The 144,179-nt window shown below is 38.4% G+C and overlaps 1 protein-coding gene and 1 pseudogene across 7 annotated transcripts; both read right to left on the minus strand.

Moving 5' to 3' along the window:
* Positions 1-17,725: 17,725 nt before the first annotated feature.
* On the minus strand, positions 17,726-55,276 carry Fmr1 (fragile X messenger ribonucleoprotein 1). 7 transcript variants are annotated; one of them, XM_021153173.2, is made up of 17 exons: positions 54,983-55,276; positions 46,304-46,356; positions 43,037-43,130; positions 40,469-40,540; positions 39,917-40,065; positions 37,795-37,888; positions 37,592-37,708; positions 35,325-35,495; positions 35,135-35,213; positions 31,776-31,885; positions 30,392-30,523; positions 29,845-29,907; positions 27,605-27,691; positions 24,922-25,117; positions 23,288-23,395; positions 22,396-22,478; positions 17,726-20,116 (listed from the first exon to the last, which is right to left on the minus strand). In XM_021153173.2, exons 1-17 carry the CDS (start codon positions 55,031-55,033, stop codon positions 20,006-20,008), a joined length of 1,770 nt encoding a protein of 589 aa, XP_021008832.1. In that variant the 5' UTR covers positions 55,034-55,276; the 3' UTR covers positions 17,726-20,005. The 7 variants fall into 7 exon arrangements, with proteins under 7 accessions (XP_021008832.1, XP_021008830.1, XP_021008829.1 ...); XM_021153171.3 differs by having other exon boundaries at positions 23,288-23,434; XM_021153170.2 differs by having other exon boundaries at positions 23,288-23,470.
* A 58,831-nt stretch (positions 55,277-114,107) lies between these two features.
* LOC110287355 (adenosylhomocysteinase pseudogene) lies at positions 114,108-115,436 on the minus strand (annotated as a pseudogene).
* Between the last annotated feature and the right edge of the window lie 28,743 nt (positions 115,437-144,179).

A 144,179-nucleotide genomic window follows, 5' to 3' on the forward strand; every position in this document is an offset into this window, starting at 1 on the left:
GGCATGGCTGGCATGAAACTTTCTGTATAGACCAGGCTGTCCCCTAACTGATAGAAATCCATTTTTCTCTGTCTCGGGGATGCTGGGATTAAAATCATGTGCCACAACACTTCTTTTTTTTTTTGCCTTTTTTTTATTAGATATTTTCTTTATTTACATTTCAAATGCTATCCCGAAAGTCCCCCATACCATTCCCCCCACTTGCATACCCACCCACTCCCACTTCTTGGCCCTGGCATTCCCCTGTACTGGGGCATATAAAGTTTGCAAGACCAAGGGGCCTCTCTTCCCAATGATGGCCGACTAGCCCATCTTCTGCTACATATGCAGCTAGAGACACGAGCTCAGGGGGTACTGGTTAGTTCATATTGTTGTTCCACCTATTGGGTTGCAGAGCCCTTCAGCTCCTTGGGTACTTTCGCTATCTCCTCCACAACACTCCTTTTTAATCTATCTCTGGAAAAAAGTGTAAAAGAAAATACCAATATCTGTTATACAATGGTCATATGAATAAATTTAATTGCACATTGACAATAGAGGTTACTTTGATGTTTTCAATGGTTCTGTAAGTTGCTTTTTCACTGTGACAAAATGCCTAAAAGAATCCAAATGGAGGCAGGAAGGTTTGTTTCAGAGGTTTAGATCCATGGCTACTTGGTACTTGGCTTTGTTGCATCTCTGGGCTGCAGATCACATTGGGGCGTATAAGGTGGAGAAAAATAGATTACCTCACATTGTATATGAGAGGCGGAGCAAGGATAAGAAATATCCTTCAAAGGCATATTCCTAGTAAACCATTTCTTCCACCCAGACCCCACCTCCTAATAATCCATTCAGTATGAACTCATTAAGGAATGAAATCATTGGTGAAAATGGTGCCTTTATGATCTAGTTACCTCGAAAAAGCACTACCACTTAAGGACTGAGTCCCCTACACATGAACCTTTCAGTCTCCTCAGATCTAGCCCATAGCATTTCATTCTTGCCTCACAATACTTGCCAATCTCACAATGCACACAAGCCACCTCCACGAGTCCCTATAGTTTTAAGTCCATTATTTCTTATATACTCAAGGTTTCCTCTGATAGTCAAGGAAAACTCTTAGCTGTGACTGCCTGTAAAATTCAAAAGAGAATTAGATGTCAGCAACATATAATTATAGAACAGAGTATACAATCTCATTTCAAATATGAGGAATGTCGAAATCTGGAACTCGGTAGGGAAAGCAATCAATTCTGTAATACTGTGGCTGGTATCCATGACACATAATGGCATAATGTGAAGTCTCAAGAACTTTGGGGAATAATATCCATATAGCCTGTAGCCTGTATGACTTTTCTATTGAGGTGGCTCTGTTGCCTTCCTGAGGATTTCTGGGTAGGTATTTCATGCTTCTGGTATCCCCACCTTCTTGTGGAATCACTATTTCAGTTTAGGAAGCATATACAGCTTCAGTCATTACCCTCTTAGGAGTTATTCAAGAGGGACCCAACATTACCAAAGTGCCTGGTATGCATGACTTTCCTTTAAAATCTGGGCATTGGCTTTCACTTCTCCAATACTACTGAATTCTGCATATCTTGAAAACCAACTTCATTTAGACTACACATGATCATCTTGAGCAGTAGCCAAGGTCACATGAAAAAAGACTGAGGTAGCCTCTGAATGCCTGAATGAATGTCTAAGTCCAAAGAAATACTTGTTCTGGGTGTTTCTGTGCAAACTCTGTAATGCTTTTTGCTTAGAAGAAAAGTTTCAAATAAGCTTAGACCTTTATAATCTTGGCTTTCAATTAAGTCCTGAGATGCTCTCAGGGTGGATTTGTTGTTGTCCAGTCTTAACTAGTGGCTTCATTTCATGGGACTGTACCTTCATAGCAACAATATCTTCCATGGTCCTAATATTAAACATGCTTCTTTTTGAGCAAACTCCAAGATTTTCCTTGTTGCTCCCCCAAAGATTTTCATTGTATATATAGATCAAAGCAATCATCAATAGCCCAAATGCTAGGCTTCCTAAATTTTGTTCACCATATTTATCTGTTACCTTTAAATTAAGCCTACACAAAGTCCCAGGGCATGGTCAAAATATAGATACATTTTTGGGGGCACAATACATAAGCAATGACTTTTAGCTCATTTCTCAACAGAGCACCTTTTGCTTTCTGAAACTTGACAGTTTTGTCTTTTCACGTTCCTATCAGCATTCTGGTCATTTGAACTGATAATAGAATCACCCACTAAGTTCTGTTTCACTGTAAGCATTCAAAGGTTGTATTTTTTCCCTCACTTGTTTCTTGAAAATTGTCTAATTTTCTCTGACAAATCAGATCCTAACACTTCTGAACACCTAGTTAGATACTGTTACAGTAACTGCCCTTCTTTTTCCTGTGACAAAAAAAAAAAAAAAAAAATCTGCTGTCATTAGCACAAAGAGAAGAATGATTGATTATCACTCACAGTTTCAGAGGGGTCAATCTACTTAGGGCTTTACTAGGAAACCTCATGAGTTGAATAGTTCTTTCCAATTGATTTCCATAGATAGGATGTGGCAGGATTGATTAGACCATGATCTATTAAGTGCACATCCATTTTGCAACTGATACTTTCTAAAGGGGAAGATCAGTTTTCTCAAATGTAGTATCACTGTAATATCAACCACAATCTAGGACAGACACCATGCCCAGGATTTATTGGCCAACACAAAATGAACTCTGTGTGCGTGTGCACGCGTACACCTGTGCATGCTTCTGTGTATGCTTTTTGGATTGTTATGTTATTTTTGTTTTATTGGTTTTTGCTTGTTTTGATTTTCATTTTTTTGTTTGAGAAAGAAAGGCATGGGGAGTGAGCATGAAGTTACCTGAGTAGGGTATGGAAGACCTAAGGGAAAAACACTATAATTTTTTTTTATTAAAAATCCATATTTTGAAAAAAAAATGATAATTTGACATTCTTTTTGGGAGCCATAAAAACTAGTAAATATGGCTTGATTAGGGGACATAGATCACTGGGAACATCCCCTTAAGTTTAATTGTCCCCAGCTGACCTCCTTCTTTGCTTCTTGAATACGGTGAAGTGAGCACACAGCTCTGCTCCACTATATCCTTCACTACATTGTCTGCAATATGTTGTTCTGTTACATTACTGAAATGGAGGTTTCCTAGTAAAACCATAATAATAATGTTTACAGGGTTCATCAGTATGCCAAAGAATGTGTTGCCAAATGAGGGAAATAATAAATAGTGGCACAAAATTCACTATGTAATCTTGTAATGTTGCTTAAGAGCTCTATCCATGGAGCGCAGGTCAAGTGATGAGTAGTAGAACCCAAAGCTTCTATTGGGGGTAGTTTGGAGCCCTCTTACTAGCTTCAACAGTTTCTAATGTGTATCTCTTCTTGTGCTGAAGTATTGACCCAGAGTCAGGCAGGCTACAACACATATTGCATAGTTAAAAATAGTAGTATCCCTTTGTCTAAGATTTCAGTTACTTATCTTTATCCCTAATCTAATAATATTCCTATGACATAATACTGTTTCAGTATTTTAAGGAAAGGAGAAAGCATTCACATAAGTTGTGTGTTGTCATAATTGTTTAGCGGTTATAATTGTTAACCTTATTTTATGCATGGTTTATAAATTAAACCATATCAAATATAAGTGTATGGAAGGGGCTGGAGAGATGGCTTAGTGGTTAAGAGCACCGACTGCTCTTCCAAAGGTCCTGAGTTCAAGTCCCAGCAACCACATGGTGGCTCACAACCATCCCTAATGAAACACCCTCTTCTGGTGCGTCTAAAGACAGCTACAGTGTACTTAGATATAATAATAAATAAATATTTAAAAAAATAAGTGTATGGAAGGAGTATAATACATAATTGAGTTCGGTATTAGCTGTAGTTCAGGTATACACATGGAAGTATTGTGATGTATCCTTCATAGTTGACAAGGGGCTACTGGGATGCAAAGTTATACAAATATCCAAAATAATCTGAGGTGCATATCAAGAATATCTTAGTCAATAAATCTTTGAGGCATCTCAGGCAGATGGATATCAATGCAAACAGGAAAAAAAAATGTTATTTATGCCTTTATCTCTCTAGTTGCTTCTAATGGTTGGAAGTGTCTATGCACAACCAGGTAGAATCTATCAGCTACCCGTATAGGGCAGAAATTCCTTTATTAGAGACATTTAAAAAAAAAAAAAAAAACTCGGTCTCAGTATACAGTACTGGCTACTCTGGAACTCACTAGGTAGACCAGGAAGGGCTCAAATCACAGCAATTTGCTGTGATTAAAATACCTGTGCCTGAATTAAAGGTGTATGCCACCATGCCTAGACTGACATCTTTATAATTTTTTATGATTTATTTTTATTATTTTTAGTTATGTGTATGGGAATGTGTCTGAATGGAGGTATGTGCACATGTGTGCAGGTACTCATGGAATCCAGAGGTGCTGGATCCACGTTTTTCTGACCCATGCAGGAAAGAAGTTTAGGTATTCACCGTGGGCAGTAGGGATTCAAAAAGAAGGTCATTGTGAGACACATGAAAGTCTGTCACTACAATATGTGATGAAAACTACAACTGATTTACATGGAGTCCCAGATACTGTCCTTCTGATTCCATTACTGTGTCTGAAACAAGATGACTCTTCCAGAATGTTACTTAAAGTCAACTGTTGGCCACAGTGGTGGTATTTGTACAGGTATTGCTATGAACATACTCTTTCAACCGTTGATTTTGCCTCATAAGAATTCATTAGCTTTGATGAACCTCACTTGGAACTCCTTGGCTGCTCTATAGTTTAAGTTCTTCCTTTCTGGTTCTCCTTTATGTCTCACAGTCTGAAATTTCTCTAGAAATTTTCTGACACTGACCACTTTGTCCAGCATAGGTATTTTTACCCTTGAGTCTCTGACACATCTACTTCTGTTTTGGAATCTACCTCCCAGAGAAACTGAACATATAAAATAGCACATAGGGGGACTTTGCCAGAGTTTGTTGACTTGGTTAATTATGCAGGGCTAAGGACTGAACTCAGGCTCTTAGACAAGTGCTCTATCACTTAGCTGTATCCCCAGCCACAGCCCTTGTTGACATCTCCCATGCAGTTGGTGCTTGAACTCACTGAATAAACTACCAATCAGTTGAACGTGCTGAATAAGAGAGGCAAGGAGCGTGGCAATACCAATGAAATCTATGTAGGCACACTCATTGACCTACTGCTGAATTCCATTGTCATGTAGTACCACTTAAGGAAACTGCAGTGCCTGCCAAAGGTAGTCAGAGTCTTTCTGAGTGCTGATCAGGAGGGGTGGTGATTGCAACCCCTTAGTAGAGAGTAGATCCAAAGCAGGCAAAATCTACTATGTCCCCATGTAAGGAGAAGGAGCCTTTAAATTAATCTACTAACATAAGCCAGTAATGAATTTTCTGCTGTGTGATATTCAATCTGAAATACATGCTTGTGAACTTTTCAAGGAGCACAGGCTCTAGAATTATCAATGGCTTATTTGTATGCGAGGAAAAAGAAGCTTTTGTGATGATTTTGTTACTATGGGAGAACTGAACATATATCGACTGGGTAGGTAGATATCATCATGAATAGGATGGCACACAGATTTATTTAACTTTCTAATTCCAGGTATTTTACTGCTTTTAGAATGTCATCTTTGCTACATGATTAGTATATAGATGTTTATTGATTTAGCTTGTGGAAGAGGTTTCCAAAGGGAGTATGGCATACATTTGATTAATAGTCTCATTCTGGGTGGCCTGCTCAAAAAGGGATGCTGTTAGCAGAAGTTCATAATTCTATAGAAAAGTAGATTGTGTTCATCAAAAATCAGACTGCTTTATTGCTCAAAGCACTACCTCAAGTTCCATCTCTTGTGCAGAGTGAGTTATGCTATGAATTTCTAACATGTATTATCATTCCATCATGGAGGATGGAATAGTAGTATTTTTCATCATGGAGGAAGGCCATCTCATATGGTAAGCAGGCTTCTTCATTTGGTATCCAGTCTCAAAATTGAAAGTCCTGTTGAGCCTGTATGTAGCTCAGGCAAAGCAAGCAATTAAACTAACATAGTAAGACACTGCATGGGCCTTCACTTGTCCTTGCAGTTGCATTGACTGCAAGGATGCATTCTTTCTATTCACATGTCTTCATCTGGTCACTATATTTCATTTCTCAGTTACAAACTCTTCTAGCTTGATTTCTATTGCTGTGATAAATACCGTGACCAAAAACAACTTGGGAAGGAAATGTCTAATTTGACTTACATGTTCAAATCATACTCCATTATGAAGGATATTAAGGGCAGGAACCTGAAGGTAGAAACTAAAGCAGAGGTCATGAATGAACAGTGCATACTGGCTTACTCAGTTTCCATTCCATAAAACAGAGGGCCATCTGCCTGAGAGTGGCACTTCCCACTGCACGTTGGGCCCTGGCATATCAACTGTCAATTAGGTAAATTCCACACAGACTCGTGTACAGGCCAATCTGATGGAGATATTTTTTCAATTGAGATTTCCTCTGCCCAGATGACTCTAGCTTGTGTCAATTTGAGAAAAAAAGAAATAAACCAATGCACAAACCTCCTTCTACAGCCTGCATGATGTAGGGCTGGGTCTCTCGCTCTCACATTTCACTTTCACCAGTGCTCTGTTAGGTTCTATAAATAAGAGAGTCTACAATAAAAGACTAGAAGGTTGAAAGCTGCTGCTTCTTCACTCTGGGAGGAGCACTTGAATCCAGTTTCTGAATGGTTACTTCATCCTTTCCTTACACTCTGAACCAGCCCATCATACCTCTTAGGACGTCAGCATCAGCCCACTGGCTGTTTCCTCTACCTTAGTACTCAATGTCCTAGTGTCATAGACTTTTGTCTCCAATCCTCCAAAGTAGGAATGGAATATTGGATAAGGTATGAGACTAGTCAAAGATACAAAGATATCACAGGGTCACAATGGTTGGAAATAGCAGACAATGTTTTATGGTATTGATTGTGAGACTTTAAGGCACAGGGGTCTCAACTCAAATTTGGTTACCAGTGTGGTGAATTGGTTCACATGTTTGAATAACATACGTTGGGTTCCTACAGTACCCAAATTTGAACTCTAGTGGCCTTCCTCCAGGCTTCTTTACAGCAAGAGGACACATGTTACAGTGAGAATTATTTTCCTTGAGGAAGGTCACTATCAAGTGTCATCAGGTCACTATCAAGTGTCATCAGTGTAATGGAATGTGTCATTACAGGTGCCCTGACATAAAAGATTGAGAGATATACTTTGTTGTTTCAGCATTGAGGATCAAAGTAAGGCAAGGTAACAGCCTAGATTTCTCTCCCAGACTTTTGAAGGAAATAAGCTTGTGTTGATTTCATTTCTGGGCTGTTTTGAATGGTTCTGCAAAAGGCTTGCGAGTGTAGTTATGGTGTCTGTATTCATACCTGATTTCTTTCTGCTATATATCCAAAACTGCCATTGATGTACCATATGACAATTATGGTTTTGGATCTACAGTGCTCTACTCACCCATCAATAGTTTGCAATAGCTCCCTTTACTCTGGCCAACACTAGTTAGGTTTGCTCTTTTTCTTGTGTGTGTGTGTGTGTGTGTGTGTTGTGCATATATGTACAGATATGAGCACGCACCTGTGTGTGCAGGCAAACCCCAGAGGAAAACACCAATGTCTTGCTCTCTCACTCTTCAACTTAAGACAGAGTCTCTCACTGAAACTACAACTAGGTTTGTGCTCAGCAAGCTCCTTTGATCCTTTTATCTTCTGTCCCCAGAGCACTGGGAGTTAAAATATGCCTGCATTTTTCAATTCTTCCTGCTTGTGAGCATTGCTAGCATTCTGTCTAAACTCCACCCCAGTTACCTGGCAACAACCAGGTAGGCCTAATCCACTATAAAAGGGGCTGCTTGCCCCCCTCCTCCCTCTCTGGCCTCTCTTGGGTTCTTCCCTTCCCCCCCCTTCCCTATTCCAATCCCCCTCTCTCCATGTGTTCATGGACAGCCTCTACTTCTCTCCTGTCCTCTCTTGTCCCCTCCCCTCCTTTTCCTCCTCCTCTTCTTCTTCCCCCTCTCTCTCTGCCTCTACTACCCTCTGAACTCCCATCCTCATGCCCTGAATAAACTATTCTATACCATACTATACCCCTCAGGGGGTATAGTGGCTGGTCCCTCAGGGGGAAGGGATGCCTTGGCATGGGCCTGCCGAGGCACTCCCTTCTTTATCTCTTTATCTTTTTATAAACACATCAAGCATGCTTCATCCTGGCATATGGGTGCTGGGAACTGAAGCTAGATCCTGTGTAAGAGTAATAAGTGTTCTTAATCACTGAACCATCTCTCCAGCACCAACAAAGTACTGTTTAGAAAGCTCAATATAAATATATTTGTTTTATGAATAAAAAGAGGAAGACTAGTCATGGTAGTGCACACATTTAATCCCATTACTTGGGAGGCAGAAGGTAGATCTCTGTCAGTTAGAAGGGCCATCCTGGTCTACATACTGAGTTCCAGGACAGCCAGTGTTACATAGACTTTGCCTCAAAAAAAAGAAGGGGAGGGAGTGAGATATATTCAGACTTAGGCCTGGACTGTAAACCTGATCAAAAGCCCATGTACTTAGATCATAGGCCTAAGCAGGGAACCTACTATCTAAATGATGTATTGTCAAACTGAGTTTTAAATATTTATTGTTTATACATATAGATTTGTGTTGTTCTCAACCTTGGTCAGAGATTCTTCTTTTTCAAGTGAGCAGCAGTTAATACAGCGACTAATAATTGGTCCAATTCCTGAAAAAAAGCAAACTTGTGTGTTCAACTGTACAAGAGAAATCTATATCAACCTGCCTCTGACCTAAGGTTCTGGAAATATTGTGGAAGAGGAGTGAGTGTGCAGGCTAGTTTTATGTTAACTTGGAACAAGCTAGAGTAATTGAAGAGAGTGTCACTTGAGAAAATGCCTCTAGAGATTGGACTGTAGGCAAGCCTGCAGACATTTTCTTAATGATTGATGTGGGAGAGCCCAGTCCACTGTGGATGGTTCCATCCCCTGGGCACTGGGTTCTTAAGAAAGCAGGCTGCGCAAGCCAACAAGCAGTACCCCTCCATGGCCTTTCTGTCAGCTCTGCCTCCAGGTTCCTGCACCAAGTTTTGTTCCTGTTCTGATTTCCTTAAGTGATGGACTACAATATGGAAATAAGTGTAAGCCAAATAAATCCTTTTCTTCTCAACTTGCTTTCGTGATGGTGTGCTATCTATCACAGCAATAGCAACCCAAAATAGGACAAGGGGAAAGAACAAATGTAGGACTTAGAGAATGGATAACAGTGCTGTGAAATGCTGCCTTCAGGACATGGCATAGCCATTGCACATAAAGCTCATAGCATCTATGGTTGTCTGTACATGATCAAGACAGCAAATAATTTTGGCATGGATGGCAAGGGGCTCCCAAGAACCCACCCCAGCTAAAGAGCTGCTGGCAATTCATAGCTATTTCAGGAGTGAACTTTCACTTTGCTTTGCGGGGGTTGCCACTGGTAGTTTCTCTATCCCCTCAGTGGATGACCTCATAATCATGTGCATATGCGTATCATCGGTTAAACTCAGTGGATTTTAAAACATAAATTCATTTTAAAAAGGAAGACCTGAAAGTTGGAAGGGAGATGCGATGGGGGATCTTGGGAGAAGTTGCAGGGGGAGATGGAGGTGTTTATAACCAGGTTACATAGTATGCATGTTTGAAACTGTTAAAGAAAAACCAAACCAAACCAAAAAAACAAAAAAGGTGTTTTTTTTTTAAATGGTACAATTACATTCTTTTTCCTTCCCTTTCCTCCCTCCCACTCATCCCATGTACTCTCCTAGCTTGCTTTCAAGGTCTCTGTGGTAGTTTGAATAAGAATGGCTTCCATAGGCTCATATATTTGAATGCTCAGTCACCAGGGAGTAGAACTCTTTGATTGCATTAGAAGGATTAAGAGGTGTAGCCTGGTTGGATTAGGCGTGGTCTTGATGGAGGAAATATGTCCCTGGGAATGGGCTTTGAGTTTAAAAAAAAAAAAAAAGCCAGGTTCAGTTCTCTCTCTGCTTGTCAATCAGGATGCAGTTTCCAGCTATTTCTTTAGCACTAGGCCTGCCTGCCACCATGATCCTTGCCATGATAGGGACTAAGCCTCTGAAACTCAAAGCAAGCCCCCAGTTAATGCATTCTTTTATAAGAGTTTAAAACTTGGCCAAGGTGTCTCTTCACAGCAATTGAACATTAACTAAGACAATCTCTTTAACTGTTATCATTACATCTATGTATAAATTCATATATATATATATATACACATGAATATATATATATATGAATATATATGATGCTAAGTATATTTAGTGTAGCTATATTTTTAGTGTGTATATATTTTCATGGCTGACCACTTGGTATTGGATAACCAATTAAAGGTTCTTGCCAACTGATTCTCCCACTCTCAGAGTGGTTAGCTGCCCATAGTTCTTTGCCACAAGGTGGGACCCTATGAGATTTCCCTCTTCCATAATAGCATGTCTACTAGCTTTGTCATTGTCCAGGTCTTTTTTAGGCCGTCATATTGTTGAGGTATCATGATTGTAGCTTCCCTATCATTACTAGGAGACCTGATTTCATAGCAGGTTTCCTAGTCTTAAGGCTCTCATAATGATTTTGCTCTCTCTTCTATGAAGTTCCCTGAGCTTTAGAAATAGTCAACACAGAAGAGGGAGTGGGGTGAAGAAAAACTAATTTTAAGGATGCTTGAAAACAATCATAAAGACTTCTTCCTTTACAATTTGTATAAACATGCTATAATCCACAGACCCAGAGAAGCTAGGTAGCAGGGAGGGCTCAAGTGGGGGATACATGACTCTCCCTGGGAAGGGGAAATAGAATAGACATCTTGAGGGTAGAGGGGTTGGGGGTGAGAGGGAATGGGAATAGGGGGTGAGGAGAGGATTGAGGCAGAGAGTACTGGGAGAGACAACTGGAACTGGTGGGCATCTTAGGGACAAGATAGAACTCTAGTGCAATGGAAACTCCAAGGAATCTAGTAGGATGACCCTAGCTAAGACACCTAGCAATGGGGTATACATAGCCCGAACCAGCTATTACCTTGTAAGTAGGTAAGACTTCCAGAGGAGAGATTAGGACACCAACCTAGCCACAAAACCTTATACCTACAATCTGCCTTGCCTGTAAGATATACTGTGGTAAAGGTATATCAGAAATTGTTTGAGTGGCCAGTGACTGGTCCAAAATTAAACCCATGTCCCTGGAGTAAGTCCACCCTTGACATTGTCTTGTGTCCAAGATCCAGAGGCTGGATAGCCTAGAGACCTAGGACAGAACTAAACATGACTGGCACCGCCTTGAAGCCCTCAATTAACTGATTTCTAATGATATTCTGCTATATTTAATAGACTAGTGCCAGCTGGGCGTGGTGGCGCATGCCTTTAATCCCAGCACCCAGGAGGCATAGGCAGGTGGATTTCTGAGTTCGAGGCCAGCCTGGTCTACAGAGTGAGTTCCAGGACAGCCAGGGCTATACAGAGAAACCCTGTCTCGAAAAACAAAACAAAACAAAAACAAGCAAACAAACAAAAAGACTGGTGCCTAGTTCAACTGTCATCAGAGAGGCTTTGTCCAGCAACTGATGGAAAGAGATGCAGAGACCCATAGCCAAACATTAGGCAGAACTCAGGGAATCCTGCGGAAGAGGAGGAAGGAGCCAGAGGTGGTAGAGGACACCACAAGAACAATCTTTTTTTTTTTTTTTTTTTTTTTTTTTTTTTGGTTTTTCGAGACAGGGTTTCTCTGTGTAGCCCTGGCTGTCCTGGAACTCACTTTGTAGACCAGGCTGGCCTCGAACTCGGAAATCCGCCTGCCTCTGCCTCCCGAGTGCTGGGATTAAAGGCGTGCGCCACCACGCCCGGCAGGACACCACAAGAAAACCCACAGAATCAACTAACCCGGACTCATTAGGGGCTCACTAAGCCTGAACCATCAACTAGCAAGCCTGCATGGGATTGACTTAGGCCCTTTGCATATATGTTATGCATTTGTAGCTTGGTCTTCTTGTGTGACTCCCAACAGTGGGAGCAGGGGAGGTCTCTGACTCATTTGCTGGCTTCTGGAACCTTCTCCTCCTACTGGATTGCCTTGTCTAGTCTTAATACAAGGGGAGGTGCCTAGTCTTACTGTAATTTAATATGCCATGTTTGAATGGTTGGTATCTTTGGAAGGGCTGCCTATTTCTGAAGAGAAATGGAGGCAGAGTGAGTGTGGGAGAAGGGACTGGGAAGAGAGAAGGGAGGGGAAACTATGTTTGGGATTTAAAATAATAAAATAGAAACATAAAAATAAAATGTCCCTGGGCGGTGGTGGCGCGCTCCTTTAATCCCAGCACCTGGGAGGCAGAGGCAGGTGGATTTCTGAGTTTGAGGCCAGCCTGGTCCAGAGTGAGTTCCAGGACAGCCAGGGCTACACAGAGAAACCCTGTCTCGAAAAAACAAAAATAAATAAATAAATAAATAAAATAAAAAATAAAATGTCATAATGAAATCACATTATTTTTTATTTACATATAACTGTATGTATGTTGCCCATTGTGTGTAGCTTAAATGAAGTTGTGCCACTTGGGCTGACTATGCTACCCCCACAAGCCATAGACTAACAAAATCCCTAATACTAGTCATGGAAATGCTCCTAGTAAGTTGTTGGTCAGGGAAGTCCAAGAGACTACCCTAAACAAAACTGGCTATTGCTACTGCCCTTGGTTGCCTCCTAGAAGTGGAAGGTAAGTCCCTACTGTTGTAGACACCATCTACATTTGGACATAGGATCAAGTTAGGTCGGACCTGAAAGTCTCCTGAGGACTAGCTTTCTTTTTTCTAAATGTATTTTATAATATTTTTATTAGGTATTTTCCTCATTTACATTTCCATTGCTATCCCAAAAGTCCCCCATACCCTCCCCCCGCCCTGCTCCTCTACCCACCCACTCCCACTTTTTGGCCCTGGCGTTCCCCTGTACTGGGGCATATAAAGTTTGCAAGTCCAATGGGCCTCTCTTTCCAGTGATGGCCGACTAGGCCATCTTTTGATACATATGCACCTAGAGTCAAGAGCTCCGGGGTACTGGTTAGTTCATATTGTTGTTCCACCTATAGGGTTGCAGACCCCTTCAGCTCCTTGGGTACTTTCTCTAGCTCCTCCATTGGGGGCCCTGGGAGGATACTTTACAAGCTTCCAAGGGAGGGACACAACCAATAGTGTCACCCTGCTGTGATGCCTACAAACCATACCAATGACCTGTAAGGTGGGATATCCTTAAATGTGAAATAGTGGCACTCTTATTTGGCCAGTAACCAAGAACAGTCTTGGTTACTTATAGCCCACTCAACAGGAGGGGTGTAGATCTGAATCTCCTAAGCACCCAATTAAAAAAGTTGCACTCACATTTGCTCCTTCATCACAAGTCAGCAGCCTAGCTAATCAGTCAGGCCAAAGTGAATCATGCACTAAAGCAGCGATTTTCAACCTTCCTAGTCCTGTGACCCTTTATGTAATATCATTCCCTGTGTGGTGGTGACTCCCAACCATCAAATTATTTTCATTGCTACTTCTGCTACTGAATGATGTCTCAGTTCCTAAGAGCACTGGAAATAATGTTTTCTGATGGTTGTGACCCACAGGTTGAGGACTGCTGCATTAAAACCATAAGCTTCACCTTACTTCATGGGTGTAAAGCTCTTCATCACATAATGAGATCAAACCTCAAGAGTGCAGTGTCCAAGTCTAGAAACCCAATCAATGCCCTGTTAAGTTTATTGCAGCCCCAGAAGCCATGACTTATCTTCCTTCAATGACCTGTGGGTGGTACACACTGCCCAAGTGTCAATGCAAATTTAGGTTTCATTAGCTGTTTCAGTGGCAGTAGGGGCTGAAAGTTGGATCTTTTCCCCCTGCAATTATTTCTTTTTCTTAGGATTTACAAGGGCTGGCAGCCTTGTAAAGGAGTGACAAAGGGTTACATTATTTCAACCTGCCTCCTGTGGTAACCTTTCCAAAGCCTCTCTGCATTGTAATAAGTCATAAACATATTCACTGAGTTTTGTTTTGTTTTTTTGAGACAGGGTTTCTCTGTGTAGCTCTGGCTGTCCTGGAACTCACTCTGTAGACCAGGCTGGCCTCGAACTCAGAAATCCACCTGCCTCTGCCTCCCAAGTGCTGGGATTAAAGGCGTGCGCCACCACACCCGGCTTTCACTGAGATTTTTATCTCATATTTATTTGTGATGGTTTTATATACTCTAGACTGACCTCAAACTTACCCTCCTGCCTCCACTTCCTGAGAGCAGGCTTCTAGTTATATGCCATACCCAGTTCATGCAGTATTGGGATTGAGAACTCAGGCTATCCTGAAGTGCTAGGTAAGCAATCCACTGAGTGCCTCTCTGTTCCCTCATTTTCATGTATTGCCACTAGTTCTATGAGGGGTGCTCATTTCTGCAAGGTATGGTTCTGTTTGATCCCTTCTATAGTTTCCAAAGGGCAAGTAATACATAGTTTGTACCAGTTAGGCATCTTCTGAGAATTAGTGGGTTAAAGCAAACCACATAGCATATACAAGAAATGAAGGTTTAATGAGGACAACTTACTGGCAAAGGGTTAGAAGGAAGAAGCACATGGATTCATTCATTCCATTCTTCCATGTTAACATGAAGGCATATCTGACTACATTTGTACTCCAAAAGTGCTTCTTTATGACTATCTGTCCACAGCACAAGGCCCTATGGCAGCCTTGCAATATAGAGATTCAAATTGGGGCTTACATGCCAATCAGCCTGATTCTAGATGACAGCTTTCAGCAGAGTTGTCTGCGAACACCAGCTGCTAGCAACTGTAACCTTGGTTGTCAAGGGGTTTGCACCGCAGTGCACTTCAGTCTTTTAGTTAGACTGGCCTAGTATTTGGGCAAAGTCCTGTGGCAGTCAAGATTATCATTCCTTTTGGACTCCCACACTTAAGTGCAAATCTGATTGTTTACAGTTCTTCAAAGGCTTTCCTCACATTCAACTTCAATTTGGCTCTTTATATCCTCAACAGTATCTCCTCACTTTCAAATTTTAAGTACCTTAGTTATACCAAACTTGAAAGTTTCCTGAAAATACTGGGTTTTCCATGTATAGATCAATGCCATAGGCAAACCTGTTTCTCTTGTCTTTTTCACTGACTCCATGCCAGTCCTGTTTGGATTGTGGCCCTCTTATGTGGTTTTATCTGTGTCTTGGCAGTGACAATACACAGTGGATAGGAACAGTCCATTAATTCAATAACTTTCCCATCATAATTTTATCTTTAAGAAGCTTTCTCCACATAAAACGTAACTATTAATGTGGAATAAGAATGCTACCCACCTTTAATCTTAATCCATGAATTTAACAGTCTGAGAGACTGCTCCACTATCACATAGCTTATTCTAAGTTCTAGTCAAATGTGTAATGCAGTTCCCCTTTTCCCCATCTTTACCTTCAGTTGTATTGTGTGGTATCTGTGCTATACTAACTAGTTCGACAAAGATTCCTTTGAGTCCTAGCACTGTTCCTTGACACAGTATCTTTTACATGTCCTTATCTGTGGAGAAATATGACAAGAATGCCTTAGAGTTTACCAAAATAATTTTGATTTTGAACAAATGGGTTCCATTTTCCCGCTCAGCAAGTACCATATGAATTCTGTATAATATTGAATAATGATAATAAATTCTAATTCTCAGGATTCCTTGGAATGACCTGTTGATATTTAAATCTTGTTTCATTTCTCAATCTACTCCAGTAATCAAGGATCTAGTATATAGAAATTGGTTACAAAACCTTTAAACACTCAGTTCTGAAACTTAGTACATTTTATCATGTGGCAAGTGAAAACTTTAAAGGCTTTTATACTTTGCCACTAATGTAAAACTCCTTGGCATAAAGAAAAAAAAAGGAAGTATTTAACAGTCCAACAATACACACTGAGAAAAAAAAAAAAAAGATGTCTAGGACTTAAATCCTGCATCTGATTACGCTTTCTAAGTAATCAAGAATTGCGCCTGGTAAATGGTTATTTCAAAAGAACCTTTGGCTACATAGAGTACGGGCTCAAGAAATCTAGTACTATTATTTTGATAAATGAACATAGTATTAAACGGCCTCTTAAAGTATGTTCTACATTCAACCCTCATCAGTCATCAGAGGATTCCTTTTGTAGTAGATAGTAGATAGGGGTCAATACAGACTTAAAACTGGCCAAACTGCAAAGAGTGAAGACTGAAAAGTACACAGCCCTAATTGGGAGACTGGTATCACACATCTCCCGCAAGACAGAAGACTGTAAGAGCCAGAGGTAGGGAAGGACTTTTTATGGAGTGTTTTCTGGACATGACAGGGCTGTTACAGAAGTGAACTCACATTGACTGATTATATGCACAGGACTGGCCTCAGTATCAAACTAGCCAAAATTCTAGCATTGCTGGAAGTTTAACCCATATCTGACAAACTTTGCAGTTGATGGCTACTGGAGAAGGACAAGTAAATTGTCTTCAGGGGACCCAGTCCCTGACAGGCTACCCATGCTCCAGAAGATGACCCTATTCCAATGAACATACTGGTAATAGTAAATGGATTCATTCAGTGGGTTTATAAAACACATGGCCTTTGGAGGGAAAAGTGGTAGGGAGACAGGAAAGTAGGAGGGAAGGGAATCTGGGATGATTATATTCATGCAAAAATTCAAACAATAAATTATTAGTTTTGTTGTTGTTTTGAATTCAGAGGGTAAGGAATATCCAACAAGTCTGAGGACTTGAGTTTGATTCCCTGGACACCACAGAAAGAAGAATCAATTTCAAAAATGATCCTCTGACTTCTACATGCATACTCTGGCACACACACACACAATGAAATAAAAATGTGTAAAAAATAGCCTTTTTAAACTACAAAGGCCTGCTTACTCTCCCTGCGATCCAAATGGCAGGGTGTCCTGATATGTGTACAAACATGAGTGAATGCATAATTTAGTTTACCAGAATCCTATGTCTAAACATGTGATCATGGTTTTCCCTATTCCTCCTAGGCCTTTCTCACCTCTTGTTCATCCATCCAAATTGACCTCCCACACCCGCCTGTTTTTAGAAAGCACACAAACTTTTGCTTTTGTTTTTTAAAAGCACATAGAAACCAGGATCACACCTATATTAAATCCCAACATTCAGGAGGTAAGGCAAAAAGAAAAAAAGGAAAAAAAAAAAAAAGGACTGTCATGAGTTTGAGGTAAGACCACTCTATATAATGAATCTCAAGCCAGCTTAGTAAACAGACCTGGAGGGATGGCTCAGCAGCTAAGAGCACACTACTCTTCTATTAAGACCTGGGTTCAGTTTCTAGCACCTACATGGTGGCTCACAGCAACCTGTATCTCTAGTTTCAGGGGATCTGACTCCCTCTTCTGATATGTTATATACATGTACACATGCACGCAGGCATGCATGCACACACGCACCAAAACAAAAAGAAACATGCAAAATGATCATTTCCTTTGAGTGACAAATATCTCCTCCAACCCCAACATATTATCTTTGTCATTTGTGTCGAAATTTAAAACCAGAGCAAACATCTGTCAGACTAGTATTTTGCTTTTTCATAAGTGCAACTTTTTAATAAAAATTTACATCTAGATAAGATAAACAATCTTCAGATTTTTGAAACTTTAATAAGATTTTAAAAACATGACTTTAAACTGAAAAACATACACATTTTGCACACAAATATTGTAATATGAATCAACTCCAACTCCATTTGAAAAGATGTGAATCAAATTACAGTTTTAGAAGTTAGTAATTCACATTTAAGCAAGTTAGCGCCTTGCTGAATTCAGCCTTTGTAAAAAAAAAAAGAGACTTAGTGCATATTTTAACGGTACATTGTGACTGTGTACCAATCATTGATATTTCACCTTATTGAACAAGATTACGTTCTTGAAAGTTGGTAAATAACGGCTAACCTCCTTTGACATGTGAAATTTCCAATGGTAACAGTTACATTTTGTAACAGAACACTTTCTATAGATTTCTTTCCTATCTTAAAATTTTAAAAGCAATCATTGTAAGGATTGCATCAACATCAATTTAGCAGAGGAAGATCAAACTTTATTGAAACTGTTTGCATACAAAATATATTGCACTATAACCAAACAAATGTCAACATAAAATCCAATCTGTTGTCGCTAATATGTACAGAGAATATTGCCCAAGAGCAGTTACATTACAAGGTCATTCTACCTTGGTTAATTATCTACAGTATTTTAAACTGAACAGCTTACAGATGATGTGTGCAAGGTACCAATTTCTGTTTTCAAATACTATACATTCCCAGAATAAATAACTAGAAATCAACATTACTGTTTGGCAATACTTTTTAAAAGACATTTTAATATTTGTGAAATCATGTGCAGTTTGTTGCCATTTTATATGCTTATTTGTATGCAAGGAAAACTAAATGAAAAATGAAAATTCAAAGAAACAAATTCACAAAGTACATCAGAGGCAGAACTTCGGTTTGTACGGCTCTGTACAGATTCAGTGGTACCCCTACTCAGAGTTATTTTTTAAGAAAAATATAACATCTCAGAGTGAAGGTCCTTCACATATTTTTCTTCAGTGAATTTCAGTCATTTAAAAAAAGAGAGAAAAAAAACCCCACAAAAAATAAGACTCAACACATCAAAAAAGAAAAAAAAAGAATTATTTGTTAACCAATTGTAGGTCTGCTTTTCGGTTCTGCTTATACATTAGACTTTGTATTTCAAAGTTACAAAACATTTAACCTGCTTTCAATGTTTCTCAGACAAAGTACCTATATACTTTTGAGGGTTATTATGTATTTATGAAGATGACCTTCATATCTCCCCAAAATAAGCTTTAATGTAAAATATGAATGAAAAAACTTGACAAAATTTGGGGAGGACAAAAGAAAATGGTTCGAAGTTGAAATTCGTCATCAGGCCAAAGAGCAGGCATATCCTACTAACTTTCGACCAGGAAGATTTGCAAGTAGCTGAAAACATCTTTAGCCTCTCCCAAATGAAAAGATAGTTATTTCTTCTCCTGTCTATACAGAAAAATTACACATCCCTTCCAATAACACTATTTGTCATACTTCAGTGCAACAAAACAAAAACAAAAAACAAGTCCTATTTTTTATACTGCCTAAGCTGATGTTTATGTAAGGAAAAAAATATGGAAAGCATGCATTCTTCTATAAAGTACTAATGTTTGACAGGGTTTGCTACATCTTTAACATTTAGTGTTTCCAACTTATCTTCCCTGAACTCTGCATCCAAATATAATATTCCTACCTGCCAAGATATAAAAAAGGCACAGATCATACAACTTTTTTTGCTAATGAAAATAACAAATGTCACATCACACACATTTCAAGGTCCACTAAAATACTGGAAAAGTGGACCAAAACATAAACTGACACAGGACATGAAATGGCACAGCATTTCATGAAGACTTTAAATGAGACTGAAGACAGAGATCTAGTATGATTATCACAAATGTGATTTACTCAAAGACTGAAACGTACTGCTGAGTTATATAGCCCAATTCAGGAAAATGGTCGTAGTTAATAAAGATCACTGCTTAGTATTTTTAAAAAATAAAAGTAAAATCCTGCCCTGAAGTGTTAAGTGTACTTAAAAGTTATGCATCAAATTTCAAGATCTTTTTGTGCAAATCTGGAAGATTGTTGATTATGGCCAATATCAAAAAAATTCTTTGCAGAATTTGTGTTCACTTCATGCCCTGTGCCATCTTGCCTACTATTTGTCTTTGGCCTAACAAAGTTTTCTAAAATGGAGTAAGAATTACGGAAATGGTAGAGGAAATATAACTTCGGAATTATGTAGCTTATTTAGGGTACTCCATTCACCAGCGGTTGCAGCCCATCTACGCTGTCTGGCTTTTCCTTCTTCTGGTTACGATCTTTACCCGTGCGCAGCCGGCTCCCTTCACTGGAGGAACTCTGTAATGGTTTAGTATGGACACTCTTTTCATTATTGCAGTTAACTCTGATCTAAAACAAGTTATAGTTGTTATATATACATACACACTAGATCCTATATAAATGGCCTCACAAGAAATATTAAGCCTGTAATACATACGCCACATGTTAATGGGGGAAAGCAGAGGCAGATGGATCTCTGAGTTCTAGGCTACCCAGTGCTACATAAGTGGAATCTTGTCTCAAAAAAATAGAAGGAGAATGCAGATGAAAATAGAACTGTAAGAAATTAAAGCATGGTAGGCTCTTTCTTTATTGGTTTAGGTTTTTAAAACAATATTATTTAGCTGGAAAACAGTAGCCATCTCACTGTGTACAATCTATAAGAAAAAAATCTCACTTTGTATTCTTCACCTTTATATTCTAAGCAAAAATCAGTGAGGTCATTCAAATTAAGTTACTATTATTGGCTAATAGAAAATATATAAGGTATAGGCAAAGTGTACAGCAGATCATATGGATACACATGCACACACACAAAGCACACCTCACAACAACATATTTCAAAAGGAATGGCTTATTTAGCAATACCTATAAAATCCAAGAGAGAAAAAAAAAAAACATGTCTTCCTATGATAGCTTCACCTGAATGAAAAGTCAACTAACCCATTCATGAGCTAATCTTTAATTCCCATCTTTACACATATATTATAGTATCAGTAAGTTTTTCTGTACCAAAAGTTCCACCCCATCCTTTAGAAACCTCTTTTACAACTCCTTCAAAGTCTAAATAGTGGGGGCTGGGGAGATGGCTAGGCAGTTCAGAACCCCTGTTCTTCCAGAGGATCTGGGTTCAGTTCCCATGTGCCCACATGGTGGCTCACAATCACCTGTAACTCCAGTTTCAAAGGATGTACCTACATACTCATACACATAAATACATACATGGAAAAAAATACAGAAAAAAAAAACACTGAAATTCCAAATAATGTTCTAGCATACACTTTTGATTTTAGTTTGTATCAGTCTAGGAACTTGTACTTCAGTAAGAAGAGTCAGATGGCTCTCTAACTTGAATCTTGAAAAACAGAATCGCGAGGAGAAATCTGGAAACAATGATTTATAGAACTAAGATCCAAGGAAGGTATGAAGATTAATGTATAACATTCTAAGGGGTATAAACTATTTTAAGTGTCAATGGCAAACAATATTAGCCTTTTCTGTCTGGTTCTTCAGAATGGACCATGCCATGAAGTTAAGACTCCCTTAGAGTTGATTTGGATTCAGAAGATTCTACTGCACCATTTTGAGTTAAAATTAGCTAATCATGTGTATTGGTTTATAGGCAGAAAGGAACTCTTTTTTTGTTTTTTTTTTTTTGGTTTTTCGAGACAGGGTTTCTCTGTATAGCCCTGGCTGTCCTGGAACTCACTTTGTAGACCAGGCTGGCCTCGAACTCAGAAATCCGCCTGCCTCTGCCTCCCAAGTGCTGGGATAAAAGGTGTGCGCCACCACTGCCCGGCAGAAAGGAACTCTTATTACTTGCTTAAAAAATTTAGAGTTATCATTACAGATAAAGTGAAAGAGATCAGATACCAAAGTTTGAATGATTATCAGTCTATCATATGCTAGCTAAGTAACTGTGGGCACTGAACTGCAGCTTCTACTTAATCACCTAAAAATTGGATAATAAAACTTCTTGCTTCAGTGGATTATTGTAAGATTAAGTGAGATAAAATACACATGAAGCACTTAGTAAAGGTGCTCGGATGTGTTCAGGGAGTAAAGCTGAAATTACTTAACAACTGTTTAAGCACTGACAATAGCTCACTTGAGAATGGATCCTCAGACTAGACTGTGCACATAAATAAACAGCTGACCCACAGGGCATGCAAAGCTAGACACCAGAAGCCCTATCTTATCAAGATTACAAGACAGATAAGGATAACAGGTTATCTCTGCAGTTAAAGGGAGAGGGTACCTGACTTGGGCCACTTAGTACATTTCATTCAGAATATTTTGTTTGAGAAGGTTCGAGAACCACCATTGAGTCTGAGAATTACAATGTGGCTGCCAAAGTGTTCACAAATACTTAAAACCATATATTCACTGGAAAAATCCTCATACTTGTACATTTGTCACAGAGGTCTAAGACTCTACAACTGTAATGCTGAAGAAAAATATTTCATATAGTATGAATGTATCATCTTTGAACATGCTGAAAAATAAAGCAGTTACCTCTCTACTCTCAAATGGCCATATTCAAACTACTTAGATGGAAAGAATCAGCTAGGTTTTACCTGCAGGGATCCATCAGCTGTTCTTCCTTTAGCCTCTCTTGGATTACGTGGACGATTATCTGTTCGGGAATGATCGTCGTTTCCTGTATATTTTAAAAATGTTTAACAGTTAGTAACTCTTAAAACATTTGCTCAAAATTCTCTATTTTCAGATTCCCCTTTCAGACCAACAATAGAAGCTAAAATGTAATGAAGAGCCTACCAATTCCAATTATACAAAGTAAATAATCTATTCTGGTAACAAGAAACAAAATATTCTGAAGGTTGATTCAACAGGTCAATCTGGATTAACAACCAGATGCTGGTAAGGAACTACGAAGAATATAAATTAGTTATCACTATTTAGTCATAGTTTCCAAAAATCACAAGGAAGGCTGTGTAATATTCTGTCAAACAAATGAAAAAGTAATCATTTGCTATGATGATGATAAGCCCAAAACAGAGTATATCACCAAGATTCTTTACTTAGCCTCAAACCGCTAACAGTTTACTTTTAATCTTTCTTTCTCTCTTTAAAAACACTTATAGCTGGGCGGTGGTGGTGCATGCCTTTAATCCCAGCACTTGGAGGCAGAGACAGGCGGATTTCTGGGTTCAAGGCCAGCCTGGTGTACAAAGTGAGTTCCAGGACAGCCAAGGCTACACAGAGAAACCCTGTCTCAAAAAAAACAAAAAAACCCACAAAAACAAACAAACAAGCAAACAAAAAAAAAACCCCACTTATATATCTGTGAAGAGGCATATATACCATAGTTCATGTATAGGCTAGGAGATAAGTAGCAGGAGTCACTTCACTCCTTTTACCATGTGGGTCCTGGGGATTGAACTAGGGTTAAGACTGGCAGTTAGTACCTTTATCCACTGGCCCTTAACCTTTTCTTCTCAGCTATACCTTTGAAGCCTCCTCCTCTTCCTCTTCCTCCTTGTCCTCTTCCTCCTCCTCCACGCCGCCGTCCGTCTCCTCTGCGCAGGAAGCTCTCCCTCTCTTCCTCTGTTGGAGCTAATGACCAATCACTGAGTTCGTCTCTGTGGTCAGATTCTGTTTCAGAAGCATTTGATGCTTCAGAATTAGTTCCTATCGAGAGTTAAAAGTTATATACCATTGTCTGACTTTAAAAAAAAGGTTAACAGAAGCTTCCAGAGATGAAGTTTCAGGGGTGATTCAATATTCTTCCCAATTTAGAAGCCTACCAAAGAATATACTTATCTGTGTTTTAAATTCAAAGTAAAAGGCTTGCCATATTTGAAGTAATTTTTATACATCTTTTTAAAAGGTGTTTTGTTAGCTGTCTAAGTTCAGATCTGAATGTGCCATATTTTTAAATAGCTGTGATCAATAGAGGAAAAATTGTCTGTAACAATGTAATACTTTGATAATCAAAACTTCTATAATGAGAGCTTTTAGTAGACACAGGGACAGAAGGATGTACACTTTGGCCAACTCTAAAAGCAGCCAATAAAGGCCACCATGATTGTTGTGTCTCAGGGGAGGGACTATTGTGGGATTATCTCCAATGAAAGGGGATATGCATTCCTGATGCACACCCCACAATCTCCCTCCCACTCCCAGTGGGAATGACTAAACAAAAGATCACTATAAAACAACTGTTTACATCTGAGGGGGTTAATGATATAGGGGATGGGAGTGGGGGGGGGAAGAGCTCCACAGTGAGATGGAAATTCATTGGTCAAAAGAACAAACTGATAGGAGGAGGGTTAAGGGTTAGGTTCAAGGTTGGCCTTATGAGTAGGTGTCTTTCCCCACTCTGGAATATCACCTCTACTACCTCTCTCTCTTCCTCTGTTGGAGCTAATGAGCAATTATAGCTTCACCATTATAGCGTCACTCCTGTGGATCTTGAAGGCTTTTCCATCTTAAAGAGTTCCCTTTTGAAATGCAAATATTTGTGAGATGGATTACACCTTATACCATCATTAGCAAGTTATATAGATACATAGTCGAGCAAGAAAGACAGTAGGAACTTGTAGCTGGGCACTGGTGTCACTGAAAGTTACTGGGAGAAAAGAAAGAAGAAGCAAGGATAGAAGAGCTGGGAAGGCAAAGAGTCACTTCGCCTACTTCTTGACTGTGCCTATGGCTGACTTTGGCCATGCCACTCAAAATCATCTTATGAGCCATAGGATGCAGACCCCTGATTTACACAGTCCATCCAGCAAGTATGACCAGCACATGCCTGACAAAAAATGAGCCACAGTACACAAATGAAAAAAGTTTTGGCTATACAGTAATAAAATCAGGAGAGGTCTTAGGTCATCAACACACAAGGGCTTAAGCAGATTTATCCCCAATTAGAATATGGACAGAACTCACAACTGCCCTGTGAACTATGTGTGTCATTAACGGGCTTTTATTCTACATGTTTCTTGAAACACAATTTGACCCACTGTGAGTTGGAAAACATGTAGTGAGAAATTGTTATAATGGAGTTCTAATGAATATTAGAGATTAGCAGCTATTAAGTCTAGGAACAGATAAAGTTACTGAGGAAAATGCTTAGTTTGTACCTGAAGTATATCCAGGACCGCGTCTGCCGTGCCCCCTATTTCTGTAAGGTCTACTACCTCGACCCATTCCTTGACCATCATCAGTCACATAGCCTTTTTCCTTATCTGTACGATTTGGTGGTGGTCTAGAACTAGCTCCAATTTGTCGCAACTGCTCATCAATTTGTAATCTCTCCAAACGCAACTGGTCTACTTCCTATTTAAAATATACAAGATAACAGTAAAAATAATTTGACATTTTACTTAGTATTACCTTTCTCCTTTTCATCAGATAAAAAAGTATACTGGAAATAGTTCGACTTCAGTTCTAAATTTATAGTAAACACTGTTAACCCAGAATTATTAGGAAATTGAATGGTCTCCTTAAAAAGAAAGATTACTATTGATACACTTACTGATGTCAAGACTTAGAAATATAACAAAAACACTCAGTTTTAAAGTTATATTGAATAAATTTGAGTGATTTGGCACTGCTATTCAATTAGTCTATGGATAAGGCAGAGATACATTAGTTTGGGGACTTTTTGAAATAAGATTGACTAAAACAATACTAAAAAGTATAAAAATACAGATAAATGACAGACATTTAAGATTTAATCAACTAACCTTTAAAAATCACACATAAATGAGCTCAATGAAATTATTTTGTCAGTTAATATTCTAATCTACTAAGTATTGTACTTGGGGTATATTTTTAAAAGAGCATGTAGTATTTTTAGATATAATTATATAATTACGGATCACTTATTTTCAATGAACTAAACATGCTAATATTCCTTTATATGAAGGGGAGGAAATCCCTAGGTCTCACATCAAAACACCTAGTTCTCACATCATGTCTTGAAAAACTTTTAAAATGCTAAAACTCTGCTTAAACAAGTATTACAAACAATATACATTGGGTTGAACAAAATATATCAACTCCAGAATCCAGTGATAGACCCTTATACATAGCATGTACAAAAACATGGGATCTGTCAAATCCAGATGAAACTTTCACTTTAACCCTTGCCTTTCTAGCATATCCATGAGCATCTCACTTATTAGCTACAGGGCATAAGATCAGTAACTACAGTAAATATTCAGTGTGTCAATCACGAAGAGGTCTTTGAAACAAAGTTGTCAAAATTTTGGTTCTGACATAGGGGGGTGAAAAACGGTCAGACTGAGAATCCACAGAGAACTTGCTCTCTAAACCAGAATCTGTGATAAACTGGGTAGGAAAAAGGAAAGACTAGTGGCTTCCTGCAAAGGTATATTTCTAGCTAATGGAATGTGTTACCTAGAAATTGCATAAGAGAATGGTATTCCAGTTATTGCACTTAGGTATTGTACTTAGTTTTGGTGAGATGCTAGACCCAACCAAAAGATGATTTGGTGATGATAAGAATGGCAACAAAACAGCTGCCAGTAACAGACAAAATATTCAATAGAGAAAAATAAAATATCTAAGAAAAAGCATTAATTGAAAGAACAAGGGACATGATATAATGCAGCTCTGTCTATCTAGGTCACAATAATTATTTTTAGTGAAGATTATAAAGGAAAACATACAACAGATTGCACATAAAACACTGTCCAACAAAAAATAAATAAGCAAATCAAAGTGGCATCCTACCCATGCAAACCTTGCTGGATGAAACCTTCCCACTTTTATTTATTAACTAACCACCATTAAGAATGAACGAAATGACCAGGTACTGCACCATTTTTTCCCTTTCACTCTTACTTACTAGAAGACTGATTCACATTTTATTCTTTAAGTCAGCAAACACATTCTTAAGTTAGTATCATAAATAAAATAGAACTTAGATTATTTTGTAGACTTTTTAAAAAGACTTATAGAATAATTCTGGTATATATTTTAACAAATAAGACATTATAACACTAAAAACAATTAAGATTTCATTTCATTAAATTTTATATTTGGGCCAAAGGGAAATTGAAAAAGTACACATAGCTACTTCACAGATGTATTGCCAATCCCATGCTCTTTTTACTAATATAATAGCCTCTGGGTTCCTACTTCCCAGCTTGCAAGCTAAGGAAGCATAACAGTAAAATCAGTAAGATGAGCATATACAAGAAAGCACAAGTAGTTTATATTTTGATTAACACAATATAGAGAAAGGTATGAAGAGTAAATATTGAAAAAGCACTTCACAAAATGCTAGAATTTCCTTGATAAATAACGTAGGAGGGACAACAAAGGCAAGTACACACAAAATTTAGATCAGAAAACATCCATAAAAGCTAGAAGGTTCAAATATATATATATATATGCATATATATACACATATATATGTATATATAACATCATTACCTAAATTGAATCTAAGGGTTTAGCAGAATAACACTATATATATATGTATATATATATATATATATATATATATATATATATATAAAATATACATACACACTCATATATATACATGTACATATATATGTATATATATGAATGTATTGAGACCTGGGATATTAGCCGTAAGATTTACAATGAAAAATTAACTTAAGTTTTTGGAAGAAATAAACTTAAACAATGTATTTTATTTATTATTTTTACAAGGTCATATACTGTTATGCACAGCTTAGAAGGATCCTAGTTTTGGAAGGATTTACTATACAGTTTTTAATAATTCAGCACAAGAAGATTAGAAGTTAAAAGTCATCCTGTCCTCACCTTTAAATAGTTCAGGTGATAATCCAAAAGAACAGTGGCATTAGCGATGCTGTCTTTTGTTCCCACAAAAACAAATGGTACCATACCCTGAAAAAGAAATTGTAACAGTGAACCTAAAGAACTAGTGATGGTTCATCTGAAAACAAAAACAAAAACACCTAATGACTAAATCCCTAGCACAAGGTTTGGCGAACAATAAACACACAAACATCTATTTAAAATATAAATCAATATGTAAAACCAAGGGCAGATCAATATAGTGATTTCTTAGACATCACACTGTTTTAAAGACTACCATTTAATGTTGACAAAATAACAAACATTTAACTAAGAATTATACAATCTTTACTGTGGTAAGCAAGATGAATAGTTATGCTTTAATTCACTCACTGTAAGTTCTACCTAAATCAAATTCAATTTAAAATCACATACCAAGGATACAAATTTTAAAAAACCTCAATTTTGCCAACAAAATCAACAAAATCCAAATCATGAACAAAAATGAGAATTTAAATTAAAATACACTGACTAGTTTGTAGAAGAACAAAAACCAAGGCAAAATTATAAGCATAATATTTAATAAGTCCATAAAATTTCAAAAATATAGTATAATCTTACAAAGTTCAATCATAATAAATACTTTGATGTTCTATATATACCACTTTAATATAGGGATTGTTTTAAAGATATAATCTAAATATTTATATTTCTCATCAGCATAAGAGAAGAAAAAAAAAACCCAAACCATTCCATATAATAACCAGTAGGAAAGTCTAGCTTAAAGAGGGGATAAATAAGACACATTCTAAGCTGAGAAAAGTTCAATCATTTTGCTACTGAAGAAATACATGGTTATTGGTACTCACACACTAATACTGTAATACTAATAAGTAATAAGTATTACAGTTACAAGTGTTTGGCAAAAATGCAGGAGGCCAAGAATCTGTCCCTTGAGCAAAGTGTCACTCTTTCCTAAAGAACATTTCTTAGAACATGTAGATATTGTTGGGATGCTTTCCCTGTTTATATTCAGTATACAGTAGGTTCAAGAAAGGAAGGGAAGGACACAGGATTTTCTATATCCTTGTATAAGAATGTTACTGTTGATGAACAATAAAACTGAACCATCAGAAAATATAGCTTGTAGGCCGATTATCATATAGTAGGCAAGGCACAGCTTCCTAGTAGCAGTGACTATCTGAACTATCAGGTGATGAAAAGAACTTGTAAAGATTTTCTTTTTTGTACTACAATATAAAAAGTGCCCTCCTTCAATATTATTCCTTTTCTCAATAGCATAATCACAAAGGCATTAATTGTACTCTTTCCAAGTGCCAAATATCAAGTCATGAAATACTACATGCTTTCCAAGTAATCACCAAAATAAGCTTTTAATTTTGTGCTGTAGATTTAATTAGGTAGAATTTGAAGAACATTATTTAAACCAATTTTCTCTTATAACATGGTACAAACTGTTAGAGTACCCAAGGACAACTCAAATGTCTAATCAGAAGATCTGAATAAATTGAAAATATAGAATACCAATATTAGGACAAAGTGATTCTCTTTTCTAAGATGAGAAAAGGGATGCCCAACAGAAAGGAGTGTCCAATTTACTTGCAGTTTTAGTTCTTGGTATAAAATGGCATTTTTGCTTTTAGTCTTTTCTGAGTTATACCATCCTTATTATAAGCAATTCTCATATACCAGGCAAGGGACCCTGACATCAAGGAGCTTACAATGTGGCTGAAGAGACCAACAAGAAAACATCTAAAAACATGCTCTGGGTGAGCACACAGGAAGATGGAACAAGTGGGAAACCTGTGGTAGGTATACAAGGAAAGCTTTACACACAACAGGGTCAAAGTGATAAGGCAAATACAGGAAAAAGAACAGTCTGGGTAGAATAAACCCACACTTGGGCTTCTAGTGTACACATTAAGCAGCAGCAAAACGTATGTTCAATTTTAGAGAATTCCAAGAACTTCAGAAGGAATCAAACTTCCTATAAGACACAGTGGGAAGACTGGTAGAAAATGACACTGGACATGTAAGGGAAGAACTTACTTCTAAGTGGAATGAAAATGTTTGATATTTAGCCTAGGGCTGTGGATCCAAATACCCACAAATACTCTTCCACCAGCCCCCAACCATGAGGCTCATTTGTAGTCTTTCTTAACAAGGGGAATAAACATTAAAATATCAACTTAAAATGTATTTTTCAAGGAATAGTTTCCTACCTGCCAAGCCTTGGGTTCAGGTTTCTGGGGTCCCCCTGCTACAATTGATGAAACCACTAACACCTAAAGTAGTATAAGGAATGCAAGTGATGTGATTAACTATAATGAACGATACACAGAAGCCTGAACGCAGGACTTTCACTGCAGGACTTCTAAATGCATTTCTAAATAGGTTAGTTCAAATAGTGAAAATCAGTTTCTAAAATATGGCTTTAAGAAGTAACTAACACATCTAATAGAAGGTACACTTTGAGTTACAACACCTGCAAAATTTAAGGAGTTATAGCATGAAAAAAAAAAAAAAGTCCACCCTCAACAGAAAAAAAGTGACCCCATTAGGTTTATAGCTTAAGATTTGTCACTGTGAATAAATTGAAAAAAAATATGTATTACTTTGTTTTGTAATCTCATATGGTACCAAACCTATGTGAAAATATAGAGTAAGAGTAGCCTACAAATCTAACGAGAAAAAACAGCCCAAATACCAAATGTGGAATCTGCATCAAAGAAATTACTTTTAGTGTGGTTAGAGGTGACAAATTCTTACCCTCTGGACTTTTGTACTGTTAGGTTGAGAAAAATGGGTGTTTTCCTTTGTATCTAAATGTTTCTTTTCTTCAGAGGAGTTAGGTCCAACCCTTGAATTATTGGAAGGTAGGGAACTTGGTGGCATAATTTCCTTGATAAAAAAACATAAAACACAAAAAAGTTCCAATTTTATGAGTATTTAGTTCTATTACCATGTCAGTGATATTTTTTTGTTAAGCATAGCCACTTAATTATTTATAAAGAAATCTGATAATTCAACATATTAGGAACAATGTTTGAAGTTCACCTTTTCCCATTACAATGATGGTTAAGACTATAGATTACTATAAAGTGTTTTGACATATAAAATTACAGGGCATAAAAATTATGCAATTAAAAACCAAATCAGGGATTAGAGATGGCTTTTTGTAGAGGTTAAGAGCATGCACTGTTCTTACAGTGGAACCAAGTTTGGTTTCTAGCAGCTCACAACTGAGCTCCTCCCCCAACCCCTCCGAACACTCACACACACAAACTTTATTGAATTAAACCTTAAAAAAACCCACTAAATTGATTTAACTTCAATTAAAATAATCTTTCACAAAAGACAGCTAATTAATGTGAAAATTATAAGCTTGTGCGTGGACAGCATTTTGAGAGTACAACTGCATACATACTGTCTCTTTCCACTTTCCATACAAATACTTAAAAGGTTACACCAATAAGCATATGTAGATAGGACTGAGAATTATCAAAGCCATGTTGGGGGAAGTGATCATGTGCAGAAAAAGCACGCACAGAATGAACTTACTTACCACATTAACACTCAATCAAAAGCATTTATAAAGGTTGTCTATGCACGCTTTTTGTCATTCATTAATGGCTGAACCAGTGATATACACCTTATAATAGCAAACTCATGACTACCCATTATAAGATCACAAAATGAAGACAAATACAGGTTAAATTTACTTATCTAAAGTCCAGCATTAGAAGACATAGTCACTGGGTGGTGGTGCACACTTTTAGTTCCAGAACTTGTAAAGCAGAGGCAGGTAGATCTCTGAGTTCAAGGTCAGCCCGATCTAAGAGTGAGTTTCAGGATAGCCAGGGCTACACTGAGGAATTCTGTCTTCAAAAACCAAAAACCAAGCCAAACCAAAACAGATAGTCTAGTATCTATAGTATTAAGCATGTCCAATAGTCAGAACAATTATCAAAGTCCTGGATTTGATTCTGAATATCACAAAAAAATATTATATGCATGTAATACAGGAGCCTCTGTATTAATACGTACAAAAACAAACAAACAAACAAACAAACAAAAAAAAACAAAAAAAAACCAAGACAAACAAAACTCTTCCCTCTTAGACAAAACCAGAAAAATAAGCACTATTACATACCTCTTCTTGTGGGACACTTTTCTCATTTTCAGCCTCAATCCTCACCCTCACAACTCCTGACTTGTCCACGATCTCTTGAATCAGCTTTCCATTTTTTCCTATTACTTTGCCTAAAATAAATAATTCATGTTTGGCTTGAAGACATCACTCAAATCATACAAGCACACTCCACTATAAACTATCTTACACATTCAAATACATATACATACTGGATTATAAGATTCAAAACAGAAGCTTTTTAAAAAGATAGTTTAATTATAAATTAGTCTTGTTGATTAGGTCATTTTTAAACTCATTTGGTCAGATACTACAGCTGATTAATACTTGTGAACTGATTGGGTAATTCTGAAAATTTAAAGATAACTCAAAGAGAACCCCTTATCTCACATAAGAGCATATACTTTAAACTAACTGGTACTGTGGTATTTAGCACTCTGTAAAGCTCTACAAAAGGAATTAAGGAAAAGAAGGATAATAAATGTATTTGCTTACTTGACAATTTCAATTCTCATCTAGCTTTGATTCACATTTCCCCATATATACATAGGAACTATTTTTAGAATTATGTATGACACATTTAAAAATATGCTCTTAAGTTTCAGGAGCTTAGAAAGCTATCTAAATATCTAAAAGGAACAAAAATTCTTCAGGCCAATGTTAATAACAGAATATTAGTTCTATACATTACTCACAATGTAGAGTAGCATACATATTCATAGGTTAAGCACACTTTCAGATAACTCCAAAACTACCATGAAAAGGCTTATAGGTATTCTTTAGTAACAACTGTTGAAATTCAGAAAAATCTAGTAGTAGTTCTAAATAGCAATTGTTTGCCCCACTGTGTAAAGTTCAATTATATATATAAAACTAGGACATGGCTGCTTTCATAGCCACTACCATACATGAGTGTAAAGCAAGAATTTACAAATTAAGCACTACTAATTCCAGAAACCTACACATGAGGCAAACCAGATTCTAAGGGGACCTAAAGCACTTATACAAGCCATGAGTGAAATGCTCCTATATGCTCATTTTGCCTCCTCACCGGAGGCAAATTGGTAAAAGAGAAAAGTTGCTTCCTAGTTACTTTAAATAACAAACTAGCAAAAGGTCTTGCAGAAGGACTCATAGTTCTTATAATGAGAGCCACAGTTTTGACATGTGTGTGGCTTCCATACTCTTCCACCTTGAGCTCTTTGGTCAGTGGTAGAAAACAAAACTCATGCCACTAAACCAGGATTTCTAATCTAAAAATCTCATTATTTCTGTTCTACTCTTCTTCAAATGAAATGAAGTACGTACAAAAATCCCTACCTGGAGTATTCTCAGAGTTTTTTTTTTCTGTAAAATCCTTACATAACCATGAAAGTTGATTTTAATAAAGATGTAAATTAGCATGAAGAAAAGTAGGATTTTAGCATGTTTCTATTAAGAAATATCTTAACTAAGTACTTCATCTAAACAAACTCACTGTCAAAGTTTAGATAGAACACACAAATTTTTAGGCAAGATAAATTGGTGTACATACTGAAGAAGGCTTGTAAAAAATAGGTAATCAATCAGTAGATGAGACTCGAGAAAACTCAAGTAATAGTGATTAAGACATCACCCTGAACTCCTGCCCAGCAAACCTAACAAAAACTGATTTCTGAAGAAGCCCAGTATTCCTAGTGTTGCAGCATTCCTCATCAAACCAGAATTCTCTTGTTTTACTAAGTATAAACTTAAAGAAAACTCAATTCTGCAATAGGTTTTTTTGGTGCAAACTAACTTTAAACATCCTCTACACTTAACGCAAGACTATAGGTATAATCTCTTTCTTCTTTGGTAATCTAATTGAATCTAGTTTACTTGTATATTGCAGTTACTTACAAATTCCAACAGAACAATTTACTATAAATTTGCTGTAATGAAATGAAGAAGTTATGAATAAACAAAAGAGAACATGGAGTTTCCTTCTGTACCCAGAACTGTGCTAAGTACTACACATAACAACACCTCATTAAGCATGTAGACCTTGAATTACCACATTGATATACATGCTAAGTGAAGGAAAAGAACTCTTCTCTCAAGAGCTAAGTCAGTCACCCAAAGTCACAATGGTATCAAATATGTATAAATATTTCACCTACTATACCACTATCAAAATTTAATGGATATCATGGTTCTATCATAATCATTAGTTCATCCTGTGCTATGCATGTATCTTCTATACAACTGGTATGTGTGTTGGTAACACTAAATTCACATTCTTGTGTTGCAGCATACATGTAAACTAATTTCATTAGCATTTGTTCTTTACCTTCAATTTTTTTTAAATTAATGGTAAAAAATACCACGACTCTTGGACACTATTTTGGAGTCAGGATCTTGCTATCCCTACCCGATACTATCCTTAAATTTGTGATCTTTGTGCCTGTCTCCTGAATGCTGGGCTATTGCTAGTAATTTTAAATGACACTGTAAGATGATTACTATTCTATTTTGACAAAATGTAGCCTATGAATGTTTTAAGCTGTATACATAAACTACACAGGAAGTTTGTTCACTTTATACTTCTACAAGAGGATTAAGAAGCAATATACCCCAAATTCATTTATACATTCAAACCACATTTTTTTTTATTTTTTTTTTTCGAGACAGGGTTTCTCTGTGTAGCCCTGGTTGTCTTGGAACTCATTCTGTAGATCAGGCTAGCCTTGAACTAAAAAACCCGCCTTCCTCTGCCTCCCAAGTGCTGGGAATAAAGGTGTGCGCCACCATGGCCAGCTCAAAACACATTTAAAAAAATAAACCCATACCTGGTTTTAGTTTGTTCTACTAAAGACAACTGAATAATTTGGGAATACTAGTGAAAAGTTCCTATGCTAATAGCCATCACAGTGATGATTAGGAAACAGTATTTATCAATTTATAAGGAGCTACTACTGACTCCAAGGACAGTTGGTGTTAATTTATCTTTTAAACTATGTCTAAGCTAGACATATCCAGATTTTGAACCCAGAGATAACTGACATGAATGCTATCATTTTCTCAAATATCACCAAACTATAAAAGCTTAAATTTGTAGTCATTTTGGAAAAAAAATCTAATGCTATGATTAAAAAAATGCCTTGAGGAGGCTAGGTAAAAATTATCCTTTCAGACATATAAGTCTGAACCAAGTATTTCTTGTATATCTTCTGAAAATATAATCTTTGAGTATTATTTTCTATACTCTGTAAGAACAGGCTATATCTCAAAGATTGACTTAATCAGATTACATTTTCAGTGATGAAACGAGGTTTAACTAGTATAGAAGTTGTGTACTAGGATTTTATTTTTTTGTGGTATATATCAAGCTATTTTTTACTTACCTACTAAGTTTCGTGGAACCTGTATGACATCTTCAGCAAATTCCAGAAAGCTTCTAGCCTTTTTCACTGCATCTTGATCCTAATAAAGAAGGGTGAGTGGGTGTAATATCAAGGCAAAAGATTTGGCATTTGAAATACTATTTGTTTGTTTCTATGAGGGGGAAGTTGGATTATATAGTGAAATATTTACCTCTCCATAAATATGAAATGTGCAGGTATCCTCATCTAAATCAATAGCAGTGACGCCAGGTACTTTTCTAGCTTGCTGAATATTAGCACCATGAGTACCAATAGCTAAACCCATCAGATCTTCTCGTACGATAAACTGTTCATGAAATCTTGAGGCAAGCTGCCTTGAACTCTGAAGAGAAATGTACAACTGATTAACATGTTTTATCAATTATTAAGACAATTTCATTTAGGCCAGCCATGTAAATTATCTTGACCCTATATATCAGGGTCCTATAAATTGTCATAGTAGAAAAACTAATTTTAGAATCACACAAGTTCTTTTGAGGCTAATGAAGGTCTATGCCATTTAAAACATTTTTTTTTGTTAACAGGAAAAAGTTTATTGACAGTTTTTCAAGGTTATGTTTGCAAACCTATTTGCAAGGCTGCCTTTGTTATTCAATGATATCCACAATGTAATAATTAAGAAGCAGACAAAATATTCCCAATTAAGAATAGCTCACTAGGTCTGACAGACTCAATTCAATTTAAGCAACAATTAAAAATGCTATCTTTAATAAAAAATTATTCACTGCACTTATTATGGATATATAAGTACTTTTTCTAGAAATGGTGCCATTTTCATAATATATTACCAGGTATGGTGGATCTAAACATCCTTCAGCTGAAATGTGGCATTAAGACGACACCCACTCTCCTCAAACCCAGGGGGGAAAAATCCCTAAAACTCTGTGGTTTAGCAGTTAAGTGAACACTCGTAGAATACAGAAATATCAATTTTGTATTACTTTTATGTTCAGAGTCTGTTAGACTTTGTGATCTGAATCCACAAAAGCTTGATGAACTCTTTAAAATATTCAGCAATGACAAAACTAAGTTCCAATGATACCCCATATTATGTGGATAATCACTGTCTTTAAAAAGCATATCAAAACTGAATGTTTAGTTCTAGCATGCCATTAATGAAAACCAAACAGATTAGTGGCTCATGTTGAAAATGGGTATTTCTTAAGAGGGTTTATGAACCTCTTTAATATTAGTAGTGAAGAAAATAGGCATGCACATAGTTTATCATTATTCAACACACCAGATAATTTGAATGAATAAATATATCTAATGTAAGCAATTTTTAAAAGAACAATAGTTGTTTTCAAAGGTAATGGTAGTAAAGTATATGAAATCTTCGAAGATTTTCCAAGGAAGTCATGTTTTTGGATCGTGATTACCCTGGTTCATTTTTCCCATTGATAATTTATGGATACATGTAAACCAAAGGTATGGTAAAGAACATTCAAGAAGAATTAGATGCTTAAGAAGATATATATGAGTACATGTTCATAATACTCACAATGAAATTAAGAAGGCTGCTGTGGCCTAAAAGTTATGAGAAAATCGCTAAACCACAAAAATGTGAACATGGGGGACATCAATAAAGAATGAGAGAAAAAAAACTAAGCAAACAGACCTCAACAGCCATTTGGCAAACAAAAGTAAATTTTCCTTTTCCGTTAAGAGTTCATCAATCAGACACCAAGTTGGTAATTGGCAATTTTCACAGCCTTGACTACCTTTTTTCTTAAACTACAATTTGAAACTCCCCTTTTCTTTTGCTATATCAACTGATGATTCTCCCTAACGAAATGAATAATGATGAGGGACTCTTTAAATTGACAGTAATCTACTTGAGTTGGTACATTAAAACAAATTCCATTTAGTTTCTATGGTAATGAATGGAAGTACTAGATAGTTATCAATGAAAATAAATGCATGGTGATGGCAATTATTGGAGAATTAATAAAAGTAGATAAAATGCACCTTAAGAGACGAAATAGTAAGTTAGGGAAATAGCCTCTGGCAGGAATCTGAAGACAGGAGTTTTAAAGAGTGACAACCAATTAGAATGAAGAAGTTCTATACCCTTTTAAACAGAGATAAACATACATAATGAAAGGAATAAGATTAGATATTTAAATATTCTCTAGTACTTTAATGATAACATGTTACATAGAAGAAGCATTGTCTCACTTTATAGCAGCTTTGACAAACTTTTGGTAAAAATGAAATGTCTAAAATTTCCTTAAAATTATGACTGTTGTGTAATTTCAGGCATGAAAATTTTAGTATGCTTATATTTTGTACAATTTAAATTCCCAAACTAGAGAAAAATAGGAAATAATAAAACAAGCTGTCCATACTTGAATTTGAGAACCATACAGTAGAAATTTCTGGACAGCCTTACCAACAGTGCTAGGGAAAGGAACATACCTCCAGTTGTTTACTGGCTTCTTCATTTCTCAGTATAAGAGACAACTTGGTACGCAGACTTCGAAAGTGCATGTCAATCAACATGTGGGCTCGCTTTGAGGTGACTTCATTGATGGACTGAGTGATTTAAAGTTAACAATATTGTTACCAAAGCAAATGACCCAGAGGAAATAAACCAAACTAGACAATTAAAAAACACTCACCAAAATTACCAGCTGATAATTTTCTGGATCATAAGTTACAGAGAAGGCACCAACTGCCTTTTTAAAATCCTTATGTGCTGATTCTTTGGCACACCTAGAAATAAAACATATTCATCATTAACATGAATGATCACCAATCACTAGCACAAATATATGCAGATAGAATTATACTAAAAACCAAGGATTTATACTAAATTTCTTTTAGCTAGCTCTATTTACAAGTTATGTTCTTTTACTGTACACCTGTGAAATAAAGCATACATTTGACACAATAAAGGGTAAAAAAAAGCAGCTAATTAAAACCTATTTTATTTTTTTGGAAAATTTTATTCTTGAACACTGCGTCTATATCACCCCATCTCCTGTGCCCTTTTAGCTATTATTTTAAGCATTTATTTACCCATGTGTTTCTGTGTATGCACATGCACGGTGTTATCCTAGGTTAGTCTTAAACTCAACTACACAACTTAGGCTGGCCTCTACTTCCCAAGTACTGAGACAACAGACATATACCACATCTGGCTAAACAGTTATGCTCTTAAGGAATTGCTATTAGGGTTAGATTGTTGAAAAAGCCACATTTATGAGAACCACTTTTTTTCTGTATAATTCTTGATTTTCTTTACACATGTCAATATTTTCTGTGAGCAAACTGAAAAATTATGGAGACAAGCTATGGGGTATCTTAATCGTCTCCTTTCTCTATTGAAGAAGAACAGTTACATCTGTTGAAATAAAGATGAAAACATAAAAATTACTTGCATACATCATCTCTAGACTTAAAAATAGAATTTCTATGTATTCTGAACTATAATATGACTTTTATCTAGGGTAGTAGTCCACATCAGACTTACTGTACCTTTAAAAATTAATCTCTTCTCTGAAGCATTTAACATCATTCTAGATAAAAGATTAGAGACAGGGCTTTTCCAAGCCTCTTCAGCTTTAACTTAGTATGTATTTTATCTGAAAATATTTTCTCTAAAAGGAAAAGCATCAGGAGAAAATTTTGTAGTGTACAATGTGACTTTCTATTTATTTATTTATTTATTCCCTTTTAAAAACCTTTTATCATTTGTATTAGATATTTTCTTTATTTACATTTCAAATGCTATCCCGAAAGTTCCCTATATCCTCCCTGCTTGCTCCCTGCTCTCCTACCCACCCACTCCCACTTTTTGGCCCTGGTGTTCCCCTGTACTGAGGCATATAAAGTTTGCAAGACCAAGGGGCTTCTCTTTCCAGTGATGGCCGACTAGGCCATCTTCTGCTACATATGCAGCTAGAGACACTACCCCACCTGGGGAATCCATCCCATAATCAGCCTCCAAACGCTGACACCATTGCATACGCCAGCAAGATTTTGCTGAAAGAACCCTGATATAGGTGTCTCATGTGAGGCTATGCCAGTGCCTGGCAAACACAGAAGTGGATGCTCACAGACAGATATTGGATGGAACACAGGGCCCACAATGGAGAAGCTAGAGAAAGTACCCAAGGAGCTGAAGGGGTCTGAAATCCTATAGGTGGAACAACAATATGAACAACGTGACTTTTAATAGAATTCTATCATTCTCAAAATCTTCAAAGCTTATGAAAAAAAATCTTTGTTTAGAGAACTCAGTGTAGATTTACACACTTTAGCCATATAACAAGTTTAAAATACAAGACTTGCTTGATTATATAACTAGGAAAACACATTTTTTCTTTTACTACTGTAACCAAACTACTTTTGACAAAGATACAAAACATATTATTTTAAAATTTACATTCTGAATTAGTAACCCGGATACAATATCTTAATTTATATATGTACATATATGTAGTAACCTGTATATAATATTTTAATTTATATACACATATGTATGTGTATATAAAATGTATATTTGTAAAACTACACACCCTTGCATGTCCCAGCATTTTTTCATATAGCAATTTTTCTTTTTTTTTTTTTCCAAGACAGGGTTTCTCTGTATAGCCCTGGCTGTCCTGGAACTCACTTTGTAGACCAGGCTGGCCTCGAACTCAGAAATCCACCTGCCTCTGCCTCCCAAGTGCTGGGATTAAAGGCATGCATCACCACTGCCCGTCTCATATAGCATTTTTTTGTGTATCAACTTACATTTGTCGTAAATCTTCTGGCACCTCCAGCTTGATTTTATGGAAAGTATCTTTTGTAGCAGGTTTGTTGGGATTAACAGATCGTAGACGCTCAATTGTGACAATTTCATTATACGTAGCATCACATGCTGCATATTCTATCACATAAAACTGAGAGAAATAAACAAGTCATTCTTAGCCATATTTTTAAAAGAAGGGAAACCTACATAACTTTGACTATTTTTTTGAGAAAGGAACTCATAATAGCCCAGACTAGCCTAGTACTTACTATATAGCCATGGATGACTTTTAACCCTGATCTTTGTGATTCAGCCACTTAGTGCTGGGATTAAGGGAATGGATCACCATGCCTAGCTCCTATCATTTTAAAGTATAAACTCTTGGGGAGGGGAAAACTTTAATCAATAGAAACATATAGCAAGCATATAGTAAACCTATATTGAAAACATTTTTATAAAATGACTTAAAATTAGGCAGTTATTAAAAATAGACACCAAAATTAAAATGTGGGTTTAGAAAATGTAAATAGTATGAACAATATGCATTTTCCTACCTCACCCTTTATCATCCTCACTTTAGCTAACCACCAACAGCAAGGCTCTTTTTCATTTGCTCTGGAATAAACCTACATAAAAATTATAAAACAGAATATTTATGATTAACATAATTCAAAAGCAGCAGACACTAGACAGTGAAGAAATCTTAAAAAGTCCATATGTATCTTTGAAATCATATACCATATGATTTCAACCAAACTTTACATTTATGTTGACTTAGACAAAAATACATAATTGGAAACAACTTGAGAACTCATGGTTAAAAGCACTTTGCTTACTTCTCTGATCTATGTCAGTAATACTTAGTACTCTTGACATGGACACTTGAGAAAAGCTGATATCCATAACATGACTAGATTTTCTTCTGTAGCTATTCAATAATCTAACAAAAATGTATCTGAAACCATGTAAGCATCATTTTTATTTTAACAAGGAAAACCAATCCAAAGTTACAGACAAAGGCAATAACTACCTGTACTCTAAGCAGATAGGTTAGTGAGTTCACTGATCACTCGGCTTGCTAGAGTCCTGGCCTTCATCTCTTCTGAAGGCTACTCTGCTTTTCTGGCTCCTCCTCTCCATGAAAAAGGACAAATCTATTCCAGCAATCTTCTGAATATCACTTTTCTGGCTTTCATACACAGATCTAATAATTATCTCTTAGGAAACCATTTCAAGTTCATTTGCAATGTGTAGCATGCAATCTTTTGTGAAGACAATAACAAATAAATATTAATAGAACTTAAGTGCCATGAACTGCTGTGCCATCTCACTAGCTTCTGAGGTAAGTTTTATGATGCATCTCATTGGGCTTCAACTGTCATGCAACTAAGTTGAAAAAAACAAAATGGTTTTCTTTACCCCTCCAAAGTCTTGCCATAGAAACATACACATAAACTGGTCTTTGCTTTAACACAGCAAGAAGCCCACAGGGAAGGAGATACCAGAAGGTTTTTGAAAAAGAATAAACACATACATTCACTTGGTAATGTTATAGGTGTACACGTGGAGGTCAGAGGACAATCCCCATGTGTCTGTGTCTCTCCTTCTACCATGCCAGTACTGGGGATCTAACTCATATAGTCAGCCCTGGGAACAAGTACATGTTATCTACTGAGCTGAAAGGCCTGTAGAGGTTTAGGTAACATCTGTATTTACAATTAAGATCTCTTGCAAAGCCAAACCCAGAATACACTAAGTACAGTTTTAGGCTAATAAATAGTATGTTATTCCTCATTTAAATTGCAGAGAAAAGAACATAGGTTTGAACATTCAGAGACCTCCAACTAGACTCTGAAATAGCATTGCTGCTCCTGTATTATCTTCCATTTAGCTTTCTTTTCCTTCATATAACTTTCACCTGTCATGACATTAGCTATTCCAGCTAGAATGTAACCTCATCAAAGGAAGACTGTATTGATGTACCTGATAGACTGAGCAGAAATTTAGCATTTAAGGACCTAACTTCATGTTGCTTACCTCTAACAAGTACCTATTTATTTGCTTTATACTACAAACATGTATGAAACTATAAAAATTAATGCATTTTAAAAAAAGACCTCAAAATAAGGCTTGGGAAGTAGGAGGTAAAAGAGACTACAAAATTGTAATATAAATAAGATTATAATACAAAACTAATTTTCAATGAGTAGAGAATCATAAATACAACGATTTTGATCAAGTTTCAACAGCACCTTTTATTCCAAGAGCTCAATGGTAGATGAGCACGTAGTTCATAGTATGCCCTATTAAAGGACATTTGGGCATATATATATATAACACCCACACACACACACACACTCGTATATATGATATAAAAGATACAGGTTTGAAAAATATATATCAGAAAGATTCACTACTACTAAAATAATTTTTATATTAACTAGTCTATTATATAAAATTATTTTTGTTTGTTTTTTTTGAAACAAGGTCTCTTTATGTAGACTTGGTTGTCCTAGAACTCAGTACCATAGACTTGGTGGGCCTCGAGCTCATGAGGTCCACATGCCTGTTTTCTGAGTGCTGGATTTAAAGGCCATGTGCCACCACACTGGCTCTAGAATTCTTTAAAATATTCTTTTAGAGGTAAGGCTCTCATGTATGAAGAACTGGCCTCTAACTTGCTATGTAGTCAATGATAAACTCTGAATTCCCGATCCTCCAACCTCCACCTCATAACGGTTAAGATCATAGGCATATAATATCATATTCATGCTTTGTTAGAATTATTACTTCCCTTTGTAAAACTATTTTTCCAAATTCATTTTGCTGAAAAAGTAAATAGAATAGCAACAAATATTAAAAAGTATTACCTACACAAAGATTTAGAGATGGGGCAAGAGTATGCTAATGGGGTAAAGAAACTTGGGACAAGATATTCCCTGAGTATGGCTGAATAGCCAAATATAAGTAACCATATAACATTTCAAATCATTAACTAAAAGGGATTTTAACTTTAACTCAAGGTAGTTTAAATACTGTTAAAAGCAAGGTATATTTTAAAAGTCAAAGAAAATTACACACATGCCCTGAGTTGCTGGTTATTTTATGGCTTGGTTACTCACCTCAACTTCATCACTTTCGTTTATATCTTTATTATAACCTACAGGTGGTGGGAATCTCACATCATGGAATGGAATCTGTCTCTCTGGTTGCCAGCTGCAAATAAACAAAATTATCATTATTTGACAAGCTTTTGGTATTTAATGCAAATAGTGAGCATGCTGCAATCAACTTTGGTTAAATGTGACTCTTTCTTGGTTTAAAGAAGCAAATGCCTTCAAATGGCCAGTTTTTGCTGAGTGGTGCATAATGGCAGTGCACAGACATTTTAACGAAGTCTACATGCAGCATAGCAACCTAGGTTTCCACACAGTTTTTCTAAAGACAACAGATCAAAACTATTACTCAAAAGGTTTTTCTTCTAATAATTTTAACTCACACTTTAGAAACCCAAGTCTACAACAGAAATTCCTTTGATGCTTAAATTAGTATTGACAATTGTTAGTATTATCATCAACATAGTTCTACTTGCAAAGTAATTCTGACTACATTCCATCAACCACAATAACTATCCTCTACTTCCCAAAGCAAAATGGCAGTCAGCACATTAGCAATTCTCAACTCACTTGTCCCCCTTAAATTTTAGATCCCACGAAGTAGTCAATTCTTGCCATAGGTAGCTGGATGCTGATCTACCGATGTATCAGCATGGACTGGAGTGGTGTGTGTGTGTGGGTCTCCTAAACCATAGAAACCCAATGGAGACAGCCTACAGGAGTTCAATTAAATTGTCTAATTTCTTAATTTAAAATATTGAATAGTTTTAAAACACCATCTTTTTACTTACAAAGATATACTACTAAGTAACAAAATTTTATAAGAACACTAGTGATTCAATCATTTAGAGCAGTCACTTTTTCCATTAAGAAAACAGTTCTGTTCTGTGTAAAAACTTCTATGCCTGTGTGTCTATCAATGTGCATAGACAGAGGCCAGAAGAGAGTATCAGATAGCCTGGAATTAGAGTTTCAGGTGCTGAGAACTGAATATCAGTCCTTTGTAAGAACAGCAAGTATCCTTAACTGCTGAGTAACCTTTCTAGCTTCATAAAATGACTATATTTTGATAGAGGATATTTTAATAAAACAACCTTGAGGAATACTTATTTGTCTTTTTTTTCTTTCTGTTTACAAAGAACTACTGCACAAGAGGACAAATAAGTCAGAATTTGTAGAAATCTGTTGAATGATGAAATTAGACTGACTCCCCACCATGACTTATAAATACAGTTGAAAAGAGTATAATTAAAATACAGCAGAATAGCTTTTTTATACCCACTGATAATTAGTGACTTTTAACATGTTATGAACTGTCAGGTACGTTTCACTTGTGAGACATACAATGTAAAATATACATTTCTTGGTTCCAAAGAAGTGACTAGTCTTTAACTCTTTAATCGTACAGATTTGAAGACATTAAATACAGGTTAAAAACTAAGCACCCTAACTAATCTATTCTTTCTAAATGAAAAGATCCTATTCTATGAAATACTGTGTTTTCTTTCAGTATTCCTGATGAATCTTTCTCTTCCTTTACCCCTCTTTTTAGTGGAAGCCAAAAGAGGAAACACAAAAAGAACAAAGATTCTGCTCAAGTGTTTACAGTTCAGAACTAAGAGTAGAGAATCAAATGACCATTTTTTAAAACAGTGTTTTACTAGTGAAGGAAATAAAAAGATAAAAGTATAATTGCAATGAAGCTAGAAGCATGGCTTAGTCATTAAATAATCCCTACAGCGAACCTTAATTTGTTCTTAGCCTCCTTGTTGGGCAACTTATAACTGACTCTAACTCCAGCTCCAGAGTTGATGCTTCTAGCCTCCATTAACATCTGCACTCTTGTTGCACATACCACACAAAGATATACATTCAGAAACATAATTAAAGTAAAAATAATAGTTTAAATACAAAAAAGATTATCCCCTTAATTACCCATGAGACCTTAAATAGAGATGTGATATTATAGTTGTCTATTGTTTAATGATGGATACTTAAAAAAAGTAAAAAGGCAATTATGGAACTTTTGTCTTTACACATTCAGGTAAAGATATTCTATTATTTAAACTTGTAGACTAACATTATTAGTCTGGAGCATGGAACAGGGTTTAATATTCTGGTAGTACTTTCATCTATATCTTTCTAAATGTGTATCAGGCATCAAAGGTTACTACTTTGTCTTATTGATAGCTTAAAGAATCTAAGCTTACGGTCTAACTTTAGATTGTTCTAGACAGTGAATTGCAGGTCTATTCTTAATATTTTAGAACCAAGGTATTTGTTTTTAGTCCTCAGTAACTCTGTGTCACAGACTGCAGTTTGGGAAATTTACTAAGATATAATTAATAAACCACATAATTCACAAACTCAATAGTGTAGTATGTTCTCATATAATATACAATTATTGTTAGTGAATTATAGTATGTTTTTATCTCCACAACAGGAAGTATTTTATACTTTAGTTATGACCTTTCTCACACATTCCTAACAAGTCTAAGCAATCACTATACTACTTTTTTTTTTTAATCTACAGCTTTTCAGTCTGCCTTGGATGTACTATTATTATGGTAGAGAAAAACTAAATGTAACTGTCACTTACCAAAGTTTAGTAAAAATCCTAATACCAATACTAAACATATGTACTTAGTCTCAAATGGCTACCTAAAAATGGTATTTATTAATACTTAATGAATTTAGTGACTAGACTTTCCCCCCCCAATGAAATGATAATATCTATACTATTGACTTTTTCATACAGCTCATATTCCTAGATCTTTAAGTACTGCTTTATGATCTAGAACAGAAAGCAGTAAAGATTACCTGTCATAATTATTGCTTAAAAATATATGAAAAAATAAAAATAACCTAATGAAGAAACATAATTTCTTCTGATAAAATAAACCATATAATTAAAAATCAGTATAAAACCTATAATCATTTTTATTGTAAACATCTATAAATTTCCACATTTTTAACTTTTAATAAAATTACAAACTATTTAAAACTTTTAGCTCATTGAGAAGAATGGATCTTTTGTTTTTATAATCAAATGGACTTACGGATCAAGATTATATAGTAAGGACCTCTAAAGTCAATCATTAGCAAAAGAGGGCCTTCCATTGATTTAATCCTGAGCTCTCTGGGAACTTTGTTTCATAATAGGAAAAAAAAAACCCACTAAAATCAGACTTCAATTTTAAAAATGAGGAAAAAAAGAATGGGCACAAAACATTAAAAATCTTCAACATTAAGATTATATAGTAAGAAACTTACTTGTTTTCAAAAGCAACTGTTATAGAATCTTCATGGACATCTTTTACAAATGCCTGCAAGAAAAAACACAACAAATTAACTTTTAAGCTTGAAGACCAATGAAATTAAATTTTAGAGATATTTAAGAATTTAAGAATAAAATGGATCTTTGATTGAAAATCTGTTTCTAATGTCCCCTTCTTCACCATATCTATTTTGCTAGGTACTATATATTAGGCTTTAAGAATACAAATAATTACAATACTAAATAAGAAAAATTATCTTAAGATTTTAACATCTCAAAGAGATAGTTACACTGGCTATTAAAATTCAGTGTTGAATATGAAGTTAGAGGTATGCTTTAAGCTACATTATTAAAAATTAAGAAACTTATTCTAGAACCACATGCCTAGCAGTAAAGATAAGCTGTAACTTATCCATAAGTGCTCTATTGTCCTTTCCCTCTTTTCACTTAACTATCTTCTATTTGCTTTTTAGCTTTCAATTCAGGTAGAAACTACAAGTAAGTTAAATGTAGTATATGTACGATTATCTCGGAAATACTTAGAATGAATTCAATGAACATCTACTAAGTGGACTGCTGCCTAAGATGCTTCTCTTCTAGACCTGGTGTAAGGTCTGGTTTTTTGGTAGTGCTGTTACTTTGAAAAGGGAAGATATACTGGAAAGGTGAAGTTTCTACTGACCCTTAAAGTAAGGATGAACTAGCCAAAGACAGTAGAGGATGGAGAAGCAAGAGTAAAAACAGACAACAAAAAACAGCTTGAGATTGTTTAAAAAAACAAAACAATAAGAAAGCTGAGACAGAACAAAGAATAGAATTTTAAACCCATGATGTATATATGTGTGCGTGTGTTAGGGGTGTGTGTGTTTGGATGAATATCTCTTATCTCTACAACTCAAGCAATAAATGTTCCTTTGAGAAGGCAGCAGCACCAGAGAAAATTTGCTCAAACTAGTGACAAAGTTATTTCCCCAGGATTCATTTCAGCAATATGGCATTGGTAGCACACCTTGGTGATTCACCAGCTTTTATATGTATAATAAAAATTATGGAAAGTCCCACCCAAATTGCAAAAGAAATATTGGGAGGCCAGGCAAGTGATATGTGTATCAGGGATAAAATCCCTATTGGAGCACCTAAATGATGATGTGAAGCCAACAATATAATGGAGACTTCACAAATAGCAGGAATATGGACTATGAAGCCATTAGCTACAAGGAGCAAGTACAATGTATCTTTATATTTACAGGTTTAAATGATGATGAACCCAAATTTTCTTTCCCATCCACTTGATGTTGCTTATTTCCCAGATATATTTAAATCATTAAAAATTTTACAGTATATTTGAACAACTCTGGTTTAATATTATTCTGATACTTTAGAATATACCCTATTTCATAAGCAAGCATGTATCATGCGTCCAGTGTGCTAAGGGATTGTTTGTCCTATTCAACAATATACCTGATTTTGAATAAAAAGTTGTGAGAACTGTTTACTCAGGATCTTGGTTTTATATACTACAAAACACAATTATGGAGAAGGGGAAGGTGTTCTTTGTCCCCAGACAGTAGCTAATACCAAGTTAATGTATTTCTGGGGGAGATTATTAGACTGCCAACTAAAATCAAGACTAAGAAAAGAAAAGTAACTACTTCTGTCTTCATCCTCTTTGAAAGTTGTATGTTTATATGCCTTGGCAGCAGCACAACAACATATATAACAGCACTAGTTCTTTTTTCTTTTTTTTTTTTAGTATAGAGTTTATTTAGGGTATGGGGAGGGGAGTTAACAGGGTAGTAGAGGCAGAGAAAGGCAGAGAGGAGAGAGGAGAGAAGCAGAGGCAGGCCCTGGCCATGTGGAGAGAGGGGGTAAGGGGATGGGGAACAAGGGGTTAAGAGGCAAGAAAGAGGGAAGAGTATAAGAGCACAGCACTAGTTCTTTATAGTACATTATATACTGAAAAAGTTAAACTCTTTAGTCAGCAAACTGAACTTTGGTACAGCTGGGTAGAAAATTGTCCTTTGTAAAGCAAAGTCTTTCCAAAGCTGGTCTTTGCTGTTTGCATTGTCTGTGGTAACCAGAAGTGACCTATGGCTATTTACATTAAAATTAATTACAATTAAATTCAGTCGCCCATTCACCTTCCACATTTTGAGGGTTCAAGAACTATGGGTAGATCAGTGGGGTTTGTAGCATAGCCTATTGATTTAAAACATTTACAACGTTAAGAGTTTTCAAACTAACCATAAAAATCAGCCTTAGTCTTATGACTTTATGGCTGTATTCTTATTTCCCCCTACTTGCCTAAATTATTATCTAGTTTAATCATATGCATTCAGTACATTTGCCTATTTCCTAAAAATGAAGTGTTCCCTTTCAAAGGAGAGCTGTAAATGGTATAACTAAAGAGAGAGAGACAGAGAGCAAAACAGCCAAAAAATAAAAGAGGCAAAAAGAAATGTTTTCACAGTCCTAGAATATAATTCTGGATGAAAAGTGTCAGAAATAGTTTGAGTAATCATCACATCCAACAGAGCCACTGCCTCTGAGTTAATGAGGCTTATCTATGTATAGATATTTGCATGATTGTTTCAAAATCAGTCATTTTAGTCACTGTTTGCATAGTAACTGATATAGAATGCATTTAATACCTTCTGGTTACTGCTTTACTAAGTAAATAAAAGAATCTCATCTGTGGACTCTGCCCCGCACACATAGTAAGGATAGAAGACATCCTGTCAGTTCTAAAGTCTTTTAGTAAGCCTTCCCCACAGGTTTCATATCTTTCTATGTGTTCTCATCATACTTTTTCCAATAATGCTTTTTTAAAACTCTCTGACTCTCTCTCTCTTTTTTTTTTAAGATTTATTTATTATTTATTGTATGTAAGTACACTGTAGCTGTCTTCAGACACTCCAGAAGAGGGAGCCAGATCTCGTTATGGATGGTTGTGAGCCACCATGTGGTTGCTGGGATTTGAACTCTGGACCTTCGAAGAGCAGTCGGGTGCTCTTACCCACTGAGCCATCTCACCAGCCCTCTGACTCTCTCTTAACTCATTCACAAGGTTCCTCTAGAGAGCTAGCACCTCATCTACCATCTTGAAAAACCTCATTTTGCTGTAATTCTTTCCTATCATGCTAAGTTGATGTAAAAACAACAGTCTGAGAAGATTTCTGTGATATATTCAAAGGTAGATTAGATGAATGCCCAAAGAGCTTCACTGGATCTGACAGGTAGGGCTATTAATGGGATCAGAGAACTTAGAGGTTGAGTTTTGTTATGAATTAAATATAGGCTCTAAAATCTTGGCTCTATCATATAATAGCTGCAGGATTTGGGAACCTCAGATTCCTCCTCATTTTTAAACTAAGGACCTAGACTAGCCTTTTAAAGTTGTAACGTAAATATACATATGTAATTTTCATAAAAGATATAGAACTATAAATGCCTTTGCATTTCAGAATGTTAAGTACTCCCTCTATACTTTAAAAAAGGCTTTAATGGGGCTATCAAACCAGAAGTTCTTAAGGGCATGGCTAAAGATTACAGTTCTCCACAGGATGTCAGTCACTCAATAGTGCTAATGTTTTCCTAAGGAGAGAAGAGACTTATCCACTCATAATCATGACAGATCCAAAGACTGCTATTTAGGAAGCTAAATGAAAGTCTTAATGGTCAAATAAAGGCTTAAAAAGTAAGATAGAACAAGAAAGGGATAGTCCTACAAAATTACTAAATAATACTGGTTACTTTCACTCTAGAAAGGAAAAAAAAAAAGCTTTAGGGTTTGAAACAAGTGATTTAAAAAAAGGCAAAAAAAAAAAAAAAAAAAAAAAGCAGTGACCAAAACACACTAAGGTTGTTCACCAGGGGAAAAACAGAAATTTTAAGTCATCATAGCATCCCTCCATTTAATGACAATTGGGCCAAGTCGTAGTCCTGAGGATATATAAAAACCAGAACCATCTAATGCAAACCCTGTTTTATTAAAGTGGTACACAAAGGACAAAAAGTCCAGTCCTATTTGGGTAAACTTTTATTCCCCTATTATGACTTCTTCACATATCTTAACTTTTAAGATATCAAACTAGGGGTTAGAAAACCTAGTACCTACATTCCAGCTCACAACAATCTGTATCCCCAGGAGATCTGATACCCTTTTCTATCACTTCCTTGGTGCACAGACATACATGTAGGTAAAACACTCATACATATAAAATAAGTAAAAACTTTCCTCCTAGAGATAAATTATAGGGCCATATAAGATGTATAATTCAAACCCAAGGCTTCATATATATATTGACTCTTTATTCTCCCCACTTTGTAAAACAAGAGTTCTTCCATAAATTCTCAGAAAAAATGATTCACTCTGACTAAAGACAACAGGTACAAAGAAAACAGCATCCACTGACTTGTTTTCCTGATGTTTATATACTGTTCACATAAGTTACAGTTTTTCAGGTTTAGTAAGCTCCTAAGGTAACTAACAAAAGCAAGTTTTACAGCAGAGTAACCTTATCTTTCCTTACTAAGAATTTATGGGAAAATATTTCAAACCAGGTTAATAAAAAAGAATATGGATATATAAACTGGAGATTAATGACATCTTTGTGTCTACAGTTAAAAAAGATTATACAACAATTGTAGTTATGGGATGTTAAGGCAATGTCACTATAACAAATATGAGCAAAGATTATAATGAAATTGAAAAGTGAGCAACAAATGTAATCTACTTTATTTCTTCAAGCTAAATTTTATCATCTCATTATCAAGTCTGATTTCAAATCCCAGATCCAAAACTTTTAGCACCCTGACAAACATTAGTAATTATTTATTTCACCTCCCTATATATCTATGCCCTTTATATAAATTAAAACAGTGGGAGGAAGTTAATAGAGGCAAAGTAGTGCCTAAGACTCCCCACTTGGTAACTATTACCATAACCATGATCCCAAACATCTCCCAGAGTGGGCCAGAATCACACAATAATTTTGAGGTTATCAGAATACATGAGTATAGAACTGGAATTGCACATCTCTAAAGTGGGGTGTTACATTCACAAAGACACTAAATCTTACAAAGGGTGTGTCGATTTGGGAGGCTAAAATATGGTAATTTACATAATTTATCTCTAACATGTAAATTAACACTCATACTTCAAGATTGCTGGATTTCAGAGAAAACCATGAATGTGAGTTCATTTAAATTTTATGTAGGCTTATAAATTTCTAAACCTGTGAAAGTTTATGGTAAAGCATTTACTTCTACAAGCCAATGTAGCTAAAATGATATATAGGTTGGGTACTAAATACTTTGTAAGCCCCCACCTCAAAAAGTAGGGTCTCACTATGTAGCCCTGTCTGGCATGGAACCATTAGTCTCTGCCTTCCAGGTGCTAGGATTATAGGTGAGATCTACCAAACCTGGCATTAAAAAATGTCTTGACTGTATATTATTGTATATTAATAAACTACTATATATGGCAACAATATTCAGCTAGTGGGAGTCTATTCTCAGATGCTGAGCTTAAAATTAAGATGATAATATATTTGTGAATTTGCATCATTACACATAATAATTAGATATTAGCCATTATAGTTTGAAATTTAAGTTTTGTATACGTCTCTAATAAGGTTTACTAATCTTGATACTAGAATATAAAACCTAGAAATCTTTGCATATGTAGTATTCTCACATCTGAACAGCATATATTCTATATCGAAATGAATTTAATGCATTATCATTCTCAACATACCCAAACTGTAATACACACACAAAAAAAACCTACATGGGGCAGATGCACCTTGAATAAAGATGTATAGCAGTGTTTTGCAACTTTACTGGCTTTTTAAAGATCATATGAGATACAAATCAAAGTTTCTTCAGATTTTAAATATAACATGTCTGAAGGGCTCAAAAACTAGTACGTGTGACCAACTTTTTCCAGGTTAAAGAAAAAAACAAAGCTTAAAACTAGAAATTCTGGTGAGTGCTGAGTCTAAGTTTCAAATCTTAAAAAATAAACACCAAAATAGAGCCACGTCTTGAGATGGCTCAGCAGGTAAAGGCTTGCAGACCTGAGATCCATCCCCAGTAGCCACATGGTGGAGACAGACAACTCCTGAAATCTGTCCCTCTTGACAAGTGTGGCATGGGATGTAAATAAGCATCCACTCACCCTCACATTGTCACAAATAAACCTAATCGTTTTAAAAATTAAACACCAAAAGAAAAAGATCCAAATTAGAACAGGTTGGCTGTTATCATGCTGGAAGCATGATTTGTGATTTTGAAATCTTCATTTTAGTGATCCTTAGAGAAAGAATCAAATCACCGCTAATATGTGTTCTATATATTCTGCAAACTTAATGTTCTCAGGAGATGTACAACTATCCTTCACAATACAGTAGTTCTAGTAAGCAAATCAAAGACTGAATTTAATTATATTGAATTTAACTTACTTCACTTTAAATTTTTATTTCTACAGATTTAATGAACAAGTACCCCAGTTTTTCCATAAGGGTCTTTACCTCTCATCTTTGTCATCAATTTCACCAGAAAACAACTCAGCATGCTTCCACTTTATTTTCCTGTTCACAGTCAATATTCTAAGTGTTATAAAATTTGAACCTCTTTCAGGGTAGTCAGTACCGTTCCCTTTATATAGACCAGTTGAAACAAACAAACAAACAAACAAACAACACCAAAACCAAACTTAAACACAATGGCAATTTTTCAATATACATTTTTAAAAAGTACTATATGTCCCCTCAGGGAATCAAAGGATAATTCATAACCTATTCCTTTTTTTGTTCACCTTCAAATCAAGAAGTTGTTGAAAAACAAAGCCAAGAAAAAAGCAAGGGGATTAATAGTGAAAACAGAGCACTTTTTTAAAAAAAAAATATTCCAGTCAGTTTTCAAGGAAAATTACTGGGGCCAATAAATCCTTCAAGAGTAGGATGGGGTACTTGCCCTCACTGGCCAGCCAACTTCATTAAAAGCCACTAACAGTGGACTCAAATCTAAGCTGGTATTAGAGATGAACAAAAATACTCTTAACTATTATCCCTTGCTCATCTGTGTCTCAATGCCCCAACTCTAGCAACTAAAACTGTCATTCTAGAACCTAGAAACCTTCTAATGCAAACTAACCATAACTAACTGGAACATTTTTTTAAATTACAGCAAATTGAAAAATAACTGCACTGGTAAAATTAGTAACATAAATGCTGTGTTCTTTCTGTCTCCTATATTACAACAAAAGGGTATTTTTAGTATAAATTAGTATTTTACAAATTTCCTTCATTTGAGAATTTTATCTTCCACTAAATGTCTCCATAAACTTGGTAAAAGCATAATTTACTAAAGTCACTTTCCCGAGTTTAGCCTAGTATGTCTCATTTGAAATGTCCAAGTTATTCTATAATAAACTTAAAACTATTGGACAATGGCAAAAGCTATTTTCCATGCTTCCTTCCACGTGCACCTTCTGTTACTAAAATATTCTAGTGAGGTGGGACCTTACAGAGCTTATAAACATTCACAAAAGGAGAATTTATAATATTGCTAGAGCTACATTTATGCAGTATTTTTATAAAAATCACACCACAATACATAAGTTTAAAGTTCCTTGAAAAATATACGATGTTACTTGATATTCAATGGTATAAAAAAACTCAGTAGTTCCATGAATGCCTATTTAAAACCTCAAATATAGCCCACTGCAACACCGCAAAAGTCAAGGCGAATATACTCAAGTTTATGCACTTCAGCGCACAGAACAAACATTCCAAACCGTCCTGGTAAAAATTCTGTAGCAATCGTACAGTCCCCGTTAATTTCCTGAAGTTCTGTGGCACAAATTCGGGTCCTTGAGAACTTAAACACAAAGGGAAATTTAAAATAAGCAGACTTGGTAATATTTTTAGAAGCCGCGACATGCTTATCCCTGAATTGCTCCCAGTTAGAAAGAGCCTCGGAGGCCGTGGGTACCGGCTCTGGCTAGCGTTTGAAACCGCTCTCTCAGATGTCACGGTCTTTCCGAAACTTTTAGGTCTAAAACCCTCCTTGGAAATTCACAAAGAGGCCACTCAAGAGCAGTTGCCATTGTGATTCCGGGCTGCCGCCCGCTTCTTACTACTCCCTGCACACCCCTCGCCCAGAACCGGGGAGCTCTCCAAAGTCTGGACTGTGGGCCGAACACGGAGCCCAAGCCTCCTAACGGCCGCCCAAGCCTCCTAACGGCCGTTCGTCCGGCAGGGCAGGCGGCGGCCGGGCTGAGGCGCCCCCGGTTCCCGCACGGCTCCCCGCGTGTCAGGCCCCGAACCCACTGGGAGAGGATTATTTGGGAAAGCAGGACTAAGCCGCTGCCGCCACTTCCCGCGGCACCGGCCCCACGGCCGATCGGATCCCCTGTCCTCGCATTCCCGCTTCGCTGACAAACTCGGCCGCTCAACCGCCCTCAGCAACCCGCGCTCCTTTCGCGTTCCGCCAGGCGCGGGGGCCTCAGGCGGGAGTCGGAGCGCTGAGGCGGGCTCTAGGCCCCGACTCCGCCGCTCCCTCACATCCGACAGCCCGCCGCTCCCGCCGCGCCCGAGGGGCCCGCCCGCCACCCTGGACACGAGGGAGGGAGGGAGGCCGAGGACCGGGCCTGTCCGGTAGCCGGTTACCTTGTAGAAAGCGCCATTGGAGCCCCGCACTTCCACCACCAGCTCCTCCATCTTCTCGTCCGTCCTCGCGCCGGGAGCCCGCCTCCGGGAGGTGGGCTGCAGGCGCTTGAGGCCCAGCCGCCGCCGCCGCCGCCGCCGCCGCCGCGTTACCGCACGCCCCCCGGCAGCGGCGCCGCCGTCACTGCCACCGCCCGCGCTCGCCGTCCGTTTGCTTCACTGCCCGCCCTCTCAGGCGCGGCCCCTCACCGGAAGTGAAACCGAAACGCTCCCCAGCGCCTGACTGACTGAGGCCAAGGACTCCGCCGCGCCTCCTGTAAACAGTCAAACGGTGTCACGTGACCAGCGCGGTCCCTCCCCCTTTGGCCCCGCCCTCTCCGCTCCGCCCTTGGCTCCTCCCGGGCTGTGGAGCACGCGCATGCGCCCTCCTGGGTACCTGCCTCAGGGTATCAGGGCGCACCCTTTGGCGCGCGCACTTGATGAAAGGCGGGAAAGCGTAAAGGGTAGTACTAGGTCTGGCTGCCTGTGCCCGCCGCGGGGACTAGAGGCCTCTTCCGTACAACAGGAAGCGAGGACATGGGAAAAGGCCTCCAGTTGTCGAAAATGGGGCCCGACTAGAAGTGGAGGGGCATTGGGTAGATTTTTCACGGCACTGGCCTGGGACCTGTTTGAACTGCAAGTCGCGGCGGGAGGGAAGTCAAAAAAAAAAAAAAAGTGATAAATTCCATTGGAGTACACTTTGATCTAGGAACAGTGATAACCACATTGACCCTGACTTCTGGGACTCCTATGGCTAGAATGCAAAATAAAAAGCTCTACTACCTAGTGATTTGGGGAAGTATTGTGGGAAATGTGAGTACTTTTTAAGGGCCAATAGGGTGTGCCAGAACTTCAGGAAATGTTATCCCTTTTTCAGACAGTCCCCCTCCCACTTTCCGTTCATAGTTTTACTTGGAATTCATAATAAAAAGAGCTGACAGAGAGAGAGAGAGTTGAACACTTGTTAATTCCCTTTTACTTGACTTCTGCCTCTTCTACACGCACCCTGTACCAGAGGGAGGGCATCAGTAAAGCAGTCATGGGATCTGTCTATGGGTCCTTTCCATGCAGCTCTCTGCCTTTGCCTTCTACAGCAGAATCAAAATCACCTCCCCACCCCTTTGGCCTCTGCATTGGGCTTATATCCAGCCTGACCCATGCTCCTTTAATCCAGAAGGCTTGCATCCAACTGAGAAGTCCATTGAATGCCTACCATGTGCCAAGCACTGTACTAAGCACTAGTGAGTCCTTGGTGAGGTAGCAACAAAAAGACTGTCACTATTGAAATTGGAACCTACAGGAATAGATGGGCAAAATTCAACTTCTCAAAACCGTAAGTATGGGGCTGGAGAGGTGGATCGAGGGGGTAAAACATTTGTTATACGAGCATGAAATCCTGAATTTTCTAATTCCTAGAATCTATAGAAAGCTGGGCCTAAGTGCCTAAATAAGCACTCCCACAAAGTTGATTCCCCAGAAGTTCACAGGTCAGTGTGCCTTATCTAGTTTCAAACAACAAAAAGAGAGACTCTGGGTAGAAGGCAAGGACTGCATTAGAAGTTGTACTGTGACCCCCACACATGTTTTGTGGCATATGTGTGGCCATACTCACACACATGGATGCTACACACACATACACGCATGAAGAAGATATAAATATGGAATCACAACTGTGATGTGGTCTATAAAGTGTGGTTATATCTTTTACAGTTGGAAATGAGCCTGTCTGTGGTGTGAGATAAGTGAGCATGGAAGCAAGATGATTCCAACTGGAATGTGACAAGAAAGACTTATTTGGAAGTGTGCACTTGAAAGAGCAAGGGTGAGTTGTCCTAAGCAGATGGTATAGGGCTAGGATGTGAGGCTTCCAGTTCCCAGCCTGCCTCAGCCAGAACAATATTAATGTTGTTGGAACTCCAGCTTTAAGGCAGTGGATCAAGGGCCACATTCCTTGAGGCTATGGTAAACGGAAATGACCCATTGAACTAGGATCTTTGGAGTAGCCACAATATATTAAGAATCCTGTAGGGCTGAATACAAATCTCACCATAGACCAGATGGGGCATAACATTAGCTTTAACTCCAGTGTAATAAAAGGAGACATATTGATTGAGAAGATTCTATCTTCCAAGTGTAAGATATGTAGTTTTCTCAGGGCTTTCAAACATATCAGTAATTCACAAAGGTTGCTGACCTAAGACATAGTTTCATGATTTCATGACACTGTGCATAACTTTCCCCCTTAAAGTTATTAGGTAGAGTCTGATTGTGTAATTATTTCACTTCAGTTGCAAATATTTCAGTAAGCATTTATTTCAATTCTCAGCATGCTCACCATTCGTTCTTACATGGCCCCTCTTTTGCTCATATTATTGTGTATGTTACTTGTCTCATTCTACTAGAAAATAGTTGTAATGTTTGACATATCATTAATAGTTTAAGATAGTGTTTTTATGGACAGATTTTCTTGTAGGGCAGGTTGGCCACAACTCAGAATTAGTAGAGGCTATCCTTGAATTCCCTGTTCTTTCTTTACTTCTAGTGTGCTATATGTGTGTGGCTTTTGCATACACAGAGATGGTACTGGACTGTATATCTGTTTCTCACTACTACCATTAAATCTGTATTTTTAAAATTGCTTTTGGGGCAGTGTCTCAGTATTTATCCTTGGCAGGCCTTGAACACATGGTGATCTATTTGCTCCTGCTACCAAAGTACTGGGAATAAAGGCATATACCACCATTCCCAGGGTCATGAAAACTCTTGTGTCTTCTTCATGCACTGTGGCAAGAATTTTGTGAGTGTGCTCTTACAGAGTTGTGTATGCACTTCCTGTTTCTTCTTTTGCACTGATTATAAAACAGGCTCTGAATGCTTAATATTTTACTGTCATTTACAATACAGTAGAATTATTTATTTACAGTTATTTTTCTCATTGGACTATTAGTACTATCTAGGCAGAAAAAATATCTTATTCACCCTTGTACTTTAGGTAGATTTAAAATGTTTGGTGTTTGTTCTCACTGTGGGGATATGTTGTGACATTATCTTTCCTCTTTTAGATTTCTCTGAGGTGGGCTCATACTTTACACCTCACGGTGGGGGGTCTCTCAGTCCTAATCGGATACCAAATTCTTTCAGAGTCTAGAGTCTACTCATGCACTATCCAGGCTTTCATTCTTCACCTGCTTTCCTATAGCCACTCTTGCCTTCTTTTTGTCAAGCTGCAACACGAAATAATACCCCTGCTTATGTGCCACACCAATTAAACTGCCACCCCAAACACTCCGATGGGATTTCTGGTAATATTTTTTTTTGGCTAAAGCTAAAGTAATTATTTATTCAAGTCTTAATGTTTTATACATTCTGACATCTTTTATCCCTTCTGCCTCACATTCTAAATTTCACAATCATGATACTTCCTTTGATGTCTTGAAATTATCAGGCAAGCTGTTAGTCTTTTTCACTGGAATGTAAACTTAATTTTGAAAAAAAAAAAAAAGATTTGTCTTTTATGTATTGCTTAAGTGCCTGTGTCACCAATGTCGGGAACACAGTAGATGGTTTCTAACTATTTATTGAATGAATGGGTAAGTGAATGAATGAATACATATTGAAGACTCAGCGTAAATGACATCTGCTCTCATGCCTATACTTCAACATGTCTGGCCCCACTTTGGCCCCTATCTTCCATTAAATAACTGTCTGTTGTCTCTGCATCGATTTCTTCTATATTTCATGGTTTTGTAACTTGAGCCCTCTATGCCCTTTTATTCCTCAGTTCTAGCTGAAATGCCCTTCAAGACACTGCTAAAGTCAGACTTCTTTCATGTTATTTTCTCTGAACATATCACCTCGATTTGACCTCACCTCTAAAACAGATATTCAAAAAATAGAATACCATGTTTTAGATGCATGCCTCTAAACCCAATCCAACATGGAGATAAAAGCAGGAGAATCAAAAGTTCAAGGGCATCTTCAGCTGCATAATGAGCTCTTGTCCAGTAGTAGGTGCAGACCCCATCTAAAAAACTATCAAGGTAATGCTTACTGTAGGAAAATATTAAATGACAGTGTATTTGCATTTAAATGATAACAACTATAGTTAGAATGGATGGTATCCAAACATTCTGATATATTCCTATGTTATTTTCACAACTGATATCTAGTCATATCCAGAAGACTCAAGGAAGAAAAAGATTGACATAAGTTTATTATTCATGAGAGATGAGAAGCTTATCATGAAAGATGTATCTGGAATAGATAGGTCAGCCAAGTGTGGTTTAGAATTAGACGACACCTTAGGACAGTGAGACTGATTCAAAACTTGGTGTAGCATTTGCCATTCAGATTGTGCTCTGTAACCCTAACCATGGCCTCCTGATAGAATTCAAGATCTAAGAGGAGCAGCTAGAGATGCTATGTAAGGCACCACTTGTACTTGACCTAAGTTCTTCTCCAGGCAATGGAGCTAATACCAACTGCTTTTCAATCAACTAGTAAGAGTGAGCATCTTCAATTCCTTCATGGCAATGGCTTGGCTTGTGCACCCATATAACAATTCCTGGACACAGATAGCAGCACTGGTATAATTTGAAGACAGAGAAATTACCAGGCATTGTTTGTCTGGCAGTAGTAAAAGAGTTTTAGAGATAAGAGCTATCAGAATAGGAACAGGGAAATAGAAAGTGCCATCAGAGGAGAACTCATTAAGCATTACTAGGGGACTCTTCAGAGTTAGTTTTAAGAAAGAGGAGAGACTACAACATCTTCTGAATTATATAGGATGGAGCACAGCCAGAGTAATACAATTGTAGCACTGCTATTATGACTTCTATTTTTACATCTAGGTTGATATGACTGAGAATAAAAATACACAAGAATTTATGTCACTAAGCCTTGCAGCAGAATTGATTGCTATTTGATGGTTTCCTTTAGCACTGAAACCTGACTTATGAATGTGCACTAAAGTACAATATACTGAAGAATAGAAGGAAATGAAAGTCAGTTTGGTCAGTTTGGCTTGAAAGATTTATATTTGATAATGCTTTCGCCTGGTAAATGGTAATTTTGTCATATAAATAAGAAAATAATAATATGCACCTTGGTTGAACTATTATTCACAGAAACTGACCAATTAATTATTCAAAAGAAATTAATTCTTCAAAATTGAGGTTGGGAGCTGGTTTTAATCTGATCACTGACATTTTGGTCTTCTGAGAAAGCTATATAAATACTAAAAATGGAACAAATCTTGTAGCTTTTTAAAATCAGGATCTCTTTATAGTAATAAATCTGAAATGCTTCTAATAAAACTGGAGGGGAAATTGGGCAGAGTTTTAAAATTTGAAGTAAATTTATGGTTTAATACTTGTGCATTACAAAGTTGTGCAAGTGAAAAGAGATACTTTGAATAAATAGTTCTCAATTCCAATCACTCTTCCTCTCTTAGGAAAACAGAGGTTGGAACCTCCAATTGTTGGGGACACATCAAGCCTTGGATTCTTCAGGAGTAAGTAAGCCGATAGAGAATTTTCTCCGTCATGAGCTTCAGGAATATGTGGGCATTAGCATCCCAGATCTTTGGGCCAAGAAAGAGAATGCTGTGCAGATTTTCCTGCTGTTGTGGGGATCCTTGGTTGTCAAAATGAGAAGGAGGTATGTTGTTTAATTTTGGTTATCTTGACACACACTGAGACTTCCCCAGGGAAGAAGTATTGTCTTAATTGAGGTATTGTCTTTGTCAGATTGCCTGTAACCAAGTGTTGTAGGGTTTTACTAATTGATGTGGGGCTGCCCAGCTCTCTGTGGATGGTATCATTCTGGCCAGGTAGTACTGACTTATTAAAAAAAAAAAAACTGAGGAAGCAATTGGGTTGGAGCAAGCCACTAAAGAGTATTCCCCCACAACCTCTACTGTAGTTCCTACCTCTAGGTTCCTGCCTTGAATTCCTGTCCAGACTTCCTTTAATGGTGAGCTGACCTGACAGTGTAAGTCAGATAAACCAGTCCTTTCCCCAAGTAGTTTTTGGTTGGAATATTTTGTCACAGCAATAGAAAACAAATTAGGAGGGAAGGTATGTCTAGTTTCTACGTAACTTATGTCTTTCTGTAGTGTTGTTTTGCAGGGAGTCTTCTTGATCAGCCTACCCCTACCTGAACCTGAAGTTATATTACATTATACTTTTCTAAAATCCAGAACTGAAGTCCCCCCAAACAAAGTTACTGTAGTATAAACAATCACTTCATAGCTTCTGCAGTTAGAAAGAAAATTCATCAGACACATCCAGGTAAAGAGACTTGCTAGGAGGCATAGGATGTTTGGAACAGAAAGGCGCATACAACATTTGAGAAAATGTGAGAGCAACTAAAAGGATAATTTGATAGCCAAAATAAAGGACAGCACTGTTAAGATCAAAACATTATAACCCAAACCCTAGCTCAAAATATAAAACACAGAGAGATAGCCACCATGAATAATCAGGATATTTGGATGAAAGATGGGAAAATTGGTAAGAATTCTAGGGGAAGAAAAATAAAGAGAGTAAGTTGAATAAAATCATAGAAGAAAATCTTCCTCTAAGGATTAAAGTGCTGAGTCTATGGATTGAAGGTATATAATAAGTTCCTGACTCGCTTGGTAAGAAGAGTTATTATAACAGCCTGTGTTTTCTAAGATACCAGAAAGATGGTGTAGAAGGAATTTACTTGTTCCTGAAGGGAATTAAGTTACTTGAAAACCCAGAAAAGTGCTGTTTTTGTAGATAGCACCTGAAAGAAAGCATCCCGGTTACAAAAATTGTCCAGGTGATAATGATGCAAGGCTGAGGAGGAAAGACAGTTCTAGATTAAGCAACCAATCTGCTGTCTTCTCTGATCTGCAGAGAAAGTGCTACTAACAGGAGTACTCTCTCAGTCTCTATGGCAAAGCAAGGCCGAAAATGATGCATCTGTTCTTATGCTATAGTAAAGATCATTGCTGCATTTGCCAAACACTGCTAGTACTTTCTAGTTACAGAAATGTGGTAGTATCTTACGTCTGAGTTCTTTTTGTTGTTGTTGTTGTTTGTTTGTTTTAGTCTTCCCCTTTCTCTGTGAACATGATGTATGCACAAGTGGATGACATAGATGTGAGTGTAGAGGAAAAGGTGGATGCCAGTTGTTTCCTGCAACTGCTCTCAGTCTTAGCTTTTAGAGAAAGTCTCTCCATTTCTCTGGAGCTCACAATCTTGGCTAGGTTGGCTGGACAGGGAACTATAGTAATTCACCTGCCTCTGATCCCTACTCTCCCAATCCTGGAGTTTTAGGTAGGTGCGGCCACACTCAGCTATTACACGGGTGCTGCTGATCTGAACTTAGGTTCTTGTTATTTTATGCAAGCACTTTACCAACTCAGACATCTCCCCAGTCACCTTAGTTTGTAATTTTTATTATTTTTATTTTTCACTTTTGATATTAGAGAAGAGATCTTCCTGCATTGCTTTAGCTAGCCTGGAACTCATAGATGTCTACCTGCCTAAACCTACACTGTGCTCAGAATTAAGATGTGTACTACCAAACCTGCTTTATTATTTCCATTTTGTGAGTCTTTTTATGCTTATGCTTGTGTGTAATTTTTTGGCTGCATATGTGTCTATGTACTTTGTGCATGTCTGGTGCCCATAGAGACTATAAGAGGGCTTTGGACTTTCTAGAACTGGAGTTACAGAAGGCGGTAAGCCACTATGCAGATGCTGGGACATGATGCTTGAAGAACTAGGAAAAGGGTGACAGTAGAGGTGAAAAAGCTTTGAATTCCATGGAGCTGGTACTCGTAGAAATAGCATGGAACATGGAGAGTAAGAAAGCAGAGGATTTTAAATTTTTTTATTTAAAACAATTTTAAATGTAAATATATTTTGATCATATTCTTCCCTTTCCTCAAGTTCTTTCTGATCCTCTCCACCCCTCCACTTGCCCAACTTTAAGTTCTTTCTCAAAAAAGAAACCCAAACAGACAAAAGCCAATACAAGAGAAACCTCCAAAACCAAAACCAAACCAAAATCAGAAAACAACAACAAAAACAACAAAAACCCAAACAGAAAAAAAAATTAAAATCGACAAAAAAAGCACACACTCATGTATTCACAGACAGACAGACACATACACATACACACACACACACACACACACCAGTGGAACCCATTATATTAGGTCAGCTGTTTCTGACCATGAAGCCTTCCCTGGAGTTGTTGATATACTGTGGGTCACTCCATTGTAGATTTTGCCTCTTCCAGCAGGTATAAATGACAGTTCAGTTTTTAACCTTTATCCACGTGTCTAGATAGTCATTCATTCATCATTTAAAAAATCTGTAACAAAATAAATGAAACAATGATAAAATAAAACTTATCATATTGAAATTGGACAGGACAAACCAACAGAAGCAAAAGAGCCCAAGAGAAGGCAGTGGGTGGGTAGGGGAGCAGCGGGGGATGGGGGGAGGGTATAGGGGAATTTTGGGATAGCATTTGAAATGTAAATGAAGAAAATACATAATAAAAATTGGAAAAAAAAAGAAGGCACAGCAACCAGAGACCTACATGTTTGTACATTCAGGAATCCCATATTATGACATCCACAGAAGACCCTGTGCCGCCTCTTGTAGCCCCTGTGCATGCTGCCTAAGTATCTGAGTTCATATGAACTTTACTCAGGTGATTTAAAGGGCCTTTTTCTTCTGCCTCTTATACTCACTCCACCTCCTTTTTAGTGGGCTTCCCTAGCCCTGAGGAGAGGTCTTTGATGGAGACATCCCATTTAGGGCTTGTTGTTCAAAGGTCTCTCACTCAAAAGCAAAGGATCTAAATAGCTTTACTTCTAACTGTGGCATATTATAATAGTAATGCTAATAAAATTTTTAAAATCTTTGTTTTTATTGACTTTTCCAGAAAAGGAAGGCCAAGTAGGAAATTGGATCCAAGTTAAAAGTATCTTTATTCAAATATGTATTAAAACTTTTTGATCTTCAAAGCAACTTGGATCTGATTCATAAAAGTGAACTCTGTACCCTTTCAAAAATCAAGAATTCAGGAATGACTTTCTGCATAGAACAGAACTCTCCAAAATATATGCAAATGAGATAGGTTTCTACTCCTTAAAGGTACCAAAATACTTTCTGTGTGAAATTTTACTTGTAAGGTGAAAGGATCCATGTCATTGTCTGGGAAGGTAGATAAGCCAATGTTTAGATTGTTTATGAGTCTGAGCAATTGGTCGCTGAGTTTCCGGGATTTTGGAGTGTTCTCCACATCCTATATGTAATGACTTTGAGATTTAAAGGTTCTTCTTTATTTGGTAAGTTTAGAAAATCAAAATCAAATGTTTAATGATTTTATTTTTAAAATGAGTTAGGCATAACTGGCATTGGGGTGTGGAGAAGTTCTAAGTCCAGATAACTGTTACTGAATAGTTCCTTGAGGATGGTCATAATAGTTTATTTTTCTCATGTTTTCTTTGCTTTAACACATCTCAGCTTTGGGTTGTCATTTTGAATGGACAAATGAAGAGTTTTGGCTGTACCTTTAACCAAAATAATAGAAACATCAATTAGAAACAATAGGAGGGAGTGTTAAATGGACACCGTTGGACTGGAGGGAAATTTATTGTATTGATAGTGTGATAGGAGTTCTGGGACTGGACACACACAACAGATAGGTAAACTCAGCAAGAATCTGAGATACCCTTTCCTTCTCTCCTTGCTAGGTCACAATGTGTGCCTTTTGTTTATGGACCTAGAAGCAGCCACAATGATAGATGCTATAATACAGACAGATAAAGGACATCAAATAACTATATCCACTCTTATCTAGGGAAGAAAAGTGTCCTTTCTATATTACGTTCTAAAAGTTCTATAGTTTTATCTTCAATTAGTTCTCCCTTGCATTGTACTTTCCCTTTTGTATGTGGTTTGTTGTACTGATTTAACACGAAGTTTTAGCAAACAGATAGTACATTGTTTCTGGACCACATGCAAGGTTATGTGGAAAGATGGGCAGTGAGAGGAAATAAAAACCTTTCAAAGGACAGGGAGAGGAAGATAGACTGGAATGAAAATATACTATATGTTTCATCTTACTTGAATGGGAAAATGAGAAAAAGAACATTATATGATAGAAGCAACACTCAATATCTTACTCAAATAAACAGTAAAGAAATATCTGTGACAGAGGAAAGAAAAATAGCAAGCAGAATGCAAAAATAAATAATGAGTATAAAGCAAGATGCAAACATAAAGCAAAAGATACTAGACATCATGTTATATTTGAGTAGATGGATATTTTTCATTAGAATACAGAAAAGTCCCCAGAAGATATTTTATCAAAGTTGTTTATTCATTGCCAAAATAATATGATTTCCCCTGGAATCCCAGTGAACATTGGATGACTTTTTCCCCTGCATCAGAAGGCAATATGTAAGTGTGGCAGATGGCAGAGACCATTTATAATGATGAAGACCTTGAAGTATGGATCCAGAAGTACAAGAATCTAAGTCATGTTTGCACTTGGAATTTTAGATTCCCTGTACCCTGAAATGGACTTAACACTGACTTGAGACACAAACTTTGTTTAGATGTCCCATTACAATAAGTGCTGCCAAGAATGTCATTAGTTCAAACAGTGGGTGTTTATTAAATCTTAATTGGTGAGACTTAATTCTAAGAAGACAAAGACTTATATTTATGTTTTCTTTTGGAAATTTCTAGTAACAAACCAAGGTGTAAAGTAGCTTAAGAAATGAGGCATATTATGTGTTATTTCTCTTCTTAACCTACATCCTCACATTTTTTCAAACTAAAGGTCAGGATAAAGAATCAAGGCAAGTGAGGTAGGTATCTGAGCCATAAAGTATAAATATTGAAAGATATCATTCTATTTAGCAATTACAGGAAATTCAAGTTATATAGATTTCCACTTTAAGTCCCTCTCACCCGACATTACAGAATGCACATTTTCCTATATCAACTAGTCTCCCCTTCATTTCTTCAGTTAGGATAGCATGTTCCTTCTTCCCCAAATGTTTTTGATTGCTCGTATATGTCCTGGCTTACTTTCATATCATTCATTTCCTTTATGTAAAAATGATTATGTTTTTTAAAATCTTGTGACCACCAAGTATGTAGAAATGTTGTTTTTTGTCTAGCAGTTGTACCATAGCTGAACTGTCAAATTGAGAAGAGTGAATAGCTAGTTTGTATTTGTTTTTTAAATTAACAATTAATAAAATTGACTTTTTAGGGATTAGTCTTTTCCTACTCTAGTTTTATTAACATCTTCATTTTGGAGGGCTTATCTCTACATCAGGCTTGTTACTTTGCAGGAATAAATTGGGTGTGATAGTGTATGCTTAAAATCCAAGCACTTGGGGAGTGGAAGCAAGAATGATCAGAAGTCCAAGGTCATCCTCACATCTACATTGTAAGCCTGAGTTAGAAGACTCCAATTAACACACACACACACACACACACACACACACACACACACACACACACAAACAGACAAACAAGAACACCCATTGGGACTTTAAAATTGCATTTTATTACAAACTACTAGACCAAAAGCAAGGCATCCCTTTCTATTTTAAGATATCTTTAATGGGGGGTCCCCAATGGAGGAGTTAGAGAAAGGACTGAAGGAGCTGAAGGGGTTTGCAACCCCATAGGAGGAACAACAATATCAACCAACCATATCCCCCAGAGCTCCCAGGGACTAAACCACCAACCAAAGAGTACACATGTGGGACCCATGGCTCCAGCTGCATATGGAGTAGAGGATTACCTTATCTGACATCAGTGGGAGGAGAGGCCCTTGATCCTGTGAAGGCTCAATGCCCCAGAGTAGTGGAATGCTACGACAGAGAGGCAGGAGTGGGTGGGTGCACACCTTCATAGAAGCAGGGGGAGGGAGGATGGAATAGGGGATTTCTGGAGGGGAAACCAGGAAAAGGAATAATATTTGAAATGTAAATAAATAAAGTATCCAATAAAAAGATATCTTTAATGAATAAAGGATGTCAGAAGTAATTATACACAGTATTAAGCCACATAAAATTGCATCTTTATAGATCATACGCCTAAAATATTGGACCCTGTTCAGATGCCATCTTTGAGGTAGTTATTATTGCTTCTATGTGCATTCTATCAGCAATACTCTCAGAAATTAGTAGAGCTCTTAATAGAGTTTTTAATGTTACCTGGGTAACTAGATAAAAATTAAAACTAGCAAAGATCAAAAGTCAGGAAGATGTATGAGGACCAGAAGGGATCATGTGAATTAAGTGCTCAATTTTCCTATGAGTGCTGTCAGGGTATTTCCAGATACAAATAAGAAAATAGAAGCATAAGCATATCCTCTACATTTGCAGGGAGTGAAAAAAGAAATTTAACAAAAAGGGTTTGATTTGGAATAGTGTACTTAGGGTTTGAGGAATTTGAGTTATGTGGCTTTTTGTCTGGTTTTTCTGTATATTTTGACTTGATATTTGGATGAGTTACTCAGCCCTCAGATGTATTCTCAGCCATCCCCACCCTCTGAAATATTACCTTTTCTATCTTCGACTATGGAAATTATCCTCCATTGTCTGCTAAACCAGCAGTGACTTTTCTGAAGGAGATGCCAGACAAGACAATACTGATGCCCCACAGGGCCCACACCAATTGACCTATAATCAGATTTAAGACTAAGCAGTCTCCTAGAGAGAAGATAGAAAAAGTATAGTCCATGAGGAGGTGTTCTACACTACTAAAGAACTTATTGAGTTTGCAAATTCATTTAACCACAAATCTGGAGAATCTGTGTAAGGATAGTGTCGTAGTTAGGGTTTTACTGCTGTGAACAGACACCATGACCAAGGCAAGTCTTATAAAAAACAACATTTAATTGGGGCTGGCTTACAGGTTCAGAGGTTCAGTCCATTATCATCAAGGTGGGAGCATGGCTGTATCCAGGCAGGCATGGTGCAGGAGGAGCTGAGAGTTCTATGTCTTCATCCAAAGGCTGCTAGTGGAAGACTGACTTTCAGGCAACTAGGGTGAGGATCTTATACCCACACCCACAGTGACACACCCATTCCAACCAGGTCACACCTATTCCAACAAGGCCACACCTTCAGATGGTGCCACTCCCTGGTCCAAGGATATACAAACCATCACAGATAGTTTGAAGGGATAGATTTGAAGGACAGATTTGATAATGGTGGAAGGAACTAAAAACTGGAGCAGGCTTAATTTATTGAATATGGGCCCACTGAGTGTAGATTCTAGGTTTAATATGGTAGCTCTCACAGTTAAAAAAAAAGTGTCAAAACTGTCACAACCCCTTTGGGGGTTGAACAATCCTTTCACAGGGGTAATCTAAGTCCATTAGAAAGCACAGATATTTGCATTATGATTCACAAGTCTCAAAATTATAGTTATGAAATAGCAGTGAAAATACTTTTATGATTGGGGGTTGCTAAAACATGAGGAACTATATTAAAGGGTCACAGCATTGGTAAAGTTGAAAAACACTGCTTTAGAGCATCTCTTCGTGCTACAATGTTTTGTGATTAAAGCCAATGGGAAACTATGAAAACCTAATCTAGGCAAGATGACAAAAGGCACATACCCTTCAGAAATGAAGGTATGGGTCACTCCTCAAAAAAAAAAAAAAAAAAAAAAAAAAAAAGCCAAAACCTGCTAAGGTGCTTCCTGAGGGCGGAGGAAATATAGAATAAGTAATAGAAGAAGGCAGTTATAAATACCAGCTAAGGCCATATGACGAGCTATAGACATGGGAACTAAAATTGACATGACATGAGAATTTCTGTCATATTGTGTTAAGAATGTGTTTGTACAGATATTTGTGTTTCCTTTCCTCATCTTCTTTATTGTGTAATGTAGCATCCATTAAGGGATATCAGTGGCTATCTTTTTTTTTTCTTTTTATTTATTTATTTATTTTTTACTGGATATTTTCTTCATTTACATTTCCAATGCTATCCCAAAAGTCCCCCATACCCTCCCCCTCACTCCCCTACCCACCGACTCCCACTTCTTGGCCCTGGCGTCCCCCTGTACTGACATATAAAGTTTGCAAGACCAATGGGCCTCTGTTTCCAATGATGGCCAATTAGGCCATCTTCTGATACATATGCAGCTAGAGACACGAGCTCTGGGGGTACTGGTTAGTTCATATTGTTGTTCAACCTATAGGGTTGCAGACCCCTTTAGCTCCTTGGGTACTTTCTCTAGCTCCTCCATTGGGGGCCCTGTGATCCATCCAATAGCTGACTGTGAGCATCCACTTCTAGTGCCTATCTTATTTAAGTTTAAGATAGTAAAACAATGTCCATCAAGGGACATTGGCATCTATTCTAAAATTTTTAGGGTGTTTGTAGTTATTTGAGGGGTAGTATGCTAGGTATAATTAGGACCTGGTTAAATATATTATACATTTGGGATTGTATGTGGGATAGTTATGTCATATTAGATGTAATTATGACTTAGTTATTGTTTTCATTTGGAAATTAAGCATGACATAAGGACAGATGAGTGTGTGTCAAGTTGACAAGGGGTAGAATTGTGGTGGCTATCCTTGGTTGTCAACTTGACTACATGGAATTAACTAAAACCTAAGAGCTTATGTGCCTGTGAGGAATTTTTTCTTAATTAAATCATTTGAAGTGGGAAGACCTACTTTTAATCTGGATCTTTAGAGGTAGGATCTTTAGAGACCACCTTTAATCTGGGTCACTCCTGTTGGCAGCTTTTATAGCAGATATGGAAGAAGGAAGCTTGCTATCATATTTTTTTGAGGTAGCTATGTTTGTTTATTTCCTACATAGAGATCTTGGCTGAACATGTGACACTACAGGGAGGCATTGTAGACCATCTTCAGGGCTTTGCAGGGTTGATAGAAGGCTTCACTTTATAATCATCAATGCTAAAACCACCACATAAACAGGTAGTAAAAAAAACTATAGAAAAATGTTTAGGGCTATTTCAGAAAATTTTAGAAATTCTGTCCGAATACCAAGTCCTAACTCACTGAACGCTTTCTTATGAAACCTAAGTCAACAACCCAAACACTAAGTTTTAGAACCAAACATTCTAGCATGATACAATCCCAAATATAGCCTGTCAAGTCCATACAATTCAATTTGTATGCATGTTTTCAGAGCTCACAACTTGACAATGAACAATCAATTGGTGTGCTCTTTCCCTAAGAGGGTCACCTTTCCTGATGCCAGTTTTCCTCATTTACCTCTAATTCATTATGTAGGGTTGAGGCCTTGTGGGATTTTCCCTACTAATACATTCATTCATACCTACCTGCCTATATACATACATATATACACAAACTAGTTAGAGATTATTCAGACCAAATTTAGTATATCCATCAGTAAGCATGGCTTTCCAGAATCATCATTATACTATGTTCACTCTGAAAATCGAAATTATAATTTTTATTGGTTATATTTATTTATTTACATTTCAAATGCTATCCCCCGTCCCAGTTTCCCCTCCACAACCCCCCTATCCCATCCCCCTTTCCCTTCTTCTATGAGGGTGCTTCTCCCCCACCCACTCCTGCCTCACTTCCCTAGCATTCTCCTACACTGGGGCATTGAGCCTTCACAGGACCAAGGGCCTCCCCTCTCATTAATGCCAGATAAGGCTACATATGTGGCTGGAGCCATAGGTCCCTCCATGTGTACTCTTTGGTTAGTGGTCTAGTCCTTGTGAGTTCTGGGGGGTCTGGTTGGTTGATATTGTTCTTCCTATGGGGTTATAAACTCCTTCAGGTGGGGCAGTCTCCGGATGTTTTTTCTTTCAGTCTCTTCTCCACTCTTTGTTCTTGTTATTTCCTTTAGACAGGAGCAATTCTGGATTGAAAATTTTGAGAACAGTAAGTGGCCACACCCCTCAACCAGGTACTGTGCCTCTGGATATAGTTTCTATAGGTTCTCTCTCACTTTTGTTGGGTATTTCAGCTAATGTCATCCCTGTGAGGTCCTGAGAGCCTCTTGCTTTCCTGGCATCTGGGACTTTCTAGTGGCTAAACCCAGTTCCCCATCCCCCATTGCTACACACCTCTGTTCAATTTCCTGACCCTCTGTACATCTCCCCCATCTCCTCCCACACCTGATCCTGCCCCCGTTTCCCCCTCCGAAATTATACTTAATATACAATTCTCTTCATTCTCTCCTTTCTTGCCTCCCTTTCTTCCATAAAGAGAAATTAATACTTTGTTTATTTTCTAAAGGAAAACACAAGAAAACACATTAAGCCGCATGGTGGTTCACAACTGTTGTTTGCTCCACTACCAGGGGATCTGAAATGTTCTGGTCTATGTAACACCAGGCATGCACATGGAAGGCAGGCATGCAAGGGACAAAACACAAATACATATAATGTATTTTTAAACAACAAATTTCATAATCTTAATTTCACATAAAATTGTTTTCAACAGCAATACTTTGAAATTTTTCTGTTAATTCTGAAAATATGCCTTGATGAGAATATATATTTTTAGATTATGGATGTTAAATGTTAATAATTATCAAATGTGGCTTGGAAGGCTTTTTAAAATAAATTTTATTATTTACTATGAGGAGAATGTGTATGGATGTTGCATGTGTAGAAGTCAGAGGACAATTGTTTGGAGCCAGTTCTCTTCTTTCACCTTTATATGAGTTTGGGGAATACAATTCAGGTCCCCAGGCTTATTTCACAAGCATCTATACTTACTGATCTATTTAACCAGACTATGTTTAGAAGTTTTAACAGAGTCTTAATAATTTGTAAGACTTAACCAATTAGAATTATAAGTTTCTTCATTTCTTGGTTTTTAAACACTTATTTTATTTTTTGAGATTATAATAAAATTACATCATTTTCCATTTTCTGTCTTCCCTTCAAAACCTCCCATTTATCCATTCTTGATATAGCAGGTCAAGTAGAAGTCCAAGAGTCCTCAACCCTACACAAAGTATTATAGGCAGCCATGGAATGCTGAAAATGGGAGTAGAAAATCTTCCCCATGGAAGAGCACACAAAGTGGTTATCCAATACCAAATGGTTATCCTTGAAAACAAATATAAATTCCTTTTTCTATTCCCTTCAGGATGCAAATACATCATCTACATATACAGTACCATGTATCTTTGGATACATGTTGTCTTAGAATTAACACTGCCTTTAAAATGAACACTTATACTTATATCACTAGTGTTGGCTTGGGTATGGACAATTATTTGGTGGATCAATAGGGCCTCTAATCCCTTAAAAGAGCTCATTGATGAGGCACTGACCTATGGTTATAGCTGACTACCATTTGGAATCATTTTACTGTTTGTTCTGTGCTATCTAATCACTTGTTTTTTGGTTACACAGTCTTGTCTTTGAGTTACTTCTGATGGAGCAGGTTTTCAGTCAAATCAGACATTGGTTGGTTACTCCCACAAGTTGTGTGCCACCATTAATTATTAATGGTGCAGGCAGGACAGAGTGTAGGTCAAAGGTTTTGTGGGTTGGTTGGTATCTATGTTTCTTTTTGGTAGCCTACAGCGTACCTTGCCTCACCAAAGACACATATGGGTGAGGGCTCCATGTAGGCACCAGCTTGACTTCTCCATGTTCAATTAGATATGTGGATGTTATCTTCAGCAATGGGGCCCCACTGGCTGTTTGCAAAGGGCAAACGTATCTTAGAAACCCTGGGTTGCACATGCTCCACTATGTTCATAGCAGCCCTATTTATAATAGCCAGAAGCTGGAAAGAACCCAGATGTCCCTCAACAGAGGAATGGATACAGAAATTATGGTACATCTACACAATGGAGTACTACTCAGCTATTAAAAAGAATGAATTTATGAAATTCCTAGCCAAATGGATGGACCTGGAGGGCATCATCTTGAGTGAGGTAACACAATCACAAAGGAACTCACACAATATGTATTCACTGATAAGTGGATATTAGCCCAAAACTTAGGATATCCAAGATATAAGATACAATTTGCTAAACGCATGAAACTCAAGAAGAATGAAGACCAAAATGTGGACACTGTGCCCCTTCCTAGAATTGGGAACAAAACACCCATGGAAGGAGTTACAGAGACAAAGCTTGGAGCTGTGATGAAAGGATGGACCATCTAGAGACTGCCGTATCCAGGGATCCATCCCATAATCAGCTTCTAAACGCTGACACCATTGCATACACTAGCAAGATTTTGCTGAAAGGACCCAAAGATAGTTGTCTCTTGTGAGACTATGCAGGGGCCTAGCAAACACAGGAGTGGATGCTCACAGTCAGCTATTGGATGTATCACAGGGCTCCCAATCGAGAAGCTAGAGAAAGTACCCAAGGAGCTAAAGGGATCTGCAACCCTATAGTTGGAACAACATTATGAACTAACCAGTACCCCGGAGCTCTTGTCTCTAGCTGCATATGTATCGAAAGATGGCCTAGTCGGCCATCACTGGAAAGAGAGGCCCATTGGACTTGCAAACTTTATATGCCCCAATATAGGGGAATGCCAGGGCCAAAAGAATGGGAATGGGTGGGTAGGGAAGTGGGGGGCGCTATGGGGGACTTTTGGGATAGCATTGGAAATGTAATTGAGGAAAATATGTAATAAAAAATATTAAAAAAATAAAAAAAAATAAAAGAAAAAGTAAATGCTACAATGCTTTATGAGATACACAACACATGACATAAAACACTGTCAAATATTGTATATGGTTCTCAAATAATATATTCAATGGTGTACTACTTGAATAAAAAAAAAAAAAGAAACCCTGGGTTGTTTGGGGATTTCCATGGGATCCCCTTGGTCAAGAAAAGAGGAAATGGAAAGAGTGTAATAGTAGGGGGCTGGGGAATGGAGGACACTAGGGGAACAAGACCCTCTGAATCAACTAAGCAAGTGACATATGAAGTCAAGGAGACTGAAGCAGCAAACATAGGGCCTATATGGGTCTACACAGGCCATTACAGCTATTAGCTTAGCATTTTTATGGGCCTTCTGACTATGAGAACAAGTGAGTCTTTGACTCTAATGCCTATTCTTGTGACCCTTTTCCTCCTGTTCATTTGTCAGGTCCAACTTCAATATGATAGTTTTGCTTTATCTTACTATATTTTATTTGGATACTTTCAATGAGAGACATAAAAGGGAGTGGATCTGATGGGGAGGAGAAGTGGCAAAGACCTAGGAGTAGTAGCAGTATAATCAGCATGTATTGTAAGAAAAGAATTCATTTTCAATAAAAGAAAAAAATGTAAAACAAAACCCAAAACACAAACAAACAAAACCAAAGATCTCATTGGTGTTTGAATAAATCTTATGGTGAAAAGACTTTATTATTTTATATGGATTTTTGGAATGCCCTAGAAAAGCTTTCAAGTATTGAAATTTGCCTTAGAGAAACTGATAAAGTTGGTGTGTTCTGCTCCATTATTATCTCATATGATGGTTCTCTGACATACTCATGCAATACCTTTTAAAAACATTTTAAATGAATTATTTATTTCTATTTTATATACATTGGTGTTTTACCTGCATGTGTGTCTCTGTGAGGATACCAAATCTCCTACAACTGGAGTTATAGACAGTTATGAGCTACCATATGGATGCTGGGAATTGAACCTGGGTCCTCTGGAAGAGCAGCCAGTGCTTTTAACTGCTGAGCCAGCTCTGCAGCCCCTTTATTTAGTCAAGACTCCTGATTTTGACTTTCAGAAATATATCTCAAATGAGCTTATGCAAACTAGATTATCTGTTGGCTCATATAACCCTAGGTGGATGTGGAACCATGAAAGATAGCCTTATTCCCAGATGAGCTAAGTCTCGAAACCCCAGAGTCTTTGAAGGGACCATAGGCATTTCGCCTGTTTCCAGGCATCAGACTCCTGCCACTAGCCACAGCCCTCCATAGATTTGTGGCCATCAGTCATGTAAGGGCAACGCCCCAAGCCCCTCGACAGGTAGAGGACCTGACCTGTGGTAATGTAGCTCAAGACAGGTCTCCATTTTAATGAGGTCCCTAAAGGCCTGGAGGGCTTAGCCAATAAGCTTTCCTTCCCAGACACTCCTCCCTGCAAAAGATATTTAACCTCAGCCTCACCCTGAGAAGTGGGAGGGTTTTTGTTTGTTTGTTTGCTTGTTTGTTTTTTCTCATCCACTTTCCTCCATGACAATAAATGCCTTAAAACCATGGACTGCCTCTTTTCATCAGGACCGGCCATGGGGTGTCACAGCCTTCTGCCTACAGAGCCTCCTTCTAATCTCCCTTAGAAGACCTCTCTGCTCCCAGCCACAGCAGCCTCCAAGCTCCACCAAGCCCAAGCCAACTGCCAACAAGCCAAGGACTCTCCCCTCAGGACCACCCAGAATTCCCCCGTTGCCTGCCACAGCCTTCGGGAGTGGGGATGGGGGGGGGGAAAGCACACTCCATTCTTAGTTTTTCCACAGCAACCAATGGTACCTGGGTGTTGAAGAGCCTGAGATCCAGACGGCCCAGCCTCATCGCAGGCCCAGGGACCCCCGAAACCAATTCCAGCTGTCTGGAGTCTCAACCTGTGCTTCGCCACCCTTGGAGCCATGTCCTGGTGCTTCCCTAATGGCCCCTAGAACAGCATGGGGTAAGAATGGTCAAACTTTGCATCCTGTCTCCCCGAGTGGCCAAGCCCTGTGGCAGAGCAGATGTAGGACCCACAACCCTACAAATGGCCACTTATTTATTTATTGCATTTTATTTTATTTTTTTATTAGATATTTTCTTTATTTACATTTCAAATGTTATCCCCTTTCCTAGTTTCCCCTCCAAAAATCCCCTATCCTCTCCCGCCTCCCCCTGCTCCCCAACCTAACCACTCCTGCTTCCTGGCCCAGGCATTCCCCTATACTGGGGCATAGAACCTTCATAGGACCAAGGGCCTCACCTCCCATTGATGACTGACTAGGCCATTCTCAGCTACATATGCAGCTAGAGCCATGAGTCTCTCCGTGTGTTTGTCTGTGTGTTTGTTTTTTTGTTTGTTTGTTTTTTTTGTTTTTGTTTGTTTCTCTGTATAGCCCGGGCTGTCCTGGAACTCACTGGTAGACCAGGTTGGCCTCGAACTCAGAAATCCGCCTGCCTCTGCCTCCCGAGTGCTGGGATTAAAGGTGTGTGCCACCACGCCTGGTTTAAGTGTGTTTTCTTTGATTGGTGGTTTAGTCCCAGGGAGCTCTGGGGTTACTGGTTAGTTCATATTGTTCCTCCTAGGGGGCTGCAAACCCCTTCAGCTCCTTGGGTACTTTCTCTAGCTCCTTCTTTGTGTTAGGTCTAATGGATGACTGTGAGCATCCACTTCTGTATTAGTCACAGGTGGCCACTTTAAATTCATCTCATTTCAGATCTGACTCTGCCTTTTCACTCCCACTTCTTTAGCTAACTTTGTAGACAACCAGGCCTTTAGCACATGGTTTCCACTAGCTGTGCTGCTGCTTACAGTTCTAGAAGAGATCTCCTAACCTGCTACCTATCATTTTCAGAGAAAGAGTTGAATGCAGCTTCATTTGTGCAATGTGAATTATTGACCAACTACACAGAAGTGTACACTCCTGACAGAGGGGCACAGAACAATGTGGAACAATGGTTTGTCTCATCACTTGGGTGTTAGAAGTTTCCAAAAGGAAATATGAGAACAACAAAACTAACAGAAACTTAGAGGACATTCACTTTGACTTCAATGTTCTAAAATTTCTCAGGGATGTAACTTATGTGGCTCTATTTTTATGTACTAGATTGAGCACTTACTGGTTGGTCCCTTTTAAGTTGGAAACACACCCTTCAATTGTAGCAATTGTTCCTATGTTTCCTTATAGAGGATCCAGGGATTCTGTGCTATAAATTAACATTGCTAGTGTTTTCTACCATGGGTTTGAAAGCCAGCTCTACTTGTAAGTTACCACGGAAGTGCTTTCTAGCTTCCAAAGTTACATGGCTGTTTTTCCCTTATGGTTATTTTTTTTCCTTAAAAGTTTGAAATTAATATTTTTATTGTTGTTTTACTGGGCTTTCAGGAGGAAGTAAAGGCAAATTTGGGCATTCAATCCATTATCATTACTCAAAAGTTCCACACATTTATATTTTTAAATAAGCTCATGTTATAAGACCTTTCTATAATCTGCTTTTATCATCAAGTTCTAGTGAATATTTATATATTTTTCATGTCAATAAATAGAAGTCCACACAAGTGGTTCTTAAGCTTGGCTGCATAGTGAAATCAGTAGGTGGTGGGGGTGGGGGGTTGCTTTAAAAAGCACTGATGTCTGAGTCCCACCTCCAGAAGTCCTAATTTAAGACATCTGAGGTATAACTGGTACTATAAATTGAAACATCTCCTTAGGTGATTCAAAAACACAGTTATACATCTACCCCATTGTTCATCATAACAAACCAATATCCCTTGGATAGTCTGCACTGCTGTTGATTTAAAGCAACCCTTTTCTGGATGCATGTTACTTCCTATTACTTGGCATTAGAAAAAATGCTCTTATGAACATCTTTGGACATAAAACATTGTCTGCACTTTTTAATTACTTTATTGGCTGTATTCCTAGAAGTAGAATCAGTGTATTTAAATACATGAATATTTATAAGACTTTTGGGTACAATTCACTATCTTTTCCTCTAATGTGGTTTGACCAATTTAGATTACCCCTCCCTCAGTGCATACTGAAGATCTGTTTTCTTCATACTCAGAAATACCATGGATCACCATTAATAAGATACAATAAAAGTCTAAAATTATCCAGTTTTAAATTTCTAAAACTAATTGCAGTGCTTTCCCCTGATTTCATTATGGTCAAATATATATAGAATAAAATGAACTATCTTTGCCATTTTAACTGTACAGTTCAGGGGTGTCAGGGACATTCACAGTTATACAATCATCACCATTTTACATCTTCCAAACTCTTTCTTCTTTCTTGTCTAAAACCCTGTGCACATTTAACAATGGCTTCTAACTCATCACCGTATCACCAGTCCCTAGCTACCATCATTCTTCTATCACTATATGTTAGGGACCCTATGAACATGAAATCAGGTAGAATTTGACCTTTTCTGCCTAACTCTTTCACTTTGCAGAATGATTTAAGCTTGATATATTGTTGTAACTATATATGTTATATAAGGTTAAAATCAATGTCATCATTGCATAGAAGGAGATTTATTATCACAATCTGCTCATGGGATTATGGAGGTTGGTAAGTGTTATGGCTTGATATCTACAAGTGGGAAGTTCAGTGTTGTAATTGAGCCAAAGTTCTAAGGTTGGAGAAGCAGACATTTTTTTTTCCTTGCTGTTTTATTAAAGACCTTCAGAGTCGAATGTTTCCACTTGCATTGATGAGAGAAATATTTTTACTCAGTCTACCAACTTCAATACTAATCTCTTCCTTAACAAACATCTTCAGATACACTCAGGAGCAACATTTTAACAGGTAACTGAATATCTCTTTCTAAGTTAGGTTACATCAAAGAATTCACCATTACAGAAATGAAACAATATTTGCATCTCTTTGTGTGTGTGTGTGTGTGTGTGTGTGTGAATTGCTTAAACATAGGAGAAAGATACACAAGAAATGTTCTGTGGTGTAAATAAAGTATATGGAAACCCCACTAACAATTGTTTAATAAAATTAGTTTTTCTCCACAAAATAGATATCTTGATATAAAAAGTTGTTGGTATTGGTCCAGTGGGTTAAAGCTGAGTAAGTTAGCTTTAATCATCATTTCTTTGTCCAAAGCAGGAAGAAGAAAGTAAATAAGATATGAGCCATCTGTAATTTCAATCAATTATAAACAAAGTTCCCTAGAAATTCCCCTCTCCATATCATATTGTACCCCATAAGTATATGTAATTATTATGTGCTTAGGAAACTTAAAAGAGGCCCACATTGCTGGCTGTTTTCCCCTGAGAAAAATCAAAGAATCATTAGATTTTACTTCAAAAGCCTGTATTCCACAAACATGAAAAATTGAAGTAACAGATACCAATTACCAACCTAAATCAAGATCAGGTAAACTATCTGAGCAGTCCTTAACACCTAAGGAACTAGAAGCGGTCATTAAAAGTCTCCCAACCAAAAAAGCCTGGGCCAGATGGTTTTAGTGCAGAATTCTACCAGACTTTCAAAGAAGAGCTAATACTCCTTAAACTATTCCACAAAATAGAAACAGAAGGAACACTGCCAATCTTTTTCAGAATGGGAAAGAAATTAGGTACTGGAAATTGATGGAAAGAAGGAACTGAGTGGAAGAGGGGATGGGGATAAGAGTGGGGGGGTTATATTTACATATGAGAGCAGGGGAGAGAGAAGGGAGATTGGTAGCAGGGTGGAGGGAAGTCCTGGGATCTTTAGGGGTGTCTCTAGCTGAGATTCCTAGCAGTGGGGGATATGGATCCTGAAGTGGCCACCTCCTGTAGCCAGGCAGGGCTCCCAGTGGAGGGATAAGATCAGCAACCCACCCGCAAAACCTTCAACCCAAAATATGTCCTGCCTACAAGATGTGCAGGGACAAAGATACAGCAGAGACTGAGGGAGTGGCTCAGGGACTGACCCAAATTGAGACCAATCCTATGGGCAAGAACCAGTTCCTGACACTATTAATGATACTCTGTTATTCTTGCAGACAGGAACCTAGCATAATTGTCCTTTGAGATGCTTCACTCAAGAGCTGATGGAAGGAGATGCAGAGGCTCATGGCCAAACATTAGATAGAGCTTCGGTAGTGTATGAAAGTTGGGAGGAGGATTGAGGGACCTGAAGAGGACAGGGACACCACAGGAAGACCAACAGTCAACTAACCTGTACACTTGGGGACTCCCAGAGACTGAATCACCAATCCAATAGTGAGCCTGGGCTGTACCTAGGGCCCCTGAACATATGTGGGTCCCCCAAAACTGTAGCAGGGGCTATCCCTGAGCCTGTTGCCTGTCTGCCAGCGGATCTCGTCCCTAAATGGACTGCCTTGTCTGGCCTTATTGGGAAATGATGTGCCTATTCCTGCAGTGACCTCATGTGCAGGGGTGGAGCTGTGGGAGTGTTAGTGGGGGTGACACCCTGGGGGGGGTTGTGGAATGGGGAGAGGATGTCTGTGAAAGGGCTACTGGGAGGAGAGGAAGGGTTGATATTGGGGTGTAAAAACAAATTTTAAAAAGAAATAAGCTGGCTTTTCATTCAAAAAAGAAAGGAAGGAAGGAAGGAAGGAAGGAAGGAAGGAAGGAAGGAAGGAAGGAAGGAAGGAAGGAAGGGTGAGCTAAAAGGGGACCTGGAGAAATGGATCTGTGAGGAAAGGCACTTGCCACAAATCCTGTGACCTGAATTTGTTTCCTGGCTCCCCACATGGTGGAAGGAGAGGATGTTGTCTTCCAGTCTCCACATATGTGTTGTGGAGATATATAAGTGATTGAATAAGTCACCAGCTAATCAACTAAGTAACTAAATATGAAAAGAAAGTTAAAAGGTATTAAAGGAGGTGGAACTGTCCACTGCCTTTATTTCATCCTCACATTTTATATAGGTAAGAAATTTTCTGAGTGTTTCATTTAATTTTTTTAATTTTTAATATTTTTATTACATATTTTCTTCAATTACATTTCCAATGCTATCCCAAAAGTCCCCCATAGCGCCCCCACTTCCCTACCCACCCATTCCCATTCTTTTGGCCCTGGCATTCCCCTATATTGGGGCATATAAAGTTTGCAAGTCCAATGGGCCTCTCTTTCCAGTGATGGCCGACTAGGCCATCTTTCCATACATATGCAGCTAGAGACAAGAGCTCCGGGGTTCTGGTTAGTACATCATGTTGTTCCAACAATAGGGTTGCAGAACCCTTTAGCTCCTTGGGTACTTTCTCTAGCTTCTCCATTGGGAGCCCTGTGATACATCCAATAGCTGACTGTGAACATCCACTCCTGTGTTTGCTAGGCCCCGGCATCGTCTCACAAGAGACAGCTATATTTGGGTCCTTTCAGCAAAATCTTGCTAGTGTATGCAATGGTGTCAGCGTTTAGAAGCTGATTATGGGATGGATCCCTGGATACGGCAGTCTCTAAATGGTCCATCCTTTCATCACAGCTACGAACTTTGTCTCTGTAACTCCTTCCCTGGGTGTTTTGTTCCCAATTCTAAGAAGGGGCACAGTGTCCACACTTTGGTCTTCATTCTTCTTGAGTTTCATGCGTTTAGCAAATTGTATCTTATATCTTGGGTATCCTAAGTTTTGGGCTAATATCCACTTATCAGTGAATACATATTGTGTGAGTTCTTTTGTGATTGTGTTACTTCACTCAAGATGATGCCCTCCAGGTCCATCCATTTGGCTAGGAATTTCATAAATTCATTCTTTTTAATAGCTGAGTAGTACTCCATTGTGTAAATGTACCATAATTTCTGTATCCATTCCTCTGTTGAGGGACATCTGGGTTCTTTCCAGCTTCTGGCTATTATAAATAGGGCTGCTATGAACATAGTGGAGCATGTGTCCTTTTTACCGGTTGGGACATCTTCTGGATATATGCCCAGGAGAGGTATTGCTGGATCCTCCGGTAGTACTATGTCCAATTTTCTGAGGAACCGCCAGACTGATTTCCAGAGTGGTTGTACAAGCTTGCAATCCCACCAACAATGGAGAAGTGTTCCTCTTTCTCCACATGCTCGCCAGCATCTGCTGTCACCTGAAATTTTGATCTTAGCCATTCTGACTGGTGTGAGGTGGAATCTCAGGGTTGTTTTGATTTGCATTTCCCTGATGATTAAGGATGTTGAACATTTTTTCAGGTGCTTCTCTGCTATTCGGTATTCCTCAGGTGAGAATTCTTTGTTCAGTTCTGAGCCCCATTTTTTAATGGGGTTATTTGACTTTCTGGAGTCCACCTTCTTGAGTTCTTTATATATATTGGATATTAGTCCCTTATCTGATTTAGGATAGGTGAAGATCCTTTCCCAATCTGTTGGTGGTTTTTTTGTCTTATTGATGGTGTCTTTAGCCTTGCAGAAGCTTTGCAGTTTCATGAGGTCCCACTTGTCAATTCTCGATCTTACAGCACAAGCCATTACTGTTCTATTCAGGAATTTTTCCCCTGTGCCCATATCATCAAGGCTTTTCCCCACTTTCTCCTCTATAAGTTTCAGTGTCTCTGGTTTTATGTGAAGTTCCTTGATCCACTTAGACTTGACCTTAGTACAAGGAGATAGGAATGGATCGATTCGCATTCTTCTACATGTTAACAACCAGTTGTGCCAGCACCATTTGTTGAAAATGCTGTCTTTCTTCCACTGGATGTTTTTAGCTCCCTTGTCGAAGATCAAGTGACCGTAGGTGTGTGGGTTCATTTCTGGGTCTTCAATTCTATTCCATTGGTCTATTTGTCTGTCACTATACCAGTACCATGCAGTTTTTATCACAATTGCTCTGTAGTAGAGCTTTAGGTCTGGCATGGTGATTCCACCAGAGGTTCTTTTATCCTTGAGAAGAGTTTTTGCTATCCTAGGTTTTTTGTTATTCCAGATGAATTTGCAGATTGCACTTTCTAATTCGTTGAAGAATTGATTTGGAATTTTGATGGGGATTGCATTGAATCTGTAGATTGCTTTTGGCAAGATAGCCATTTTTACAATGTTGATCCTGCCAATCCATGAGCATGGGAGATCTTTCCATCTTCTGAGATCTTCTAGAATTTCTTTCTTCAGAGACTTGAAGTTTTTATTATACAGATCTTTCACTTCCTTAGTTAGAGTCACGCCAAGATATTTTATATTATTTGTGACTATTGAGAAGGGTGTTGTTTCCCTAATTTCTTTCTCAGCCTGTTTATTCTTTGTGTAGAGAAAGGCCATTGATTTGTTTGAGTTAATTTTATATCCAGCTACTTCACCGAAGCTGTTTATCAGGCTTAGGAGTTCTCTGGTGGAATTTTTAGGGTCACTTATATATACTATCATATCATCTGCAAAAAGTGATATTTTGACTTCATCTTTTCCAATTTGTATCCCTTTGATCTCCTTTTGTTGTCGAATTGCTCTGGCTAGGACTTCAAGTACAATGTTGAATAGGTATGGAGAAAGTGGACAGCCTTGTCTAGTCCCTGATTTTAGAGGGATTGCTTCAAGCTTCTCACCATTTACTTTGATGTTGGCTACTGGTTTGCTGTAGATTGTTTTTATCATGTTTAGGTATGGACCTTGAATTCCTGATCTTTCCAAGACTTTTATCATGAATGGGTGTTGGATCTTGTCAAATGCTTTTTCCGCATCTAACGAGATGACCATGTGGTTTTTGTCTTTGAGTTTGTTTATATACTGGATTACGTTGATGGATTTCCGTATATTGAACCATCCCTGCATCCCTGGGATGAAACCTACTTGGTCAGGATGGATGATTGTTTTGATGTGTTCTTGGATTCGGTTAGCAAGAACTTTATTGAGGATTTTTGCATCAATATTCATAAGGGATATTGGTCTGAAGTTTTCTATCTTTGTTGGGTCTTTTTGTGGTTTAGGTATTAGAGTAATTGTGGCTTCATAGAATGAGTTGGGTAGAGGACCTTCTGTTTCTATTTTGTGGAATAGTTTGTGAAGAACTGGGATTAGATCTTCTTTGAAGGTCTGATAGAACTCTGCACTAAACCCATCTGGTCCTGGGCTTTTTTTAGTTGGGAGACTATTAATGACTGCTTCTATTTCTTTGGGGGATATAGGGCTGTTTAGATCATTAACCTGATCTTGATTCAACTTTGGTACCTGGTATCTGTCTAGGAACTTCTCCATTTCATCCAGGTTCTCCAGTTTTGTTGAGTATAGCCTTTGGTAGAAGGATCTGATGGTGTTTTGGATGTCTTCAGGATCTGTTGTTATGTCTCCTTTTTCATTTCTGATTTTGTTAATTAGGATGCTTTCCCTGTGCCCTCTAGTGAGTCTGGCTAAGGGTTTATCTATCTTGTTGATTTTCTCAAAGAAGCAGCTCCTTGATTGGTTGATTCTTTGAATAGTTTTTCTTGTTTCCACTTGGTTGATTTCACCCCTGTGTTTGATTATTTCCTGCCGTCTACTCCTCTTGGGTGAATTTGCTTCCTTTTGTTCTAGTGCTTTTAGGTGTGTTGTCAAGCTGCTAATGTGTGCTCTCTCTAGTTTCCTTTTGGAGGCACTCAGAGCTATGAGTTTTCCTCTTAGAAATGCTTTCATTGCGTCCCATAAGTTTGGGTATGTTGTGGCTTCATTTTCATTGAACTCTAAAAAGTCCTTAATTTCTTTCTTTATTCCTTCCTTGACCAAGGTATCATTGAGAAGAGTGTTGTTCAGTTTCCACGTGAAGGTTGGCTTTCTATTATTTATTTTGTTATTGAAGATCAGCCTTAGTCCATGGTGATCTGATAGGATGCATGGGACAATTTCAATATTTTTGTATCTGTTGAGGCCTGTTTTTTGACCAATTATGTGGTCAGTTTTGGAGAAGGTACCATGAGGTGCTGAGAAGAAGGTATATCCTTTTGTTTTAGGATAGAATGTTCTGTAGATATCTGCCAGATCCATTTGATTCATAATTTCTCTTAGTTTCTCTGTGTCCCTGTTTAGTTTCTGTTTCCATGATCTGTCCATTGGTGAAAGTGGTGTGTTGAAGTCTCCCACTATTATTGTATGAGGTGCAATGTGTGCTTTGAGATTTACTAAAGTTTCTTTAATGAATGTGGCTGCCTTTGTATTTGGAGCATAGATATTCAGGATTGATAGTTCCTCTTGGAGGATTTTACCTTTGATGAGTATGAAGTGTCCCTCCCTGTCTTTTTTAATGACTTTGGGTTGGAAGTCAATCTTATCAGATATTAGAATGGCTACTCCAGCTTGTTTCTTCATACCATTTGCTTGGAAAATTGTTTTCCAGCCTTTCATTCTGAGGTAGTGTCTATCTTTTTCTCTGAGATGAGTTTCCTGTAAGCAGCAAAATGTTGGGTCTTGTTTGTGTAGCCAGTTTGTTAGTCTATGTCTTTTTATCGGGGAGTTGAGTCCATTGATATTAAAAGATATTAAGGAAAAGTAATTGTTGTTTCCTGTTATTTTTGTTGTTAAAGTTGGCATTCTGTTCATGTGGCTGTCTTCTTTTAGGTTTGTTGAGGGATTACCTTCTAGTTGTTTCTAGGGCGTGGTTCCTGTCCTTGTATTGGTTTTTTTCTGTTATTATCCTCTGAAGGGCTGGATTGGTGGAGAGATAATGTGTGAATTTGGTTTTGTCGTGGAATACTTTGGTTTCTCCATCTATGCTAATTGAGAGTTTGGCTGGGTATAGTAGCCTGGGCTGTAATTTGTGTTCTTTTAGTGTCTGTATAACATCCGTCCAGGATCTTCTGGCTTTCATAGTCTCTGGTGAAAAATCTGGTGTAATTCTGATAGGCTTGCCTTTATATGTTACTTGGCCTTTTTCTCTTTCTGCTTTTAGTATTCTGTCTTTATTTAGAGCATTTGTTGTTCTGATTATTATGTGTCGGGAGGTATTTCTTTTCTGGTCCAGTCTATTTGGAGTTCTGTAGGCTTCCTGTATGTTCATGGGCATCTCTTTCTTTAGATTTGGGAAGTTTTCTTCTATAATTTTGTTGAAGGTGTTTGCTGGTCCTTTGAGTTGAAAATCTTCATTCTCATCCACTCCTATTATCCGTAGGTTTGGTCTTCTCATTGTGTTCTGTATTTCTTGGATGTTTTGAGTTAGGATCTTTTTGCATTTTACATTTTCCTTGATTGTTGTGCCGATGTTCTCTATGGAATCTTCTGCACCTGAGATTCTCTCTTCCATCTCTTGTATTCTGTTGCTGATGCTGGTATCTATGGTTCCAGATTTCTTTCCTAGGGTTTCTATCTCCAGTGTTGCCTCATTTTGGGTTTTCTTTATTGTGTCTACTTCCCTTTTTAGGTCTAGTATGGTTTTGTTCATTTCCATCATCTGTTTAGATGTGTTTTCCTGTTTTTCATTAAGGACTTCTACCTGTTTGATTATGTTATCCTGTTTTTCTTTAAGGATTTGTAACTCTTTAGCAGTGTTCTCCTGCAATTCTTTAAGGGATTTTTGTGCTTCCTCTTTACTGTCTTCTACCTGTTTACCAGTGTTCCTTTGTATTTCTTTAAGTGTGTTACTAAAGTCCTTCTTGAAGTCCTCTACCATCATCAGGAGATATGCTTTTAGATCCGTGTCTAGCTTTTCCGGTGTGTTGGGGTGCCCTGGACTGGGCGAAGTGGGAGTGCTGGGTTCTGATGATGGTGAGTGGTCTTGGTTTCTGTTAGTAAGATTATTACGTTTACCTTTCGCCATCTGGTAATCTCTGGGGTTAGTTGTTGTCGTTGTCACTGTTTAAAGATTGGAGCAGAAGCTGTGTTCCACTCACCAGCAGTCTCAAAATCCTGTGGCGGGGGTCGTGGGTAGCTGGCGGGTGTCAGCCGACCCTGCGCTCTAGCTATGCTGGTCCTGGTCCGGCCGCATGAGGCCTGTGGCCCTACTCAGGCAGGTTTCTGCTTCCCTAACTAATGCAGTCTCAGATCCCGCGCTCAATTGGATTGGAGCAGAAGCTGTGTTCCACTCACCAGAAGTCTTAAGATCCTGTGGCGGGTGTTGTGGGTAGCTCTCATTTAAATTTAATTTGACAACTGTATATAGTGTACATTCATTCACAAGTTTTTACTATTATAATAATATAAGAGAAACTCTCCACTTTTCCAGTGGAAACTTGCCACCCTTCCCTCTATATAATTATATAGAGACATGTCTCAGGGACATGCAAAATGATTAACACTGGCAGTATACAAAAGACTTTAAAACTCAACACAGAAAGAAACTTTCTTTTAACTTTCTTTTCACACAAACAATCTGACAGATAAATAGGTAAAGAACTATGCAATTATTGACTAACTCATCAAGTTATTTAATTTATTAACTTTATTTTGCATGTCACAAGCAATTTTTCCCTATTTTTGTGTTTACAACTTAATTTTGTTTCAACATATGAGAGATTTGTATTTTAATTGTTATGTTCATATATCTTTGATTTCATAGTTTGTGTTCTCTTTTTTGTTCATAAAAACTTATTCCATTCTTAGAAAATATTAATAATCTTTCCTATATCCTACTTGATCTTTTGTTGTTTTATTTTAATCCAAACTAGTTGGGCCCTCAGGATGGCTGCCAAGAGTGATAATTACAATAATTTCCAGGATAATATGTTAAAAAGAGATAACAGACTCCTACAAGCTATCCTCTGCCTTTTCATATAACTGCAGCATGTGCATGTCCTACACCTGACACACAACATAGACAAAATAAATACTGAGGTAGTTGGATTGATAGCCTGTTTTATTTCTGAGAAATGGGAAGGAATGATTCAAAGGAAAAAAAGAAGCAAGTTTAATCTACTCCTAAACTTAGGGAAAACAAAGAGTGATTCGCCAACTATGTAACAAATCATATCATGTTAAATTTTCTTGGTGAGGTAGTTTTTACGAAGGAAAGGGGAAAAAACTGGCCTGCTTATGAAGCTCTTTTCTATATTGTGTGTTGTAGCTCCAGTGAATTAATGTAGGGATGGATAGGCTCTGTGTTCCACAAGAAATTGCTTTAATTTTGCAACCAACTATCCCTGTATAATAATGGGGAACTATACAAATATACAAGATACCCGAGACTTAGAAAAGCCTCTCCCCATGTTTTCATCTAATGTCATTTGTCTTTGGCAGAGGAAGGTGACAAACTGAAACTTAGAATGAACTTCACAAATTGCTTCTTTTTACTCCTAATCAAAACTATGGAATGGCCTGGATCTCCACCCTATCATGCTTTGCAGTAAGCCTGAAACTGCAAGATCACATGTGTGGAAATAATTCTGTGATGATGCAATATTTTCCCCATCTTTCGACTGTCTTTTCTGGACTGGGTCTATTGTTCATTTGGACTCATGGATGCTTTGATATTCATTCTTCACAGAGATGCAGCAACGCAGGACCCATGTGTGTGTGAGGCTCCTTAGTGATGTAGCTGCCCGAGTCACCCATCCACCTGTTGGCAACCAACCTCAGCCTCCCCTGTACGTAACCCCACGGACCTTGGTGATTCACCCATATGAGTTTACATGGAAACATTTCTTTGGTCTGCTGCTTCCCTCTCTTCACACAACATGGCAGAATCATAATTTACTCAAACTGTGCCATGGGATTAAACAACACACAGCAACCCACCATGTAGAAAAGCCAACATGACCTTATTTAATGTATAAGCTAACAAACTAAGAACAATACTATAGTGATGACAGTTCCTGGACTCTGGAATATCCCTTATAGGACCGTGTTTGGGAGATTTGCCCCCCACCTGGCTGACAAAAGTAGGTCAGTTAGGAGAAGGCCTTCAAAGGCTGTGGCCAGCCCCTGGTTCTGACTTCATTCTTGCTTCCTGGCCCACTGTGATATGAAGAGCCTCCACCACAGGTTCCTGCCACTGTGAATACCACACTAAGCCTTCCCACCATGATGGGTGAGACTCTGAAACCATGAACCAAGTTAAATCATTTCTCCCTAAAATACCCAACCAGGTATCTTGCCACTCCAAGCAGAAAGACATCTACTACTCAGACCTGTGGCTAGGAAAGGCGGAAATAAGCCCACAATGCTATATCCCTCTACTTTCTTTTTTTTTTTTTTGATTTTTAATATTTTTATTACATATTTTCCTCAATTACATTTCCAATGCTATCCCAAAAGTCCCCCATAGCGCCCCCCACTTCCCTACCCACCCATTCCCATTCTTTTGGCCCTGGCATTCCCCTATATTGGGGCATATAAAGTTTGCAAGTCCAATGGGCCTCTCTTTCCATTGATGGCCGACTAGGCCATCTTTCGATACATATGCAGCTAGAGACAAGAGCTCCGGGGTTCTGGTTAGTACATCATGTTGTTCCAACAATAGGGTTGCAGATCCCTTTAGCTCCTTGGGTACTTTCTCTAGCTTCTCCATTGGGAGCCCTGTGATACATCCAATAGCTGACTGTGAACATCCACTCCTGTGTTTGCTAGGCCCCGGCATCTTCTAATAAGAGACAGCTATATTTGGGTCCTTTCAGCAAAATCTTGCTAGTGTATGCAATGGTGTCAGCGTTTAGAAGCTGATTATGGGACGGATCCCTGGATACGGCAGTCTCTAAATGGTCCATCCTTTCATCACAGCTACGAACTTTGTCTCTGTAACTCCTTCCCTGGGTGTTTTGTTCCCAATTCTAAGAAGGTGCACAGTGTCCACACTTTGGTCTTCATTCTTCTTGAGTTTCATGCGTTTATCAAATTGTATCTTATATCTTGGGTATCCTAAGTTTTGGGCTAATATCCACTTATCAATGAATACATATTGTGTGAGTTCTTTTGTGATTGTATTACTTCACTCAAGATGATGCCCTCCAGGTCCATCCATTTGGCTAGGAATTTCATAAATTCATTCTTTTTAATAGCTGAGTAGTACTCCATTGTGTAAATGTACCATAATTTCTGTATCCATTCCTCTGTTGAGGGACATCTGGGTTCTTTCCAGCTTCTGGCTATTATAAATAGGGCTGCTATGAACATAGTGGAGCATGTGTCCTTTTTACCGGTTGGGACATCTTCTGGATATATGCCCAGGAGAGGTATTGCTGGATCCTCCGGTAGTACTATGTCCAATTTTCTGAGGAACCGCCAGACTGATTTCCAGAGTGGTTGTACAAGCTTGCAATCCCACCAACAATGGAGGAGTGTTCCTCTTTCTCCACATCCTCGCCAGCATCTGCTGTCACCTGAATTTTTGATCTTAGCCATTCTGACTGGTGTGAGGTGGAATCTCAGGGTTGTTTTGATTTGCATTTCCCTGATGATTAAGGATGTTGAACATTTTTTCAGGTGTTTCTCTGCCATTCGGTATTCCTCAGGTGAGAATTCTTTGTTCAGTTCTGAGCCCCATTTTTTAATGGGGTTATTTGACTTTCTGGAGTCCACCTTCTTGAGTTCTTTATATATATTGGATATTAGTCCCTTATCTGATTTAGGATAGGTGAAGATCCTTTCCCAATCTGTTGGTGGTTTTTTGTCTTATTGATGGTGTCTTTAGCCTTGCAGAAGCTTTGTAGTTTCATGAGGTCCCACTTGTCAATTCTCGATCTGCCAAAAGCAATCTACAGATTCAATGCAATCCCCATCAAAATTCCAAATCAATTCTTCAACGAATTAGAAAGTGCAATATGCAAATTCATCTGGAATAACAAAAAACCTAGGATAGCAAAAACTCTTCTCAAGGATAAAAGAACATCTGGTGGAATCACCATGCCGGACCTAAAGCTCTACTACAGAGCAATTGTGATAAAAACTGCATGGTACTGGTATAGTGACAGACAAATAGACCAATGGAATAGAATTGAAGACCCAGAAATGAACCCACACACCTATGGTCACTTGATCTTCGACAAGGGAGCTAAAAACATCCAGTGGAAGAAAGACAGCATTTTCAACAAATGGTGCTGGCACAACTGGTTGTTAACATGTAGAAGAATGCGAATCGATCCATTCCTATCTCCTTGTACTAAGGTCAAGTCTAAGTGGATCAAGGAACTTCACATAAAACCAGAGACACTGAAACTTATAGAGGAGAAAGTGGGGAAAAGCCTTGAAGATATGGGCACAGGGGAAAAATTCCTGAATAGAACAGTAATGGCTTGTGCTGTAAGATCCCTCTACTTTCTAAAGAAAACTAAAAAACATACATGGGGGGAGAGGGTGCAGGGGGAAGGAGACAGCCTCTTCAACAGGTGGTGCTGAGGAAATTGGATATCCACATCTAGAAGAGCTAACTTAGATCTGTATCTCTTACCCAACCAAAAGAACCAACTCAAAATGAATGAAAGACCTCCATATAAGACCTGAAACTATGAAACAACTACAGGAAAAACGCACAGGGGAAACATCTCCTCCCAACTTTAGGCATAGGGAATGAATTTCTGTATAAGGCTCCAGAAAAGCAGATGTTGACAAAATGGATAGTATGGAGTTAAAACAAAACAAAACAAAACAAAACAACAAACAAAAAAACTTTTGCACAATGGAAGAAACAAGAGGACAGAGGCAGCCTGCAGAAGGGGGGCAGCCTGCAGAAGGGGAAGGGAGAGGCAGCCTGCAGAAGGGGAGAAAATCTTTACCAGCTATTTTTCTGGCAGGGGCTTAATATGCAACATAAAGAACTCAAGAAATTAAACACTAAAAGGACACAAAACCCAATCAATAATGGAACAAACAAACTGAATAAACACTTTTCAAAAGAAGTGCAAATGTTGAATAAATAACATAAGAGGGAACATCCTCAGCCATTAGAAAAATGTGAATCAAAACTGCTTTGCGATTCCATCTGACCTCAGTCAGAATGGCTATCATCCATTAGATGGTGATGGGAGGGATGAACAGGGGCCAGGATACAGGAAGGACCTCTTTACATTGCTTGAATAAGGCAAATTAGTCCAGACACAGTGAGAATCCGTCTGAAGGCTCCTCAAAAACTTAGGAGTAGAATCCTTCAGAATCCAGCGATCCCACTGCTGTTAGATGCAAACAGCATCCTCTAGAGACAGCATGTCACATTTGCCATGCACTCCTCATGCCAGCTAAACTCTGTAGTCAGCCTGGGTCTGTATCAAGCAATAAACCAGATAAAGAAAATGTGGTGTGTATGCAAAACCTGGAGCTGTATTCATGACAAAGGATGAAGGTCTCCATTTTTGGGAAAATATAGCTGGAAATTATTGTGCTAAATAAACAAGACTCTCAGAAAGACAAAAATACTTTCACCTTTCAATACGACTTACAAGTTTAAAAACCTATTTACTCTATCTATCTATCTATCTATCTATCTATCTATCTATCTATCTATCTATCTATCTATCTACCTACCTATCTACCTGCCTATCTACCTATCTACCTGCCTATCTACCTATCAATCAATCAATCAATCAATCAATCAATCATCTATTATCTTTCTAATCTGTTAATTTTTTTTAATGTTTGTGTGTCTGCATGAGCACAGGTTTCCACAGCACAAGTGTAGAGGTCAAAGGACAACTTGCCAGAGTCCTTTCTCTTTTTCTACCATGTGTGTTCCGGGGATCCAACTTAGGTCATTCAATTTCTTTATATCTGAGTGATTTCACCAGCTTTCATTTGCTCATTGCAGGTTGGGCTTCATTCTTAATTTAAATTTTTTATTAATTATTTTATTTATTTACATTTTAAATGTTCCCCCTTTTCAGTCTCCTCTTCAGGAACCTCTCACTCCCTTCCCCTCCCCTTTGCCTCTAAGAGTGTGCTCCCCCACCCACCCACCCACCCCCACCTCACCCCTCTAGTGTCCCCTTCTCTGCGACATTGAGCCTCCACAGGACCAAAGGCTTCCCCTCCCACTGAAGCCAGATGAGGCAATCCTCTGCTACATGTGTAGTGGGAACCACAACCCTGCCCATGTATGCTTTTTAGTTGGTGGCTTAGTCCTTGGGAGATCTGAGGGGTCCGGTTAGTTGATATTGTTGTCCTTCCTATGGGGTTGCACTCCTCTTTAGCTCCTTTAGTCCTTCCCCTAACTCTTCCATTGGGGTTCCCAGGCTCAGTCCTGTGGTTGGCTGTGAGGATCTGCATCTGTCTTAGGTGCTGGCAGAGCTTTTCAGAGGACAGCCAGCTTCTTTTAACATTTTAAACAAATGCATTTCTTTCTTTTGGACTGACTAACATCAGTTCATTCCTGTAAAGAGTGTGGATTGAAAGATTTGTTAGTAAGTTTTGACCATTGGATTCAAAGTTCACATATTTTCACTTTGCTTTTCTTAGCTCAACAATCCTTGGTAATTTGACATCATACTGTTTAGCCAAGCTTTTGGGAGTGATTCTCTCACAGGATGCAATTAGTGACTGATAACACAGGGTTTGAATAATCCACTTCTTTGTAGCTTTATCCGAATAATTCTTTTAATCACAGATGGACCCAAACAAATGGATTAAGGGACACCCCCATTACACCATGTTGTCATTTTATATGGTTGAGGTAAATTATTTAAGACATTTTATCAATGAAATTATAGAAGACAAAATTGGGATTTAAGATCCACTAGGGTATTAGCAGCAAGTTTCCTTAAGTCTGGCATTTATCAAACACTTTAATAACTTCTTTAGTTTTGTTTTGGTAAACTAAGATTGGCAAATCTTTCAGTGCCAGTGCGTTAGACTGGCATTGAAAATGCTCCCCCAAGCATTTTCACTTGTGATATCAAATGGTACCTCTTCCAATGAGCACATCTGCACAGCAAATGGACATATCCCAAGCACAGTGGCTCAGAAGGAACTCAACAAGATCTCTCTCTCCCCCCTTCTCTCTCCCTTCCTCCCTCCCTCCCTCTCCCTCCGTCTTTATACTGGACCCCTTTCTGCAAGCTCTAGACCTATATGCTATTTTTTTGGCTTGGGACTTTGGAATAAATAGTCCAATGGCTTAAAGTAACTCCATAGCATTTATTGATACAACTAGGATCATTGGCTTTTAAAATACAACCTCTGGTTTAGCATATTATTAAACTATTACTATCAAGTCTTAACAATATGAAAATAACCTTTCATTTTGTACTGTGTGTTTCCTTCTACTGGCAGCATCAAAGAGGTCAGGCATTAACAAGGCTGCAAGAGCATGGCAAATCTCCTGTAAGATGACAAGCAGGTAATACTTGATTAGAAGTGGGCTGAGGCTTCTTAAATTTTCTGTTTGTATTCATGACCTTCTTTGCAAAGATGAAATTGAACTGTTGCTATGCTATTGATTCATTCTACATAACCCTGAGAGAGACAACAGAAAGCCTCATAGTGATGGATGGGGACTTCAAGATGATAGACACTACAAGCCTGGTCTGATAGCTTTCTTCCTAATGGCTTCATTGTCTTCAGGCTTACTTGGTGATGGTTTTGAGCTCTAGGGAAAACAAGAAGGGAGGGGGGAGGAAGTTTGAGAGACAGATCAGTGTCCAGGTTTCACTAAGCTCATTCTTCAAAGCTATAATGAAAGCAGATAGTGGGTAAATGCTGAAGTGCTACATGTGCTCACAAGAATATGAAAAGTATGCACTGCACAATGCAGGGAAATTAACAAAAATGTTAACAGTTATTGTATTGTGGGTGGAGATAAAGTGACTGGATTTTTTCTTATCTACTTTGCATTTTCTAATATTATGCATGCTAAGGTGTTGTTTTCTTTCTTTTTGTTTGTTTGTTTTTTTGTTTTTTTTGTTTTTTTGTTTGTTTGTTTGTTTTGTTTTTGTTTTTCGAGACAGGGTTTCTCTCTATAGCTCTGGCTGTCCTGGAACTCACTTTGTAGACCAGGCTGACCTCGAACTCAGAAATCCACCAGCCTCTGCCTCCCACGTGCTGGGATTAAAGGCATGCGCTACCACCGCCCAGCAGGGTGTTGTTTTCTAAGTGAGAATATTCGGGGATCCATCCCAAAATCAGCCTCCAAACGCTGACACCATTGCATACACTAGCAAGATTTTGCTGAAAGGACCCAGATATAGCTGTCTCTTGTGAGACTATGCCGGGGCCTAGCAAACACAGAAGTGGATGCTCACAGTCAGCTAGTGGATGGATCACAGGGCCCCCAAATGGAGGAGCTAGAGAAAGTAACCAAGGAGCTGGGGGGATCTGCAACTCTATAGGTGGAACAACAATAGGAACTAACCAGTACCCCCCAGAGCTCGTGTCTCTAGCTGCATATGTAGCAGAGGATGGCCTAGTCGGCCATCAGTGGAAAGAGAGGCCCATTGGTCGTGCAAACTTTGTATGCCTCAGTACAGGGGAACACCAGGGCCAAAAAGTGGGAGTGGGTGGGGAAACATGTGGGGGACTTTTGGGATAGCATTGGAAATGTAAATGAAATAAATACCTAATTAAAAAATGTAAAGAAAAAAGCCTTCCAAATCCCAAGACAGATTTACCTGTTGCTTTACTATAAATATACTTTATTGTAAAAACATTACCAACATGCTCTCCTGTTAAGATTATACAACATTCTGGTTTCTATAACTGGACTGCCTTTTCTGGCCTCAGTGGGAGAGGTTGCTACAAGTTCTAATGTTATAATGTCCTGGGGGGGGTTGATACTCAGAGGGTCTCCCCCTTCTCAGAGGAGAAGGGGACGGAGGCACAAGAGAAGATCTCTGTGAGGGAGTATTGAGAGGAAAGAGGGGCTGATATTGGGATGTAAAGCATATAAATAAATAAAATAATATAAAAGTAGTAAACAACATCAAATTTTGCCCCACTCAGCTTTGTTTAAAACAAGCATACATAGGTACATCATTGATTTTTAACTCAAGACAGTACTTCCTAAGAAATTTGAGAAATTGAGGAGTAAAAATATTTAATGTTGAATGGCCCTCCACATATGCTGGTTGCCAAAGAGCATGTACAGGCTGGATCTTGGCCTCCCTGTTCATATGTAGCAGATGTGCAGCTTTGTCTTCATGTGGCTCCTTAACAACTGGAGTGAGGGTTGTCCCTAAAGGTGTTGCTTGTTCGTGAGATATGTTTTTCTAGATGGGCTGCCTTTTCTGGCCTCAGTGGGAGAGGATGCGCCTAGGCTGCAAAAGACTTTATGTACCAGGGTGGGAGAATATCTCAGGGAACCCCCATGTGCTCAAAGGAGAAGAGAAAGAGGGATGGGGGGAAGGATTGTGGGAGAGGGTGACCAGGAGGTGGGCAGTGAGCAAGGTGTAAAGTGAATGAGTTTAAAAAATTATATATATATATATATATATATTAATTTATATAATTATGTAACTATATATCATTAAACATGAATATGTAATTTATATTTAATTTAAAAAAGAGCAACAACAACAACAAACATCTATGTTGGTTAGAATAAAAACCACATGTTCATTTGTATCAATTTTATTGAAATGTGATTCATATCTCACATGATTCACTCATGCTAACTGTGGAATTAAATGGCTTTTACTATATTAACTAAGTTATAAAAAACATCACCAGAATCACTTTTACAAGCTTTCATTACCACCGAAAGAAAGCAGTGTTAAGTAGCTATCATTCTTATTGTTCTGAGCTCCAATTGCCCCAGATACTTGTTAAGATCCCCAATATAACAGAAAACAAGTTGCCCCTTCTTGGTTTTCTTATAAAAAGAAATCCCATAAATACCATAACATGTGGCCTCCCACGGCTTGCTTCTTTTAGTTCTCTTTATGTTTTTCAAGTCCATACATGATGTAGTAGACACTGTACTTGTGTTTACCCTGGAGAAATATGAATAATGTGCTATGAACATCGGTCCACAAGATTTTGTAAGAATGTTTATTTTCAGTCCTCTCTAGTAAACACCTAGGGGTGGAATTTCCAGTAGTGTTGGCTTGCTGTGTTGATGCTTTATACAATAACTGGGCCCTTTGACCTCACCGCTTCACCATTTTACACCCCAACTAGTAGGGCCTGAAAGTTCCAATTTTTCCACATCTTCATTCACAATTGTTAGTAACTGTCCCTTTGATTATGGCCAACACTTTCTTAGTGCTACATAGAGTAAATCAATACCACAAAAGAAGTTCAATTTAATTCTTGGGAAAGAGGTCACAAATGAAATGAAGATTTTAAGATATGATATGCTATCTTCATTCATTTTGTAATACAATACTGTTTATCTTGTCAGGTGCTCCAAGGGCATTTCTGTGACTTTATTGAAGATTTTCTTCTTCTTAAGTTTTTGAATAATAAGAAGAGTTCAGAGATGTATAGTACTCAATTTGAAGTGAAGCACAGGAACTGACTGACTCTCTGAGAAGAAGTATTTAATGAGAACTGTTCTTACTCTTTATCTTGAGCTATGGGGAACCAGGCAGCTCCATGAAGCTATGGAGCACACTGTGAAGCTTGTACTGTATTTGTAGTCGTGGGTATTTGAGGTTCACCAGTTCCTGTGGCTCTGTTTCAGATATTTTCTTCTCTGATTTGGGTCCTTCTCCTCCTCCTTCTCCTTCTCCTCCTCCTCCTCATCCTTCTGAAACCTACTTCTCATTCTTTATTTACTTCCCCAGTGTTTCTGATCTAACAGCCACTTTAAAAAGAGACTAAGACTGTAAGGGGAAACAAGGTAGCAAAATTAGTTGACTATCTCAATTCTAAAGCAGAACTCTGAATCAAAGGTCTGAGGTCAGCTTCCTCACCTATGGCCCACTAAGGTACACAGCTTCCGTTAGGAGTGTTTCACTGAAGGCTTGAGGCCCTTTTCACTCTCTCTCCAAATCCAGTTTAAGCTGTCATACTTCCAGCCAAATGGACTATTATTCATCCTATATTTAATAAGAGTTTCTGTTTTATTTTCAGTAGTCTTTAAAGGTAATGGGTGAACTTTCAAAATTCAAAACCATCTAGGATTAAACATATGTAACATTTGGAATAAAAATTAAAAATACTCATGCCCATCACACTCACAAAAAAATTCTTCAACCAAAACAAACTCCATAAACTGGAAGAACCTAGTCAAATTTCTATTTTAACTCAAAATCCCTGTATTCAGATTTACTTGCCCAAAGGCAAATCGCTTTGGTCTCTCAATGGGAAATATTACCTTCCAAGTGCTTATTCAGGTGCTTGGGTCAGCTTCCAGTAATCTTTGTAGAAAGGAATACTTCTTCCATCAAACATTATTTATTCATCCTTTATCTGAGTGCAACCTGCACTCCAGCAGAAAGGGTTTTAGTGACAACAGTTCCAAGGTTCGACTAGGCTCCTGTTTAGCATGAAAGGGTTAATTACACGGAATGGGACTCCCCTAATCATACCATACTATTTTTGAAGCTTATATTTTGAGGGATGGGCTGGCCTGCAGGTGCCTGGCTGTGTCAGATCCTATGCTGTCTGGTGTATCTGTTCTGAATAGTTTTCAAGGATTATAGGATTATGTTTCTGGCCATGAGACCAAAACTGGCTTGAAAATTTTCTGACAGTTGTAGTAGATGTGGGCATACTAAGAAAGCCTATGGAATGCAAGGGAACTTGGTATGGGAGATTTCTGAAACCAGGTGTCACCTCCCTTGGGGAAAACTGTGACCTGTTAGGTCAATTGCTGGCACCAGCTTGACTAGAGTGAGTTTAGCTGCAGGCAAGAGTTGGCCTGAGTGACCCCGAAGCTGAAATCAGGATCTACCAGAGAGGTAGCTGGGATAGGGAAAATTTAAGTGAGAAGTGTCTATGGGGAAGGCATTCTCTGTGGATGGTTACTTGAGGAGTTGGCTGTCAAGAACTGTGCATCCCAATATAGCAGGCACACTCTTCTAGGTCCTGTTTCTATCTTACCTGATCCCATTGGGGTTCATTATTTCATGCCCCAAAGCATCATAAAATATTGCCATGGTATGCTAGGTCGCAGTTTTATTTAGTTTTATCCTTTTCGGTGAATGTGCTATCTCTTTATTTTTTGGTGTTTCTGGAGATCAAACCCATGGCCTCACACACGGTTGGAAAGCACTCTAAAACTGACCTACATCTCCAGCCTGCTCTCCTTGTTTTGGATTTCTCTTGTATTCCTTAAGCACTGTTTCAGGATCTGATGAAAAATCATGTTTTATGATCCAGCTCACTCAGCTGCTCTTGTACTTCTGCTGTTGCTGCTGCGTCTGTGGCTGCCCTTTTGGCTGCTGCTGCTGCTTGCACGGTTCTCCCCTTTGTGTGTGTGCATCCTCTCCTAATGCTGAACTTTTCTTTTAAAAGGTGAGACTAGGTCCAGTATTCTTTCTGAGAAGCCATTTCCTCAATTATGTGCCTAAAAAGTCCCACTCTCACTGGGAACACTGTTTTCTTCCCCGAGTCCTGCTCTGTCCAGGTGCCATTGGCTAAGCAGTGTATACTCCTGGCTTGTCTTGCTCCCACACCGGACATCCCAGCCTTGAAAACTGCTGACTTCCATGAAGCTCTGTTTCCCACCACAATCCGCCTCTGTTTGTTGGATTCAGCTTTTCATCTTCCCCATGGTTTTAGCCAGGAAGGAACAGCAGCTTCTGGGCAGCATGCCATAAGCAAGACTATTCCCTCAGGAGCACTGCTTTTTCTGTTTCTCATTTTCCAACGCTCCTGCTTTAAATCTTTTTCTTCCCCAGCACTGCACATGGGTTACATTCTGCTCTGCCTTTCTGCCTACAATAGTGACTAGTAGTACATATATACCTCAGAAAGCAGTTTTCCTCAGAGATCTAAGTATAAGCATGGCTACTGCACTGGGTAAAATAAAGCTAATTAACAAATGAAACAAACGATTTCTGAGAGATTTTAAGAATCTTGATCTGGTATGAGTTATAGCACAATTTATTCCTGTCAAAAATAACTCCCAGAAATGAATGGAGGACTGCGAATAAAATATATTCATTCTGTTAAGATGGGTGCCTAAGTACTTCATACAAGAAACTCTAGATGAACTTTCTGTACGTAGTTACTGAAAAGAAACCAACAGAAAGATTTTGTTTTTACTTCTTCATTAGCGAGGCTTTAGTGCATACAATTGATAAAATCAACCAGCACACAATGACAGCTTAAATTTGGTTCTAAATACAGAGGTCTCTCACTTCACAAAACATGCGCTTTCCTGAAAAGCTTTGTGTAGATAAAATTTGGAAAATCCAGTCACATCTTAAGGGCACTGAGGGAGCAAGCCATTTAAAGGAACTCTGTATGCAGTGAACATTGTCTGCAATGTGAAAGATTCCTATCTATTTTCTGTATTACATTTTCTTTAAGGGATGGACCCCTTCCTTTTGGTTTTACCCCTATGTTATATACCAGAAGACTTGAAAACAGAGATTTAAGTTTTAATTATTTGTTGATTGATGTAAAAGCTGACATGCATAACCATGCCTAAACAAATCAGTGTACAGCCTGAAAGAACAGCCAGCTATTTAAGAGAATCCATGAACAGCAGAAAGCAATGGAAAACTTTCTCTTTAATGTTTAGGACACCCAATCAACTTCCTTCAGAGCCCCATGCCACTTTTGACTGCTCTCAAAAATCTGATTTTTTAATATTTGAACTGGAGTTTTGTTGCAGAAGGGAAAAAAAACCACGTTTAACAGAAAGCTTTAAAAATGGCTACAATAGTTTAACTTGAGTAAAAAGAATCTAAAAGAAAAGTTAACACTCAAGTAAGTATATACAGGTCCATGTACAAACACACTTTTAAACTTTATACCACTTCACTTAATCAATACTTATTTGACTTGTACAGAGTGATAGATACTGTATTTGTTTACATATGTTTCTCTCTTGTCCAAATGCATATAATACATACAGATCCTACTGAATTAATATGTATACCTCTCCTTCCTGGTTTCTTTCCCTCAGCTCCAGATCTACAGTTGTGTTTAAATTTGCTTCTCTGTCTCTGTCTCTGTCTCTCTCTCTCTGTCTCTGTCTCTCTCTGTCTCTCTGTCTCTCTCTCTCTCTCTCTATCTATATATACATAATCCTTCTATAATACTGCATTATTTGAATAGTTTCAATGTGTTGTTTTCTCAAATTCTGTTATTCCATACAAAATTCGAGTTCCAAAGGGAAAAAGTTCAAGAGAGGGCTAGCAAGATAGCTCAGTGAATAGATCCTTGCTGAGGAGCCTGATGACGTGAGTGCAATTCACATGGTGGAAGAAAACCAACTCCTGTGAGTTTCCTTCTGATCTGAACTCACACAGATAAACAAAGACAATTTTCAAAAGAAAGTTCAAAGGAGAAGGAGAAGAAAAGCTGCAAAGAAACCAACTTTTTAGACATTGTTAGAAGAATGAATAATAGTACAGTCTCTATACAGGTCTCTCCTTGTCAAATGTCAGTACTTGGCACTCTATTAATCTGTTATACCTTTACATGTATACTTAATATTAAAATAACCCATATTCTGCTACTGTAGGTTATTTAAATAAACCATGGGGGAATCTAATAGAATACTATGTAATTGAAATATAATGAAGGTTATACAAAGGGAAACATATGTTACATGAATTCCTATGCAGTGATGTCAACCCTAGATTTTAGAATATTTTGCAAGGTGTGTAAAATAATGGACAGGACAATGAGTGCTACCTGTTATAAGAAGATGCATACATGTTCCTAAACACTTCACTTTTATGAAGAAATACTGGAAGTTTGCAAAAACAATCACTGTACAAAAATTTAGTGTGAATGGGGCAAGGTGGAAGAAAGTGTGTGGATGGGGCAAAATACTTAGTACAATGAATTTTGGAAACAGGAAAATTAAAATAGAATAGATGAAAATTAGAGACGATATTAACAACCTTTTCAATAGATGCTCCTGAAAACCAATATAATTCTCATGATTTTTAGCAAATTTTACATTTAACTCTTACAGTCTACTAGAATGCCTTAATATTTAAATACTCTACAGTAGCATTGTCCCATAAAAATAAAGGTTAGTATAAAACTCATGGATAAAGAAAGTTATCTAGCTACTTCAATAAGTAAAAAGTTTTGGGAGGGTCAGGATTTCTCTATGTTACCTTGGCTGTCCTTGAACTCACTTGTAGATCAGGGTACCCTCAAACTGACAGACATTCACCTGCATCTGTTTCCCATATGCTGGAATTGAAGCTGTGGGCCACCAATGCCGGGTTCATAAGTTAAAAATTTAAAAATATTGTTCTTTATTTGGAGAAGCATGATAGAAATATACTAACGTATAGTTGTTGAATATTTATGAGCTGGGCATGGTGGCACATATCTCTAATCTCAGCACTTGGGAGGCAGAGACAGCCAGTTTGAATATAGCCTGTTTTACATACCAAGTTTCAGGGCTACACAACAAGACCCTGTCTCAAAAAAAAAAAAAAAAAAACTCTTCATGATGTATTTGACCCTCTTTTTTATATTAAATACCTGACATTTGGTATATAATTTACAGATAGCACATAGCAACCAAACTAGGAAGTTGCCAGTGGTGGCAGTGAAAAAGAGTCATATAAAAGAGTCAAAATTAAATAGGATATTTAAATGCAAACTAGCTATATAAAATGTAGTAGGATCACTTAAAATAGATTTTAAGTTCTCAAATGCCACATGTGATTATGTACATGACACTGTACAGTGCTATCCTTCCAGCTAGGAAGCCTGAGCTGCAAATCAAAGCAAATATTTATCTAGAAGATGAGTTTGCTATGAGGTGTGTGGTGTGGTGTGTTGCTATTAACATAATCCCTTAAGTAAAGCAATAAAATGCTATTCTCAAGTAAATCTATTTTTCAGTCTAACATTTCCAGGCCTTTAAATGCTGACTTTTTGTATCTTTTGCAACCCTCTGTTGGAAAATCTTCAGAAATGTAAGAGATTGAACAAGACCAAACTGCAATAGTAGAAATGTACCACAAGAGGACCTGCAAAGACAAGCTGAGCTCAAATTACAGCTTGGCCTCTCTTATTAAACTGAAGTATAATTAGGAAAACCCCTCACTGTCAGGATTAATGTGCCAGTTTGCTTACAATCTTAAAAGGTAATTTGTTCTAATTTAATTTGAAATTACTCCACGGTGTGGGGATGTTATCAGTAACTAGAAGCTACCAGAAGGAAAATTTTGGCAAGAATTAGGAGAAGCAATGCAGTGCTGAAGATCATGGAGTGTGAAGTCACAGCCCAAACCGAAAACCTTAATTCTGCCCCACATGACCTTCATTACCTCAGTGAATTCCTTGATTATGTAATAAAGTCAATCATAGTATTACATCCTAAGATTTGTTGAGTATTAAGAAGAAGACATATTTAAAGTGCTTATTCCAGTGTACTTTATGAAGTGCTTAAGACCATCAGTAATTATGATGGTAATTGGTTGCTTCTAACTCCTATTCCCCTGCAGATTTCTAACAGTTCTTTGGTAGGGAAGGGACACTATGTTTAGATTGATATGCTTTCTTTCTGTATAAGTAGGGACAGGAACATACAGAACATGGTTTATTTATTATGACAAGAAGGGACTATATTATTTATCTGAGGGTCCCAGATCTGCTTAGCTCTAGTGAATACTCACAGTTGCAGCATTTGATCAGAGTCATATTCTTTGATTCCTTCAGGTACCTATTTCTGTCCTTGGCAATTTCTTATAGTTTATACTCTCACTTCCATTTGAACTGTGTACTTCTGAAGTTTAATGCTGGGCACTATTTTCTCTGCTGTGAATTTTAGGCCTTGGATTCTCACCATTGTCTTGCTTATCTAAACACCTTTCCCAGTTTCATCTGGTACTCTATTACTGAAGCTGATCTCATTTAGCACTGCTCCCATCCTCTGCCTCTGTGATCAAGTACTTGGTCTATGATCCATAAAGAACTCTCCCAGTCAGATGCCCATTAAGGTAGTTAGAAACATATTTGTTAAAGTGAGTAATAATATATCTTCAAAAGTGCTTATAGGTATACTTTGAATATGCAAATATCTTAATATACTATATTCTCACAAATATATCATTTGATATAATTATGTTCATTTCTACATAAAGAGTCAAAGCACTTAGATGTTATAATATTAATTGTTCTTTATTCTTAAGCATCTTATCTGTAAAAGCATCACAGAATGTAATTGTTGTCCTACAGGCTTACTGCTGAATAAGTTCATCCCTTCTAATTCTTTCTGAACTCTGGCTGGCTTGTTCAACTTAGCTGCTCTGGTTCAAACTCCTCTCCAAGCTGACTGATTCAATCTGGTTTCTCTCAGCTTCTCACTGAATGCTCTGCTTGGCCTCAAAATAACTCTGGCAATTTGTTCTAATCTTCTGGCTCCTTTTTCTCTGGCTCCAACTGCCTCTGCTGACCTGCACTACATGAACTGCACAAACTGAACAGAACTCATTAACAAACTCAATTGCACTGCACTAACTTCACTGATCAAACTGATTCCCAACTGACTCCCACTCTTTCCCTGTGCTGCTCTTAAATAGATTCTCTTTCTTGTACTGTCCTGTGAGAGTAAGGAGAAGGGTTGAAAGCCCTGACAGGGATAGGAATCTCACAAGAAGACCAACAGAATCAACTAACCTGGACACTTGGAGGCTCTCAGAGACTACGCCACCAACCAAAGAGTATGCAAGGGCTAGATGTAGGTCCACCCACACATATGTAGCAGATGTGCAACTTGGTCTTCAAGTGAGTCCCTCAACAACTGGAGTACAGGCTATCCCAAAAGTTGTTGCCTGTATGTGGAATATGTTCTAGCTGGGCTGCTTTGTCTGGCCTCAATGGGAAAGGATGCACCTAGCCCTTTCAGTGACTTGATGTTCCAGAGTGGGAGGATATGGAGGGGGGGCACCCTCTTAGAGAAGAAGGGGATGGGGGATGGAGGAGGAAATGTGTGAGGGGAAGACCTGGAGGGAGCAGTGTTTGGTATGTAAATCAATCAATCAATCAATCAATCAATCAATCAATCAATATCCTATCTCTGGCTCATTCTCTTGAATCTTTCTCTGATCTGCACTTGGCTCCTTAATTAGATGTCATTTTCAAACAAGACTGCTTCCTTCTACAAACTAATTTTGCCTTAAAGCTGTGTACTAAGAGTGTGTCTGTATTCCATTCAGAGGGATTAAAGGTGTGTCTGCATTCTAGCCTAATCACATAGAACTAGGTCTTTGGATATGATCCCTTGCCAGAGCAGCTATGTTGTTGGATTAAAATTTTTCTACATCATCCATGTTTATCTGCCTCCTATTTCCTTGTCTAATTCCTCCAGATTCACCTCTAACAGTCTCCTCCTAACTTTGTCTTCTTTCTTTTTCTCATGATGCTTTTTTATTTAAAAATTTTTCATACAATAAATTTTGATCATATTCTTCCTCAACTCCTGCCATATCTTCCCCATCTCTCTAGCAACACAATTTCATCTTTTCTCTCTCTTTATCCCCAAACCCCACAAAAACAAACAAAGATCAGTAAGAAAGAAATACCGAAACAAAATGGAACAGAAGCTCACTACTCCACCCCACCCCAGATAGAAAAAAAATCCTCCACACAGTTTTGTGTTGGCCACTGCTCTTGGGCATGGGGCCTGCCCTGGAGTTTGGCTGATATATTCCATTGAAGAAAGCTGTTTTTCCATTTACCAGGAGGTATCAATTGCAAATAGCTTCTTGGTTAGGGATAAGACTTTGTGTCCGCTTCTTCATAGTGATAGAATTTTGTCTGGTTTGAACTTGTACACAGTTCTCTGTGATTTCATATGTGTGTCAGCCTTGTTTTTTCTGTTTTTCTTTTCCTGTTTCCTTTGAATCATCCTCCACGTCTGGCTCTTATCATCTTTCTGTCTCCTCTTTCACACATATTCCCAAGCCTTGGGTGAAAGGTTTTGTGTAAGATGTCTGAATTAGAAGGAAGTACTCCAATGTGTCATACTCTCTGCACATTGTCTACTTGTGGGTCTCTGTGTTAGTTCCCATCTACTGCATAAAAAAGCTTTTCTGATGGGGGTTGAGTAATGCACTTATCTATGGGTGTAGCAATATGTTATTAGGAGTAATTTTATTACTGTGTCTTTTAGAGGAAAAATAGTACTAGGTTTCAGGGTTTCCCCCAAGTTCATCACTTACCTAATCTCAGGTTCTTGACCATTTTCTCAGTATCAGGTATGGGCTCTATCTAATGCTGTGTCTTAATCCATCAAAAAGTAGTTGATTATTCCTGTAACATTGGTGCCACAGTTGCACTATTATATCTTGCAGGGAGTCACTTTTGCAGATAGTAGGGCTTGCAGCTGGTTGGTATTGATGACTACCTTTCTTCTCTGATACTATTCAAAGTACCTGCCAGCACCATGAACTGTGCTAGAACTGTGCTAAAAGTGATGCTAGTTGTTTGCTAACATAAGCTAGTGCTGTCCTCAGCAATAGAGCCTTATCATCAGGTTGTAGAGAGTAACCAATATCTATGGTAATGGCTATGTTTGAGTTGTCTATGGAGCCACTTTGGCCAAGAACTCAATAAGATGTATAAATTCCTGACAATGGAGTTTTTTTTATTTATTTTTATTTATTTATTAGGTATTTACTTCATTTACATTTCTAATGCTATCCCAAAAGTCCCCCATACCTTCCCCTCCCCACTCCCCTACCCACCCACTCCCACTTCTTGGCCCTGGCGATCCCCTGTACTGAGGCATATAAAGTTTGCAAGACCAAGGGGCCTCTCTTTCCAATGATGGCCAACTAGGCCTTCTTCTTCTTCTTCTTCTTCTTCTTCTTCTTCTTCTTCTTCTTCTTCTTCTTCTTCTTCTTCTTCTTAATTTTCTATTTTATTTTATTTTAATTAGGTATTTTCTTCATTTACATTTCCAATGCTATCCCTAAAGTCCCCCATACCCTCCCCCCCCCCACTCCCCTACTCACCCACTCCCACTTCTTGGCCCTGGCATTCCCCTGTACTGAGGCATATAAAGTTTGCAACACCAATGGGCCTCTCTTTCCACTGATGGCTGACTAGGCCATCTTCTGATACATATGCAGCTAGAGACACGAGCTCTGGGGGGTACTGGTTAGTTCATATTGTTGTTCCACCTATAGGGTTGCAGATCCCTTTAGCTCCTTGGGTACTTTCTCTAGCTCCTCCATTGGGGGCCCTGTGATCCATCCAATAGCTGACTGTGAGCATCCACATCTGTGTTTGCTAGGCCCTGGCATAGTCTCACAAGAGACAGCTATATCAGGGTCCTTTCAGCAAAATCTTGCTAGTGTATGCAATGGTGTCAGCGTTTGGAGGCTGATTATGGGATGGATCCTCGGGTATGGCAGTCTCTAGATGGTCTTAGCTCCAAACTTTGTCTCTGTAACTCTTTCCCTGGGTGTGGCAGGAGAGATACCATGATCACGAAGACAATGGAGGTTTTACTTGGCATGACATGTCTATATGGGGCATCTCTTCCCCATTATAACGTGATTCCATTTAAATTCCTTCCATATGTGTAAATATTTTTAGGAAGCCTCCATAGTACTAGGTTTTCAAATGTTTTTTCAAAAGCCCTTTCTTGTTCCCTTGTTTCCTTGTCCCTTCCTATATTCTCTCCTTTACCATGTGCTCCCTCCCTGTCCCCTTTTAATCCTGCTCTTCTAGTCTCTCCTTTATCTCTCTCTTTTGTCCATTAGCTTACCTATCCACTTTACACTCTGATTGCTGTCCCCTCTCCTAGTCTCCCCCCCCACATAATCCCTCCTCCCACCTCCTCCCCTTCTCCTCTGAGAGGGTTGAGTCCCCGCCCCCTTGGCTATCCCCCATACCCAGGTCCTTCAAGTCTCTGTAAGGCTATGCCCTTCCTCTCTCTCCCACTGAGGCCAGACAAGGCAGCCCAGCTAGAAGAACATATCCCATATACAGGGAACAGCTTTTGCGATAGCCCCTGCTCCATTTGATCAGGACCCACATGAAAACCAAGCTATACATCTGGTACATATATGCAGGGAGGACTGAGTCCAGCCCCTGTATGTTCTTTGGTTGGTGGTTCAGACTCTAAGAACAAGTGTCCAACTTAGTTGACTTTGTTGGTCTTCCTGTAGAGTTCCTATCCCCTTCAAGGTCCGCAGTCCTTCCCTGATCCTTTATCTCTCTATAGCACTATATTCTATTTTTTTTTCCTTGGAAGATCCCCTTATCCTCCCTGGTCTTGAAGACTCCATTCACATATACAATGAAATGTGCCCATATCTGCCCCCTGTTTTCCTGTCTAACTCTCCCCAAATTCAATCCAACAGTACTCTCCCAACTTTGTGCCCTTTACCATTTTTAAAAATAACCCAGTAAGTCCAATTATTACTGCCACATTGAGGGTAAAGGTAAGGATGTCAATTATATGAATTCAAATCTTTTATTTCATACCTTACATGAGAATGTTTCCATTATTTTTCCCCTCCTCTTCTTTCCCCATCCATATACTACTTTGCTGGTTGGCTTCTAAAGTCTTCTTTACATTTTGAAACTCTATGTCTAAAGGTTAGTTAACAGATACTATTTCCTAAGGAGCAGTGGTAGAAATGAAATTCTTTCCAGTTTTGATGCTTATATGATATGAATCATGTGGTTTATAATTATTATTTTGATTTTTCTGAGATCAGCTTATTTTATCCAACTTTATATTTTTAGATTTATTCATATTGATATATGTGGCTATAGTTTGTTTTCATAACTGCCAAGTACTCCATGGTTTGAAAATAACATTATAATGACATATTTAATTGTTATTGAATGGCACAAAATACATCACAGAAGTACTTTGGACACATCTTTTGGTATATATGTGCAAGAGCTTCTATCACATTTATTAACACAGAGGAGTCGGAACTAAAATTGGGTATAGGTTGACATCCTTTCTAATTTGTTGGTGCCTAGTATTGTTTGGGTATGGATTCAATGGGTTCTATAGAGATTTATGTGCTGGAAGCTTGGTTCTCAGTGCTGTGTGTTTACATTGTAGAAACTTTGAAATATAGGGCATTGAGGAATATAACAAGGTTCTGGAAGAATCACCCTCAGAAAAAATTAAAAAATGTTTTCTCAGACTGCATAGTTTTTGTAAGACTTAGTTGTTACAGAAGAATTTGAAACATTGCTTGAAACCTTCTTTCATGAAGTCTGCCATTGTGATATGATTGCTACAAGGATCTTACCATGGCTCAGCGAAAGCTGGTGCAATGGCATTGACCTCTAAGACTGGGAGCTTAATAAATGTTTCTTCAATATTTTGTGGTGAAAGCAGAAAATTTACTATGATATTGCCCGTAATTTACTGGTGGTTAAATAGTTTGATGTTAGCTACAACTGTATCTAAGTAGAAGAGTCAAATTGTTTTAAAAATATAATTATTATTATATTTTAACAGTATTCCTAATTAATCTTAATTAAAACAAGATTTAAGTAATCTTAATTAAAATATTAAGAGCAACTTTTACTCCTACATGTATAAGAATTCTGTTGTTTCTTTGTGATCATTATCTCAGAATTAGTAAACACTGTGTCTTAGTCAGGGTTTCTATTCCTGCACAAACATCATGACCAAGAAGCAAGTTGGGGAGGAAAGGGTTTATTCGGCTTACACTTCCATACTGCTGTTCATCACCAAAGGAAGTCAGGACTGGAACTCAAGCAGGTCAGAAAGCAGGAGCTGATGCAGAGGCCATGGAGGGATGTTCTTTTACTGGCTTACCTCCGCTGGCTTGCTCAGCCTACTCTCTTATAGAACCCAAGACTACCAGCCCAGGGATGGTCCCACCCACAAGGGGCCTTTCCCCCTTGATCACTAATTGAGAAAATGCCTTACAGTTGGATCTCATGGAGGCATTTCCTCAACTGAAGCTCCTTTCTCTGTGATAACTCCAGCTGTGTCAAGTTGACACAAAAATAGCCAGTACACACTGATTGTGATCATCTCAGAGATGAAAACATTTGTATTTATTGTAATTTTAATTTGTACTATTTTGGTTATCAATATAGTTTTGTTACTTCTATTGGTCACTTTCTTTTTCATCTGTGAAATCTGTGTGTATATATCTTAGTAACTTTTATTGTTCTTTAATTTCTTTATAGTAATCATTTATTGGATATATATTAATAACATTTGATTTTTCAGTATTATCATTAATATTTTGATTTTAAAATTCTCAGTAATCATCTTTATCTTCTGACAATTTCCGCCTTGCTCAAAAATTTTGCTTTATACCACCATTTGAGGTATATGTTTTCCGTATTATTTCTGGAATTTTAAAGTTCGGTCTTTCAAATTTAAGTTCTTGGAGCATCTGGATTTGATTTTTGTATGGTGTGATGTAGAGGTACAATTTCACTACTTTTTCATATGGATAACATATCATTATAGCAAGTATATATGGAAGACTTGTAGCAAGTCTCATGGAAGAGCCTTTTTATTCCCTTTTCTATGCAATGTCAGTTCTGTTATATGTCAAGTTTCCACATGTGCAATGCCTTATTTCTGTGCTCTTCATTGAATTCCATTGGCCTACTTGTCATTCCTTGTGGTAGCACCTCACAATTTCTATGATTTCCCAATTGATATTGATTTCTAAAAGGGCAAATTATAATGGTTGTGAGCCAGATTCTTTGGAAAATGATTTTCACTAGTTGATGCTTGCTCCTGAAGATGGGTGGACTAGAAGGATAGTATTTAATTTGGTTTGATGCTCAAGTTATCTCTTTGGGAAAGCACTCACTTATCCTACAGGCAAAAGTGTCAATGCTTTAATTGTGTTAATTCTAATAATTTTGGCAATTAATAAATCATAAATAATTTGAGTTCCAGCATAGTCTGTTTTATTAATCCATTTGTATATTTGTTCTTTCTTCTTTTATTAATTTATCAAATTTTATTAGTTTTATCCTATATACATAGTACAGTATTATCAAATAGATACTATAATTAAATATATGTATTATCTATATAATATTGATAACTATATAGTGGTAAAGGTAACATCTACATAATACATAATTTTTGCATGTATATAGTATTTGTTATTTTTAATTTTAGTTCTGTACAATGATGATTATGTAATTGAATGGGATGAATAAAGAACAGATATACTTTATTAAAAGAAATTCTTGAGTGTTTTTTTAGCAGGCTGTGCTAAGGTGACACAGGTTTTGCTAAGTGGACTACTGTTAAAATAAAATACCTAAAAATGTGTAGGCAACTTGGGAATGGCACAGAGAGTAGAGAGCAGCACAGGTTTTGTTGTTGTTGTTGTTTTTATATTTTTATTTTTATTGGATATTTTATGTACCCCTTTCCTGGTTTCTCCTCTGGAACCCTCCTGTCCCATTCCCCCTTATTCTTCTCTCATACAATACATCCTGACAATAGGTTCCTCTCCCTCCCAGTCCCCTTCCCCTGCACCCAACATGTCTTCTTTCCTCCAGATCCACTGCTCCTCACTTTTACTTCAGAAAAGAGCAGCCCTCCCTGGGATATCAACTGAATTCAGCATGACATAATGCAATAAGAATAGGCACAAACCTATCAAGGCTGGATGAGGCAACCCAGTCAGAGTAAAATGGTCCAAAGAGGAGACAAAAGAGTCAGAGACACCCCCACTCTCCTGTTAGGAGTCCCACAAAACCTCAAGCTAAACAACTACAACATATAGGTAGAAAACCTAGCACAGACCCATGACATCTCCCTGTTCATTGTTTCAGTCTCTGTGAGCTGCTATGAACCCTGCATAGTTGATTTTGTGGGAGTTGTTCTTCTGGGGTTCTCTATCCTTCTGGCTCCTCCAATTCTTCCTCACCCTCCTCTTCTCTTAGATTCCCTGAGCTCTGCAAGATGTTTGACTGTGGGTCTCTGCATCTAATCCCACCAGCTGCTGTGGGAAGCTTTTCTGATGACTCTGATTGGGATAGGCACCGATCCTATGAGTATAGTAGAATATCATTAGGAATAATTTCTTTGACTTTGTTGTTTGTTGTTGTTGTTTTTGTTAGTCATGTTGGGTTTTACCCCCAGGTCTCTGAGCATCCAGCTTCCAGATCCTGGCCATCTAGGCAGTGTACTGGTGTGGGTCTAAGGTTGCACCAGTCATTGGTTGGCCAGTTCCACAAGCTCTGAGCCACCATTACCCCAGCACATCTTGCAGTTAGGACAGTTTATAGATCAAAGATTTATGTGATTGGTTTGGTGTGCCAGTCCCACAACTGGCAATCTGGCCCAGTTACAGAAGATGGCCAGTTAAAGCTCCACATTACTACTAGGAATCCTCACTGTGATCACCTTCATAGTGTTCAGGAAGTTTCCACTGAACTCCATTTCCATATTGCCCCAAAATCTCTCTCCCTGGACATCACAAGGGTTTTGAGCACCTGTTGAAAAAATGCCTAGATGGACATGAATTATCTATTGAGTTTAATTTTGGTGAGAGTTCAAAAGGAAAGAAATTTATTTAAAAGAAGAAGAAAGAGAAAAAAGAAAAAGGCTCAGTCTTCCAAGAGAATAATAATCCTTTTTAGTAATCCTGAAGAGAATATTGCTAGAATTAAAAGACATTTTGATAAGATCTCAGAAGGAAAATTAGAAACATGTGATTTGAAACTAGACAGGCCATTTTTGTTACAACAAGACAAGTAACTTGGCTGACTTGCACTTTTGTTCTAGTGCTTTGTGTAAGGTAGCACTTTTGAATGATGAAATTGAATATTGAACTGACAAGTATTTCAGGAAAGGTATTGAAAGTGCAGCTCTGCTATTCTTAATAAAGTTTGTGTGAGAATAATAACTTGAAGAACAAATTATTATCATGATAAGAAGAACCACAATGTAAAAGATGTGGAAAATTCTCTACCAATCTACATTAAAACACCGAAGAAGCAATATGCAGCTGGCCAAATGACTTTTTGATGAGAACACCAATTGCAAGTGAGAACTATAAATTTCAGTCATTACAACAGGAAAATTTCCACTTCAAAAGGGAAGTGGAAGGGAGCCATGACACAAAAGGGAAAGCCATAAGAAAAAAATGTAGGCAGGACTTTGAATCTCCTGCAGTATGCAGGATTGGGCAATAGAGATTTGGGTCAGAAGTTGTCTTAGGTATATTTGTTGATTGCTGACTACTTTATTTTTTTGAGGGAGTGTAGTATCTATTACTGACCCAGAGCTTTCCAAGTAGACAAGGCTGGCTAGGCAGCAAGATACAGGAATCCACCTGTTTTTACCTCCCCAGTGCTGGAATTACAGTCATATATCAGCACATCTGGCCATCTGGCTTTTCACATTTTTGTTGTTGTTGTTGCTGGGAATGGACTAAGTTCTTTATGTTTCTGCAATTTTACTGACTGACCTTTTCCCCCAGTTCCCTGAAGAAATATTTATTATTATTGTGTGGATGTTTCTCTTCCCTTTCTCTACCTCCATCCTTTTCTCCTCTCTCTTCCTCCTTCACCCCTAGTCTCTGACTTGTGTTTCTAGGGTAGCAGGGTGTTTCATGTGCCAAGGCATGCCTGTGGAAGTCAGATTCGGGCATTTTTCCTCTAGTTTTCCTTAATAGATTTTCTATGGCTCTAATTCCCATCTCATCTTCATACCTCTTATAAAAAAATTGTAGGTTTTGGTCTCTTAATCATTTTCCAGAGTTCTTGAAAGTTATATTTGTGATTTTTGATTTATTTATAGCCATATGATTGTGATTCTTCTCTTAAAATCCTAATTTCTTATTCTGATAGTTATAGCCTATTGGTGTTGCTTTACACTGAAGGGGTTTTTTTTTTTCAGTAAAAACTGTATTTTATCCACCTTCCTTTGTTAACATTCTAAATAGTATATAAACATTATAAAACAAATTAATCTGTTTGTAACCTGGGCTTGTGATAGGAACCATCAATTATACAGAACTGACAGGCCTTTTCCTATTTGTTTTTCCAGCCCCTTTCAGTCTCAGTCTCTGTCACTTGTCCTTTCTTGGTTAATCTATCCTAACTCTTGTGAAATAGGGACCAAAAATAGTACCAACTCAGTATCATGAGGTTTAAGAGACATCCCAACAGTAAAAAGGCCAAGCTCTCGGGAACCTTCAAACTCCAGGGGTTCCTGCTCTTTGGTAGAGCTCCTTCTTGGGTCCTGGGCTGAGAAACCAATGGATCTTCAAACCAAACACACAGATCTAAAGACCAATTGAGGGTCTGGATGATAAGGTACATGGCTTGTGACCATCACTAGCAACATCCAGCCTCAGGACTTCCAAGACTTCTGAGGTCATGTCCCCTGTGGATGCCTCCCAGGTACCTCTCCATTCCCCCTCCACACCTGAACAGTATGAGGGGTACAGCAGAGGTCAAAGACAGAGTGACCAGCCCCAGGGGGCTAAGGGGAGGGGTGTGGCGGAGCAAAGTTGGTGACATTTGCTCTTGGGAATGAGAGGTAGGGCCCGGATCAAGGGTGGCAGCTGGAAGGTGAAGGACAGCCCCAGAACTCAGTAGCGGTAGTGATCAGGCATGAAGGGGCCATTGATGGGCATGCCCAGGTACTGGGCCTGCTTCTCAGTCAGCTTGGTCAGTTTCACATTCAGCTTGCCCAGGTGGGCTTCAGTCATTGCCTCATCCAGCTTCTTAGGCAGGAAGTGAACCCCAACGGGGTATTTATCTGGGTGAGTTCACAGCTCAGTCTGTGCCATCACCTGGTTCATGAAGGAGTAGCTCATCACGAAGCTGGGGTGTCCCATGGCACAACCCAGGTTGACCAGACAACCTTCAGTCAGCAAGATGATGCGGCGCCCATTCTTTAGCCAGTAGCGGTCCACCTGGGGCTTGATGTTCACCTTCTGTCCACGGCGTTCTCATTGAGCCACTTTACATCAATCTCAACATCTAAGTGTCTAATGTTACAAACAATGGCGTCATCCTTCATCTGCTCAAAGTGCCGGCCAAGGATGATATCCACCCAGCCTGTGGTGGTGACAAAGATGTTGCCCTCCTTACAGGCTTCGTCCATGGTGGTTACTTCATAGCCCTCCACGGCAGCTTGCAGTGCAGTGATGGGGTCGATCTTGGTGATGATGACTTGGGCCCCGAAACCCCTCAGGGCCTGGGCACAGTCCTTGCCCACATCACCATAGCCTGCCACCACTGCCACCTTGCCCTCAATCATCACATCTGTGGCCCGTTTGATGCCATCTATGAAGGACTCCCGGCAGCCATAGAGGTTGTCAAACTTGCTCTTGGTGACAGAAACATTGACATTGATTATAGGCACCTTCAGTATCCCATTGGACATCATCTTGTAGAGGTTGTGGACCCCAGTCGTGGTCTCCTCAGATATACCTCCGATTCCTCGCAGAAGCTGTAGGTATTTGGTGTGGATGAGGTTAGTAAGGTCACCATCATCATCCAGAATCATGTTGAGGGGTCCATCCTTGAAGTCTGTTCAATGCACCACAGGTACTCCTCATCTGTCTCGCCCTTCCAGGCAAACACTGGAATGCCAGCCTTGGCAATGGCAGCCGCTGAATGGTCCTGAGTAGAGAAGATGTTGCAGCTGGACCACCTCACCTCAGCACCCAGGGCCACGAGAGTCTCAATGAGAACAGCAGTCTCCACGGTCATGTGCAGGCAGCCGGCAAAGCCAGCACCCTTCAGTGGCTTGGAGACTGAGTACATCTCCCGCATGCACATCAATCCTGGCATCTCATTCTCAGCTATGTCCAGGGCCTTCAGTCCCCAGGCGGCCAGTCCGATGTCCGCGGCTTTGTAGGGCAGTTTATCAGACATGCTGGCGGCGCTTCCGCTAGGACTGATGAACTCAGTAAAGGGGGCCGGGCGGCTCCGGGCAGGCGAAGTTGTTTTTTTTTTTAATTGAATTTTTTACTAAAAAAAAATCAAGTTTTAAAGAATCTGCTTGATGAATTTCTCATTCAAATTTTGAATGACTTACTACTCATTCATCTGTTTAATCTGTTTGTTTCTATTTGCTTTGAGCTTGCAACATTTCAACCAATTTAATGTCTTTGGGTTTGGTTATTGAGAAGCTGTGTAAGTTTGAAGGAATCATTTTTTCTTGCCACTCCTCTCTGGTTTCCATTTTTCATCTGTTGGGATGGCGATCTTTTCACAGTAGGGTCTTATTAGTGGACTGTCTTCTATTGTTGCATGTGTTTATCCTATTATTCATGGGTAGCTGGTGCGTGTGTATGTGCTGGTTCATGGAGATGCACTTGTATACATATTGAGACAACCTTGGGTGTCACCATCCACCACCTTTGAGAGGTGTGGTGATATTTTCATTGTTTTGCATATTGCTGACTATTGAGTGAGCTCTGGCGATTTGTCTGTTTCTACCTCTACAGTGATAAAATTGCAAGTATGCACCATCATGTCTGCATTTCTAAGTGAATTATAGATCTGTGTACTGAGTCATTTTTACAGACTCTCTTGTAGTGGCAGATTCCATTACCACTTGATAAAAAGAAAGTAGAACACAGTAGAATGATACAAAACCCTTAAATATCTACTATTGTCATACCTAATTGTAAATAACCCCAACCTCAATTAATATAGATTGGAAAGGAACCAAGCTAATAGGTTGTTTAAAAATTAACAAAAGTAAAAACATTAATAATAAGTTAGCAATAATACACTGAATAAGTAGCAAAAATAGAAAAGTTGGATAGTATAGAGGAATAGAAATATGAAAAATAATGAAGGGAAACAAAACAAATAAGAGCTTAGTCAATGGTTGCTGCTTGGTGAGGAGCAACAGCTGGAAATAACCCACGTTCCCCCAACTTTGATGTTTAACAAATGTGCATATAAAGGGTACCCTCAGCACTTTTTGTTTCTCTCATAGCCGTATAGGTTGGACCAGGAAGGGCTGTAAGGAGACTGAACTCCATTCTAACTTGTCCATTTGAGTGACAATTAAAACAATGACCTCTGATCCCTCTAAATTCATACCAGTGCTATTGGTACATGGATCTTGGAAAAAAACAAATGCATTTTTGCCAGCAGAGCTTATAGATTTCTTAGTTGGATACTGCCTCCCCAATACACATATACCACAGACACTCTACCAGTGCAGTGCAGTGTTTCAGAAATAGTTATTTTCCTGTGGTTTGTATTCTAATGCTAATTGGTTCCCCCAAATCAGTTTGCATAGCTTCTGGGAACTTGTTCCCAGTTAATTCTGATTGGTAAATAAAGATACCAGCAGCCAATCGTTGTGGAGGAGGGGGTAGGGAGGTTTAGTTTTCCTCAGGCTTGGGACCATGAAGGAGAAGGGAGGAGGAGAGACAGAGATGGATGCTTGATATGTGGACAGGAGAGAGGAGCAGAGTCATCATGTAAGGGCGCCAAGAGGATGATGCCACCCAGAGTGCTGCTCAACTGAGTCTAGAGCAGCCAATATGGAACATAGAAATTAGTAATTAGAAATTGGGAGGTAGATTCAAGCAGCATGGAGACTAGGCAGCTGCCCAGCTATTGTGCTGCTTAAGTCATATTAAAATATAAAGGGTGTGTGTGTCTGTGTTTCATTCAGGAATGTAAATCATTGAGGTGGGAAGCAACCCCATGTAAGGGATTTACTATTAAATATTAATGCTGCATACTCCATTAAATGTTTTTGAGGCTTTGAGTGTGAAAGAGGGTAATTCAACTGAGATATCTGTGATGTGGACTGAAGCAATGCTCCTAGTGATTCTACTTGCTTTAGCTACTCAGGTCTCCTACTCAACCCCCTCTAGCAGCTGATCTAATTTCTCTTCCCAGATACCAGACCATTCCCTAATAGAAGCACCAGCTGCTTTTAATTGCAGCCCAGCCCACACATCCCAACAATAGAACTGTATCCATGTATCTGTGTCCTTATTACAACTAATTTCTACTCTCAAGGTGGTCTCTCACATAGTCAGGGACAAGAAATAGAGAGGGAGAAGGGGGTGGTTTAGCAGAAGGGGGAAAGGGAATGAGAAAGGGAAAGGCTGTTAGTTCTTGAGTAAATAATTTAGCGACCTATATTCCTCCTGGTTGTAAGATCTGGTTCCAAGACAACCCACCTTTAAACATGATGGGTGTCTCCAATCTATTACTATAGCTCTTAATTATATTTTGATTGAACAAAAATCACAGTTCATAAGAAACCTTTTGTATTAATTTGAAAGTTAAATGATATGATAGTTTGTTCTATTTTGAAAATGAGTGAATGAATGAATGAAAACCTAGCCACTAAGTAAAGGTTAGAAACTGAACTGAACTGTCATTTATACCTGCTAGGAGAAGGAAAATCAGTTTTCTACAATGAAATGACACTGGGTATATCAACTACTCTAAAGCAGGTCTCATTTTAGGTGGTAGTTGACCAACATATAATGGATTCCAGCTTGTGTGTGTGTGTGTGTGTGTGTGTGTGTGTGTGTGTGTGTGTGAGAGAGAGAGAGAGAGAGAGAGAGAGAGAGAGAGAGAGAGAGAGACAGAGAGACAGAGACAGAGAGACAGAGACAGAGAGAGACAGAGAGACACAGAGATAGAGACAGAGAGACACAGAGAGACAGAGAGAGAGACAGACAGAGAGAGAGACAGACAGAGAGCTTTAGGTTGGTGTTCTTTCTTTTTCTTTTTGGGCATGTTTTATTAATTTAGGGGGATTCTGTTGTATTGATTTTTTTGAGAAAGAACTTAAGGTAACTTAAGGTTGGGTAGGTAGGGTGGCAGAGAAAAAGCAAATTAGTTTCTTAATAGAAAATAGTCATGATTTGCTGATTTAAAAATATTATGCAAAATAATTCCCTCCATAACAAACTTCAGTGTATCAGTTGTTTAACACCAAGCTTGCATTTTTTTTAAATATTAGTATTAGTTAGTTCTCATAAGTTATTGCTGACTGGATATGACACAGTTCAACACAGCCCAGCACATGGCAAAATCAGAAGTCAAAGGGAACTGATCATTGTAAGAGAGTTGTATGGAGAATGAAAACAGTCAATTCAGAGCAGGAAATTACAAGTGGAAGTTTGAATCAAGTAGGCTAACGGAGAACAATAATTTGCTTCATTTATCTGTTTCAAATTACATGGAATAATTAAAATAATGACACTCAAGCAAAGCTACAGTAGCATTATTTCTGTTCTTGTAGAGAGCATCAGGCAACCCCTCCTTTAGTGTTATCTAGTCACTTATTTCTGTTTGGATTTCTTTGGCCACAGCTACTATCTTTATGCACTTAATCTGGATTTTAGTTTAATACTGAAATATCATTACATATCCTAAGATCCAACAGAAGTTTACCCCATTTTTGATACATTTTTTTTCTTCAAGCATTTGCCACCATTTGATAAACTGAGCACTTTAATGGTGTGCTTTTCTCTGTTTCTTACTGCTTGAAGAATAATATTATGAATCAGAATTTTTTTTCTGTTTTGTTCATAGCTATAGCTCTAGTACCTAGAGTAGTGACTGACAGAAGATAGCAGGTGCATAAATATTAGGTGGATGAATGCTAATGCTGATAAAAGGGAGTATACCAGCAGAGGGCCATAAATAATGAGGAGTTCTTGGTGATATGAAAGAGACAGGCTCAAACACATAAGAATAATGTGAACTGCCAAACTCAAATATACAGCAGAGGGAACAAGATCCATTCCATTTTCAGACTCAATAGATGCAGAAGGAAGAAGGGGTTCTGGGACAAACCACAAATGAAATTAACTAAAAGGTCGAATTGTAACTGGTCTTCTTTCCCAAACTCTTCCCACAGCTTTCTGTTTCTTCATGAATTGAAGCCTGTCATACACATAACAATGGAGACAGAGGTAGGGACAACAGGGAAAATAATACTTCTTCCTTTTTAAAAGTAAGCACATAAACCTGCCAATGGTAGCACAAGACTTTATTCCTAGTGCCCAGGAGGCAGAAGTAGACAGATCTCTGAGATCAAAGCCAGCTTGTTGTACAGAGTGAGCTCTAGGACACCCAGAGCTATTATGTATCAAAAAAGTAAGCATAAACATTAAAGTTCTTTCTCAACTATGAAACTCACTACCTAGTTCAAGTTCTGTGACTTATAATAGGTTGGCATTGGGGAATTTAGGGAAATGCAAATCAAAAAAACCCTGAGATTCCACCTCACACCAGTCAGAATGGCTAAGATCAAAAATTCAGGTGACAGCAGATGCTGGAGAGGATGTGGAGGAAGAGGAATACTCCTCCATTGCTGGTGGGATTGCAAGCTGGTACAACCAGTTTGGAAATCAGTTTGGAGGTTCCTCAGAAAATTGGACATAGTACTACCAGAGGATCCAGCAATACCTCTCCTGGGCATATATCCAGAAGATGTTCCAACCAGTAAGAAGGACACATGCTCCACTATGTTCATGGCAGCCTTATTTATAATAGCCAGAAGCTGGAAAGAACCCAGATGTCTCTCAACAGAGAAATGGATTCAGAAAATGTGGTACGTTTACACAATGGAGTACTACATAGCTATTAAAAACAATGAATTTATGAAATTTTTGGACAAATGGTGGCCCTGGAGGATATCATCCTGAGTGAGGTAATCCAATCACAAAAGAACACACATGATATGCACTCACTGATAAGTGGATATTAGCCCAGAATACCCAAGATACAATTCACAAAACACATGAAACTCAAGAATCAAGAAGACCAAAGTGTGGCTGCTTCAACCCTTCTCAGAAGGGGGAACAAGCTCTCTTGCCTCTTATTCTCTTGCTTTTACTTTTGCTCCCTTGATGCCCCTCTCTCCATCTTCTCTTCCCCCCTCTCCCGATGTGGCCATGTGGCCATGGCTGCTCTCTGCTTCTTTACTCTTCTCCCTCTCTCTGCCTTTCTACAATAAACACCTTAAAAACAAAAAAAAAAAAAAAAAAGAAGGGGGAACAAAATACCCAAAGTGTGAAGCAGAGACTGAAGGAATGACCATCCAGAGACTGCCGTACCTGGGGATCCATCCCATATACAATAACCAAACCCAGACACTACTGCGTATGCCAACAAGATTTTGCTGACAGGAGCCTGATATAGCTTTCTCCTGAGAGGCTCTGCCAGTGCCTGACAAATACATAAGTGGATGCTAACAGCCATCCATTGGACTGAGCACGGAGTCCCCATTGGAGGAGCTAGAGAAAGTACCCAAGGAGCTGAAGGGGTTTGCAGCCCCATAGAAGGAACAACAATATGAACTAACCAGTACCCCCAAAGCTCCCTGGGACTAAACCACCAACTAAAGAAAACACATGATGGGACTCATGGCTCTAGCTGCATATGTAGCAGAGGATGGCCTAGTCAGACATCAATGGGAGGACAGGCCCTTGGTCCTGTGAAGGTTATATGCCCCAGTATATGCCCAGGGGACTGTCAGGGTCAGGAAGATGGAGTGGGTGGGTTGGTGAGCAGGAGGAGGGGGGAGGAATAGAGGGTTTTCAGAGGGGAAACTAGGAAAGGGGATAGCATTTGAAATGTAAATAAAATATCTAATAAAAATAAAATAAAATAAAATAAAATAAAATAAAATAGTACAAACTTTTCTTGGTAGTATGACAAATATCACCAGTAGGTTCTGGTACTTGAACACTTGCTCCTAGGTTGGTGGTGGTGTTTGCAAGATTATGGAACATTTAGGGGGTGTAGTCTTGCAGGAAGTAGTATGTCACTGATGGGGTTTGAGGGCTTATAACCTTGTCCCCTCTTTGTGTGTGTGGATGGAAATGTGATCAGCAAGTTCCACCTCCTGGAACCATAAGCTAAAATAAACTCTTTTATAAGTTGCTTTTGGTCATGTGGTGTTTTACTACAGCAACAGAAAAGGAACTAAAATAAATGCCATTAGGGAGGGGTATTATCTATTTGGGTTGATAAACACCTTAAAAAAGACAGAATTCATGGCTATTCATAGCCTGTTGAGAACATACACCTATAAAATGTCAAAGAAAAACTTTGCCAACTCCACATGTGCTACAGAATGTAAAGGAACAACCAAGTGTTAGAGTTGCACAAAAGACAAAGCCCACTGCAAACTAAGAGAAGGGTATCTTAAAAAATAAATAGAAACAATTTAGTCATTGAATGAAGAAGAAAAATAGTAACAACAATAAAATATCCTCAGAAGAACTGTGAAGACATAACATCTTTGGCTAGCAACATTTTTCAATGGATAAAGGTGTTTGTCACCAAGTTAGATAACCCAAGTTCAATCCCAGGAATCCACAGGGTAGAAGGAGAGAACTGACTTCTACAAGTAGTCCTATGACCTCCATATGTATGTATGCATACACAATAAACTAAATAGCTAGCCAGCTACCTAACTAACTAATTCACTAACTAAATGTATGTTATTAAAGAAGGAAAATGATGATATCTGTGAAATAAAATAGATTTCATTAAAAATCAAAAGCTTGGATATAAAAATTCTTTGTAAATTGTTTTCACCAAGATAAAGGCACAAGAAAAACATAAATAATAACCCACAACCAAATTCTTGCTCTGAACAAGAGTAAAACATAGAGACATAGGAAGCAATTAACCCCTTCAATCAGTGTAAGAAGAAATTATAAGATAAAAGAGATATGATCAATCATATTTGGAAGTCTAATTTCCATGTAGTAAGAGGCAAGTTGACTATTAAGAGAAAATGAAAAGTTTAAGAGATTTCAAAGCATAAACATTTTTTCTCAAGCTACAAAAGACAGGGATTTAGAGCATAAAAAGAATCATTCAGTCATGAGGACATGATCTACAAATGCTTATAGATTTCAATTCTCAAGGATAAAATTTCAAAACTTCCAAGGAGACGGAGAAAAACATGTAAAGCTTGTACTGGTGACTTATGCCTTTATTCCCAGCACTCCAGTGGTTAAGGGAGGGAGAGCAGAGTGAATCTGGGCCAGAGGCCAGCCTGGGGTGTGAGTTATGGAGCACAGTGAGTCAAGGCCAGAGGCCAGCCTGGGTTGTGAGTTATGCAGCACAGTGAGTCAAGGCCAGAGGCCAGCCTGGGGTGTGCGGTCAGGAGTACAGTGAGTCAAGGCCAGAGGCCAGCCTGGGGTGTGAGTTATGGGGTAACACAAACTACAGAGTAACATCCTATGTCAAAGATGAAAGAATAAAACTAGATACTTTTATTCAAATCAGCAAAGATGGAATTTATGTATATTAAGTGTAGAGAGCAAAGTTCTGAAGGAAAATTGGTTTTAACTTAAGATTTCATTTCTGGCCAAAATCATATTTTGTGAATGAAAATAAAGTTATGCTTTCTTTCCCAGTATTTTTTTCTTTTTTAATTAATTAATTAACTTCACATCCCAATTGCAGCTCCCACCTCTCCTCTCCTCCCAGACCCACCAACACTTCCAAATCCTTTATCCAATTACCCTCTTCCCCTGTGTACCACCCCACCCTGGGACAAGCAGTCCCAGGGAGACTAAGCACATTGTCTCTCACTGAGGCCCAACCAGGCAATATAGGTAGTGGAAGAGAACTCAGTGTCTGGCAACAGAGTCAGAGATAGCCCCTGGTCCAGTTGTTAGGGGACCCACATGAAAACCAAGGTGCACTAAATATATAGGGGACCTAGGTCTAGCCAGTCCTTGATTGGCCACCCAGGCTCTGTGAGCCCCCATGGGTCCAGGTTAGTTGACTCTGTAGGTCTTATTATGGTGTCTTCACTCAATTCTATCCCCTGATACAACCTGAGCTCCACCTGATGTTTGGCTGTGGGTCTCTGTATCTGTTTCTGTCTGTTGCTGGATGAAGTCTCTCAGGAGACATTTATGCTAGGCTCCTGCCTGTAAGCATAGCAGAGTAACAATAATAACAGAGATTGGCTCTTTCCCGTGGTATGGGTCTCAAGCTGGGGTAGTCACTGGTTGGCCTTTAGTCGCTGCTCTGTCTTTATCACTACATAGGTGGTAGGCAGAACAAATTTTGGGTAGAAGGTTTTGTGGACAGATTGATGAACTCCTCTTTCCACTGTAAGTACTGCCTGGCTACAGGAGGTTGCCATTTTAGTCTCCATATCCCCAGCTGCTGGGAGCCTCAGCTAGGGTTACCGCCATAGACTTCCCAGAACCACCCCACCCCATCCCAGGTTTCCAGCTAGTCCCAGAGATGCCCTGTACTGATTTTCATTCTCACTCCCAGCCCTCTTCTGCCCCACTCCCTATACCTGATCCACATCACTGTTCCCTTCTGACCCCCTCTCCCACCTGTTCCCCCTCTCCATCTACCTCCAATGAACATTTTGCTTCCCTTGAGTGAGATTCATACACCATCTCTTTGACCCTCCTCATTGCCCAGATTCTTTGGGACTGTAGATTGTACCATGGTTATCCTGTACTTTATGACTAATGTCCAGTTATGAGTGAGTACATACCATATGTGCCTTTCTGAGTCTGGGTTACCTCATTCAATAACATATTGTAGAGTTACATAAATTTGCCTGCAAGTTTCATGATGCCCTTGTTCTTAATGGCTGAATAGTATTCCATTCTGTAATTGAACCACATTTTCTGTATCCATTCTTCCGCTGTGGGACATCTCTGTAGTTTCTAGCTTCTGGATTTAACAAACAAGGCCACTATGAACATAGTGGAATATGTGCCCCTTTGGCATGGTGGGTATCTTTTGGGTATATGCCCAAGACTAATATAACTGAATCTTCAGGTAGATCTATTTCCAATTTTCTGAGGAATTGCCAGATTGAAATTGTCTCCTGTACCAATGTCTTCAAGGCTATTTCCCACTTTCTCTTCTATTAGATTTAGTGTATCTGGTTTTACATTGAAGTCTTTGATCTACTTGGACTTCAGTTTTGAGCAAGGTGATAAATACGGACCTATTTGCATTGTTCTACATATAGACAACCAGTTAGATTGGCACCGTTTGTTGAAGATACTCTCCTCTTTCCATTGTCTTGACTTTTTTGTCAAAAATCAAGTGTCCATAGGTATGTGGATTTATTTCTGGGTCTTCAATTTTATTCCACTGATCAATCTGTCTTTTTTTCTATACCAATAACATTCAGTTTTCTATCTCCAGGATTCCATCAGTTTGTGTTTTCTTTATTGCTTCTATTTCCATTTTCAGGTCTTGAACAGTTTTATTCATTTCCTTCACCAATTTAGTTGAATTTTCCTGTATCCATTTAAGGGGTTTATTCTTTTCCTCTTTAAAGGCCTCTATTATCTTTATAAGATTGAATTTAAAGTGCATTAGTTATGTTAGTACATCCAGGACTTAGCTGTGCTCTGAAGGTTCCATATTCTGGCTTTTGTTGGTTGTGGTATTATGCTGGCCTTTAGCTGTTCCTGGATGTTCTGGGCTCAATAAGCCTGTGGTGGGCAGCCTTGGGTTAGACAATGGAACTCAGGGGGTAGTGCGTATCTTACAGCAACTGGGTGTGTTCCTGGGGACTCAGGGAGCAGGGAATTGGGGGTGATCTAACCTGTATGTTCCTGCTGCTGCAGGCCTGAGGTCGGCAGAGAGGGGGCCAAACAATACTGCTCTGGGCAGGGGGTAACATGCTGCTCAGGGCCCAGTTTTGTTTTAATTTTTAAAAATATTTTTATTTAGTCTTTTCTCAAACATTACATTCTGACAGCAGTTTCTTCTCCCTCCACTCCTCCTAGGCTCTGCCACCACTAACTACCCCCTTGCCCAGATCCATTCTTGCTTCTGTTTCCCTTCAGAAAAGAGTAGATATCTTAGGGATATCAACTAAGCCCAGCATAACAAGTTATAATAAGACTAGGCACAAACCCTCATTGGGCTTGAGAAAAGGCTCAGCCATTATTAAAGGCAAGGCTCACAATCAAAAATAAAGGTATTCTTAATAAAGTTTATTGTATAATTTAAATAAAATCTAGAGTTAAAATCTAGATCACTCTAGGGTCAAGGGAAAGACAAGATTGGATGCTAAGAACATACTTCCCAGAGGAAGTGTTTGAATAATTATTGATTTTATACAAAGAAAAAAATACTTTTTCATTTTTAGTAAATAAATAAATAGATATAAAAATTGCCAAGTGAAAAAAATGACAAAGAAAGTTGAAAATAAAGGAGTATCTGACATTTTTATAAATGTCAGATAAAAGTTGGTATAAAAGGATAAGCCTATATAATTCAGATATTTTCAAGGCATGAAATGCAGAAGAAAAGAAATCATGTATCCTGCTTTCTAAAACAGAGAGTTCTTTTAGGGTGTAGGAAAAAAATAGAGAGAGTTTGGTTAGAATGCAAATTTTTGGAGCCCAGAGCATGGAGTCCTGCAATTTGTTTGTCCTTCCCAGACTCTAGCACAGTCACAAAGTAAATGACTGAGACATATTCTCATGCTTGGTGCATTCTAAGCCTTCCTTAGCTTTTTGTCTTGGCTTAAAGAAACTTTTTTTTCCCCCAGCATACGGGAGCTCATTTGTGTTACACGAGCAGTGTACTACAAAGCCTTGGGGCTTTAATGTAACAAAAGACATCTCAAAGATACATGTTTTACCCAGAGACCCATTTCATGCTTCTCTTTTCCTGATCATTTTAGAAGTTTCTGGAATATAAATATTAATCCCCAAAAGAAGGGGACCTCACATTGACTAAGACTGTGTTATTCCCATGCCAGTGAACTTGACCTCAAAGTAAAAACAAATTTGTATTGTAAAATACCAAGGAAAAATATTTCTGCAACATCTGTTTTTGTGAACGGAGAGTCATACCTAGTACAGAATTATGAATATGTTTAGTTATTAATATTAGCAATCGACTTGATCAAGTAAGAATTAAACACATCTTTTTACATCATAAAAATAAACCCAATCCAAGCATTATGTTATGTAAATATTTTAAGAATCAGTAGAATAGTATTTTTCTGTAGATACTTAAATGATCATATGCAAATTCAATTGTTTTGAAGTAAAGTCCAGCATCACTCACTTGAATTAATTGGACAGACCTGCTTGAATTAATGAAGCATCAGAATGTTAGACAACTTTCCAATACTTGCTGTAACTTGGGCTTGGATTTAAAGCTCATCAATTACAAAAGATGTGACCACGAATACATTACCCTTTCTGGGTTTATTTCCTCAGCACTGATGTTCTTATAACGATCTCTATTTTACAGGGTTGTTTTGAGGATTAAATACAAAAATGTTTGTAGGAGGCCCTAACATGGAACAATCACTCAATAAACTTTACTTCCTTTTAACCTTTTCCCGAATGTGTACTTAATGAAAATGAATTGGCTTCTCTGAAAACCTAAAGGAAACCTCAACACCCAAAATTCTATAAGTGTTAAGAAGAGAGTTTCATCCACAAATTGAAAAGTGGCAACTCAGCTTTTGTATTTGAGTTCTAAAGCCTGATGGTACTTTTCACATGTCCTTGATTTTCTGTTTAGTATGTGATTTTGTTAAATTGATTTGGGGCACAGGATAGATATGTCTATTAAGTAAAACTGCATGATTCATTTTAAATTACATGATGACTGACAAATCCAACTAATTAGCTTCAGTTCTCAAAGGGTTTCACTCACAAGCCTAAATAGCACAGATTCAGTTTGTTGTCTGTGACATGCTTTTAACATAGCTAATTGTGTATAACATTAAAAAAAAAAAACAAAATTCACAACAGAGAAATCTTGAATGGCTGAGAAGCACTTAAAGAAATGTTCAAAGTCCTCAGTCATCAGGGAAATGCAAATCAAAACGACCCTGAGATTCCACCTTATACCAATCAGAATGGCTAAGAGCAAAACCTCAGGTGACAGCACATGTTGGTGAGGATGTGGAGAAAGAGGAACACCCCTTCATTGCTGGTGGGATTGCAAACTTGTATAACTACTCTGGAAATCAATCTGGAGGTTCCTCAGAAAATTGGAAATATATCTACCTGAAGACTCAGCTATACCACTCTTGAGAATATACCCAAAAGATGCCCCACCATACCACGGGGGCACGTGCTCCACTATGTTCATAGAGGCCTTATCTGTGATATCCAGAAGTTGGAAACATCCAGAAGATGTCCACAATGGAAGAATGGATACAGAAAATGTGGTTCATTTACACAATGGAATACTATTCAGCCACTAAGAACAAGACATCCTGAGTTTTGCAGGCAAATAGATGGAACTAGAAAATATCATTCTGAGTAAGGTAACTCAGACCCAAAAGGACTTGCATGCTATGTGTTCACCAATAAGTGGATATTAGCCAAAAAATAGTACAGATACCTAGCATATAATCCACAGAACTCAAGAAGGTTAACAAGCAGAAGGCCTCAAGTGAGGATGTTTCAATCCTACTTGGGAGGGAGAAGAAAGTAATTATCGTAGGCAGAGGGAGGGAGGAAACTGGATGGGAGAGGGGAGAGTGAGGGGGAAAGGAGAACATGATCAGGTATAGGGGGCAGGAGGGAAGCCCTGAGGGCCAGTAGAATGACTGGAAATATGAAAACTTGTGGGGGGAGAGAGGTGGTGAGAGGTGGGTGGACCCTCTAGAATGTACCAGAGACCTAGGATGTGAGAGACTCTCATGATTCGGCTGGTTCTTTGGCCTCTGGTTCGCTCGAACTTCTGGCCCTTGGAATGGACATAGGGTTTGGTGGGACTGTGTGGGGTTCCTTCCCAAAATGTTGGCACACCACTCAGCCCGTCCAAAGACCAGACAGGAGCACAGTGCCCCTGCCCTGGGCCTGGCTGCTCACCTGCAGTGCACACACTTTCAGCTTGGGTACTTCTAGAATCCACACATCTTCTGTGACCATCCCTACAAACACAGCAGTTTTGTTCTCCTGGCCAGGAAGCTTCATCTTTCGGATCATCTGGGACAAGGACAGAAGTGTCCCATTAATGTGGCTCATAAATAACCTTTTCAATGCACAAATCACTCTTTGTTCTGGCAGAAACACTGTGTGATAAATATTATTCTTACCATTGGGCATGCCAAAAATTAGTAACAGTAGCAATGTAGTTTTCAAGTTATGCTACATATAATGATATTAGTGATATGTATCACATGTTGTGCACCAACTTGTGATGTATCTATGGTAAATTTCTTGAAATATACTATGATTATGGGAAGTTGGTGCAATCAAGAAGTGTTCTCCAGTTTTCAATGACAAAATAGATAGGAAACAAATATGTCTAAGATCATGAGGTAACTATTGGCTTCAGTAGAACTAGAACTCAGGACTGCAGATTCCAGACATACATTGATCATTTCTTGTATTTCCTATATCATAAAAGTTATATATAACTTTTTATATATATAACTTTTTATATATTTTTATATATAACTTATATATATAAGTTATATATATCATAGGGATTATACATATCATATAAATGATAGGGATTATATTTTATATATATGATAGGGGATATATATATATATATATATGCATTCTTACATTCTAACTTCACCCCTTTCTCTCTCTCTTTTTGAAGAAAAGATTATTTCTTCTTCAAAGAGAGAGCACTATTCAGTAAAGCCATGCTATTCACATGGTAATTTCTTTCAGTGAAGCTTTCATTAAACAAGCCATAGACATCCTCATTGCCAAACCCAGTCACCCCTTTTCAGCCTCCATTCATTGAACCTTTATGTAGTATTTGGCACTATACCATTGACTATCTTAATTCTTTAAATTCTTTAACATGCATGACAGCAGTTTTCCTATGTTTCTTTTTTTAATGTTTATTTATTTATTTATTTATTTATTTATTTATTTATTTATTTATGTACCATGTTCTGGTTGCATATGTGCCTGAATGCCAGAAGAGGGAGCCAGATCACAATACAGATAGTTGTGAGTCATCAAGTGGTTGCTGGGAATTGAACTCAGGACCTCTGGAAGAGTATTCAGTGCTCTCAAACCTCTGAGCCATTTCTCCAGCCTTCCTATGTTTCTTTTTTTAATTGAATATTTTCTTTATTTACATTTCAAATGTTATCCCCATTCCTGTTTTCCCCTCGAAAATCCCCTCCCCCATCCCTTTCCTCCACCCCCTGTTCACCAACCCACCCACTCCTGCTTCCCGGCCCTGTCCTTCCCCTATACTGGGGCATAGAGCCTTCACAGGACTAAGGGCCTCTCCTCCCATTGATGACCGACTAGGCCATCCTCTGCTACATAAGCAGCTGGAGCCATGAGTCCCACCACATGTACTCTTTGATTGGTGCTTTAGTCCCTGTGAGCTCTGGGGTTACTGGCTAGTTCATATTGTTGTTCCTCCTATGGGGCTGCAAACCCCTTCGACTCCTTGGGTCCTTTCTCTAGCTCCTTCAGTGGGGACCCTGTGCTCAGTACAATAAATGGCTGTGAGCATCCACTTCTGTATTTGTCAGGCACTGGCAGAGCCTCTCAGTAGACAGCTATATCAGGCTCCTGTCAGCAAGCACTTGTTAGCATCTACAATAGTGTCTGTTGGTGATTGTATATGGGATAGATCCCCAGGTGGGGCAGTCTCTGGATGGTCATTCCTTCAGTCTCTGCTCCATACTTTGTCTCTGTAACTCCTTCTATGGGTGTTTTGATCCCCCCTTCTAAGAAGGATCGAAATATCCACACTTTGGTCTTCCTTCTTCTTGAATTTCATGTGTTTTGTAAATTGTATCTTGGGTATTCTGAGCTTCTGGGCTAATATCTACTTATCAGTGAGTGCATATCATGTGTGTTCTTTTGTGATTGGGTTACCTCACTCAGGACATTTAGACAATGAAGTACTACTTAGCTATTGAAAATAATGAATTTATGAAATTCTTAGGCAAATGGATGGATCTGGAGGATATCATTCTGAGTGAGGTAACCCTCCTATGTTTCTTAATGTTAGTTTTCATTTTCATTTAGTGGCTTTCTTCTTTGCCCATCTTTTAAGATTGATGTGTTACAGGTTAACTCTTTGACTGATCCTTCTCTTTTCATATGACTATTTTTTATTCCATGCATTTAACGTCCACACTTGACCAAGATATTTCCTTTGAGTTCAGAGCTCTATTATCCTACCTTGCTATTTTATACCTTGCCTTCAGCACACTCCATGAAAGCTCCTTCCGATCCTCCCAAACTGAAACATGTTCTCTTCTGTTATAATGCCAATAGGAATTTGTTTTCTTTTTTTTTTTGATTTTTAATATTTTTATTACATATTTTCCTCAATTACATTTCCAATGCTATCCCAAAAGTCCCCCATAGCGCCCCCCACTTCCCTACCAACCCATTCCCATTCTTTTGGCCCTGGCATTCCCCTATATTGGGGCATATAAAGTTTGCAAGTCCAATGGGCCTCTCTTTCCATTGATGGCCGACTAGGCCATCTTTCGATACATATGCAGCTAGACACAAGAGCTCCGGGGTTCTGGTTAGTACATCATGTTGTTCCAACAATAGGGTTGCAGATCCCTTTAGCTCCTTGGGTACTTTCTCTAGCTTCTCCATTGGGAGCCCTGTGATACATCCAATAGCTGACTGTGAACATCCACTCCTGTGTTTGCTAGGCCCCGGCATCGTCTCACAAGAGACAGCTATATTTGGGTCCTTTCAGCAAAATCTTGCTAGTGTATGCAATGGTGTCAGCGTTTAGAAGCTGATTATGGGACGGATCCCTGGATACTGCAGTCTCTAAATGGTCCATCCTTTCATCACAGCTACGAACTTTGTCTCTGTAACTCCTTCCCTGGGTGTTTTGTTCCCAATTCTAAGAAGGGGCACAGTGTCCACACTTTGGTCTTCATTCTTCTTGAGTTTCATGCGTTTATCAAATTGTGTCTTATATCTTGGGTATCCTAAGTTTTGGGCTAATATCCACTTATCAATGAATACATATTGTGTGAGTTCTTTTGTGATTGTGTTACTTCACTCAAGATGATGCCCTCCAGGTCCATCCATTTGGCTAGGAATTTCATAAATTCATTCTTTTTAATAGCTGAGTAGTACTCCATTGTGTAAATGTACCATAATTTCTGTATCCATTCCTCTGTTGAGGGACATCTGGGTTCTTTCCAGCTTCTGGCTATTATAAATAGGGCTGCTATGAACATAGTGGAGCATGTGTCCTTTTTACCGGTTGGGACATCTTCTGGATATATGCCCAGGAGAGGTATTGCTGGATCCTCCGGTAGTACTATGTCCAATTTTCTGAGGAACCGCCAGACTGATTTCCAGAGTGGTTGTACAAGCTTGCAATCCCACCAACAATGGAGGAGTGTTCCTCTTTCTCCACATCCTCGCCAGCATCTGCTGTCACCTGAAATTTTGATCTTAGCCATTCTGACTGGTGTGAGGTGGAATCTCAGGGTTGTTTTGATTTGCATTTCCCTGATGATTAAGGATGTTGAACATTTTTTCAGGTGCTTCTCTGCCATTCGGTATTCCTCAGGTGAGAATTCTTTGTTCAGTTCTGAGCCCCATTTTTTAATGGGGTTATTTGACTTTCTGGAGTCCACCTTCTTGAGTTCTTTATATATATTGGATATTAGTCCCTTATCTGATTTAGGATAGGTGAAGATCCTTTCCCAATCTGTTGGTGGTTTTTTTGTCTTATTGATGGTGTCTTTAGCCTTGCAGAAGCTTTGTAGTTTCATGAGGTCCCACTTGTCAATTCTCGATCTTACAGCACAAGCCATTACTGTTCTATTCAGGAATTTTTCCCCTGTGCCCATATCTTCAAGGCTTTTCCCCACTTTATCCTCTATAAGTTTCAGTGTCTCTGGTTTTATGTGAAGTTCCTTGATCCACTTAGACTTGACCTTAGTACAAGGAGATAGGAATGGATCGATTCGCATTCTTCTACATGTTAACAACCAGTTGTGCCAGCACCATTTGTTGAAAATGCTGTCTTTCTTCCACTGGATGTTTTTAGCTCCCTTGTCGAAGATCAAGTGACCATAGGTGTGTGGGTTCATTTCTGGGTCTTCAATTCTATTCCATTGGTCTATTTGTCTGTCACTATACCAGTACCATGCAGTTTTTATCACGATTGCTCTGTAGTAGAGCTTTAGGTCCGGCATGGTGATTCCACCAGAGGTTCTTTTATCCTTGAGAAGAGTTTTTGCTATCCTAGGTTTTTTGTTATTCCAGTTGAATTTGCAGATTGCACTTTCTAATTCGTTGAAGAATTGATTTGGAATTTTGATGGGGATTGCATTGAATCTGTAGATTGCTTTTGGCAAGATAGCCATTTTTACAATGTTGATCCTGCCAATCCATGAGCATGGGAGATCTTTCCATCTTCTGAGATCTTCTAGAATTTCTTTCTTCAGAGACTTGAAGTTTTTATTATACAGATCTTTCACTTCCTTAGTTAGAGTCACGCCAAGATATTTTATATTATTTGTGACTATTGAGAAGGGTGTTGTTTCCCTAATTTCTTTCTCAGCCTGTTTATTCTTTGTGTAGAGAAAGGCCATTGATTTGTTTGAGTTAATTTTATATCCAGCTACTTCACCGAAGCTGTTTATCAGGCTTAGGAGTTCTCTGGTGGAATTTTTAGGGTCACTTATATATACTATCATATCATCTGCAAAAAGTGATATTTTGACTTCATCTTTTCCAATTTGTATCCCTTTGATCTCCTTTTGTTGTCGAATTGCTCTGGCTAGGACTTCAAGTACAATGTTGAATAGGTATGGAGAAAGTGGACAGCCTTGTCTAGTCCCTGATTTTAGAGGGATTGCTTCAAGCTTCTCACCATTTACTTTGATGTTGGCTACTGGTTTGCTGTAGATTGTTTTTATCATGTTTAGGTATGGACCTTGAATTCCTGATCTTTCCAAGACTTTTATCATGAATGGGTGTTGGATCTTGTCAAATGCTTTTTCCGCATCTAACGAGATGACCATGTGGTTTTTGTCTTTGAGTTTGTTTATATACTGGATTACGTTGATGGATTTCCGTATATTGAACCATCCCTGCATCCCTGGGATGAAACCTACTTGGTCAGGATGGATGATTGTTTTGATGTGTTCTTGGATTCGGTTAGCAAGAACTTTATTGAGGATTTTTGCATCAATATTCATAAGGGATATTGGTCTGAAGTTTTCTATCTTTGTTGGGTCTTTTTGTGGTTTAGGTATTAGAGTAATTGTGGCTTCATAGAATGAGTTGGGTAGAGGACCTTCTGTTTCTATTTTGTGGAATAGTTTGTGAAGAACTGGGATTAGATCTTCTTTGAAGGTCTGATAGAACTCTGCACTAAACCCATCTGGTCCTGGGCTTTTTTTAGTTGGGAGACTATTAATGACTGCTTCTATTTCTTTGGGGGATATAGGGCTGTTTAGATCATTAACCTGATCTTGATTCAACTTTGGTACCTGGTATCTGTCTAGGAACTTCTCCATTTCATCCAGGTTCTCCAGTTTTGTTGAGTATAGCCTTTGGTAGAAGGATCTGATGGTGTTTTGGATGTCTTCAGGATCTGTTGTTATGTCTCCTTTTTCATTTCTGATTTTGTTAATTAGGATGCTTTCCCTGTGCCCTCTAGTGAGTCTGGCTAAGGGTTTATCTATCTTGTTGATTTTCTCAAAGAAGCAGCTCCTTGATTGGTTGATTCTTTGAATAGTTTTTCTTGTTTCCACTTGGTTGATTTCACCCCTGTGTTTGATTATTTCCTGCCGTCTACTCCTCTTGGGTGAATTTGCTTCCTTTTGTTCTAGTGCTTTTAGGTGTGTTGTCAAGCTGCTAATGTGTGCTCTCTCTAGTTTCCTTTTGGAGGCACTCAGAGCTATGAGTTTTCCTCTTAGAAATGCTTTCATTGCGTCCCATAAGTTTGGGTATGTTGTGGCTTCATTTTCATTGAACTCTAAAAAGTCCTTAATTTCTTTCTTTATTCCTTCCTTGACCAAGGTATCATTGAGAAGAGTGTTGTTCAGTTTCCACGTGAAGGTTGGCTTTCTATTATTTATTTTGTTATTGAAGATCAGCCTTAGTCCATGGTGATCTGATAGGATGCATGGGACAATTTCAATATTTTTGTATCTGTTGAGGCCTGTTTTTTGACCAATTATGTGGTCAGTTTTGGAGAAGGTACCATGAGGTGCTGAGAAGAAGGTATATCCTTTTGTTTTAGGATAGAATGTTCTGTAGATATCTGCCAGATCCATTTGATTCATAATTTCTCTTAGTTTCTCTGTGTCCCTGTTTAGTTTCTGTTTCCATGATCTGTCCATTGGTGAAAGTGGTGTGTTGAAGTCTCCCACTATTATTGTATGAGGTGCAATGTGTGCTTTGAGATTTACTAAAGTTTCTTTAATGAATGTGGCTGCCTTTGTATTTGGAGCATAGATATTCAGGATTGATAGTTCCTCTTGGAGGATTTTACCTTTGATGAGTATGAAGTGTCCCTCCCTGTCTTTTTTAATGACTTTGGGTTGGAAGTCAATCTTATCAGATATTAGAATGGCTACTCCAGCTTGTTTCTTCATGCCATTTGCTTGGAAAATTGTTTTCCAGCCTTTCATTCTGAGGTAGTGTCTATCCTTTTCTCTGAGATGAGTTTCTTGTAAGCAGCAAAATGTTGGGTCTTGTTTGTGTAGCCAGTTTGTTAGTCTATGTCTTTTTATCGGGGAGTTGAGTCCATTGATATTAAGAGATATTAAGGAAAAGTAATTGTTGTTTTCTGTTATTTTTGTTGTTAAAGTTGGCATTTTGTTCTTGTGGCTGTCTTCTTTTAGGTTTGTTGAGGGATTACCTTCTTGTTGTTTCTAGGGCGTGGTTCCTGTCCTTGTATTGTTTTTTTTTTTTTTTTCTGTTATTATCCTTTGAAGGGCTGGATTCGTGGAGAGATAATGTGTGAATTTGGTTTTGTCGTGGAATACTTTGGTTTCTCCATCTATGTTAATTGAGAGTTTGGCTGGGTATAGTAGCCTGGGCTGGAATTTGTGTTCTTTTAGTGTCTGTATAACATCCGTCCAGGATCTTCTGGCTTTCATAGTCTCTGGTGAAAAATCTGGTGTAATTCTGATAGGCTTGCCTTTATATGTTACTTGGCCTTTTTCTCTTACTGCTTTTAGTATTCTATCTTTATTTAGAGCATTTGTTGCTCTGATTATTATGTGTCGGGAGGTATTTCTTTTCTGGTCCAGTCTATTTGGAGTTCTGTAGGCTTCTTGTATGTTCATGGGCATCTCTTTCTTTAGATTTGGGAAGTTTTCTTCTATAATTTTGTTGAAGATGTTTGCTGGTCCTTTGAGTTGAAAATCTTCATTCTCATCCACTCCTATTATCCGTAGGTTTGGTCTTCTCATTGTGTCCTGTATTTCTTGGATGTTTTGAGTTAGGATCTTTTTGCATTTTACATTTTCCTTGATTGTTGTGCCGATGTTCTCTATGGAATCTTCTGCACCTGAGATTCTCTCTTCCATCTCTTGTATTCTGTTGTTGATGCTCGTATCTATGGTTCCAGATTTCTTTCCTAGGGTTTCTATCTCCAGTGTTGCCTCATTTTGGGTTTTCTTTATTGTGTCTACTTCCCTTTTTAGGTCTAGTATGGTTTTGTTCATTTCCATCATCTGTTTGGATGTGTTTTCCTGTTTTTCTGTAAGGACTTCTACCTGTTTGATTATGTTATCCTGTTTTTCTTTAAGGATTTGTAACTCTTTAGCAGTGTTCTCCTGCAATTCTTTAAGGGATTTTTGTGCTTCCTCTTTAGTGTCTTCTGCCTGTTTAGCAGTGTTCTCCTGTATTTCTTTAAGTGTGTTATTAAAGTCCTTCTTGAAGTCCTCTACCATCATCAGGAGATATGCTTTTAGATCCGTGTCTAGCTTTTCCGGTGTGTTGGGGTGCCCTGGATTGGGCGAAGTGGGGGTGCTGGGTTCTGATGATGGTGAGTGGTCTTGGTTTCTGTTAGTAAGATTATTACGTTTACCTTTCGCCATCTGGTAATCTCTGGGGTTAGTTGTTATCGTTGTCACTCTTTAAAGATTGGAGCAGAAGCTGTGTTCCACTCACCAGCAGTCTCTAAATCCTGCGGCGGGGGTCGTGGGTAGCTGACGGTACCCTGGTGCTGGTCCAGCCGGAAGAGGCCTGTGGTCCTATTCAGGCCGGTTTTCTGCTTCCCTAACTAATGCAGTCTCTGGTCCCGCGTGCAATTGGATTGGAGCAGAAGCTGTGCTCCACTCACCAGAAGTCTTAAGATCCTGTGGCGGGTGTTGTGGGTAGCTGGCGAGTGTCAGCCAACCCTGCGCCCCAGCTGCCCCGGTGCTTTTCTGAACGGAAGAGGCTTGTGGCCCTATGTAGGCCGGATTTCTCTCTCCCCAACCAGAGCAGTCTCAGGTCCCGCGTGATTGGACTGGAGCAGAAGCTGTGTTCCACTCACCAGCAGTCCCAAAATCCTGCGGCGGGGGTCGTGGGTAGCTGGCGGGTGTCAGGCAACCCTGCACTCCAGCTACCCCAGCGCTGATCCGGCCGGATGAGCGAATTTTGTTTTCAGTTCTCACTGGGTGGTGACACTCATCAAATAGAAATATATAATAATCCATTTTTACTCACTTAATTTTTTAATAGATAGTGAAATCCTCGAAGACAAGGATCACTTAATTTACTTTAGAGTCAAAATTCAGTTCTGTTTAACAAGAGAGCAGTATATATTTATTGAAGCTAATTTTATCTAGTTTGTACTAATTGATCACTATCTTGGAATACATAGCCCAGAATTTCTCAGATCTAAGGCCTTTGTAATTATACACTGTGCTTTAAAGTAATTTAAACAACTTCCTTTCCAAAGGGCTATAATCTGAAGGTCACAAGTGGATATTTTCTGGGGACAGTATGGGACAACTGTTCTTTTTGTCTTGGGGAAAGAGAACCACATGTTCTTTGACACTACTGCCATATTTGCTTTAAAAGGACTAAAGATAGAAAAGGAGCCTAGCCTAACTCAAGAAGGCTAGTTTTCTTAATGGTGATCATTGAATTCTAAGCCACCATACATCCCCAGGATGAAGCATTGCGACAGAGTCCATTATCCACAGAAGACAGCACTCACCTTCATCCTCTTTGCTTATTGCCTACACACCTGCAGAACAATGCCTACATTTCCCCTGATGCCTTCCCAAGAACCCGAACACAGTTTTCTTTGTCCTGTACTGGTTTATCTGCTCAGTGCTTCTAGAAATCTTATTATGTTATTGGAGTTTATGGTTACTTGTCTTCCAGTTAGAATTACACTTCTGAGTTTCCTTGATACTATTATTTACTTATTTAATATTTCTTTAGTATGATTATAACTAATTTAATGTCAATATTCTATTTTCTCATTGCCTACTGGGAGTATGTCTTGGTCTAGATTGGTTAGATTTATAGAGGGTAGGCATGAGTGTGCTGATCTCAAGTGATTTTTAATTTAGCATCATTCAAAATGTATAATTAATAAGCTAATATACACTTGATGACAATTTATCACCATCTACCAATCTTTGATCTGAATGTAGTTGTCTTCAAACTGTATCACATGATTTATAAGTAGCATGGCTATAGCTTCCATTCTTGTGATCATAGTCAAAATCGTTGTGACTGAGACGTCAACATATAGACATCTTTCATCCTAATAAGAACTTCAAATGTGATATAAAGACTGCATTCACTGAAACATAACAATGCAAAATGTTTGTGCTTTCATAATGGCAGTGACAACAGGCTATCTGAAAAGAAATTAGAAAACATTACAGAAAATAAGGAGTAGTGTGCTCAAATACTATCTTCTAGATTAGTGATCTAGAATTAGTGATGATATCACTAATAAACCCATGGCAGTTGTAGATACTTTAATAAGAATAAACTAGTTAAAAATTCCAGCATGGGGGGTGGGGTGGGGTGGGGAGGGGATGCCAAGGCTTCACCACCAGCTGAGGTAACAGATAGTTGCTAGAAGTGAAAAACTCATTCCTATTGTAAGTATATGGTCACTGATAGGTTTCCCATATTTCAGTGGATTGCCCTGCACCTATGCATATAGGTGAAGCATTAACTAGGATTTAGGACATTATCAAAACTGAAAAGCATGAAGTTGAGATTGGGCATGATTAGAAAATTGGGGAGTTGAATGGGTTCGAGATGATCATTTTTTTACTATATACCTGCTTTGGATTCTTAAAAATGAAGAAAAAAAAATAAAAACCCATGGTTCATATCTGAAAGGGAGTTAATACAAGGCTTCATGAAGTTTATAGATGACATGATCAGAATTATTATGTAGATGGAATTTTTATTCTACAAATAATGAGTGAAAAATGAATCAGAAGTATAAAACAAAAGTTAAAACTGATACAAAATGAAAAAGAAAATATTAAAGATAAATCCCTGATATTCAATATGATGGTCTGGCACTCACAGCTCAGGCATATCATTCTCTGTTTAATGTAAACAACTCCCTAGAATACCAACATCAGGTAGTAATTCTGAGATATTGACAAAATAAAATAAAATAAAGACATGTTAAGTTATTATCAAAGTATAGACAAAACAAGGTAAATTTGTCTCCTGCAAAATACTGAACACCTTCCTCTCTACCGGAATGCTCAGCAATCTAAAACACTACATTTTGAACCAACTGAAATCCACCTCCTATCATACGCCTGTAACACCTTCTTCCTGAGATAATCCAGGATTCTTATGGAAAGTGTTTTCTTTCACAGATGTGAATATAAAGCCCATTTGCTTAACTTTGAGCATGCTTCTTCCTGTTTACAGTCTTGAATACATTACCACTGACAAGAATACAGGAGCATTTTACACACACACACACACACACACACACACACACACACACACAAGCACACACATACATACACACACACACACACACACACACACAAGGTGGGGGCAGGTAGGGGGATTGGTGAGGGAAGGAATGGGTAGTGGTACCAGAGCAAAGATAAACATAGAAAATTATTACCTGCTTATGTGGGATAACTTTATTAAAAAGTATTATTTCATATACTACTCACATATATTATATGAAATTTTAGGTAAAAATAAATGATTCCTAATGGTCTTTCCAGGCATCCTGAGTGTTATTTTTCTCTCTCCTTCATTGATTCAGTTTTGAATGAATTAATCCTCATTCATTCATTCTTTTTCCACAACTATCACTCCATTTTTCCATTTTGTCCTTCAATTCACTTGTATACAATTTTTGTCTCCAAATTCCCATTTAGTATACATTTATTTTATCAGTTTTACTTCCTCAGGCAACCCTGACTAACAGTGCATACTGGTGTTTTAAAAATGTTGGGGGACAGGGCCATTCTTTTATACTGCAATCATAGGCATGTTCCACCACACAAAGTCAAGACATGCTATATATAAGGTGAGATAAAAGAGGATAACTGTGGTTTACATATGGTTTGTCTCTTGAAGATTCATGTATAGGAAGCTTATTCTTTAATTCCATGTTATTAAAGTATTGGGTGGTTTGAGATATGGGGCCTTATGGAGCCTCAAACTCATATGGAATTAACAATCTTGTGAAGCAGGGAACTCAGGAGTAGATAAATTTCTGAAAAAATAAAGACTATTTTGAAAGTTAAAGTCATATTTCCTTTATGATATCTTGTTTTCTTTCTCACCACGTGACACCATCCCTTTATCTTATTTCCACCATGTGATACCATCCATCATGAAGCCTTCATCAGAATGAAGTAGATGCTCAAACCATCTAACAGATATCCAGAACTGTGAACTAAACAAATCCTCTTTACTTATAATATACCTAGCATAAGTTGTGTTATAGTGATATAAAAAAGACAATTACAAGAATATTTAAGGATGAAAATTGAATTATCTATGAAACATCCAAGTAAAGATGTCAAGTAGACTGATAGATATAAGGTCTGAAGTTAGGGTCTGACTTATTATTTATACCCAAATTAATAATAAGATGATTCTAGAATCCTATGTATTATAAAAAGAATTTACCTGAGAATAAAAAGCCAATGTTAATCAAGATTTAAACAGTTGATAAAAGAAAGGAGAGACAAAAATGAGTAAAGGAATTTGAGTGTCATGGATGCCAGGATTTTCTTTTTTCTGTTTTTGGTTTTTTGAGACAGGGTTTCTCTGTGTAGTCCTGGCTATCCTGGAACTCACTGTGTAAACCAGGCTAGCCTCGAACTCAGAAATCTGCCTGCCTCTGCCTCCCAAGTGCTGGAATTAAAGGCATGTGCTACCACTGCCTGGCTTGAAAAATGTTGAGAAGCTAACACAGCAGTGAGAAGCTAACAAAGCAGTGCTTGCTAATGGAAGCCTGATATAGCTGTCTCCTGAGAGGCTCTGCCAGAGCCTGACAAATACAGAAGCGGATGCTCTCAGCCAAGCATTAGAGTGCGGGGGTCCCTGATGGAGGGGTTGGAGAAGGGACTGAAGGAGCTGAGGGGGTTTACAGCCCCATGGAGGGAGCAAAAATGTCAACAGGCCAGAACCCTGAGCTCCTGGGGACTGGACCACCAAGCAAAGAATACACGTAGAGAGACCCATGGTGCTGGCTGCATATGTGGCAGAGGATGGCTTTGTTCAACATCAGTGGGAGGAGAGGCCCTTGGGCCTGAGGGTGTTCAATGCCCCAGGGTGGGAAGATGGGAATGGGTGGGTGGGTGGGGTTGTACCCTCATAGAGGCAGGGGAAAGAGGGAGGGGGAGAGGTAAAGGGGGTTTCCAAAGGGAAGAGCTGAAAAGGGGAAAACATCTTAAATGTAAACAAAGAAAATATCCAATTTTTTAAAAAAGAGAAAAAATGTAGTTGAGAAATTGAGTTTGCTCAGTTTAGAAATTATGAACTTTTTAAATGATGAGACAGGGAGAGATGTTTAAGTGGAAGAACACATGTATGTGGAGATAGCAGCAACCTAGGTATGAATAAGTTTTCAAACATATGAGAAGTACAGGGTCAGCGTGGAATCAAGTTACATGACTGTACTAGACAAGAATAGAGGGATAGCATAAAAGTACCACTAGAAGTCTGTTCAGTTCACTAACATAGCTTCAATGAGTAATTGAGGGCTTGTAACAAAGGCAATGTGTGTTCAGTCAATGTGCTCAGTGAGTAAATGGCAGAGGATAATTAGTAGAGAGATTTCCAGAGCATGTAAAGGAATTGGTTCTTAAGCAGAGAAGTTAAATATTCTTTTGATTATGAATTCAGAAACATCATTTATTTACTCTTAGGGGTTTCCACTGAAACTTACTGGTGTTTGTTGTTATCCTATTATATATGTTTTCATGTAGTTCATATCTTTCAATGATATTCTCATCACCGATTTTTTTCAAAACAGCAAAAATCATCTAGACAAGTTTTGTGAATTGATTTATTTCATATTTTGATAAATGTGTTCACTGTCCTACTTGGGCAATTATTCCTATTTATGAAACTGTCACAGTGTTGTCATTTGGCTCAGTAAAGCACTTTATGACAATCTGAACTTTATGAAAAAACTGGGTTGCTTCATAATGTAGTGATTTCCCCATCACTGGAGAACTCTCCATGCAAAGGCTACCCAACATCTGTCCAGAATAAACTTTTTGCTTTACTTAAATCATAAAACATCTTTTTAAAAGGTTCTTAGAACATTTGAGACTCTAAGAATGCATGGCCAAATAATATGATTTCCTATTTGAAAAGCAATTGTGTTTTTAATGTTATTTTATATTTTATACCTGATATAAGAATCTGATATTAATGAAACAAACTTAGACTGGCAACAATATCATATGTAGGCAATTTTTATAATGACAATTTATGTAAGTAGTCTTTCTTAACATTAGAAAGAGGGAATAGTGAAGGAGGAAAGGATTAGGAGGGGAAAGGAGAGAGGGAGGGAGGGAGAGAGAGAGAGAGAGGAGAGAGGAGAGAGAGAGAGAGAGAGAGAGAGAGAGAGAGAGAGAGAGAGAGAGAGAGAGAGAGAGAGAGAGAGAGAGAGAATGAAGCCTGAATTTTATTTGCTTCCTACTGACCAGGTGGAATCCATATTCAGAAGCTTTGGAATTAGAAATCTTCTTTGAAGAAGAGTTACTGTCAGGAAGCTGTATGTATTTTTTCCTCCATGTAGAGCATTAAGCTGTGGCTGTTCTCTTGAAGTACTTGAGAGATTTATTGTTTGGGAGCCTGTGTTGTCAATTTTAGCAATATAAAATGTCTGACTTTCTAGGTTATCAGTGATGAGAACACTGTGAAGTTAATATGCACACATAACAGGGAAGGTTAGGCAGTAACTATCTAATGTTGGTTAGAATGCTGTCTTTGCCAAATCCTATGTTCTTGACCTGTGGTTACTATTCAGAGAAAAAAAATGATGGGGAATTAGGGATACTGGGGGAGGGCTCATTAACAGTGCTGTCTTTAGCATATCCCAGAATCTATAATGACTTAATTCTCTTCATACTGCATCTACTTTATAGGCACTCCTAGAACTGATTGGGCCACCTTGGAATTACTGCAATTTTATAGTGGAATAAATGATACTCCAATAAATGATGTGCTTGAGGACACACAGTTATACCAAAGATTTAATATTTTCATCTTGATCTGTTTAGCTCTGATGATAGGCTGTTACCACATTTGTTCATAAATTAATTAATTTTAGTTCTGGTGACATTTTATCCACTTAAATCGCTATTGTTAATTGATTACATTTATTTGACAATTTCCTGATGTGGTCAAAACCATATATACATGTTTATGTGAGGGATCAGTCTTTATCCAGATGGTGCCTCTAAGAGTCAGAGAATGTGAGAAGTACAAATAGCTCCTGTGGCTACTTGAGGAGACCCGAATCTCTAGTATACTAGACAACACACAATGGGGTTCAGGCACACCAGATACCCACAAAATGGTTCTGAGGCCAGGGCATTACCTGCTTCTTGCCTTTTGTTCACACACACAAACACACACACAGACACACATACACACACACACATACTGCCAGGACATGCTGTTTCTCACATGCATCCTCACATGACATGGTTGCATACTATTCAGGCTTCAGGGAAACACCTCACATTTGTGTGTGTGTGTGCCTGTGTGCACGTGCATATGCCTGTGCATATATCCATGTGGGAAACAAGATCATCTGATAGTACAGTTAATTAAATGATGGTAGTTATAATATGTATTAACTTGCAACTGTACTTTCTGAATGCAGGAATCATTGTATCTGAAAGTCTGACCTCTGAAACTAAATCGACTTTGGAACATGAAACCAATGAAATGAGGAAAAAAGGTAAAATTTTATGGATATTTTGTTCCTGAAAACAGACATATCTAGTTTGGTCAGCAGCTTCTTCTGGTGTTGAATGATGTGTTTTGAAATTTTAACTGTGCCAAAGAGATAGAGGAGAAGAAAAAAAAGGTAAGACTTCTCTTACCCTAAACTATAAAATAATGCCAATAGTTGCTTTCATATCTGATAATAGGATCATATCTAAAAGATGGTCAACTGTGCACAAAATGACTTGCTAATACTGGAGTTTTTTAGAGAAGTAATTGGAAGCCCCACAGGCACAATAGTGCTTGTCAAAATCAGGGAGGAGAATGCCAAGTTACAAATCAAGTAAAGAGAGTGAGATGCAG

The sequence above is a fragment of the Mus caroli genome, unplaced genomic scaffold (assembly GCF_978045245.1).
Source record: "Mus caroli unplaced genomic scaffold, Mus_caroli_1 scaffold_5, whole genome shotgun sequence".
NCBI classification, from domain to species: Eukaryota; Metazoa; Chordata; class Mammalia; order Rodentia; family Muridae; genus Mus; species Mus caroli.

Coding starts and splice junctions, on each gene's coding strand:
- Fmr1 (XM_021153170.2), bottom strand. CDS start 55,033: ATGGAGGAGCTGGTGGTGGAAGTGCGGGGCTCCAATGGCGCTTTCTAC. Junction 35,214..35,324: donor CATTTCATATTTATGGAGAG/GTAAATATTTCA, acceptor CTTCTTTATTAG/GATCAAGATGCAGTGAAAAA. Junction 30,524..31,775: donor AAAGTGTCCCACAAGAAGAG/GTATGTAATAGT, acceptor TTTTTTATCAAG/GAAATTATGCCACCAAGTTC.